This window comes from Phodopus roborovskii, unplaced genomic scaffold (genome assembly GCF_943737965.1).
Source record: "Phodopus roborovskii unplaced genomic scaffold, PHOROB, whole genome shotgun sequence".
Classification (NCBI taxonomy): Eukaryota; Metazoa; Chordata; class Mammalia; order Rodentia; family Cricetidae; genus Phodopus; species Phodopus roborovskii.
The window spans coordinates 1-141828 of NW_026126484.1; the positions used below are offsets into that span (position 1 = coordinate 1).

At 43.3% G+C, this 141828-nt stretch overlaps 1 protein-coding gene, 28 non-coding genes and 3 pseudogenes across 29 annotated transcripts; 20 read left to right on the plus strand and 12 right to left on the minus strand.

Annotated features, from left to right (window-relative positions):
• Positions 1 to 2018: 2018 nt before the first annotated feature.
• Trnay-gua (transfer RNA tyrosine (anticodon GUA)) lies at positions 2019 to 2110 on the minus strand. The gene is given in 2 exon segments: positions 2019 to 2054; positions 2071 to 2110. It is a non-coding gene; the product is annotated as a tRNA-Tyr (tRNA).
• Positions 2111 to 3945: 1835 nt separating this feature from the next.
• Positions 3946 to 11610, plus strand: LOC127229529 (butyrophilin subfamily 1 member A1-like; annotated as a pseudogene).
• Trnae-uuc (transfer RNA glutamic acid (anticodon UUC)) lies at positions 6023 to 6094 on the minus strand. Its single transcript has one exon. It is a non-coding gene; the product is annotated as a tRNA-Glu (tRNA).
• A 4949-nt stretch (positions 11611 to 16559) lies between the features above and the next one.
• Positions 16560 to 16642, plus strand: Trnal-cag (transfer RNA leucine (anticodon CAG)). The gene has a single exon. It is a non-coding gene; the product is annotated as a tRNA-Leu (tRNA).
• A 5155-nt stretch (positions 16643 to 21797) lies between these two features.
• On the plus strand, positions 21798 to 21870 carry Trnar-acg (transfer RNA arginine (anticodon ACG)). Its single transcript has one exon. It is a non-coding gene; the product is annotated as a tRNA-Arg (tRNA).
• A 538-nt stretch (positions 21871 to 22408) lies between these two features.
• On the plus strand, positions 22409 to 22481 carry Trnav-cac (transfer RNA valine (anticodon CAC)). The gene has a single exon. It is a non-coding gene; the product is annotated as a tRNA-Val (tRNA).
• Positions 22482 to 32473: 9992 nt separating this feature from the next.
• On the plus strand, positions 32474 to 32545 carry Trnaa-cgc (transfer RNA alanine (anticodon CGC)). The gene has a single exon. It is a non-coding gene; the product is annotated as a tRNA-Ala (tRNA).
• Positions 32546 to 33082: 537 nt separating this feature from the next.
• Trnai-aau (transfer RNA isoleucine (anticodon AAU)) lies at positions 33083 to 33156 on the plus strand. The gene has a single exon. It is a non-coding gene; the product is annotated as a tRNA-Ile (tRNA).
• Positions 33157 to 34117: 961 nt separating this feature from the next.
• Positions 34118 to 34189, plus strand: Trnap-agg (transfer RNA proline (anticodon AGG)). The gene has a single exon. It is a non-coding gene; the product is annotated as a tRNA-Pro (tRNA).
• A 395-nt stretch (positions 34190 to 34584) lies between these two features.
• Trnak-cuu (transfer RNA lysine (anticodon CUU)) lies at positions 34585 to 34657 on the minus strand. Its single transcript has one exon. It is a non-coding gene; the product is annotated as a tRNA-Lys (tRNA).
• Positions 34658 to 37193: 2536 nt separating this feature from the next.
• On the plus strand, positions 37194 to 37281 carry Trnay-gua (transfer RNA tyrosine (anticodon GUA)). Its single transcript is given in 2 exon segments — positions 37194 to 37230; positions 37246 to 37281. It is a non-coding gene; the product is annotated as a tRNA-Tyr (tRNA).
• A 1898-nt stretch (positions 37282 to 39179) lies between these two features.
• Trnaa-agc (transfer RNA alanine (anticodon AGC)) lies at positions 39180 to 39252 on the minus strand. Its single transcript has one exon. It is a non-coding gene; the product is annotated as a tRNA-Ala (tRNA).
• A 2185-nt stretch (positions 39253 to 41437) lies between these two features.
• Positions 41438 to 41532, plus strand: Trnay-gua (transfer RNA tyrosine (anticodon GUA)). The gene is made up of 2 exons: positions 41438 to 41474; positions 41497 to 41532. It is a non-coding gene; the product is annotated as a tRNA-Tyr (tRNA).
• Positions 41533 to 42353: 821 nt separating this feature from the next.
• LOC127229634 (small nucleolar RNA SNORD22) lies at positions 42354 to 42473 on the minus strand. The gene has a single exon (XR_007835144.1). It is a non-coding gene; the product is annotated as a small nucleolar RNA SNORD22 (small nucleolar RNA).
• Positions 42474 to 43002: 529 nt separating this feature from the next.
• Trnay-gua (transfer RNA tyrosine (anticodon GUA)) lies at positions 43003 to 43091 on the plus strand. The gene is given in 2 exon segments: positions 43003 to 43039; positions 43056 to 43091. It is a non-coding gene; the product is annotated as a tRNA-Tyr (tRNA).
• A 796-nt stretch (positions 43092 to 43887) lies between these two features.
• On the plus strand, positions 43888 to 43972 carry Trnay-gua (transfer RNA tyrosine (anticodon GUA)). The gene is given in 2 exon segments: positions 43888 to 43924; positions 43937 to 43972. It is a non-coding gene; the product is annotated as a tRNA-Tyr (tRNA).
• A 2097-nt stretch (positions 43973 to 46069) lies between these two features.
• On the plus strand, positions 46070 to 48828 carry LOC127229530 (activator of basal transcription 1-like; annotated as a pseudogene).
• An 8568-nt stretch (positions 48829 to 57396) lies between these two features.
• Trnaa-agc (transfer RNA alanine (anticodon AGC)) lies at positions 57397 to 57469 on the plus strand. Its single transcript has one exon. It is a non-coding gene; the product is annotated as a tRNA-Ala (tRNA).
• Positions 57470 to 58268: 799 nt separating this feature from the next.
• On the plus strand, positions 58269 to 58341 carry Trnav-cac (transfer RNA valine (anticodon CAC)). Its single transcript has one exon. It is a non-coding gene; the product is annotated as a tRNA-Val (tRNA).
• Positions 58342 to 63225: 4884 nt separating this feature from the next.
• On the plus strand, positions 63226 to 63298 carry Trnav-aac (transfer RNA valine (anticodon AAC)). The gene has a single exon. It is a non-coding gene; the product is annotated as a tRNA-Val (tRNA).
• A 215-nt stretch (positions 63299 to 63513) lies between these two features.
• Trnaa-agc (transfer RNA alanine (anticodon AGC)) lies at positions 63514 to 63586 on the plus strand. The gene has a single exon. It is a non-coding gene; the product is annotated as a tRNA-Ala (tRNA).
• Positions 63587 to 70365: 6779 nt separating this feature from the next.
• Trnaa-agc (transfer RNA alanine (anticodon AGC)) lies at positions 70366 to 70438 on the plus strand. Its single transcript has one exon. It is a non-coding gene; the product is annotated as a tRNA-Ala (tRNA).
• Positions 70439 to 71162: 724 nt separating this feature from the next.
• Positions 71163 to 71236, minus strand: Trnai-aau (transfer RNA isoleucine (anticodon AAU)). The gene has a single exon. It is a non-coding gene; the product is annotated as a tRNA-Ile (tRNA).
• A 3766-nt stretch (positions 71237 to 75002) lies between these two features.
• LOC127229619 (chromobox protein homolog 3-like) lies at positions 75003 to 75468 on the plus strand (annotated as a pseudogene).
• Positions 75469 to 87561: 12093 nt separating this feature from the next.
• LOC127229531 (zinc finger protein 322) lies at positions 87562 to 91699 on the plus strand. The gene has a single exon (XM_051194607.1). It carries the CDS (start codon positions 87733 to 87735, stop codon positions 88930 to 88932), a length of 1200 nt encoding a protein of 399 aa, XP_051050564.1. The 5' UTR covers positions 87562 to 87732; the 3' UTR covers positions 88933 to 91699.
• A 6580-nt stretch (positions 91700 to 98279) lies between these two features.
• On the minus strand, positions 98280 to 98352 carry Trnam-cau (transfer RNA methionine (anticodon CAU)). Its single transcript has one exon. It is a non-coding gene; the product is annotated as a tRNA-Met (tRNA).
• A 6208-nt stretch (positions 98353 to 104560) lies between these two features.
• Trnaa-agc (transfer RNA alanine (anticodon AGC)) lies at positions 104561 to 104633 on the minus strand. Its single transcript has one exon. It is a non-coding gene; the product is annotated as a tRNA-Ala (tRNA).
• An 8788-nt stretch (positions 104634 to 113421) lies between these two features.
• Positions 113422 to 113495, plus strand: Trnai-aau (transfer RNA isoleucine (anticodon AAU)). Its single transcript has one exon. It is a non-coding gene; the product is annotated as a tRNA-Ile (tRNA).
• Positions 113496 to 128761: 15266 nt separating this feature from the next.
• Trnaa-agc (transfer RNA alanine (anticodon AGC)) lies at positions 128762 to 128834 on the minus strand. Its single transcript has one exon. It is a non-coding gene; the product is annotated as a tRNA-Ala (tRNA).
• Positions 128835 to 129049: 215 nt separating this feature from the next.
• Positions 129050 to 129122, minus strand: Trnav-aac (transfer RNA valine (anticodon AAC)). The gene has a single exon. It is a non-coding gene; the product is annotated as a tRNA-Val (tRNA).
• A 9641-nt stretch (positions 129123 to 138763) lies between these two features.
• On the minus strand, positions 138764 to 138837 carry Trnai-aau (transfer RNA isoleucine (anticodon AAU)). Its single transcript has one exon. It is a non-coding gene; the product is annotated as a tRNA-Ile (tRNA).
• A 947-nt stretch (positions 138838 to 139784) lies between these two features.
• On the minus strand, positions 139785 to 139857 carry Trnav-cac (transfer RNA valine (anticodon CAC)). Its single transcript has one exon. It is a non-coding gene; the product is annotated as a tRNA-Val (tRNA).
• Positions 139858 to 141828: the final 1971 nt, after the last annotated feature.

Sequence of the window (141828 nt, forward strand, 5' to 3'; positions counted from 1 at the left end):
CAGCATCAGAGGCCTTGAGTTCAATCTCCAACATACTAGCAGCCTTGAAAGGTGGAAGCAGGAGGATCGCTCCAAGATTATACTCAGCTGTATAATGTGCTTGGTCCAGCTTGGGTTATAAGATCCAGCCCTCCCATCTCCATTAAAAAAAAAAAAAAAAAAGGTCATATTTGTTTCGCTTCTTGGAGTAAGTTGCAGAAGTGACTTTTGAGGGAGGAAGAGGAATTAATCATGCAGGCAAGAAGTGGCAGGCTGCTCTTGGAAGAGTGAAGATAAGCACTGTTATCTGGGTGGGGTTTGAGAAAGCCACTCCATCTCCAAGTCCTGCTTTCTGGGGGACAGCAGGAAGAGTGTTGAAAAGAGAAAGGCTGATGCTTTTCTGTAGGCTTACCAGCAGCACACGAATCTACTGATATCTTAATTATTGCCTGTTACCCCTCAGTCAGCATCCCTCTGGCCACTTAGGCGGCCACTTGGAGGAGCTTCCTGGCCCACAGCCCGGGCTCTGCCACAACCTCCGTATGTAGGTTTAAATTAATTCTCTACAGTTCTGTTTATCAATAAGACTCAGAAGTCAAAGGCTGGGTTGACAATCTGCCTAGCCTGAGAGGCTGAGCAGCCACTAGCTGACCTTGCCCTTTGCCCAGAGAACACATCTGTTCACTTGTTCCAGAACCAAGAGGCTCAGACTCTAGTCCCCAACCTTTTCCTTCCTGTGTCTTTTCTATCCACATTGCTAAGCCCTATACCAATTCCTGGTCAGCTAGTCACTGATCCACCCCCCTGATTCAAGGTATAACTTTATTGGGTAGTCTCAGGAGTATCAGAGTTCTATCAAAATATCCCACAACAAAAGACCTTTCCTTTTCTCAACCTTTGACACTGAGATATCTTTATCATCTACACAGCTCACACTGGAAGGAAAAAACACACAAAATAATCTCATATCAATTTGTGTTGGGCCACCACTGCCTGGCAGTAATATTTTTTTAAAGATTTATTTTTATTGTTTTTAATTGTGTGTGCATGTGTATGCCCAAGTGTGGGTTTTGCACAGGAGTACAGATGCTCAAGGGGTCCAAAGAGGATATTGGGAGCCTGGGAGCCAGGAGTTTCCCAGATGGCCATGGGCCACTCAACACAGGTCCTTACAGAAGCAGTTCATGTTAACTGCTGAAACATCTATCCAGCCCAACAGATAATAATATCTTTATCCTCCAATCTGCTAAGCCAGCATGCAACATTTAAATGTGTTGTATAAATCATTTTAAAACACAACTGATAGAGGCAAGAATTCAGATAACATACATATCCTATATATACATGTCCTATAGATATGAACAGAGATGATTAAGTCATTTCTGATTGACAATCAGACATACAGGGATTGTTGACTTCTAAGTCCCCTTTGCCAGTTCCTAACATGCAGAGAATTTTAAGCAAAAAGCCGTGTAACTTGATTTATAATTGGGAACAACCCACATCCCCTGGCAGTCCAGTAGGCCAACTGGGGTAGCTAGCCTGAACTTAATCATAATAATTAAAAGAAAAATAAAACTGAGAAGGAATTTTGTTAAAACATAAAGAAAGCAGATATTTTAAAAATTGTTTTTAATTTTTTTTAATTTATGTATATGCCCACATGTAAGTCATGTGTGTGGGGGTATCCCGTGAGGCCCCGGGAACTTTAGTCACAGTTGTATCAGGTAGGTGCTGGGAACTGAACCTGGGCCCTCTGCAAGAGCAGCCAGTGTTAGTAACTGCTGAGACATCCCTGATCAAAGTATAATACATTTATTAACTTCAGAATTTTTAAAATACCCACACAGACCAATAAGAATCCCACGAAGCCCCTGTCCAGAGAAGACAGCAATTGGAGCTGGACAACTATGAAATGACCAGCCTTTGCTATCATAGAGAAGGCTTGATAATAATAGTAATAACAATCTAATAAATCTCAATTTCCACTAGGCTCTAGTCCATCCTGTATCCTGGGAATCTGAGTCACAAAATACTTGTCCTTCGAGCCGGATTCGAACCAGCGACCTAAGGATGGCCAGAATGAACTATCTACAGTCCTCCGCTCCACCAACTGAGCTATCGAGAAAGGATAGCATATGCAAGTTCTAATAACGTTTCAAATACCTTAGGTGGCTCCTGAAATCTGCATTTGAGAATAGTTTTAAACTTTTGATCTTTCTGCTTCCACTTGGGATCAGTATGAGCCATCTTGCCTGATTTTAAACTCAGGTCTTCGTGCATGCTAAGTAGGCACTCTACCACATGCCACTGAAGACATTATTTATAATAGAAAAAAAAAAAAACACCAAACATCCCCACAATCTTGGCAGTTAAATACTCTTTAAGCAATGCTTTGAACCATTCAGGGACAACTTACTGATCATCTCTCTATGATGTACACGAATATAAAATAAGTAACAGAACAATAAATGTCAGCTGTGATTAATTGATGTATTCATGGTCAGTTTGCTTATAAAATTGTTTTCCTTCATTTTCCCATTTTTTTCCCTGTAATAACTGGAAATTCAAAACTAGGGAATTGCTGATGTCCGCGTAACTCTTTTTGGCAGGGGAAGCTGTGCAGTTCTATCACTTTGAAGGTGGGTATCCAGTGGAGTCGCTGCCACCCGGCATAGCAACTCCTGAGAATGTCTGAAATAAAAAAAAATCAACGATAGAGCTTTGGAGTCATTGTGGCCTCAACCCTAGCAATTATTCACAAATGTAATGCCAAGCAATGTACTTTAGGGGCTCCTATTCTTTTATCTGCTTTGCTTCAATTACTCTTCTAAATGCGTCCTTACTCGTATAATTCAAACAAGGTATTACTAGTACTAGTCTTTTTCTACCACAAACAAACAACGACAACAAAAACCCACAACCATAAAAGACACAAAACTCAATTTCTTCTGTTTTGTTCAAACAGCTCTTGGCAAGCCTCCATCTTTCTGTAACCAGCCCAGGCTGACGCCGGAAATCTCACAATGATCCTCCTGGGCCTCCTGAGTCCTGAACTTTACTTGGGCGAGTTGCCACACTGGGATTAATGTCATTTTCAATGTAAAATGAACTGAAGATACAGAGGTAAATTTACTGGCAGACTGCCCTCATGTCTCATTTTAAGTTACCTGGGATTTCTGTCTTTTTGTCCCTAGTTCCTATAACAGTCCAGCTCTTCAATTGCATATACTGTTTTCTTAGAGATGAATCCGAATCACCAGACCACCAATCAATCCATAGTTCAGCTCTTTGGAGAACTTTTTTTTTTTCCTTAGCAAAATACACTTGGCCACCTAGGGGCAGGCTTCCTTAACAGCACAGCCAACCTCCTCCTTCTGTGGGCTCTAAACTTAGGCCCTGGGGCCATGTCTACTTTTTTTCCCCTTGGTCACTTTCCTCTAGTTCGGTGCTCTTTTTTTCTCCGTGGCCATCGAAGGCGGTAGGGTGCTTTGCTCCTCGGCTCAGCGAGGCAGAGAATAACATTGCTCTTTGTCCATGTTCTTTGTGCTAGACATTCTGTTCCTCAAGCTCTTAAGCTCTGCCACTCTCTTCTCTCTAGACCAGGTAGGACTGCATGGCCTCTACTATGGAACTCAGAGATCCTAGGTGCTGGGGCTTACTGGATGTGAAACACCACTTGCCCATTTTTAACCTCTCCTCTATTTCATGTTATCAATCTCTACCCCCATGTAGTTATCTGTATTAAGATAGCTCAATTCTACTCAATACGATTTTATTCATTTCTTCTTTTTCTCCTCTTCCTCCTCCTTATTCTTGTAAATGCAGAGATTCCAACATTTCTTTATTTATCTGCTGCTGTGCTTCAGAGCTCCCTTCTGGGGACCACTGACGGCTGTAGGATGGGTTTGCTGTTTTCGTGCACGCCTGACCAGACTTAGAGAAGGGTGTGCATGGGCTGACACCATGCCGGGAGATACAGGCCCTCCAGGTTGGAAAGAACTGGTGGAGAGTATGGCGCTTGCCGAGCCAATAGTTACCCCCTGACCATTTTAACTCCCAGCCTGAAGCTCCCGGTGACCTCGGCAGCAGCCCGTTGCCCCAGAAAGGTTGGAGATGGCAGTTTCCCCCAACCCTGCCTCTTGGCTTATCTCCTTACCCTCCTGGTCCTGAAGCTTGCCCAGGCTGGATCTTCAGGTATGTCTCTATTCTAGCCATCATCTTTCTTGCAAGGTTGGAAGGTACTTAAAAAATGTCAGGGAGCCAGTTTGTCTTCAAATGTGGGGACCTCCACCAGACAAGAGCGGATCAAGTCAAATGCACCCGGGGTAGTGCGGGCCTACAGTCCCCCAGCACTAAGAAGACAGAAATAGATCTTTCTGGATAAAAACAGTCTGGTCTGCATAAGGAGCGGAGGCCAGCTGGGGTCACATAGGGAGATCCTAAAGTATTTTTTTCTTTAAACCAAAGGAGTGGAACTCTGGTGTGGTCGATCACCCTGCAAAGCTAGTTGAGAGTTGAGGGCAAGAGAATCAAGGCCGCACAGTGAGCTGCATGCAAGCCAGTTTGGGATTTGTGAGACACAGTCTGAAACGCTGGGAGCTCTCTTAACCAGAAGCCTGTTCTGTAGCCCTCCATCTCATCCCATCGCCTCATCTGACCCTAATTGTTCTGGCAGCTCCCTTCGATGTAATCGCAGCTCAGGGGAGCCAGTGCCTGGCCCTAGTGGGCTCAGATGTGGAGCTGACCTGTCTCTTCTCCACAAACGCGAGCGCGGGAGCACGTGGAGGAGCTGCGGTGGTTTCGACAGACTAGGTCGACAGCGGTGCTTCTCTTTATCAGCTGGCCAGGAGCAGGAGGGCGAGCAGATGACCGATACCGCGGGAGGGCTGACGTTAGTGACCCGACTGGGCTCCCGGATGGCCACGCTACTCTCACGGATCGAGGGTGTCAGGATCTCCGGACCGTGGGGAGTACCGGTGCTCTTTCCAAAGATAATGGCAATTCCGGAGGAGAGAATCACTAAGCGTCTCAAAGTGGCTGGTGGGTACACAGTGGGCTGCGTCGCCAAGTTACTTGGCGCCGACGGTCACTTGAACCAGGTTCATTCTCAAATCACTTTGAGGCTGAAGAAGGAGGCCGGCACAAAGTGGAAAATGAATGGGAAGAGTCTCCAGCAAGGGGTGGAGGAGGGTGCAGGGCGAGACGGGGTCTCTGAGGGATAATTCCCTCATTTTAATTATCTTCCGCACTTTCTCCTCTACATTTCCTCCTCAAAGAAATATGTAGCATTCTTAATTTAGTTTTGAGACAATATCTGCTAGAGAAGCTCTAGCAGTCCCCCCCCGCTTCTACTTTTTTACAGTGCTGGGATTACAGGCAGTGCACCACCGCTCCTGGCTATTACATTCTTTTACAAAGTACACTATAATTCACTGGATCACTTCCCAGAACTGGTTTTTAAATTGGCTGTGGTCGGGTTTATGTAAGGCAGTGGTGAGAGTCTCAGATGCTCTGAGCAGCTTCGTGTATTAGTGCCTAAGGATTGATTGACACCCCTAGCCTTATAGAGTGCGGTGCATTTCTAATGTTCTTTATCCACCCCACCCCAAAGGTTTTGCTTTCACTCATATTCTCTCTCCTTCTTCTCCTCCCTTCTCTCCCCTCCCTCCCCGCTCCCGAGATGACAAGGAAATACCTGAGTTCCGACTCCCTTGCATGCTAGAGATCAGAGTCAAACAAACCGTCCACTCCATATTTCCAGTGAAACCAGTAAGCTATGTCCAAAAACGAAATAGCTTATTATTAATCCCTTATTATCTAAGAAGTACAAAGTACTTTGTCAATGGTGGAAACATTATATACTTTCAAAGGAATTCTACTATGCCTTAGGTTGACATGTGTAATTACACATACATTGCCTTCCTTGACTTATTGTTTGTTCACTTATTTAAATTACTACCTTCGAGGGAAGCAGCTTGCAAGAACGCTTTAAAGGCCTTTTTAGTCAAGTGCCAGAATCATCCTGCTCAAAAGGGAAACATTCCCACACCGGGAGTCGAACCCGGGCCGCCTGGGTGAAAACCAGGAATCCTAACCGCTAGACCATGTGGGAGATGTTGTACTTGCTTTCTTCTTGTCTCCTCCTCCTAAGTACACGATTATGGACATGTGTATGTACACCATACTTTCTCTAGGTGCTGGAAAGCGAAAGTACTTTTACAAACTTAACTCTTTCCCCAACCCAAAAGTACGTTGCCATGGTTTGCCATATTTAATGCACCACATATAACTCTCATGCCATTTTAGGGAAGTGCATCTTAAAAATTGTTTACATATATAACCGTGTGTGTGTGTGTGTGTGTGTGTGTGTGTGTGTGTGTGTGTGTTTAAACTGGATGAAATAACAGCCTATGTAATTCTAGCAATTGCGAGGTGAAAACAGTAAGATTAGGACTTCAAATCCGTTACACAAAATCCAGTCTCAAATAAAGAAAATCCACCCAGATATTTGATGACATAAAACTATACTTAGCGGGTCATTGTTGGTGTCCGCCTTTAATCCTAGTTTTGGGAGGATCTCGGAGTTCGAGGCCAACCTGGTTTACAAAGAAAAATGAGTTCTAGGGCAGAGAGAAGCCCTGTCTGGAAAAACAAACAACAAATCACAAAACAAAACGAAGCCGGATGATGGAGGAGCAGGGAGGCAGAGGTAGGAGGATCTCTAGAGTTCAGGACCAGCCTGGTCTACAGAGTGAGTTCCAGAACATCTAGGGCTATGCAGAGAAACCCTGTCTCTAAAAATAACACACACAAAAGTTGTGTTACTACTCCCTCCTTTATGGGTGCTATCACTTTTTAGTGATGGCCATTTTCATTAAACGAATTTACATTTTCATACACACTGGTTTGGAATATGGATAGTTGTAGAGGTGGTGATTAATGAGGATTCTCTGCAGGAGAGAGGGGAGCGGAGACAGGGATAAAGGGAAGAGGGGGAAGGAAAAAAAATTAGACTAAACAGATGGGGAAAGTAGCTTTATGTCTACTTTGTTGTTGCTGAATTTTTCTTGTTGTTTTGTGACAGAATCTTACTATGTAGCTTTGGCATGCAGACCAGGCTGGCCTAGAACTCATAGAGATCCACCTGCTTCTTCCTCTTCAATACTGAGATTAAAAGGCCTGCGTCATCACACACACTGCTGCTTTTTGAGATATGGTCTTAAATTCATGTAGCAGAGGCTGGCTTTGAACTCGTGATCCTTCTCCCCTTCACCTTCTGAGGGCTGGGATTATAATTGTGTGTCCCCAAACCTGGTCCTATGTTGATTTTTTTGTTAGGGCATAATTGTGTGAAGAAAGATGAGGTTGAAACTATTTAAGAAAATCCCTGAGTCAGCATCCTAGGTAAAGAAAAGTTAAATTATCAACTACAAACCTCAAGGGGGGGACCTTCAAAGCCTGTTCTCAAAACTATAGTGTTTTGGAGGTGGGTGGTAGTAGCTCCCACCTTTAATCCCAGCACTCGGGAGACAGAGGCAGGTGGAACTCTGAGTTTGAGGCCAAAATGGTCTGTAGAGTGAGTTCCAGGACTGCCAAGGCTATACAGAGAAACCCTGTCTTGAATATGTATGTCTGTGTATGTATGTATGTATGTATATGTATGCATATACATATTTACACATACATATATAGTGTTTGGGGGGACTAGAGGTATGGTTGGTAGAGTTCTTGCTCAGCATGCACAAAGCCCTGGGTGGGATCTCCAGCACAGTATGAAAATTGTGGTGGCATCTGCTTGTAATACCAGCACTTGGGAGGCAAGAGCATCAGAAGTTCAAGGTTATCTTCAGCAGCATAATGAGTTTGAGGTCAGCCTGGGCTACATAAGACTGTCTAAAAAGGAGAATACTTTTATATCCAATCCTAAAATTTCTAAAAATAGCTGTCTCATTCCCTCAAATCATGAAATGTACTTCTAACTACAGAGCTCTTTCTTGACTCTGGAACTCCTAAACCACCTCTTAGCCATTGTACATGCTGCTCCTGATGGTTGGACAATTACCCTTTGTCTATCCATCAGACTTTTGCTCACACTCATGTGGAAGGGCTTGATCCCAATATTTTTATTTTCATTGATACTTGAAATTATTTTTATTGGTTCTTCAGTCTTTACACAGAAGGACTAGAAGAATACATCTTTCATGTCCACTTTTGCCTCCCTCTGTCTTTCTCAAACTAAGATTATCAGTGCTCCCAGGAAAGTACCCATTGAATGATGAAGGTTGGCTTCTTTCTCCATAGCTCTGGGCTCTGATCCTCACATCAGTATGGAAGTTAAAGAGAATGGACAGATCCAACTGGAATGCCACCTCCTCAGGCTGGTTCCCAGAACCGAAAGTGCAGTGGAGAACTCCCTCGGGGGGACAGACTTCCATTCACTGCAGGAGTCCAGGGAATGATGACGAGGAAGGCCTGTTCACTGTGGCAGCTTCAGTGATCATCACAGACAACTCCATAAAGAATGTGTCCTGTAGCATCCAGAATTTCCTCCTCGGCCAGGAGAAGGAAGTAGAGACTCTCTATCCCAGGTCAGTGGACGAATATTGGACTGCCATGTTGACAAGAGACTCGGGACAATATGACCTGGGGTCCTGCTCAGAAGGGACTTCAAGGCAGAGCTGTCTGCATCTTCCCTCATAGCTCTTGCCTGTTGACCCTGAGGGGGAGAGCCCTCTCAACTTCATTAGAATAAGGGCAATACCGAAGGTTTGAACTATATCTCAGTGAGGGAGAGCTTGTAGCATCCGTGAGGTACTAGGTTCTGGAACTGCATACAACCCCATCCCATGCCAATCTCATAACAATTCCAGGAGCTTAATTTTAGGATAAATGGGTGAGTCAGCGAAACTTTTTCCTGGAGGCCTTCTTGACTGGACCCTGTCTTCTTCAGTAGAGACTAAATTACTTCTCTGATTTGACTGTGGCCTCCGTAAACCTCACCCTCTCTTCCTCATCCCACACCCGAGAGCCATATAAGCTGCCAAGTTCCTTCAGGAAGCAAGCTCTCTCATCGTTCCTAGTTATTACCTCTGGTTTAGCAGGAATCATTCCTTGTTTATTGGCCAACAAGTCTTATTCCCTGTCATGCATGTGGTCATTCTTCCTTTACCTCCACCACCTCAGCAGTAGTTAACAAGGGGTTTCTGTAACACCAAGGGGCCCATTAGATTTGTATTTCATGTGTTCTGGCCTAGATGACTCTTGAATACTTGCTTTGCCAGAATCAAATCTTTTGGAAGAACTTAGCATGAAGGAGCAATTCTTGCTGTGGGAGGTGGAAGGCTTCCCGATCTCTACTCCTTTGATACCAGGGGAGAAACTGAAATTCATAAGTCTCCCAAACAATGTCCTTCTTGTTATATTTTTTTTTTTGTTTTGTTTGTTGTTTTTGTTTAGCTCCCTTTATGCCAAGGCTAATTCCTTGGATAGTAGCTGTGGCTATCATCATATTGGCCTTAGGATTTCTCACCATTGGGTCCATATTTTTTTCACTTGGAGACTATACAAGGAAAGATCCAGAGGGCAGAAGAGTGAGTTTGGCTCAAAAGGTAAGTCACAGTACCCACAAGGGTTTCTTGTCACAGCTTCCAGGGGAGGTGGGATTCGGGCCTGTTCAGATGACTTCCAACAGGAAAATGTTGGACTTTAGAATTCTGAAGTTGGAAGGAGTTATAAGCCTTCTAAAATACAGGGCCTATCATGAAGGAAATTGAGTGACGTAAGCAGAGTCAAATCACCTGTCATTGTTATTTTCTACCTTATGTCCTCTCACAACCTGGCTGCAGGCCCTCTGGCCAATTCTAACCCCTGTTTCCAGGAAGAATCTTATGATTGAGATCTAGTCCTAAACCAGGAGGAACTTCAGGCTATCTCTTAGAAACATTCTGTTTTTGCTGGCAGCGTTTCTGTTCCTGGTTTTGCTGGCAGTGTCTTTGTCACTGGGTCCACCATGGATTAAATAGTGTTTTTATGTGTCTCTCATTCTTCCTCCTTCAGCTTGCCTATTTGGGGGCAAAAAAAACAAAAAACACTGAAATAAGTTTGTTTGTTTTCCAGAGAGACTTCTGGAGGAACTCAGTAAGTTATCTTCTAGTTTTGGACCCCACAAGATTTTGTCCTTCCCATCTTTTAGGGCACCACTGACAATCTCACTTTTTTTCACACTGCAGGGTGTAAAAAGACCGAATTGCATGAAGGTCAGTGGTTCTGAGCTCTTCCCTTGCCTTTGAAACCCAACCTCCCGAGTCAAAGACCTGTGGGGCTTGAACACAAGAAACATAAATATCCTTTTAGTGGCAGGATAGGAAAAGGGAGAAGGTGACAGTTGCAGAGTAAATTCCAGGACAGATAAGAGACACACAGAGAAACCCTGTCTCAAAAATAGAAAAGAAACAGAATAATAAAAGAGTCAAGATGGGAGAGTCTGGAGAAGGTAAAACCGCCAGCCGCCTCTCTCTGAGTAAGACCACGTGAAATAAATAGAAATGGGCTAATAATTAAGACAGAGCTAGCGGATAAGAAACAAGTAACCGGGCCAACAGCATTGTATCAAATACAGAGTCTCTGTGTATTATTTGGGGCTGGCATGGCAGTGGGACAAGACCAGGCAGCGGACGAAAAACCATACTCCTTACAGAGAGTGAATGGCCTCAGCACTTTCTGTGAGGCCTCCAACGGACCACAGAAGATGACTAACAGAAAACTCCTTTGACAATATCCCATTAGGTACTCAGCTGCCAGTGAGAGGGTGGGTCTGGAGATGAGGACAGTGAGTGGCCAGACAGCTCTCCTACTACAGGCATTCATCAGCTCCTACAACTCTGCTCCATGTATTCAGGAAGGGGATAGGCCAAGTACCATCATACATTTGCTGATGCTCTTTTCTCTTTGCCTCCAGTTAACGTGACTCTAGATCCAGACACAGCACACCCCCCACCTCTTTCTGTATGAGGATTCAAAATCAGTGCGCCTGGAAGACTCGCGTCAGATCTTGCCTGATAGACCAGAGAGATTTGACTCCTGGCCCTGTGTGTTAGGCCGAGAGACCTTCACTTCAGGGAGACATTACTGGGAGGTGGAGGTGGGAGATAGAACTGACTGGGCCATTGGTGTGTGTAGGGAGAATGTGGCGAAGAAAGGATTTGACCCCATGACTCCTGATAATGGGTTCTGGGCTGTGGAGTTATATGGAAATGGGTACTGGGCCCTCACCCCCACTCCGGACCCCCCTCCGGTTAGCAGCACCTCCTCGCCGGGTTGGGGTTTTCCTGGACTGAATCAGGAGACATTTCCTTCTACAACATGAGTGATGGCACTCTTATCTACACTTTCCCTAGCGCCTCTTTCTCGGCCCCTCTCCGTCCCTTCTTTTGCCTGTGGTCCTGTGGTAAAAAGCCTCTGACCATCTGTCCAACTGCCAATGGACCTGAGAAAATCACCGTCATTGCTAATGTCCAGGACACCATTCCCTTGTCGCCACTGAGGGAAGGCTCTGCTTCTGGAGAAACAGATACTCTCCATTCTAAACTGATACCTTTCTCACCTAGCCCAGTGGTACCTTAATGAACATTCCAGCTCCATGAGTTTCCTTTCCTGCTGACTACTCTCTCACACTCCGGAGCTTCAGTTGCTAGCTTCCTGCAGTCCAGTTTCTTTCTGGTCGTGGTGATTAATTCACCTTGGGAAGGTGGTATGCTGCTCCTAGAGAAAGCAGGGAGAGAGGCTTTCCTAATTTGTTTCTGTATCAATACTGGGGAGATTGAGAGGTGATTCCTAAACTATTTCTAATGCCCATATCCCTTCAGATCAGAGCCTACATAGAAAGACTCGGCACAATCCCTTAAGAGACCTAGAGACAACTAGGTTGTATGAAATTATGGTAGCAACATTTGGAATAGGGGATGTGGAACGACAGATTTAGTTCGGCAAGGGGAAAACCAAACCAAACCAGGAAGCTGGGAAAGGGAGATCTTAGGCTAAAAATCCCATAAAGAAATTTGGGAAAGACATGACAGAAGCAAACGAAGGAACTTGGTCCAACTAGGTACACTTGTCCTGTCCCTAGGGGTTTTCAGGACTATATCTCAAAATATTTTTATTAATTAAATTTTTAAAAACTTCATATCTGTATTATATAATGCACTCTAATTACTATCACACTTCTCTATTCTGTCTTATTTCCCTCCCCTCCTTTTATCAATACCTGCTGCTTGCTTCAAACGACACACTGAGTTTAACCAGAGCTATCCACACTGAGTTTAACCAGAGCTATCCAGGGAACACAGATTTGGAGCTGTCCACTGAAGTTTGGTGGGCTTAAGAGGACAGGTATAGCAGAATACAATGATCCCCCCTCTTCCCACAATCTATCAGTATCTAATAATAAATAGTTCAGCTGGGACGGGTAGGGCCCCTAGCGTGGCTAACTGTTGCCAGAGCCAGTTTTGTGCAGTTCAGGAAACTACAGTGCCAAAAGGAGCATTTCCCTGCCATTCTCACTATCCTCCGGCTCTTAAGCTTTTGTGTCCCCTCTTTCAGGATGTGTCTTGAACAGTGTATCTTAAATTTTCTAAATCATGATCTATGGGATAGAGGAGACTGGCCCTGCTTGTTTGGAAGTAGAACTGTGAGCAAGCCAGGCAGGGACAGAGAGGAGTGGGGGAAGGGCAGGGCTAGAGACCCAGACAGGGTTATGCTAGAGGAGAAAACTTCAAACAAACTTGCCAGGTCATATACGAGTGCGTCAGGCCCCGCTCTTCTTTATGTGTCCTCTTTTTCCATCTCCTGAAAGTCAGTCCAACCTTACTTTATTGACTCCACTAGGGTGTGTGTGTGTGTGTGTGTGTGTGTGTGTGTGTGTGTGTGTAGACAGAGGTTTACTATGTAGCTCAGACTGATCTTGTTTCTCCTGATCCCTCTTGCCCCTCACCTTCCAAGTGCTGGAATTACAGCCATGTCTACCATGCCTAGCAAATCCAACAGTTTTGTTTCAGCCTGCTGAGATAACATCGTTATTTTTTGTCTGTCTCAGCTGCGTGTTCCCTCAGCCTTCATTGCTGTCCAACCACTTCACAGGCACCTTCAGTTCCCTTCTACTGCCATTCTTTTCCACACTGTGCTGTTGCTTAGTGTAGCCTACTCAGTCTTCCTGAATTCCTGTTTTGCGTTAGGATCCCCGGTGTTGCACCATGACGCTGCTCAACACAGCTGGGCAGTTTGTTTCCATTTGTGTCTGCTCCTGTGTCCTCCTATTGGTTTGGGATTTGTGTTTTGCCGATGGCCTGTGCGTGCATCCAAACGCTTCCATTTCTAATGTATTTCTAATGGGTTTTGTCAAACAAACAAACAAACAAACAAACAAACAAATAAAGTCTGATTGCTGAAGGCGGCCTCTGGACTTCCCTTTGTTTATCCCTGTAAGAAGGACTGGATTAAAGTGAAACAGGACTGAAAGCTGCCCGGGGACCACTGCCTGCTGATGTGTGTGAGCCCAGGCCTGGGCCGGCAAGAGAGCTTCACCAGGACAGGGATAGCAGCTACTCACAGGATCAGGTTGCATTCAAAAAGATCAGAGCACTGAAAGCTCCCTGCTCTCAGCCTGGTTTCATTTCCATCCCAGTAAGGCACTTGTGTTGGTGAGTAACCCTCATGACTTCCTCAGAAGAACCAAGAGGGTACAGCTCCCAGCAATCTTTTGTTCCATATCTAGTACCACCCCAATATATCACTGACAATTAAATCTCTGACACATGAAAATTGGGGGACACATTCAGACCATCACAGGCTTTTTCCTCTATCACCTCACAGCAACTTTCTTCTCTTTCTTTTCCTCCACCAGCCGTCCTCTGTAGCTTCTCTCTTACTGTACTCCTGGAAAGTATATTTTATCTTTGCTTTAAAAGAATGAATTTTAGTTGAGCACTGTGACACATATATGTACTCCCAGAACTCAGAAGATAGAGGCAAGAGAATTGTCACATTTGAAGGCAGTCTGGACTACATAGTCAGTTCAGAGGTCAGCGTAGGCTATATAGCAACACACTATCTCAATCAATAAATACATAAATAAATGTGTCCATTTGTATTCAAATTTTTACTTGTAAAAATTCACAGAAAACATAGTTTAATGCTTTGAAGAGGGGCTGGAGAGAGGGCTCGGTGGTTGAGAGCACTCACTGCTCTTCCAGAGGACCTAGGTTCAATTCCCAGCATCCATGTGGCAGCTGGAAACTGTTTTTAACTCCAGTTCCAGGGGATCTGACACTTTCACATCAATACACATAAAATAAATTTAAATAAACTATTTTAAAAAGTGCATTGGAGGGCTGGTGAGATGATTTACCAGATAAAGACACTTGCTTGCCAAAACATCCCAGGGACCCACCTGGTGGGATGGATTGTCCTCTGATACCCACTTTGTATAAGAACACATTCACCCATATACATACACAGTACACTATACATATGAATAAATGTAGTTTAAAATGTTAAAAGCCTAGGAAAAGGTAGACAATTACATTACTGTGTTTAATGTAGGATGTATATTCTAATATGTATTTGTAAAATCTCACACTGAATAAATCTCACACCAAATATATGAAACTGTATCTCTAAGATTAGAAAGAAAAGGGGTCTCGGAATTGGGCCCGGTGGAACACACTTGCAATATCAGCACTCTGGAGACTGAGTTGGGAGGGCCACAAATTCAGTGACAACTTGACCTACATAATAAGTTTTAAGGCCCTATCAAAAGGAGGTGGGGTGAAGAAAAGATCTCTCAGATCCCAATCAGGTCTGCCTCTACTTCCCTTTGTATTCAAGGAAAGTGGTCTGAGGGGTGTACTAAACAGTCTTAGGGGACTTTGTGTGCTGACTCAGGGTGCTGCAGTTTTAGTCTCTTAGCCTCTTTACATCACACCATGACTGAGTGATGAAGAGGGTTAGTCACCAACAAAGTCACCTTATTTTTACAGTAACAGCAGCCTTTAAAAGAACCAAACTAAATTGGAAGTGGTAGTGTACATCTATACTTCCAGCACTTGGGAGGTAGAGGCAGGAAGATCAAGAGTTCAACAACATCCTCAGCTACTCGTGTAGTTTAAATCCAGCCTGAGCTTATGAGACCTTGCCTCAGAACAAAACACAAGCATAATTTGGATCAGAGTCTGGTTCCATACTGTCTTGAACGTTGTTAGGAATGTGGCTATACCCTCATCCTTAAAATAAAGATTCAGGCTTTCACTAAAACTTAACCCTGAAAACCATGCTCTCAAATCTGAATGCTTTAGTTCTTCAGGTAATGAGGGTCCCTTAAAAACTCAGTCACACGCCAGGGTGACATCGAGCGTTCCTGTCAATAATAATAATTTTAAAATGCTGTCATTAGGTGACACTCCCAGACAAAACATTCTGATTTAATTGGTCAGGAGAACATTGTTATCCTAGAGGGGTTACCAAAAGCATTACCTATGAGCTTTCCCACTTTCTGTTACTATTGGGGGAGTCTCTAAGAATTACAGAAATACTATTTTTTTATTTAAGCCATGGCTCTCACAATCGTGTGGAGGGCTTGTAAAACCCACAATATAGCGCATTTATCACCTCAACTTGTCTAAAATTCACAGGTCAGGGTTATATATATTTATGGTGTACAAAAATGTTCTGATATATGGAACGTTGTGGAAAAGCTGAATGAAGTTACAAACCTGTTTGTTACCTCACATACTTCTGTTGTGAGAACCTTTAAAATCTTTCAGCAACTGTCAAGTATGTGACACATTGTTATTAATCGATTCTTGTTTTTAAACAGCAAGATTTTCTGATTTAGTAGGTCTGGGTGCGGCTGAACACCGGCATATACTTGGATATCTGGAGCTGGACATTTTACTCAAAGTGTAAGTGATTAAGCAGTGGTTTGTCAATGACATTTAAACACTAGAAGCTGTCCAAAAATAAGGGGGGGGAAGGAATAGAGAAAAAAGCAGTTTCTGAACTAGACACGATAATTCAAGCCTGTAGTTCCAGCGCTCCAGAAGCTGAGGCCGGATTGGACTACAGAAGACTCTTAAATCTCAAAAACTAAAACCAGGGGTGGTGGTAGAGTTGGGTGGCGCAGTTTCCAAAGGCGCCAGGGCCAGAACGGCCTTTCAGCTTCTAGGGATCCCATCCAGGCTGACAGTACAGACATAGGTCGTCCCTGGCCTTGATCTGCGTTTGGAAAATCCGCTATTGTCGAGGATCGCTATAAAGTGTATTAGTAGGTTTAGAAGAGGAAAGATTGCTGGTTTTCGGTTTTGTTTTGTCTCTCAGCCCTGAGGACCCGCAGCAGACCACGCTGCAGACAGCCCAGCGGTTGATTGTTGTCGCAGTTTATCTAACTACAACAAATACTACACTTCATAACTGAAACATTTTCAAACCTGCAGTGAAGGAGAGCAGAACGTGACAAATGGCAACCACGCTACGGGGGTGATTTGGAAAAGATAGAAACAAAAGCTGGCACCCTCCGTCTCCAGTGAGTCAGGATGGCCGAGCGGTCTAAGGCGCTGCGTTCAGGTCGCAGTCTCCCCTGGAGGCGTGGGTTCGAATCCCACTCCTGACAGCTTACTGTTTTCACAATTTCTTCATATTTAATTTCGTTTTGCTTTGCCCTTCCCTTCTTTAGTAAGTATATATATATAGTTTTTTTCTCTCTTACTCTATCTTGCAAGATAGCCTTTGAGCTTTCTATTAGTTCCGCCATATAAAAATGGTTACACACGTGCTCTGTTTCTGCAGTAAGCCTGGTGCAGATGAGGCAAGAGACCGCGGTGTGCCGGAACTAAGGGGTATTTTTTACTTTTAGGAAGAAGAAAGGGGTTTGTGGGCAGACAGAAAAAAATCTAATGAATCAGAGAATTTCCCTTCTTACAGTCATTGCCGCTTACAATACAGTGGGTGCTGTCCCTCAGAGAAGCTGGTTCTCTGCTTCCACAAAAGCAAACAGCCAGGTATGTGGAATTTTCTGTGCTACATGCTGGGAGCTGGATCTTGGGAAGTGAGTAGGGGATTGTCAGCTACAACAGTGAGCTTGAAGAGGCACTCAGCTAAGAGTGAAAGCACATTTTTTCCCTTTCTTTTTTTCAGACGTCTCAGTTTCTTCACACTGCAGAATTTTGGGGAAGACTCCCCATTCCTAAGTCTTCTTCAGGTCTCTGTGTTTCAGGTTTTGCAGTTCTTGCAGAGTTTTGTTTGTTTTCTGTCTGCATTTCCTGGTAATTTTTGTGTTTTTATTGGGGTGTGGCAGGGAGTAGTACGTGGGACAAAATTATAGGAACACTAGGAAATAGATTTGTCCTTAAAGAAATAATTTTAGCTTTAGAGCCCACTTGTCAATTTGCATAAATACTTTCGTGAAGTGCGTGTAGTAAGTACATAAAGATGATTTTGGTGTTAGACTTGAACAAACCAGAACACCGGGGGGAAAAGCCACAAAAAGGCCCCGCTGGATTCGAACCCAGGATCTCCTGTTTACTAGACAGGCGCTTTAACCAGCTAGCCACGGAGCCGGCACGCGTCTCCGGCTTCAAATCAACAAAGAAAAGGAATGAACCTTGCTTTTGTTGTGTAGTTTCAGACTTCTTATTGACGATGGTCCACGCAGTTTTTCGAATCTTAAAAATAGTCTCGGCTCCTCGTCAAAGAACAAAGAAACCGCTCAGCTGCAAGAAGACTGAGTCCTGGTACGGGTGGGTTGGGAGAAGCACGGGTGCAGGCTGGATGCGCAGGAAGGAAGCTACCTCGAAATGTAAGACCTCTGCCCCTCATCAACACGAAGATCAAAGTACCACCCAGGCATTAATGAAACGCGAGTAGGCGGGGCGTTCAAAGTGGTGTGTGTGTGTTACACTTATGTTCCCAGACGCCAAATGCTCCATGCAACAAGCACGCTTTTTTATTTTATGATTTTTAAGTTAAGCTGATATTTAAGATTTTGATCATCCTTTCATTGTCCCCACCTTCTCCCACCCCCTTGTAAATTTGGGTTTTATCTACCTTCTTTGCTCTAAAATTAAAGAAAAGAATTCCAGATACCAGCCTTAAAAATTTAAGTCTTCATAATCAACAGCCTGTTCTTGGAAAGGCGTAGGAGAGACCGGTGTTCAACAGCTTTGGAAGGAAAGCCTTCTTATGGTTGCCCAAAGGGTGTTGTTTGACAAAAGGCCGAGTAAAGACATTTTTTTTTCTGTATTGTTCCCGGAGCTATGTGTTTGTGCCTGCTTCCAATCTACTCAGTTCTCTGTTCAAATAAATTCACCCTTGAAGTATAATTCAGACAGTTTACAAACTTGTCATCATTGTGAAAGTAACTTCTGACAAATGATTGTAGTGATACATTATTTATGATTTATTAAAGCAAAGCAGCTGGCCACTGGCCTCTTACCTCTACCTCAGGCTGAATGGGCTGATCCTGTCTGCAACAGCTCTCTCTCACCAAGCCTCAGACTGTACCCTCTCCTCGGTGTGGCTGGAGAATGAATGCCTCTCTGAGACCTTGTTTCTGTTTTATATGCTTCCTTAATGCTGGGATTAAAGGTGTGAACTATATTTCTCTTTTAGACTGATTCACTATTATGTAGATCTGGGTGGCCTTGGATCTGTCTACCTCTTAATCCTGAGTCCTAGGATTAAGGTGTGTACCACCACCTCCTAGTTTCTGGCTGCTGGGATTAAAGGTGTGTGTCTGGCTTCTATGGCTTGTGGCTGACTTTGTTTTCTGAATCCTCGGGCATGCTTTAATCATAAGTAATATTTCACCACAAATGATACCTGCAGTTACAGCTGGTTGGATTTCAGGATACATATTGTCTCCAGGGACGATGCTAAATTCAACATTTCAATATTTTAAACTGTGTTAATAGTTGAAGGATTTGTCACACTGTAAAACAGGCAGCCATTGGACGACAAAGGTGAGTCACAGTGAAAGTCTGTGAGTGCTTACTTTCATTAGGGGTCTTACTTTCATTAGATGATTTATGAACACGAACTCTATTTCTGAATCTATGGACTTGGTGAAATAAGCACCTGTTTCCTTCATGGTATTTTTAAATGTCTTATTGTGTGTACGTAGTGTGCTTGCTTGAATGCTGGTGCCTGAGGAATTAAATCCCCTGGAGCTGGAGCTCCAGGCAGTTGTGAGCTGCCTACCTTGGGGATTGAACTAAATTCCTTTGAGAGAGCAGTACTCACTCTTAACTGCTGAGTCATCTTTCCAAGCCCCAATTTTTAATCTTACCATTAGCCATCATGTTGTTAATGGTGAGTTCAAAGGCTCAGTCATACGATATAGCTTTAACCAAAATGTGGAGATGCCAGATGACTAAAATGTGTTTGGTTTGGTTTGGTTTGTATTTTTTCCTTTGACTGAAGCTGGTGACATTTGCATGGAATTTCTAAGAAGTCAAGAAATTGTTGAGCGGGGGCTGGGAGAGGTTGCTCAATGGTTAAGAGCACTTCCAGAGGTCCTGATTTCAATTCCCAGCAACTTCCACATGGTGGCTCACAACCATCTATAATGAGATCTGGTGCCTTCTTCTGGCATGCAGGCATATATATGGACAGAACAACGTATACATAAATAAATATTAAAAAAAAAGAAATTGTTGAGCCTGGAATTCCTGGAAGATAACAAAACTTTGGTTAACCCTTTACAGACATGTGTGAATTGGGCTCATATTATAATCTTAGCATTTGGGAAGTGAAGACAGGAGGGTGAGAGGTTCAAAGTCATCTTCAGCTAAGAGAACATGAGGTTGGTTTTGCAACATAGGAGATCCTGTCTCAAAAAATCAAAACGAACAACCAACAACAGAAATACGGGAGTGGATGTTATTTTCCTGCAGCCTCCACTATGGACTAGGGAGGCAGGTTCATAGAAACTTCATAATTACTCTGCTCCATACATGTGAGACTGGAGAGAAGACAGAGCCTTGTGTAACATACTGTTCACATTAAAGAAAAGAAGACAGGGGGGTGAGGGAGAGGGGGGGGAACAGCTTCCCTTATGCCTTGGAGCAAAACCAAAGGACAGTACATTGAGACACAGAGGGAAAGAGCTCATCACAGCGGTAACTTGTCATGGTGGGTTCACAAAGAGGCCAGGCTACTCAGTAGACAGGCTGCAGAAGTGTTAATCCTACAGTCATGGAAGGCAGTCAATAATGTACTCTTCTAGATTTGCTTTCTCTGCCTAATACAGGTCACTGACTGGAAACTGGAACCTCTCTCTCTCTCTCTCACACACACACACACACACACACACACACACACACACACACACGTCCCAAATAAGTTTCACCCAAATAATAAGGTAAAACAATACCTTGCTGTGGACATGGTTCAGTAAATTGAGGTAGTCAGGAAAGGCCTTGAAATTTTGCAAAATGAAGGGGGAGTTTTTATAGGTTAAAAACAAGAAGACAGGACATGTGCACAGATCATCCAGCCACCTGGGTTAAAGCCATTCTGGACACATAGAATGTCTGGCCTGATAGCTTTCAGAGATGCCCTAGGATCTAGCCCCACCCCAGAGTGTGATGGGATTAAGTAGGACCTGGAGACACTGAACTTTGCTTCATTACTGAAAATCCAAGCATACAAATGTGGATGCTTTGCTTGTTTGTTTGTTTGTTTGTTTGGAGACAGAGTCTCAGGTAGAAAGATGGTTGCTAAGTAAGGATGGGGGAGATGACCTTAACCCTGACTCTCTTGTCTCCACCTCTTCAGTGTTGCCAAGTGTAACCATGTGCTCCTGTGACTTGGTGTTGGTGACTCATTTCAACATAGTTGGTTTCTTTTTGAAATATTTTCTTTCTTTTTTTTTTCTTTCATATATAATAACATCACTCTGAGATGGAGTAGAAAAAAAGCACCAAATTACTTTAGGGGTCTGTGCCCAAAACCTGTTGAGAAACAGCCCTATTTTTTTTTTTTTTTTTTTTTTTTTAGGAGAGTTGAGTAATTAAGTAAGAGAGTTAATGCTTAGGTGTAAAAAACAGTTACGTGCATTATGAGTTGTTGAAACTGTATGAACCAAAACTAGTTTTCCAGTCTCAACATGTATAGTCTCAACACCAAGCAATTCAATTCTGTTTAACAGTCCTTGGTTTATTTACAGTGCATTAATAGAGAAGCCTTTTTCAAAAACATAGAAAGATTGAAACACATCTATGAAAATTATCTTTGCTTAGAAAGACTGTCCAAATATATACCAGAATTGACAGTTCCTGGAAAGGCAGCATGCTGAGACCTGCAGACTGCCTATTGCCATCTTGTTTGGTAAATATTTAGAGGTCAGTGGCATCAGGGCACGCTATGATCCACTTTCCTTCCGTGTTGTGTTATTTTTCCTCCATATCCATCACAGTTTGATTTAGAGCTTTACTGCCTGTGTCAGAACTATCATATTGTTTTCTAGAGGGCACGGGAGGATCCGTTTTCTTCCTATTTTATCTACCGTGCATTCAGCAGTATTGATTGATTGAATGAATGCAAGCGTAAATAGAAAAGCGACATGGGGACACCTATCACCACCGTTCTTTTTTTGTGTTTTGGGTTTTTTTTTTTTTTTTTTTTTTTGTGGGGGGGGGCCAGAAACGAATCTAGAAGGGAATAAAGATAGTAGGTTTCTGAACGAAACCGAAACCCGGAGGGCAATGTGATGTCTACCTGAGAACACGTATCTAGTTGCCTGCCCCACCCAAGTAACTACGTGTGCAGGGCCAGTGGCGCAATGGATAACGCGTCTGACTACGGATCAGAAGATTCCAGGTTCGACTCCTGGCTGGCTCGGGATGCATAGTGTTTTTTTCTTTTTCTTGACTTCAAGGAAATTTAATGAAGAAAATCCATACATTTCTAATACTGGAACAAAACAATAAGTAAGATCACACTGAGACCACTTTTTTATTGTTGTTTCTCGGAGTCCTTTTTCCCTCTGTAACCCAATCTGTTTGAATTCGTAATAAGCCTCCTGCTGTGCACAGCCTCGCCCAAATTCCGCGTCTGACAATGGAGTGGCGCCACCAAGCGTGTCTGCGCAGCCGTGATCCCCAGGCCGGGCTGCCTTGCCGCTCCAGTTTGGCAGTAGGATGATTTTAAGTAGTCTCTTAAGACATTAACTTTTGTTCAGAGCAATTCATCTTAATAACACGGGCAATTTGATGGGATCAGAGTAGTTTCTATTTTATTGTTTCCCATTCGGTCGTTGAAGAAAATGACTTTGTTTTCCGGGCCGGAGATCTTGGTTTCTCGACACCGTGGATGCCTGGGGCCACAGAAGCGAATCACAGAGAACCAACACCGCAGGGTGACAATATCTTCTTAGCTGGTTTCCGTAGTGTAGTGGTTATCACGTTCGCCTCACACGCGAAAGGTCCCCGGTTCGAAACCGGGCGGAAACAGTGGTGCTCGCTCATTTTGCAAAATTAATCCTAAGTACTTTTCCCCCCATCATCTCCTTCGGTCCCAGCATGCAGCTTGTAGCTGTTTCCCTGTAAGATCCTGCTTCCCTCATCAGCCAAGACCTTCCAGGGAGTCAGGGCTTGGCGTACACACCAGCTGCCGGAAGCGCAGCCCAGGCCCCTTCCGGTCCCCTCGGCGGACTCCGGTGAGCGTGTGGCGGCCTCCTCCCTTCCCTGGCGGGGACAGGGAAAGAAGCCGCGGCGTTTCCACAGATGAATGCCCTCTCGGCGTTTCCACAGATGCTCTTTTGACAGCAGAATCTGGAAAAGGCCGTCGCAGGCCCGAGCCCGGGAGGAAGGACGGAGAAGCGCGCGCCCAGGGAGCGTTGGCCGCCGTACCCCCTGCCCCGGGCTCTCCCGCGCCCCACCCTGCGGGTTCCGGGCCCGTGGGACTCTGAAGGACCCCAGTCTAAGGACGGAAGTCACACTCCTCAAAAAACCTTCCAGCACATGTCCCTCATGTATCACCTGCATGTGTTCACTGTAGAGGAAAATATCATTGCTTTTTATTTCACTGTTTCTGTCAGTTAATATAAACTTCTTTTATTCCCCCTCCCCGGTGAAAAAAATGCAAATTTTCTTAGATTATAAAGTAATCCAACGCACTGTGGTAATTTATGCTTTTAATCCCAGCACTGGAAAAGCAGAGGCAGGAGGATCATCTTTGATGCTCCCTGAGCTACCGAGTGAGACACTCTCAAAAGAAGGATAAAGCTCATATTCTTACTTCTTCCCTGTAACTGCTGAGAGGGAGGGAAATACTCTTGTATATTATAAAATAGTATGAAATTAGCCATTTGAATGGGAATGTATCTCTTACTTAGCATGGCTCAGGGAGACTAAGTTAAATTGGCGGTGGTGGTGCATGCCTCTAATCCCAGCCCATGGAAGGCAGAGGCAGGCAGGTTTCTTGTGAATTTCAGGCCAGCCTGCTCTACAAAGCAAATTCCAGGACAGCCACGACTTACACAGAGATACCGTGTCGTGAAAAAAGAAAGTTAAATTGAGAACTTGGAGGAGAAAAGCCCAAGTTAATGTAAGTAGTTTGAATGTTCTTGAAATAGTCATCTTAACAACAACAAAATAATTGTTAGACCAATGATTTTAAAAGTGGTTGAAAAGTCTTAGTAAAATACCCATCCAGATAATTTATTGCTTTTGTCATACCTGTAAAAGTCAGTGTTGTATTCTTTTCCCCGCCTGTGTGGTTCTAAAGATCATAAAATCACATGTAAGAATTATCTGCTAGGCAATAACTACTTTTTCCTCAACATGTATGAGTATTTCTAATAATTTTATATTTTATTATTAATCAAATAGTTCCTAAACTACATGTTTTATATTGCTAGAAAGCTTTAGAGAAGATTTAAGTCACAGAAAATTTAAACAAAAAGTTCCTATATATAACTTTCTTCCCCCTAAAGCCGCTTTTTGTTTTGTTGTTTTGTTTTCTGAGACACTTTGTAGCCTATCCCAGCCTCTCCAGTGCTGGGTTAAAAGTGTGCAAAGTGCCTCCATGCACTTAAGTTTTAATTTTTTTTTTTTTTTTTTTTTTTTTTTCGTGGTTTTTCGAGTCCGGTTTCTCTGTTTAACAGACCTGGCTGTTCTAGCATCTGCTTTGTAGAACTGATGGATCCACCTGCCCCTGCCTCCTTTGAGTGCTGGGATTAAAGGCGTGCACCACCGCTGCCGGGCCTGGTTCTAATTCTTAGTGGTTGTATTTATTTGTATGATTGTGTGCATACCTGCATAGGGCTTCAAATGCTGCATAGCTGAAGTTACAGGAACCAAACCCAGGTTCTCTGGAAGAGCCATCTGTGTAGCCTCTAAAGTCCAGGGTTGACTGGAGGACTTACTCGGTGTGTGATGCAGCTGCAGTTAAAGCATTTCACTGAGTAGTCATTGACATTCAAATCTGTTCGTCCTTCCTCCCTCCCTCGCTTCCTCCCTCCCCCTCTCTCCCTTCCTTTGTGATGGCCTTGAACCCAGGATCTTTTGAGATCATTGGGCCAGTGCTCTACCACATAGATACACCTTCAGCCCTCAAATTGTATCTCTTAACATCATTATGTGATGTGAGCTCTTGTCCTTCTTATCCTTCCTTATTGACAGAAATGAAAAAGAGGTTTTTATTCCTCTGGCCCTGGTCAAGTGCTTGTGTATTTGTCACCTCTATTTGTAAAGTCACACTTTTTTTTTTTTTTTTTTTTTTTGGTAGGATGAGGGGACATGTGCCAGGGCAATTGTGAAAATCGAAGTTACTTCTCTCTTCCTACTGTGGGCTTCAGGGATTCAACTCCCTTTATCAGGCTAAGCAGCAAGTGCCTTTACCCAGTAAGCCATCTTACCAGACTGGTTCCTTCTTCCTTTTTTAAAAGTAGCTTTTTTACCCATTCCTTTTTGGTCACATTCTTTTGCCATACCTGAAAATGACCTCTTCTATCTCTGGTAATTCTCATTTTTCTTATATAATTGTTTTTTCTTACTGTGTCCAAATTTACATTTTCAAAATGTTTTATTCTACAAGAATTGTTAACACCTGAAAATATTTTAATATTTATTTTACTTCACACATATGAGCAAGTAGTACTTCCCTCTTGTTAAACTGCTATGACTTCTAGAGCAAAGGATAAATTATTCTGTGTAATATATGGCAAATATACAAGTGATATGTCTCCCACTACCATTCAATAAGAACACCATTCCCACCTTATAGCTTATTTTTGACCTCATCTCCATATTTTCTCCAACTGTAAAAATCGATTACTGTTCCAATTTGTCTATTTATCTTTGTCTTTATCTTACTTTCCTTTTGAGGCAAGGTCTTACCACATAGGTCTCCTTGGCCTCTGTGGACTCACTCTGTGGATCTCTTCTTGAAGTCACTGAGATCAACTTTCTCTGTCTCTGGATTGTTGGACTTAAAAGCATTGACCACCACAGCAAGATGGCTTTATTCTTTTTTAAAGTCTAAATTTGTCATCTTTCACATCATGTAAATAGGTTCATGTTGTCTGTATTCCTCTGCAGCTTGCTGGTTTTGCTGAGCATTATGTTGGTACTTATGTTTTTTTTTTTTTTTTGTTTTGTTTTTTGTTTTTTTGCATGTAGCTGCTACCTATTTATTTCTGCTGCTGCTTAGAATTGTCTTGCTCACATATTACTAAAATATATTTGTATTTTCTATTAAAAGACATTTAGATAAGTTCTAACTTTTAAAAGTGGTAAATAATACTATCATTAATCCTGTCTGTCTACAATTTTCAACTTTTCTGTAGGGATAACTTCAAGAATTATTGCTTTATACAATGCAACATTATTTTCCAAATACATACTAACTTCACACACATATCCTCCATCAGTGTGTATAAAGGCATCTGCCACCACCACCTGGACTGAGAGAATTGGGAGGCAGAATATTTTATTTTCTTTGTATTTTACTTGATACCCACAAGTCACTAGCTTTAGTATAATTTTATTTTTAAAGTGTTAAACGTGGTGTTGATTCCTTTGTGATGTATGTGCTTTTCGTCTAGTTAAAGAACTCTTCCCAGGAGTGGGGTGAGAAAGAAGCATCCATGACTGGCAAGTTACCTGCCGAGTACTATTCCCACCACGAGTAAGAGAAAAGCTAAAGGCAGTCAGGAATGATAAAGGAGTCAGAGCCACAGGTCGAGAGAGAGAGAGAGAGAGAGAGAGAGAGAGAGAGAGAGAGAGAGAGAGAGGCCCCAGAAAAGAAAAGGAGACCACCAGAGGGAAAAGGGGAAGCGCAGATTCTGGCCATGGCTGGAACAATTCTGCAAGAACTCAGGATGCTTCTATAGTTCAGTCCCAGGAAGAGGATGCCACTAGGGATGCCAAGTAAAATGCTGTTAGTGCCCCTGATGTTGGCAATAATTATTTTTAAAGATCAAGTTTGGCTTTTTTCTTCTTAAATTGTAGAATTTTATTTCTTTTTAAAGTTACATTGTTAGTACATAGGGTACTTGATTTTTATGAGGGGTGGGGCGATGCAGGGATACTGATGAGTGTATCTCAGAAGCTGAACTGAAATGAGGGAAATGGGATTTTCTTGGTTTTTTTTTTTTTTTTTTTTTTTTTTTCAGATTACTGGTTTCCAAGAAAGGTTGTTTGATATTCACTCTTGAGGACGTTTGGTGGAGAATTATTATAGAACAGGAACAGCAGAGGCATGACTGCCTCAAGTAACAATAATTGGCTTTTCTATGGCATCATGATGCTGCCACTCAAAAGAACAAAGATTCCTGCTTTGTTTTTTCAGTCACCCTGTTCTCACCAAAGCAAACTATAAAGCAGAAAGCAAGGCCAAACCACTGGTTGGGTGTGGCCTTCAAAGGCTTGCCTCTCAGGATCAGCTTCTGCCAGCTAGGCCCTACCTGAAGGTCCCACAGCTTCCCCTAATATAGCACAGCCAGTTTGTGCAAATGTTCAAAACATGAGCTTACAGAGGCCATTCCGGATTCAAACCATAACACTAGAAGTTTGGGTTTTAGCTGATAGTTGATTTTAACTTTGTGACCAACAACCTTCTCATCTGTATACTTTGGTTTCTACAGACTGGCGTGTATGTATCTGTGTTGTGCTTCTTTTCATTTCTCATGGTTGTAATTTTTTTTCTTTCTAATGCTAGTCATGTGCATGAAGGATCACCAGTAAAGGAGTTATCACCTCTGTGTTCTTGAAGCTTCTATGTTCTAGATTGGGAGAAGCTAGGGTGCTTAGGGAAGTACACTGTGAGGAGATGAGGTTTGAACAGTCTTTTGAGTATAGTGGAGAGGTGAGATAGAGTCTTGGGTACCCAAGGCTAGCCTTGAATTTTTAAAAAATATATTTTCTTGAACATACTATTATTTTTATGTGTATGGGTGTTTTGCCCATGCATCTTCATGTGTAGTACCCACGGAGAACAGAAAAAACATTGTATTCACTGGAACTGAAGTTACAGATGGTTGTAAGCGAGCATGGGGGAACCAGAACGGAAATCTGTATCCTCGACTGCTGGGTCCTCTCTCAAGCCCCAAAGGCTTGAACTCTTCTTCCTCTGCTTCCACCTCCCAAGCTCTGGTGATCACTGAGCCAAGATAAGGAAATTAAACACACACACACGCACTATGAATCAGAGGATGATAATGCAATAGAGAAATTAGGTTGTGATAGATATATTAGATGAGGAGGAACAAGGAGCCAGGAATATTGGAGATGGAGTGAAGAGGAGGGTATTGTAATTGTTTAGATTACAGAGAGAGGACCAGAGAGGGAAAGAGGTAGAAGACTATTATTATTTCTTAAAAGTAATAAGTTGCTATTAGAACTTTGACCAAAGAAATAACACAACGTAAGGCAGTGGGTGTGTTTATGTGAGTACATGACCATGACCATGTAAACAGCTGTCCTAAGAATCTAGCAAGTCAATGATGACTTGAACCTTTTAGGGGACAATAGAGAGAAATCAATTAGAAGTGCAGTTAAAGAGTTCACACTACACAGTAGGACACCAAGCTTGGATAGCTTGTTAACCTCAGGTGTAGCCAGAATATATTTCCCCAAATTCATATATGTGAAATTGCAGTGGTAAAAGTTGCAAGCCTGATGACTTGAATTTTATTCCAGGAACCTTTGGGAAAGGAAAGGAGCAACTCCTAAAATTTGGTTTCTGACCTTTACATGCACACTGTGGCATAGTTGAACACATGCTCACACATATAATCTATAACAATAATAAAATAATTTGAAACATGGCCACATAAAATTTACATTTAATGCCTATATTTAAATCTAATTCCTAATATACAACTACTGGGAGGTTGTACTAGGAAATGTTCAGGTCCTGTGGGCTCTGCCCTCTGTCTCTGAGACAGAATTCATCAAACAGAATCTTGCTTTCTGTTATAATACTACATTGCATTAATGCTACCACAGCAGGATTAAATTCTTGCCCTGCTCTTCCTGCTGTGGTAACAATGCTCTCCCTGACAGGTGCAGTGCTCCATCTACCACCCTAGAATCAGAGGACTCTCAGGTGATACCAGATCTACTGGCATCTGGTCCTAAACTTTTTAGACCATAACTGTAAGAAATAAATTTCTGTTCTTTATAAATTATCTCATCTGTGGTATTCTCTTATAGCCCAAAATAGAATAAGACACTCTCAATTTCAATGTCCTTAGTAGTAAAGCAAGAAATAATTACTGTACAAGGTTTCTCAAGGAATTAGAATACAGAAATAGTAGTAAACTGGGTGTGGTGGTGCACACTTTCAGTCTCAGCACTTGGGAGGCAGAGCCAGGCCGATCTCTGTAAATTCAAGATCCACACTATGAGTTCCAGGACAGTCAGGGCTATAGAGTGAAGCCCTATCTCAATAAACAAATAAATAAATGAAAAGAAAAGGAAATCGCCTTTTCCCCCAAATTAGTATCTTGATGCACTAAGTTCCTTAGAGAATTTGGGGGAAAAAATGCATTTATTAGAACGTAGTCACTATTGTAAAATGGAAAAAAAAATGATTTTATAAACCTGCAAAACCTGAGAGCCAGGCTATGCCACATGAGTCTAGAACTAGAGGTATAAGTATTAAAAATGAAATATGTAATTTAAACAGTGAAAAGCTAGAGGGGACATGGTGTTCTGCCACCTTTCTCTTTGCCTGCCCCTACTCCATTTTCTTCACTAAACAACAAACCTTAGGTGTTTCCTCGTCGCTTGACCAAAAGCACCAAAGAAACAGACTTTTTTCTCAGAGCTCAGTGACTGGGACAATTGACCCAACAGGAGTGTTTTCTGTGGGCTTGTATTGCAGAGACTCTAACATCGCACATAGAGGATGTAAGGGAGGGCCTCCCGGAGTGGTATCGGTGAAAGAAATAAATAGCAGCTGGTCAGTCTAGTGGTTAAAAGTCTGCTAAGATTGATACCACACGCAATGATGTAGCCAATAGTCAATAAACTGTTTTGAACAGAAAATAATTAAAGCAAAACAAGTTATATTAGAAGTGTTTATTGTTTTTCAAACACTAAGCATGACCCCGACTGACAACCACCTGTGAACACATCCCCTGACATTAAGGTTAAAAGAATTCAAACTATCAGTAGTGGGAGGGAGGGTGGTGGTGGGGCATGGGAGGATGGGAAAGAGGAAAGGAGGGAGGGAGGGGAAACTGGGATCGATAAGTAAAATTAATAAATAAATAAATAAAAGGAATTCGAACTAGCTGAACTACTGGGACTCAGTTGTTAATCCTTAATTTGAGCTATAATCCTTGTAGCTCCTTAGGTGAAACTCACAAGCCCTAGCTGTGAAACATATCTTTGTGTTTATTTTTTATTTATCAAAACTCTGTGTAAGCTACCATCATTATTATCAAATTAGACATTACAACCTAAAGGAGACTGGCCCATCAGAGGATTCCCTTCTGGCAGCCTGATACCTGGAACATCAATTGCAACTTAGTGCTCCTTTGACATGGCCAAGGGCAACTCATGATGAAAGTTCTACAGGATTTTCTCATGAAAAACAGTGCCTGGCAATCATGTTAGCTGTTCAGTTTTTTCTTACTTAAAAGAAGTCATGTAATATGCTTTATTGTTTTTCTGTGATCAAAAGTGTCAATAAAAACTGTGTGTAGCAAAAAGTTATTAGTTTATATTAATTATGCATTATAATGTTTCATAATGACATTGCATACATGTATATAGTATAGTTTGATGATCACTTCCCTCCCTTACCTTCTATTATCTCCCCCTTGTAATAATTCCCTTTTCCCCAGCTAGCCATATCCAGCCCCCCATCTTCAGGTTGCATGTGTATTTGTGCATGTGTGTGTAAGAGTTTCATCAGGGTTGGTTACAGGAGAATGAATGAGAGTTGCTTGTAGGAGAACGTCATTTTATCCCACTGAAGACAATGTTCCCTTCAGCAACTCAGCTGTTGAGCTGTGTATAAATCTTCAGGAAGGGTGGGCTGTTACTGCTTTTCTTCCATCTATGTAGGCATGCTTCTCTCTTTCTCTCCTGGTGACTATAATGGAGTTATTCTCATGAAAAATTGATAGGTTGTAAGATTAGACCTGACTGCAGTGCTGGAACTTTCTCTGCACATTTCATGCTACTCTGCCTTTCCATGGGAAATACTAAGTACAGGAGACATGGTGAGAGAAGTAGTCAAGTACCACTCAATGCTGTATGTTCGTTCAGTCACAGCTCATATGGTAGGCGCTAGGAGCTGTGTTGGGCAGGTCCATGGGTCCACTGAATGGAGAGCTCCCACAAAGCCACTGCATCTCGCTTGCATTCCAGAGTGTTAGCACCTAGGATTTGAACTACCTTTTGTGACTGTTCAGCTCATTCCTGTGGACAGTTGGACATAGCCCCTAAAATAGCACAGAACACACACTCCGGTTCAAAGTTAGGAGGTGAGTCTGGGAGAAGCTTCCCCAAGTAAGATATCCTTTTCAAGAGCAATTCTTGGTGTACTCACAGAACACTTAGAGCTCTGATTTTGTGCCAAGACTACTACTCACTCTGTAGACCAGGCTGGCCTCCAATTCACAGAGATACACCTGCCTCTGCCCTCAGAGTGCTGGGATTAAAGGCATATGCCACCATCCAGCTAATAATCATTTTTTAAAAAGAAGCAAAAAGGAGTGCAGGAAGTCCATGGTCTTAGGCAAATCCAGTTCCACAAAAACTTTTTTTTCCACATGGAATTTAAGATTTTATCCATGTTGCTTTGAAATTTTTAGGAAATATAATGATATTTGGACTTCATAGAAACTTTGTGTTGGCCCTTGAACGGTGGAATTCAGAGGGAAGCATGGGAAGTGAAGATTTCCTAACAGTAAAATAGACTGCTTTATTCTGGCTAATAAATCAGAGCTGTCAAGGAGGAGTCAGAATATTTGCCCACTTAGATAAAGACAGAATGAAATAATGTTTAAGAGCATGGCTGCTTTTACAGAGGATGTAGATTCTGCATCTACATGGTGACTCACAATTGTCTGAAGCTCTAGTTCTAGAGGACCCACGCCCTCTTCTGGCTTTCTCTGGCACCAGGCACTCAGGAAGTGCACAGACATACATTTAGGCAAAACACTCATCCATATAAAATGTTAAAAATTAGGTAATAATAATAATAAATAAATAAAATAATAAAAATAAACCTATCCCTTGGGAAGCAGAGTCAGGCAGATCTCTGTAGGTTGAAGGCCAGCCTGGTCTACTGTTGGGGATCATCATTCTCACTACCTTAGGCCTCTGAGATAATGAGCACACAGGTTTACAGGTCAAGAGAATGGTAAAAAAAATCAATAATATATCTGTAGTTTTATCCATTGCCACTAGTATATGAACTGTTTGCCTCGGGGAGCTGAGGATGATGAACGTTATATTATACTTTACCATATATACTCTGTGTGTGTGTGTGTGTGTGTGTGTCGAATTATGTTAATTGAGACCTAACAACACCCACATTCTATTCCTAGACTTTTCCTAGAATAATATTCAAAATCCCCTTCAAACTTTTGCTGAAGCTTGTAAAGGAGCAACTGAATTGTCTTGGGTTACACTCTTTGATTGTGAAACGAGAAGTGAAAGCAACTGTTTATTTAATAATGCTTGACTTTAGCTGGTTTTGAAAAAATGGAAAAGAAGTTTTTAAACGAAGGCTCTCTCCTTTACCTCCTCGTATTTCTAGGTGGTTCTTTTGGGAAGGTAGTTAAGTGATGAGTATCCATTGGCTAAAAGGTATCCTTTACTTGAAAAGCCGGTGACTATTATTTCTCTAATCATTTCGAGATTTTTGACAATTAAAAAAAAAAAAAAACAAACAACAACAACAAAAAAAAAAAACCTGTTTTGGAGGAAAAAGTGATTTCAAAATTGGGGCAAGTCTTAAGGCTCACATAAGGGCAGCTGGGGATGTAGCTCAGTGGTAGAGCGCATGCTTCGCATGTATGAGGCCCCGGGTTCGATCCCCGGCATCTCCATTTCGGTTTTGCCCCTCCTGAAGGGATACTTACATTTTGTAATGTCAAATTATTACATATTTTTATATTACGTCCTGCACTACATTTATTTTGTCCACTATTATTTTTTAACTACAGCTAATAAATAGAGCCAGGGGCATAGGATTGCTTTAAGGTATTTTAATATCAATTTATCTGAAACAAATGGATCCAAGAACGTAGAAAACACCCTATGCATCATGACAGAAGCGAAGCATTCTGGAAAACAGACCGTTTTCCAGAATGAATGGTTATTTGTGTTGCACGGCTGGCCTTTAGGGCAGAAGTAATATTGCCTTGAAAACAAAAACTAGGCGATGTCGCTAATCCAGTATTTCATAGCGCAAAAAAACAAAAACCAAAAATCTGTATAGGCCTGAGGAAACGGAAAATGTCCAGATCCTTGAGAGCAAATTCAATTGCTGGAATAAACAACGTATTTTTTTTTTCAGCAGAATCAGAGGGGAAAGAATTAGATTAAAGTTGTTATGGTAATTTTGGGGCACTGGTAGCACAACCGGCCGGTTAGCTCAGTTGGTTAGAGCGTGGTGCTAATAACGCCAAGGTCGCGGGTTCGATCCCCGTACGGGCCAGGGCCGTTTATTTTATCGCTTCACTCGGTCTTCCACCAACCATGTGATCACTGCATTGAACTTTTCAGAGAGAAAACAAATTGTCCAAGGAATAACTTTTACCGGACGACCTCGCGGTCAGTGCTTTGCAACGAATCTATCTCACTTCGGTGAAGTGTAAGAGACTCGTTTTCCTTAGCGAGACTGTTCATAGCGTTCAAGACCGGAGGAACAGACACCACCTAGAGTGATCTGCAGGCAGAATTTGGGGTAGGAAGCCAAGCCTCTAGAGAAACTTTTCTTTTATTTAACTTTTGATTTCATAGATGAGAAAATGTTAAGCCCTTTCCAGAGTCGGCGTTAGCCTTCAGAGCGTTGACTGGAGTTAGAGAAGCCAGGCGCCCGTCCCTCCGCTCTGTTCGTCATTTCTTTACAGGACTCAGTTTCCTGTGATCTTCTTTCAGGGTCCCAGTCCTATTACCCTCTGTGTTCCCCGGACAGCTGACTTTTCCGTTTATCCGTGAACTCCTGGCCGCTGTTTATCTCTTCACCTGCCGCGTTATCTTCCGAGGGAAAATGCCCCACATTAAGTCCTGAGGTTCAGACGGGTTTGGGGGCCGTGCAAGAGGGTTTCCCATCCGCCTCCCACCGACACAAGTGCTCAATTTCAGGATTGCTCAGAAATGGGCCCTTTTGGGTTTCGCTTCCAGATAACCACTAAATAAACCTGAGGAAAAGAACAAACACCACGGTTGTTTCTCTTACAAGGGTATGTCAAGAGGTGTTTATACAGTTCTTAGAGATTTACCGAAGAAACGTCCAGAAAAGTCAAGTAGCCTGGCTTATCAGGAAAAAAAGAACAAACAAAACAAAACACTACCGAAGTTAAAGGCACGGTAAATCACGTTCATTAAACATTAATCAATAAATGTTAAAAAGTTTGTTCAATAATTTAGAAAACAAAGAGAAGTTTGATGTGCGGGGCTCGTTGGTCTAGGGGTATGATTCTCGCTTAGGGTGCGAGAGGTCCCGGGTTCAAATCCCGGACGAGCCCTTCTCCTTTTATGTCACTGAATTCTGAAAGTTTAAATTTAGTTTTACTCTTAATGGTGGCAACGTGGAGTCGCTTGTGCAACTAGTTTTTCTATGCACTCCGTTCTGGATTGTATCTGGGAATCTCTTCTAATTAAAAGAAGTTGTTTTTAGATTTGACTTTCACTTTTTTCTCCAGTGTGTCTCAGTCTCTCTAGGCCAGCACGCCCCGCGCCATCCAAAGGGGTTCTGAATTCTGCAAAAGCGATACAGCTGCATAGTGCGGTGACGCCCAATTGGAATTGATTTTTCTTCAAGTTACAGGTTCTGAAAATAGTTTCTGCTTGATCGTAATGAAGTAATAAATTACATGGTAATCCTACATGAAAAACACAACTGCCACAAGTTAAAAGTCTGCGCCCAACGTGGGGCTCGAACCCACGACCCTGAGATTAAGAGTCTCATGCTCTACCGACTGAGCTAGCCGGGCGCTTGTGACTCAAGCTGCTACACTTTTGTAGAAGAATACGTATCTTTCCCCCATTTCTTAAGGTACAAATTACGATTTTAGATTTTATCTTGTGGTTTATATTACTTTTCTAGGTAAAATTAAACTCTAATAATAAAAATTTCGCAGCCAATTATTATGCTATATTCCACTTTACGTTTTCCTTTTCTCATCTACTGTTGTCCATCTTTTCTTTCCTAGTTTTCCTCTTCCTTTCTGTTTCTCTATCTTTCTATCTTGAGCTCCCTTTCTTCTTCTTACTTCTTTCTTCCCCTTTTCTCTTCTTTTCCTACCCTCTGTTTTTCCTTGATAAACCACAAACGTTTCCTGGATCGCTAGTGTTTTTCCAGAGCTCCAGACCTTGTTGCTATCTTGGCCCTGAGCACAGTCCTGGAGGAGCTCAGTTCCAAAGGCATCATCCAGGACCCTTCTCTTTGTGATCCCCTGATGCTTTCTGCTGGGTTTCCCATCACCTGCCAAGTCTCCCGGCTACCTTGCTCTTTGTGTTAAGAACAGACTTGAGGGGACAATAATACCTAGTGTTGACAGGAGGTAAATCATCTGATCACATGTCTGTCGGGAAGGCTGAGTCGGCCGGATTGCCTGTCAATTTCATAAGTTCATAGCAAGAACTAGAACTATGTGGTTTATTGCAATTTTCAAAACTGGAAAGATCAAATTCATATCCAAAGTTGGCTAGCATGTAATCAAAGCAAAGGGGCTTAGAGGGTAACAGTTACATCATTTCGAAAATCCAATTAACACTCAGCACCTCATTAAACCTGCCAGGAAGGAGGCCATCGAGATTGTACTGCCAAAACACCCACCTCTGAGTGCCCAGTCACCCTTCCCACCCTCTCCCACCCAAGCCTTTCTTTTTCCTTTAACTAAGAACCTGAATATTAATATCTTCATTTGACACAGCATGTCAATCCATATTCTAGCTATTCCATAGAACAAACATAAAACAAAAAACAATTCAAATGCTGCCTATTCAGAAAGGCAGCTCCTTAGGTCTGGCAAACACAACCAAATCTAGTAAACTATGAGGATGGGTTCCCTAGATTTGGTAATGTTGCTGGAACGTACACAGTGAAACTGGGAATCAAACATTAACAGTAGATTTAACCTACAGTGATCGGAGCCATAGGGTCTTTCAAATCAATCGACGAATGTAATTAGATGATTTCAGGTGGTTTAAATAAAAAGATTGATTTTTTTCCTAGTGGGAGACAAGAAAATTCATGCTCAAAGCTCTGGCTGTTTTGGGTTGCAGCACAAGCTCTCTGGCAGGGCCTTTTGGGGACACAGTTCTATTAGATCTGGCCTGAAGTCTTCTTAGCCTATCTTAGTTTTAATTCCTTCCTCTAAATGCAGCTACACTGAAGGTTAAGGCTTCACGCTATGCATTTCACGCAGAAACAGTTCAGTTCCTATAGAAGACAGCCAACCAAGCAAAACAACCTGTGACATTTAGTCAGTCACTCCTGAGCATAGCCTGATGTGTATCAGGTGGCACGTGGATGTTTTCTTATGTTCAGTCAATGTGATTGAATGGACTTTTAAAAATCTCATGCGATCTTTCCTCGTGAGAGATCATCTACAAGCAGGTGCATGCTCTTTGGTGAGAGAGTGCCAGGACATAACCAAACCAGGAAGCAGTCATCGAAGGGGCCATCTGCAAGACCGTGTAGGTATAGGAATACTTTTGAATTTAGCAAGGCTCTGGATGAAGGACACAAGCTGAGACAATCTCTATGAACACCTGGGCCTGTTCAGGGATGGTGTTTGATCTATCCGCAGGCAAGTGCATGCTTTAAAACACCTAAGCACTCTGAGAGACACAAAGGATACAGGGGTTCAGGGACTAAGTACAGTTTGCGACTGGGTCTTAGGTGAAGGGAACAGGAAATCCTTCATTTTATCCCATTGCATCCTCTCCACCCCCTTCCATTCCCCCCCCCCTTTTTTTTTCCCAACCTCTCCTCTCATATGGTTTGTCTGTTTACACAGGCTCTCTAAACTCTTTTACCTGGACCGGGATGGGCCTGGAATTCGCTGAGATCTCCCTGATACTGGGATTGCAGGCGTACTCAACTCCATCCAGATCAGTCTTGTTGCAACTAGAGGTAGATACGTTTCAAATCTTGCTGATAAATGGGGCACAAACTGGCCTTTTAAATTCACCGTAATAAAGGTTGGTCATCGCAAAGTACACAATAGTTTTGTTTCTTGTTTTTCAAACTCCTGTTTTCTTCTGGGGCCAAGGCACCAAGTTGCAGAAATCTTGTTCCAAAGAGGCTGGATCTTAAAAAAGAAGGAGGAGGAGACGGAGGAGGAGCAGCAGCAGAAGAAGGAGGAGAAGAGGGAGGAGAAGGAAGAAAGAAGAAGGAGGAGGAGGAGGAGAAGGGTAAAATAGTGAATAAATAAAAAGTAAAGGCAGCTCTTACACGATTGACACAGGCTGTAACCTCTCGCAGAGATGGCATCACCAGTGGGAAGGTAAGTACACGTGGCTCCTTCGATAGCTCAGTTGGTAGAGCGGAGGACTGTAGTTGGGCCTTCTAGGTATCCTTAGGTCGCTGGTTCGAATCCGGCTCGAAGGAACTCGAACTTTTAGCTATTTTTGCTGCCGCACCCTGCGTGGCATTTTCAATATTTGAATCTGCCTAACTCTATTCTCGATGTGCTATGAGATGTATGTACTTTCGAAAAATCGTTCTCTGTAATGATTTTTGATGCAAGCAGGCTTCGACTTCATAGATCATAGAATCCCACCCCTGAAGGTCCTTGTGCCTTGAGAAAAGAGACCAGGAACGACGTGGCCTGGCTGGGAGGGTCTGAAGCCGGAGTGTGCCCTCCACGCCTGGGAATGGATCCCTCGGGTAATCGGTGGGGCACGCGCGCCCTCCAGTGGCCTGAGAGTTCTCAGCAGCTGGACCTCAGGCTCAAACACCTCAGCCCTCATTTTCAGTGCCTCGGGCCGCAAGGGAAATCTGTTCAGGATTTTTGGCTTAATTATGCTACGGTGGTTTGATGTCGGTTTTTCTTTTCCAAGGGGCTGGGAAAATCTGGAATATATCAGAATCACCTGGAGGTAATTTAAAACCTTGGAGGTGCTAATTGCAAAAGGTATGCGGACGATTGTAATGAGCTACAAGGGCTTTTAAAACACTGCTAGGCGCTGCCGGTTTATCACCCAAGAATCTCAGGCCAGCCCGGGCAATAAAATTTGTCTTAAAAACAAACAAAGCAAAAGGCACTGCCAGAAAAATAAATGGCAATTTTAAGAGAGAAATGCTAAAGGAGATTAGTTCAAAAAAGACCTCAGTATCAGTAGAACGTTTTTGCTAATTTTGTACTAATCCCATCGAATTACATTATTCCTACTCTCAAAAATGTGATCTCGGATACAAAAATGTGATTCTCAGTTACACTGTGGAAGAGTGTCAGAGATTAATATCAAGTGATTGACAAAGATTTTGGATCAATATACCGAAGTTGTACAAGGGTTTTGTGCTTTGCGATATCTTGTACCTTCTATCCCAGGGGTCAGAACTTTTATTCTCTTAGCAAATTATTTTTAATTTTTGTTGTAAATCATAAAGATCTTAAATTAACATGAAAAACCACGAGGCCGGGCTAGTTGCAGGCCTGCTTGAACTGGCAGCTCCGGGATGCCTTGTGTTTTAAAAGTGTGTTGGGGCAAAAGAAAAATAGTCTAATTTTCTTTTCAAAGATTATGTTTGGGCCTCGGATACAAAATTTATTAGATAGCCCTGGACTAGACTTCTCTGCAAGGAACAGTAAGTTGTAACTTAGAGGGAGTTCTAAATTTCTTTCAATATCTTGGACAGTATTCTGGGATATTCTAGAACGGGTAATAACCCCAGGGTGAACGGAAGCAAATAAGCAAACAACCTTATCCAAACACACCTATGCTCGACCTACACTTCCTCATCTTACTATCCAAGGGGAGCGCGTTTACTTGCAGCTGTAAGAACTTGATAGGAGGCACCAACATGGCAACTCACAATTGTCTGTAACTCCAGTGCCAGGGGACCCGACACTCTTGGAAAAACACCAGTGCATATAACGTAAAAATAAACTTAAAAAAGCAAACCTAGAAATGTGAAAACAAAAACAAAACAAACAAGCAAACACCAAAACCCAAAAAACAAACAAACAAACAAAAAAGCAAAAAAAAAAAAAAGAACTTCATATGAAAACGAGAAATAGGTGAATAAAAAAGATTAACTATTGGAAGTGTAGGCGTGCAAGTTCCTTTGAAAGTAACAAAACTCCAGCTCTCCAAGTCGTGAGAGAAATCTCTAAGAACTCAGCCATTTTCTATAGAAAAGCTTGTGACAACAATTATGCTTTTCCGGGTTGCTGAGGGAACCCGCGAACGTAAGAAGCGCCTTTTGAATGAAGTCTGGTGTCTCTAGTAGGCTGCTCTTGCAAGGTATTATGGGAAAAGAATGACCCCCCCCCCAAGAAAAATTGGAGAATGCGGGCATCGATCCCGCTACCTCTCGCATGCTAAGCGAGCGCTCTACCATTTGAGCTAATTCCCCACCTGGTGTCATGTGGCTGCTGCCTTGCTCCCCTTTGATATCTAGATTTAACTCACTACCAGCAGTTTCGATCCACCAAGTAGAGGTTTTGTTTGCTTGTTTTTTTTTTTTTTTTTTTTTTGTGGGTTTAATGTTTGCTTTTAAAAGCCCAATGAAATCTGGACAAATGACAAAACTGAAATGGAGAAGGTGAGATATCGTATTCAAGAGAGTTTTTTCTTGGGCTGGGTGTGGTGTTCCGTAATCCCAGAGCTTCAAGGAAGGAGGAGTCCTGAGTGAGGCAGGATAATTGCCCCTCTTTGAGGCCAGTTTGGGTTACAAAACAAAATGAAGCTCAGAGGTTGTGGTTTGGTAGTCGCGGGACAGCCCCGGGTGACTTCCACCCTGTGCATTAGACACAGCACCGCCTGTTCTGCGCAGGTCACAGGGATGCGGACAGGGGTCCGGGACTCGCAGATCGCTGAAACATCAGTGCTGGGATTGGTAAGAAGTTAATTCCAGAAGCCTGTGTATAGACACCAGATGCCAGGTGGAAATTAAGCTTTCAACGGAGAAAAACACTCTAGTTCTCCCGCCGTCGAGGCTGGGCTTTGGCTCACTCCTGTGTCCTCATCAATCCTCAAACCCTCTAACTTCTAAGACTGTGTCCAGACATCGATCGACTCTTCCGTCCCTACGGTTCAAAACAAACAAACAACAAACAACAGCAAAAACAAAGGGCTGACCTTAAGAAGCGAGCCCTTTGTTTTTTGTTTTTGTTTTCTTTTTTCAAATCACTGTCGGAGGTCACATAGCCAAGAGTGCGTCTGTATTGGTTAATTTCTTAGTTAATTCCTTTTGGTTTCTTTAGGCACGATTTCAAGGATTTTCAAAATTAGTGTTCCAAAGTAAATGCTGAAAAGCTGATAACTTGAGGTAGCCCTCAATGACCTTAAATTCACTGTGTTGTCGAAGATGATCCTTAAATCGTGATCTTCCTGCCTTCTTTCAGGAATATTTCACCACCTTCGGCTAGAAGTGCATACATATACGGGTTCAGACTAGAGAAGTCTTTGTAGAAAGAGAAAAGAAGTAATTGCTTTTTCATTCTGGAGTGCTCTCTTTTGGTGAACTTTCCGGAGAGTTCACCAAAAGAGACTTCCTCTTGTGAGCTTAAGGTTTATTTTTAAAATTCAATAAAATCGGAGCAAGATATTAAAAATCTAAAGGGAGAAAAGGCACGACATATTTAAGTCAGTGATTCTAGAGCCAGTTGTGACTGAATTGGAGGCCTGCGTGGGCTACTTCATGAATACCAGGCCAGTTGGAGCTAGAAAACCAGATCCTTTAAATATGAATAAATAAATAAATAAATAAGCAAATAGGAAAAGAAAAAGAAACACACTCATCCTAAAACCTGATCCATGTCTCTCTGAGCTGTTCAAAGTGCACACAACACACAGGCCTTTTCAGAGCCCTAGACCCCAACACAGGCCTTTCCTGGCTCTTTATACCAACCTTAACTTTTGCTTGTTCATTATAGTCAGTGTTGACACAAAGAGAATGACTTTCTGCGAAAGGAAGCTCCCCCCACATAAAAGATTTTAAATCTCAGATACTAACCTTGCATTCCTATTTTGCTGAACTATCATTCCTCTCTTAGACACAGTCAGAAGGTGAGCCCATTCAGAAGGCATAGATCCACATGCTGGCATGACTACACTCAAGGTATGAGATCTTCAGCAGGAACAAAGCTTGGGCTTCTAGTAACACTGGATGGGGGGTTAACTTTCCAAACTGTCAGTTTCCAGGGGTACTGGAATATTTTACAATTCACACTGAAGTTTTGACAGTTGTTAAATGGTGCCACTTCCCGACTTTCAGGAAGAAATGCCAAGCTACGAAAGTGACCAAAAGTCATTGCTGTCCACAACCCACAACTGTCTTCCTCAGTTGTTTTGAATTTAATGCAACCGTATCATTTATCTAGCAAAACTCGACAGACCTAAGAGAAACAGGGCAGCACAGAACAAATCAGACAGGAAGGGCAGGGTACAGGATATATATCCAGGATATATACCCATGAAACTATCAGTCTCACTATATAAAATATGTCAAATGTCTGAAGGGATTACTTTAAAAAGTTACACCTTTAACATAACAAAATCGAGATCATATAGTATTACCAAGGAAAGGTGTAATATCTCCTTCGATAGCTCAGTTGGTAGAGCGGAGGACTGTAGTGGTGCTCCTCATCTTTGAGGTATCCTTAGGTCGCTGGTTCGAATCCGGCTCGAAGGACGAGTGTTTTGAAGGAAACGTACATGTAATTTCTCAACAACTCTCCTGAAACGTATAAAGGTTAAGATATAATAATCTGTCCCACCTTCTGCGTTTGCTCTTTAGACCCACCAGAAGTGCAGAGTGTCAAAGGTCTCCTAACCACAAGTCTTCACCTTTTGCCAGGAATGAGGACATAGGTGACAGACTGTGGTGGTCTCCTGTGGTCGGCATCATCGGTCTCGACGCAAAAAGAATTTTATGAGTCCATAGTAAGCCTTCCCAAAAGCAAAACGTCACGAACCATTTCCCAGGTAAAGCCATCAAGTTCAGCGTGTCCCCAACACACTCTGCCCACCTCTGACAGTTCTGCGAACACAAACCTAAAATGTGCAGTCCTCTCACTGGGGGCGGCAAAGGTTCGAGTGAGCGAAGACGACTGAAGGAGTCTTTCAAAATGACAGGTGATGGATGGAGTTTCACGCTGGAATCCCAGCAACTGGAGAGGTTGGAGCACGAGAATCTAGACACAGCTCGTAAAAATCTGAAGTATTTGTTTTTGCTGTTGATGTCTGCGCTTTGGTTTTTCTTTCTCAGAGGCTTTCTGGTACACCTGGGCTGCTCCAGCTCCTTGCAGCCTTCCCTCACTCCCCACCTTCTCTTCTCCTAGCCGAAAACTCTCTGGAACCATCGATGTTGCTGTAGGAGCGTGCAGACCTCCAGAAGCTGCCCACTCAGCCCCCAGCTCAGCCCACTCTACCTGCAAAGATGCAGCAGCTTCAGTAGACGAGCGGAGGATCCTCATGAGAATGGTCTTGAAGGTCTCTTCAGAAAGTAGGGTAACCCCTCAGGAAATTCCTTCTGGAACAAATATTCTCTTTTTCCGCCAGCCCCCGTACGTTTGTCTTCAAAAAGCTCTGGGGCTAGAACAGGAATCGAAGTGCAAGAATTCTTCACTTTAATTTTAATGTGATGATCTTTCAGTTAAAGTACTAGAAATATTTCCATAAACGTTACTTGCTCTCTTTACCTTTTATAACTAATACACTTTAAAATCTGTAAATCCCCACAAATCAATAAAAGCTTCCCTAGATGGCTTCCTATGTTTTCCCACGGTACTCATTGTTCTGTCTTAGGCACCAGAAAACTGAGTGGCACCGTAGGTGGTCGCTAGCCAAGCATAACAGCATGCTTAAACATGCAATGATTAAAATGTATCACCTTTGAGGTATATGTTATGTTTTGTTTATTTGTTCCAGTATAATTGTTCAATATAACATGGGCCACTCCATTCCTAAACACATGCAGTTTTTGTCAACTTTATACAAGCTAGTCATCTGGAAAAAGGGACTTCAGTTTTGAAAATGTCTCTGTCAGATTGGGCTGTACCTTAAAAGACTTTCCTGGCGGTTGTCTGCTTTTTAAACTTAATCACAAAGAAAAACCACCAGCTATTTTTTATTTCATAAATCAACAAGCTGTTGACGCCTCCCTTCGATAGCTCAGTTGGTAGAGCGGAGGACTGTAGGTGAATTTCTCTGGGTATCCTTAGGTCGCTGGTTCGAATCCGGCTCGAAGGAGGAACATTTTGGTTTGTTCCAATTAACAAAAGATAGTATAAAATACCAATATTTATTAAATCAATGGTCTGAAGAACTTTAGAAGTTCAGACCTACAATTTAAATGATGGTCTTTTAGAGATAAACATAAAAGAAAAATTTTCATACATGTCATAATTCATATATTCCATAAAAAATATCCCTGGATGACTTATTTTCCCCAATGGTACTCATTTTTCTTAGTATCAGGAAGCTGAATGCACCACAGGTGCTTGTTAGTCAAGCATGACAGCATTCTTATAAATGGAATGGGTAAAATTACTTTTTGAGTGTATGTGTAATGTTTCATTTATTTGCTCCACTACAATTGTGCAAACTAGTATGTTCACTCCTTTTCTAGATCCATGATAAAGGCATCTCATGCATTTGTATTTTCCTTGTCCAGAAAGGAGAATCATGCGCTTCTCTGGTGAAAGGGGCCTATGTTATCACTGTGGTGCTAAGGAGACTGGGAGAGTACAGCGGGGAACGTCAATAAAAGAGAATGGATGGTTCCGTCTGTAAGGATTCAGTGCATGAACATTCCTAGGAGCATTATCGGGGGGGGGGGGGGGGGAATCTATATGAAACACTTATACATTAAAAAGCACACATCTCAAGCATGTTCTTAATTACCTGTTGTGTGATCACTTGCTAATTTACTTTTAAAATATCCTCAAAAACATTTCCTAAAAACATCAATTTTTTAGATGAATCAGAGGAATTGCAACAAATCCATCAGCTATTTTATAAGCCTTAAAGAAAACAACATTGTCTTCCTTCGATAGCTCAGTTGGTAGAGCGGAGGACTGTAGGTTGACATAGTGATCCTTAGGTCGCTGGTTCGAATCCGGCTCGAAGGAGAGGCACTTTTGAAACAATTTCACCAGCGCTAGCTAGACTTCCAAGATTTTTTAAGAACCCTGTGGCAACCAACGTCATGTGAATATATACAATTATCAAAGTTGGGGTGAAATAAGCAAACATAATTCACAATCAAGTGCTGTTCAAGTTCAAAGAAACCAAGCAAGGTTTTCTTCAAGTTTCGGGAAGAAGTTTCTCTTTTCGAAATTCAGGAGTGTTCACAATGGGCTAAACCACGATTTTGCATGTTCATTCATTGGCTAGTCAACGATTCTTCACGATCCTTTACTATATCCATATTTTTAAAGTTAATTAAATTTTAAAAGTCTCTTGTAGCCCAGGCTGGTCTCCACCTCCCAAGAACTGATGATTACATGGTTGCCACCACTCGCAGTTGACTTGGTACTTAACGTGTATTTCCCTAACAATCCCAAGCACACACAAAATAGAGAAATAACGTCAGGTGTTGCCATTTAGCTACAGCGTTGAGACACCCTGGCATCGTCTTCACGTGTGTTCCTCCTCCAGCTCTCAATGTTTTGTAGTAACTCCAGCGTCGCCACTGCTGTTAAAAATTAAAAGCAGGGCTCTGTTCACCCCACACCCGAAAAGAAGCAGAGGTAGCCAACAGAAAGCCCTCTCCAGTGAAAGCAGCAAAACAAACTCACGATAAATCCAGGCTTAATTATTAGGCCTTCAGATGCACCCGAGCTTTACAAATAACACCCGGGGCCTGACGACTGTTGTCCCGGATTCTGTCTTCTATAATTTTCGTGGCGATGGAGGATAAGAAATTATGTGGGGCCTCGGCGAGAGAACACTTAAAGCCTGGGCGGGCTCCCTCCGCAAAGCAGGATACTGGTGGTTCACGAATTGCAGCAGCATCACTGGAGCCTCACCCGCTGGCCTCAGCAGTCTGGGGCACAGAGCTGCGCCGGCGCATGGCCTGGCGCCGCAGGGCAGGTCCCAATAGCAACACCTGCCGGCCACTTAGCGGCGCCGGCGACCAGCTGGTATGAGGACGGCGCCCCCTGGCGGCAGTGCCGAGGCTGAGCAGGCTACTGATCGAAGCGTGGCCAGAGAGCAGAACTGAGTGTTGCTACCCCACACCCTTCGCTCATCAGCTAGGAATAGAAATAGATTCGAGCACAACAGTAGGCAGAGAAAGTTCTTTAAATAATACTTTTAAAGATTTAAATACTCTGCCGGGCAGTGGTGGCGCACGCCCTTAATCCCAGCACTTGGGAAGCAGAGGCCGGCGGATCTCTGTGAGTTGGAGACCAACTTGGTCTACAGAGCTAGTTCCAGGGCAGGCTCCAAAGCAATACAGATAAACCCTGTCTGGAAAAACAAAACAAACAAACAAAAAAATAAATAAATATTCTCAGTTTATAATCACTAGAGGCGCGTTTAAAATTTAAAAGTACAAATCCAATTAAAGTTCCAAAATTACATGTGCAAATGTATAAACTGCTTCAAAAACTTTAACTTTAAAATGTTTAAAATTCAGTTGAAATTTCAAATAACTAAAAATTCAAAGCTCTGACTGAAATTTACCAACTGAACTTCATAAAGCTTTTAAAAGAGGGGTTCTCCTCCCTCAGCCGCATTCGCACCATCGTCCTGGAATAAAATACTGTTTTGGTCTCCACAACATAAACTTTCCCAACAAGTTCTCCAAAAACCCCGCGAGACGCACCAGGACACGCATTTGGTGCATGCAGGCAGAAACATTCATATACATTAAAAAAACAATTTAAAAAAAAAATAAGAATATTCCCCCAGAGCTCGCCTGAGGTCACGGTTGCACCTGGCGGAGGCGTTTCACAGGAACCTGTGGCTCCGCCTTAGTCCAGAGTCGTCTTTTGGCCTCGCCCCGCCCCGCCCCGCCCCGCCCCGCCCCGCCCCAAACCCGGACTCTACCTCTGAACGTCCATTCTCGTTTGCATTGACTGCTCCGCTCCCCAGCAACTGACCACGCCACCTTTTTATTGGTCTTCACGGGATTGTCCCATCCCCCACGCCACAAAACAACACACAGGAATTACGTCATAGGCCACCTTTAGTCCCTTTCCTCTTAGATCGGCTCGCAGGATATGCGTCATCGGGTGGCGACGGGTTTACGGCTGTCGTGCTCCCCATATCCGCCATCATGAAAGCCGCGGAGTTGGTGGGAGAGCAAAAGGCGCCGATGGAGGGAGAGCGGCAGGAAGAGGCAGAGCTGGATGCAGAGGCGGCGGAGGAGCAGGAAGAGTCCGAGGAGGCGGCCTGCAACAGCAGCAAGAAGAAGAAGGTAGTGCCGGGAATTGTGTACCTGGGACACGTCCCGCCGCGATTCCGTCCCTTGCACGTCCGCAACCTGCTCAGCGCCTACGGCGAAGTGGGACGCGTGTTCTTCCAGGCCGAGGGTAAGCCCCGCGATGACTTATTGCAGGCTGAGTACGGGTGAGGCGTGGGTTGTTGGCTTTTGGAAGGTTCCGACTCCCTACTGGCTGTTAAATTTGTGGCATTGATGTCTCTTGGAAGGCTGGGGCGGGGTAGGAGAATGGAGAGGGTGGGCGGATAGAGTGCAGTAATAAGGCCCGAAAGATAGCCCTGATTTTCAGATAATCCCTGAAACAGCGTGTGATAGCCTCCGTCAGCCTCTTCCACCTCTTGACAAACACAGTTTGGAAACGGAGGTGGGAACTGGTGCGGCTATTGGTGTTCAGGGAGCTGTCATTTGAAGACAGGAATGAGTTAAGGAAAGAGTCTGCACCTTACAGGTAGTCCTTTTCCATCCACAGCTGTGAACTAACACCCGAGCTAACAGGTTTGAACTTCTGGCCAAATAGAGGTGTGTCTCAGTGGATGCTTGACCAGGATGTTCGTTGTTTTTGGCCCACAGACCGCTTTGTGAGACGCAAAAGAAGGCAGCGGCGGCCGCAGGAGGAAAGGCGGCTAAATACAGCAAGGACTATACAGAAGGCTGGGTGGAATTCCGTGACAAGCGCATAGCCAAGCGAGTGGCAGCCAGTCTACATAACACGCCCATGGGTGCCCGCAGGCGCAGTCCCTTCCGTTATGACCTGTGGAACCTCAAGGTGAGGTTCTGCGTTTCTCTGCCACACTTTGATTACTCCCTCCAGCCCTAGCCCAGGCACATTGTCTCTCTTGCTAACTCCTAACAGCTCCCAGTTTCTTCTCCCGTTCTGGCTTTCCCTGTCTTGACCTTTTCCTATTTTCTGGTCCACAGTATTTGCATCGTTTTACATGGTCCCACCTCAGCGAACACCTTGCCTTTGAGCGCCAGGTACGAAGGCAGCGCCTAAGAGCAGAGGTTTCCCAAGCAAAGCGAGAGACTGACTTCTATCTTCAAAGTGTAGAACGGGGACAACGCTTCCTTGCAGCTGATGGGGATGCTACTCGCCCTAATAGCTCCTGGACATTTGCACAACGTCCCACAGAGCAGGAGTTGAGGGCCCGGAAGGCAGCACGGGCAGGAGGGCGGGAACGAGCTCGCCTGGCTCACGCCCAGGACCAGGCCAAATCCAACAGAGGGCTCCTTGCCAGGATCTTTGGAGCCCCTCCACCTGCAGAGAGCAAGGAAGAATCATAACCAGCAAGGGACTCCTGGTGGAAAAAGAAGCTGCTTGTAGTTACCAGCTCCGCTCTCTTCAGGTCTGCCTCCCGCAGAGTGTAACCGAGTGTCAGTCCAGGCAGATGTTTTCATGTTTTCTCTCTATTCCACAGATCAAGAGTTTGGTAAAAGACTTTTTTTTCCCCCTTGGCCTCTTTTACCCACCATGATCAAATCCTGTTACGTTCCCAGCTGAGAACTTAGGCTTACTATCCAAGATGATTACTGCTGGAGGAGCCAATTGTATTTTGTTTGACTTCTGGTTGCCTGCCTTTCTCAGTGTGCTCCTAACGGTTTCTGGCTCCAGGAGTGGATTTCCCTTCTACTAGAGCAGCAATGACACACCCATGTGGTCTATGATGTTCATCCACTGTGGTGGGGGCAGAATTAACAGGAATTGGGTTAGTGGCCCAATTTGAAGTTTTTGTTTGAAAATAAAAAAGAATTGTTATACACGTTTTAGTTTTCAGGTGGGAATCATTGAGTTTCAGTTTCTTTTGAAGCGAAGCGTACTACTCAGTTATTGTAGCAGATATGTTCCCAGTGCTCCTCATACCTTTTTCAAGTGTCCAGGCTAGCCTTGAGGTTATTCTGTAAGTTGCTCAAGTAAGCCCTGAACTTGAAATCCTGTCTCAGCCTCCCAAATAACTGGGATTATAGGTTTGTGTCAGCCAACCTAGTTTCAATGTTCTTAAATAAATAAACAAGTAATTTCTTTGTTCAATAAATTTCTTATCTTGAAAAGATGTGTACAAGCTGTCATGAACCCTGTCTCTTAAAATACTCATTTTGGTTCATGTCTTACGTACAAAAGTTGCATGTGTGTTAAGAAATTTGCTACTAGATCTAAGGCAAAAAAAAAAAGACTTTGCCAGTGTATAAGCTCTTCATGGATCCATTCCACCTGCCTTTGCAGTCACTGTTCCGTATCTCCATTCCCCTTCCCTCAGTCCATCCCTCACTGTGGTTCTATCACATATACTACCTTCTTCAGCAAATTCTGAAGTTCTTTTCCAATAGCCTGACACCCTGGCCCCTCATTCCCTTCCCTACAAGCTCAGGTGCGTTCTTTGAGATCAAGTCAAACAGCATGTCAGCTGTCTGCCCCACCTAAAATGGGTGTTCTGTGGGGTTGATATTTGCTTCTCCGGTGTTATCAGGAATGAAGATCGAACTTTATCTTTGACTCCTTATGGTTTCAGTTTGTTTGGCAATAAAAATTCACTAACTCTTTGAGTTACTGTGAGGAGAGATTTTATAAAAATCCTAAATAATATGCTCTGGACTTTACCCATGATGTTTACTTTGACAACCAATTTGGGAACTATCATCTATTTGTGACAATGATAAGGAGTGGCAGAAAGTTCTTTCTCTAAAGAGTCATATAACTAATAAAAAAGGAGAGTTAATCTTCATCTGGGTCTTGTAACGAGTATGGTTTTTCTGCCTGCTGCTTGGTCTTGTCCTGCTGCTGCGCCAGCCCCAAATAACACACAGAGACTCTGTATTTTATACAATGCTGTTGGCCCTGTTACTTGTTTCTTATCGGCTAGCTCTGCCTTAATTATTAACCCATTTCTGCTGATCTACGTATTTCTCTTACCAGGGAGCCGGCGGCATACTGCTTTCTTCAGACTCTCCATCTTGATTCCTCCTTACTACTTCCTCTTCCTCCTTGTCTCCTAGTCCCTCCTATCTTCCTTTCCTATTGGCCAACAGTGCTTTATTTATTAACCAGTATGAGAAACATATACAGAATGACATCTCCCATCATGGGTCTCTGTTTAAACATACTTTTTCCACATTAAGCCTCTTCTACAGGAACAATGGTAAGAACAGAGAGTAAAAGGTTCTGCTGTATGACTAGAGCCAAGTAATGAAACACTGACAAAACCAAGTGTTAGTGGGGCTTTGTCAATGTAATCTCAGTACTTGGGAGACAAGTGCAGGCAGGTCTCTGTGAGATCAATGCCAACCTAGCCTACATGATGAGATCCAGGACAGCCAGGCCATATTGTCTCAAAAAACAAGAAGAAAGAACCAGATATTACTGGAAATGCTTCAAAAATAAGATTGGGAAGCAATAAGTATTTTCTATTTTGTAGATAAATTTCTGACTTCCAGGGCTGGGTATTTAGGGCCCCTACCCTGTGCTGTGGTGGAAAGTAGAGCCTGTTACCTCAACTGACTTAAAAACTGCAGTGTGGAGTCATGTGCATTGTGCCCCAGCTGAATCTCAGCTGGCTATACAGGATATGGACTGGCTTGCTTTTGCTTCTATGATGGCTTTCCCTGGAAATTAGTTATAACCTGATGTGTGATAAATGTAAGGAATAGTGCTTTCACTTTTTTAAAATGATCTTTTTAAAAATAAATTATTTTTATTTCATGTGTATTGGTGTTTTGCCTGCATGTATGTCTGTGTAAGGGTGTTCTGTCCCTTGGAACTGGAGTTTATTGCCGCAGACTGCTCAGCAGACCACTGGTCTGTGGGGAGACTTAACTCAGATACTTAGGTCAGGAGTGAATTCGGCGCGACAGACAGTCAAATGCAAGAGAGGTTTGCTACTGCTGCGAATCTTTACTTCAGAGCATCAGAATATATACAATCATTTTAAGGAACAAAGTCTTTGGCAGGAGTCCAAAAGATTACAGTCTTCAGAAATCATTAGTGCTGAGACAATGGGAACATGAGAACATTAGACATAGACTACACAGGAAGAGAAAATTCTATTTTATGCCTGTCAGTGGTCAGCTCGCCAGACATCTAGTTTTTGCTAGTTTTGATATTTATGATGCAGCCCTGCATCTCTACCTAAGTCCTGACTTATAATTTTTAGTATTTCTTCCTTGGTTCTGGGGTGGCCAAAAATATTATATTTAAGATGATCATGACAAGGAATTTCCCGATTATTTCCAAATATCAAAAACTTATATACTTGCCACCTCAGTTGCCATTGCTGTTCAGAGAGGGCACACCATGGTGCTTGAGCTCTCCTGATTCTTTCCCAGATAGATAATGTATTGAACTTAACTCGATTTCCATTCACCATCACTCATCTAAATAGGTCCTTTATCATAAACACCTGTCCAAGGGAGTGGAGCATCTGTGGGACTGTAAATGTATGGGCCTCTATATCTGGGAGGCTGTCACCAGGAATCCTTAGTCAATATTTCTAGGGAATTGTTTATTTGCCTGTCTGTTAATCCCTTTTTCTGTAAATCCTCCGTTTCTAATTGCACTTTGTCTTTACTTTTAGTTTCTCTCTTATTTCTAAATTTTCCTTCTATTCCTAACTCAAGTTTTTGCACAACATCTATAATCTTCCCAAATGATTCATTAAAACTTTGAAACAATTGTAACAGCAACTGCTGCAGGTTATGATTCCAAAGACTAATAGAAAAACATAGATCTATGCACTCACGAACCCAACACCCAAGCCAAGCTGATTAAAGACCTTTTTCTGGGATCATGCCAGGGACCACCAGGAGGGCTAACCACACGTAGCGTGAACCTCGGGACAGGCAGCCACAAGCTCTTTATGCTCCATGCTGCACTGTCTCCACTGGAGCGAGTGTGGCAGTTTATAATCAGTTACGGGCTGCCATGTGGGTACTGGAAATTGAATACTGGGCTCTCTGGAGGGACAGCTCATGCTCTTAACGGCTGAGCCATCTCTCCAGCCCCTTAGATTGATATTTGAAATCTAAGGCTACCTTCATGTATGTCTGTGCACAGAAGGAATTACATCCCCTGGTGCTGACAGTTGTGAATCGCCATGTGAATGTTGGGAACCCAGGTCCTCTGGAAGAGCAATCGGTGCTCTTAACCGAAGAGCCATCTCTCCAACATCAAGTACTAGCACCCTAGTTTTGATAAGGGGATATGATATGATAGGATAAGGGCATAGCACCAATGCTTGATTACATCATCAATTACCAAAACTTCCCATTCTTCCAGCAAAAAAGTGATTTTATTCCAGTCCTTCCTGTCCTCACAGACATATGCACAGCTCCAAAGATGTTATTTGATTAATTAATCTTAGGATTTCCTCTTGGTAGTAGTTGGATGAGGTGTGCAATCAGATCTACACAGCGATAGAAGGGAAATGCACTCAGCATGTAATTGTTCTCCAGATGTGCAAGTGAGAGGTCTGTTGCTTTTCCTCTGGACTTTGTCAAGAGCTGGTGAGGGTTAGAGGAACTTCAGGCAGCACAAGAGTGTGAGGCCGGTGTTGGGGATGACAGCAGAGACATTATGTATGTCTGAGTAATAGAGGGTGCAGACATCTATGAATGTTGGGAACCTAGGTCCTCAGCAGCAGAGAATGACATAAGAAGGGCTGGTGGGACAATAGGCAGCGGCCCTGGCTATGGACCAAAAAATTCTTCCTATGGCTTGGATGAGGCCAGTTGAGAGCACTTGTCTATCAAGAACACGTTCCTGGTTTAAAATGTTCCCTTTTGCCGGTGAGTTGGGGCTTTGGATCTGACCATTATAATCTACTCAGGTCAAGAAAATCTTCAGAAAGCGTCTTTCTGAAAAGTTCCTCAAAAAGCTCGGTTATAACTTTCTTTAGGTCACCACCCACTTAGGAGGTGTGCGAGGAGGTGCAAAAGGTTGCCCAAGGAGAAGATAAGAACCTGCCACTGGTCCACCAGCAGCAGCTGCTTTACCACCCCACTTTACAAGGAGAGCGTCCATCTAAGGACTCTAGGCTCTGTTTTAAACCTCCCCTCCGGGAATGGACACTAAAACAGCGACGCATCCTGCCCAATTTTCTTTGATAAACAACTGCAGTCCACATTGGAACAAGCTACCTCGGCCTCATAACCAGTAGGCAACTGGAATGCACCTGGTCAGACCCAGTTGCGGCCCAACTGCGGCAAGTAATCGTCCCTTCTCGCCGCAAGGGGGCAATGTAGGTTGTGTTTGGGCCCAGTGATTGGGGCTGAGGTCTCTGGCAAGATGAGCTGTGCTTTTCCTTGATCTCTTCACCAAGGCCCCGTGGGTCCGGAACCCTACCCTACTCTGCAAGCGCCACGTCTGCAATCTGGGTTCCCACAGCTGGAAGGACTCTGGATTTGTACTTAGGGAGGGTTCCACACCTTGAGAGGATCACCAATGTACGGGAGATCGGCTCCCTCCCAGTACTCACAGGACATGCCCAGACCAAATTCTCAGCACAAAGGAGGTTTATTACCCCGAGGGTCAAGCAGGGGTGGGGATAGGGGTGGGGGTTGCAAAGGCAGCAATAGCAGCAGCAGCAGCAGCAAATGCAAGGAGAAAAGCAAGAGAGCAGGAGCAGATTTTTCTGCAGGAGTGAGTTTTTATGAGAAAAGAGTCTGTGCCAGCATGAGCTGGAAAATCCTGGTTGGTCATATTAGCCAAATAATGAATTTTGATTGTTAGACGTTGGTATTTTTGTCTCAGGAATGAGTCAGTGGCCAAATATGGGAATGGGTCTTGGGAGCTAGCTTTAGGAATGGAACAGTTTTTAGCAAGGGAGAGGAAGAGGTAAAGGGAGAAAAGATGCCTGCAATTTGCTGAGTTCAGGCCTGTGTTTGGCATGCTGGAGCCTGCTTGGGCTCCTTCAACCAAGGCACATACAGGCCAGAAAAGGAAGCTGGAGTTTGGACCTCTGAGCAGGTCTTCTCTCTTCCGGCTGTTTTGTGACCTTGTAGGGCGGGATAGCTCAAGATTTATTTTTGTTTTTTCAATTGGGAAGACTTTTAGATTATTTTTTTTTATTGAATGTTTCTGTGTGATGTAGTTCTTTGTACTACAATAATGTATTTTATTATTTAAAAAAGGCATCTTAACAGTTTGAATTACATATTATGAAGAGTGTTGGGAGTGTGTTAAAATGTCAGAATTTTGAATATTTTGATGATACCTGCAATATGTTGTCCTGAATCTCAAAAAGTAGCATGCCAGGAATCTATCTGAAAATTCTGAGAAACTTTGTTTTTGTAATTCTAAATTGTATCGGTGTTGGTGAATAAACCTACCGTGTGTGTGTGTGTGTGTGTGTGTAGGGGTAGAGTGGGGGGGCATAGTCAGGTAAAAGTAAGATTGGAAGAGGAAATGTGCTCCTGTGGTAGAGATTCTGAGATCAGTGCCATTGCTTGGAGCTGTCTACTCCCACCTTTCTACCAGCCCTGGTGTGGCTGGTCCAGGGGCAAAGATCTATGAATTGACACTCTTGTTCTCTAATGTGTTCAGACACATTGGTACCAGGTCTTCTGTTAGCATTATGCCTCCACTGTCTTAGAATTGCTATAGTTAAACATGGCCTGACCTGTTGAAAGGAGGCAGGTGAGCCTCCAAAATCCTTCCATCTTTGGATCTCTAAAGCAACATGATGGATGTTGAGCAATAGCCCTGCATTTAATTCCGTATTCCTCATATCCATTAGGACGACTCCTAATATAATCTCCTCCTCCTTTTAGCCTGAGACTTCAGCCATTGTGAAACTGTAGTGAGAAATTCCAGACGTCACCACCTGCCTGGGGATGACTCATGACAAAATGCAACTTACCCTGTGATGTCTCTCTCAGGGACACAGTTTCAGGGACACTCTTCTGTCCCTTGAACAATTTCAGTATTAATGCTTCGTGACCTCAGAAGCTGACTGAAGATGGCATTATCCCTTCATCAAGACAACCATGTTTAACAAATGTGGAAAGGGAAATTATCTCAATTGTCCCAGCCCTCTGCTCCTGACCCCCTCCCCTCCCAGCCACCTCTGCTCTATGCACAGCCCAATGCTCCTAACCCCCTCCCCTCCCAGCCTCCCCTGCTCTATGCACAGCCCAATGTCCCGCCCTCACCCCATTCTCAGTCTACCTGCATTCAGTTTTGCAAGAGGAAACAATGTTGATTCTCCTGAAATGTGAACTGACCTCAGGGGTTACCCTCAAGTCTTCTGGGTGTGGAAGTGTGTTTCAAGGTGTTTCCATTGATTTAGATTCACTTTCTTCTCTGTGAAGTAAAGTATGTAAACACATTAAAATCAAATTCACAGTGAAGACCCACATTAGAACTTTCAGTAGGAAAAGCTTAACCATCTCTCTATCAAATGGGAGGGGAAATTGTTGCAATCAAGTTAAAAAGCTTAGTGGGAACAAGCATTCTGTTTTTAATTTTATTTTGTTGTTTCACTTATTCTTTTGTTTGTAGAGATACATGGTATATTCCCATGACTATCCTGGAGCTGGCTACATAGACCAGGATGGCCTTTATATACCACAGTTCTGTATGTCAATTAACTCATTTATTTTATAGAATAACTTGTGTTCTACTCTCAAACTGGAAATAGACACAATTAAGACTTTTTTCTTTCCTTAAATTTACTTTTGAGACATGGTTTCACTATGCAGCTCTGGCTGACTAGGACTTCACCATGTAGACCAGGCTGACCTTAAGCTCACAGAGCTCCATCCCCCCTTCACCCTGACTCCTCTAAGTATGCCCTGCTATCCCAGTGTTGAGATGAAAGTCATGTACCACCACACCAGACCCAATTAAGATCTCTATTACTTATTTCATAGTTTTATTTATTTGTTTATTTTTATTTATTTTTGGGCAGGGGTCTCACTCAGAAAATCTGGCTGACCTCAATCTTCAGATTTTCCTGCCTCAGCCACTTCTGGGAACACAGATCTGGCTGCTACAATAGGGGAAGTTGATGAGGGAGGCCAGCCTCTTTTCTTGGTCTTGTCAATAAAAGAATTTAGAGAGAGACAGGGAGTCTAGCAAGCAAAAGTGTCCACCTACAAAGCTCAAGTACATGCTGGGTAGAAGAATGGCAACCTCGGTGGGGACTGAGGAATCCAAAACACAGTGAAACAGACAAATTCAGGTAGGCTTTAGCATTAGCACAGAGACTAGCAGCATTTCTAAACACTAGCAACAAAATGTCTGAGAGAGTGTCAAAAGTTCCAATTACAGTAGCTACAAAATAAAAACAACACAATTATCCAGCTATGAAGCATTTGAAATGATATGAAAGTGGAAAAAAAAATGATAGAAGTTTCAGTTAAAAAAAAAACAACAACAAAACTAGATTCATCATACTATCTGACTCAACAATATATTCTACAAAGTTCTAGTGACAAAAACACTATGGTACTGACATTAAAAACATATGCGGACCAATGAGATGAATAGAGAACCCAGAAATAAGTCTTATAAATGTATAGTCAGTCCATTCTTCAAAAGGTTGTCAAGCCCCGGTTGGGGAAGGGATTAGCTCGTGTTTGCAATCCCAGCACTCAGGAGTCTGAGGATGGAGGATTGACAGGAGGTTCAGACAAGTTTTGCCTATACAGTGAGTTCTAGGCAAGCTTGGGATGTAGGGTAGAATCATTTCCAAGGAAAAACAAAACCTAAAAGAGAATAAAAATCCCAGAGCACAACAGGGAAGAATGCTCTCTCCAATGCACAGTATAGGGATAACTGGATATCTGCATGCATAAGAATGAAACTGAATACATCTCACACATCAGGTGCAAATACCAAGTGCATTGAAGACTTTAATATAAGACTTGAGACCTAAAACTATCAGGAGAAGGTAGCAGGGAAAGCATAATGGCCTGAGTCTGGCTGTAATTTTGGATGCAGTTTTAAAAGCACAGACTACCAACGCAAAGACAGAAACCCAAGCTTCTTAGCCTGAAACACAAACTTCTGCACAGACTGGAAACAGCCAGCAGAGCCTCAGGCTGCCTACAGAGTGGGAAACGTTTGCTGGGACAATCACACATCACATGAGGGTTTGCTACCCAGCACCACAGCTAGAAAATAAATAGCCTGACAAAATGGAGCTAAGGACCGGAATAGGCATTTTTCAGAGAAGACACATGACAAACTGATCTATGAAAAATGTGTCCCGGGAATGGAGACTCAAAGCCCTATGAGGTATCCTACCAGAAAGAAGAAAGAGCTGGTGTTGGTGGGGTGTGGAGAAAAGAGGATGCTTGCTTAGTTTTGATGGGATGTAAATTATCACAGCCATTAAAGGCACTGGCAGAAAATTCCTTTAGAAATTCAGCAATTGATTGATGCACATTGCATGGACTCACGATTGCTCTGAGAAACTGGTTTCTCCGCATTCACAGCAGGGTTATCCCCAACAACAAGATAGGGAATCAAGCTACTCTCCTTCAGTGGACAGATGAAAACACAGCGGACTCACATAGAACGGAAGCTACTCGGCCTTTCATAAAGCGGCTCTGTCACCTTCAACATCTGGAATGAAACCGAGGTCATGGTGTTAACCAGCCACCGGGGACAAGTTCCACAGGACTTCACTTATAGCGTGGAATCTGAGTGCTCGGCTGTCAGCAAGGTCACCAAGAGCGAGGTCACCAACGGCTGGGGATGGAGGAGGTCAGTCACCTTAGTTACTTTGCTTTAACCCATGATATAAGTCTATACAACAAATGCTATCATTTCAAAACAAGTTTTGAAACTAGGAAACCGAGGCTAATAGAGGTTTCTGTAGTGTAGTGGTTGTCACAATTGCTGGACACACGAAAGGTTCCCGGTTCCCCAGTTCGAAACAGGGTTGTTTTGTTTGTTTTTGTTTTTTCTTTTTTTCCACTTTCTCCTTTGTTTTCAGACTTTCAGCTCAGTCCACTCCCTACATTTTGTAGCAGTTAGGACATAAGAATCTCGGCTCTTTGTTTCTGGCTTTGACTGTCTTGTTTTCCTGGGAATTAGATACACGGGGTAGCTTTGTGAGGACCGGTTTGATACAATAGCCACACAAAAACTTCCAAAAAAGACTACGTAGTGTCGGGGGATTAGCTCAAATGGTAGAGCGCTCGCTTAGCATGCGAGAGGTAGTGGGATCGATGCCCACATCCTCCAGTTGTCAATTATGTTACCTCGTCTTCCTACTGAAAATCTGGAAATGCAACTCCACTACATTGAGGAGTAAATTTCAATAATCGTACACTGTCCTGTATAAACTTAAGTACACCCTTGAGTTTCTCCCACACACATCGTTATTCTGTGCTAAATTTTAGCAAATGTTTTTAAGCGTCCCTATTTGTTCCTCCACTCTCCAGACATTGAGTCAGAACCTCTGTTTGCCACCACCATTAGGATTTCCCATTAACCCACCTTAACCCACGCCGTCCTGTGAGTTCTCTGCCGGCCTCTCTGGAATCTTTTTCCCCGGTCTATTTGCCCACTCTCGATTTCCCATTTCTAAGCTCTGGGATGGGGGTACGGCGAGGGGGGAGGGCGCGACTTTCCTTAACTGATTAACGCATTGCTTTGTGACGTTTTGCATCACCTGTCCGGGCTCTCTCAAAAGCTCTCCAGCCTGGACAACATTCTCCTCCAGCGTCTCCGGGTGATCAGGCTCTTCCGTTTTCCTTTCCTTTCCTCCGTTTCACACACGCGCGATTCCCCTGCGATTCACGGTGCGTCTCCATGCGGAAATTCCTACTCCCGCGCTTCACTCTCGCTAGAGCTCTCTGCCCTTGGCGCACTGCCCAAGCCACCTCGGGCCATATCGCCTCTCCACTACGGCTTTTACCTTTAGCTTGGTTGCATTCTCTGCGGTTCTCTCTGCTCGTGTGGATCTTTAACTCCCGGATGAGACTTAGCAAGAGTGTGAAGTGTCTTGCATTGTAAAGTGACATTAGAGACACTAGGGCAGGTTTCCGTAGTGTAGTGGTTATCACGCTCGCCTCACACGCGAGAGGTCCCCGGTTCGAAACCGGGCGGGAACAGTGGTGTCTCATTTTTCAAGACTCTGAAGTTCTCAGATTTTCAATAGAGCCCACACCCTGAGGTACTCCTGGAGGTAGTCTCTCCAAGACTGTTATCATCGAGTGTTATTTGATACTATCAAACATCCTTTATACATATAATGCAATGGTGATGTTTTTGTCTTTCAATTTATTTGTGGGTGGATTATGTTTATTGATGTACATATATTGAACTATCTCTGAGTCTCTGGGATGAAGCCTTTTTAATCATGGTAGAAAAACATTTCATGTGTTCTTGGATCTTGTTCGCAAGTATTTTATTGAAAATTTTTGCATCTATAAGTGATATTGGCCCTTAATTTTTGTTGGGTCTTTGTGTGGTTTTGGTATCAGGGCCTTACATATCTGGCCTTTCATATTTGTTTTGTTTTGCTTGATTGGGGACTTCTATTTTTCTAGAGGTTAGGTATATGTCTAAATTGATTTTGATTTAACTTTGATAGGTCATATATACCAAGAAATTCATCCATTGCCTGTAAGCTTTCAATTTGGTGAAATACATGAAATACATGTGAAGTATGTCCTTATGAGTCTCTGAATTTCCTCAGAGTCCACTGTAATGTCCCCTTTTCATCTCTACTTTTGTTAATACGGATCTTCTCCTGAATATTATTTAATTTAGCTAAAAGTTTGTCAATCATATTGATTTTCTCAAAGAACTAACTAATTTCATTGATTCTTTAAACTGTTTGTTTCTATTTCACTGATTTCACCCTGGAGTTTCATTACTTCTTGCCATCTACCTTGCTGGGGTGCTATTCCTTCTTGTCATTGTCTAGAGCTTCCAGTGCAACACTGTGTCACTGAGTTACTATTATGAGATCTCTCCGGTCTTTTGATGTAGTCATTTAGTGCTATGAAGTTACCTCTTAGAACTGCCTTCCTTGTGTCCAACAGGTATGGGTGTGTGGTGCTTTTATTTTCATTCAATTTTTAAATAATTTATTTTCTCCATTTTTCATTCAGTAGCGAGTTATTCAGTTTCCATCACTTTGTATACTTTCTGTTGCTGTTGACATCCAGCTTTAATTCATGGTGATCAGGTAGGAGGCAGAGTTTTTCAGTTTTCTTATATCTGGGAGAACTTGCTTTGTGTCCTGGTATGTGGTCAGTGTTGGAGCAAGTCCCATGAGTTGCTGAAAAGAAAATGTGCTCTTTAGTGTTCAGCTGGCATGTTCTGTAGATGTCTGCCAGGTCCATTTGACTTATGATGTTATTTAACTTCAGCATTTCTGTGGCTTCTATCTGGATGACATGTCTATTGAAAGTGGGGAGTTGAAGACATCCATTATCACTGTGTGTGAATAAATATGTGATTTTAGCTGTGTAGTATTTGATGGGGTGTACCCTTGTGTTTTGCGCATAACTGTTTATAATTTCAACATCTTCTTGGTGGGTTATTCCTTTAAAGACTATGTAGTGTCCTTCCCTATCTCTTCTGGACAGTTTTGGTTAGTGGTCTATTTTGTTTGATATTAAAGTAAGTACACATTCTTGCTTCTTGGGCCCATGTGCTTGGAATTCATTTTTCCATTCTTTTATCCTGAGGGGATGTATATCCTTGATATTGAGGTTTGTTTCCTGAAAGTAGAAAGATGAATTCTATTTTCTAATCTAACATGTCAGTCTATTATCAATGAGCAATGTTTATTGATTCCTGTTTTTTTTTTTTTTTTTTTTTTTTTTTTTTGGTTAGGATGTGACACACACCCCCACACACCACCCACCCACCCCCGTTTTGATGAACTGTTCTGGGATTATTTTTTCCTTGTGTCTTTTTGGATGTGGCTAATCTCCTCAGACTGAAGTTTTTCTTTTGTTTTGTGTAGAACTGGATTAGTAGGTAGAGATCACTTAAATTTGTATTTCTGTCCCCACTGATTGTGGTTGATAGTTTTGCTAGGTGCAGTACTATGGACTGGCATCTGTAGTCCCTCTGAGTTATGGAACTTCTGTTCAGGCCCTACTGGCTTTCATAGTGTTCACTGAGAGTCAGGTGGTATTCCAGTGGACACATGCTAATGTGGATCTTCTCCTTGTTTGTTATTTAATTTGGCTAAAAGGTTGTCAATCATGTTGGTTTCCTCAAAGAACTAAATCATTTATTCTTTGAACTGTGGACAGAAGTTTCTGTCCCACCCTGTCCTCAGTCATCAATCCCAAATAAATACATAGAGGCTTATGTAAGGAGTAAGGTTTTTTCCACCCGCTGCAGGTCTTATCCCACCGCCGCCAGCCCCAATTAACACACCTAGACTCTGTATTTGATATAATGTTGTTGGCCAGGTACTAGTTTCTTATTGGCTCTGTCTTAATTATTAACCCATTTCTGTTAATCTACATATTTCCACATGGTCTCACCGGAGAGCCGGCTGGCTTCCTGCTTTCTCCAAACTCTCCATCTTGACTCCTCCTTACTACTTCCTCTTTCCTCCTTGTCTCCTAGTCCTGCCTATCTTGCTTTCCTATTGGCCAACAGTGCTTTATTCAGTAACCAGTATGAGAAACATATTTACAGACTGACATCTCCCATCAGGTTTATATAATTTTTATGAACTATTTGGCCTGCTTGCTCAGGCTTCTTATTGGCTAGCTCTCTTAATTATGAACCCATTTCTACCTCCCCATGGTCTTGGCTTACTGTTGATGCCAGGTTCTTTTGCTTTTCAGCAGCTACATGGCATCTCCCTGACACCACCTACTATGTTTCTCTACCCGTTTGGATTTCCCACATGGCTAAATCCTGCCTGTTCATTGGTCGAAACAATTGTATTCATCAACCAATAAGAGAAACATGTATTCACATCATACAGAAGGACATTCATCATCACCTTTTTAAGACTGACCTTTTCCCCTTAAAATTTTTAATATTGTTTCTTTGTTCTGTATACGTAGTGTTTTGATTATTATGGGCACTTTCTTTTCTGGTCCTGTCCATTCGGCGTTCTGTATTCTTGTATTTGGAGACATCTTTAGATGGGGGAAATTTTCTTCTATGATTTAGTAAAAAGTAGGACAAACATGGTACTCATTTATAAGTAGATAGCTGTGAAGTAAAGGATAATCATGCTGCAATGCATAGATCCAGAGATGCTATGCATTGGTGAGCTCAAAGGGGGCATGGATAGATCTCCTAGGAAGTGGAAAGAGAATAGATTTTTGTGGGTTGACAGGAATGAACAGGTAGTGGTGAGTATGGAGGAAAAGAGCCCTGGGTGGGGAACTATTGGAATTCCAATGCATTTCAGCGCAAGGTACAACCCTAGTGCAATGGGAACTCCCAAGTATCTATGAGGGTGACCCTGGTGAAAACTCCTAGTAGTGAGGAGATACCGAGACTAAACAGGCCATCTTCTGTAACCAGGTAAGGATTCTAATGGAGGGATTGGGATATCACCCCACCCCAGCCACAAAACCTTCACACATGGTGCTGGGAAAGGAGCTGAGAGTTCTACTTCTAGATCCACAGGCCGCAGAAAGAGAGAACGAGCCACTGTGCCTGGATTGAGCTTCTGAAAGCTCAAAGCCCAACCCCAGTGGCACTCTTCCTCCATTAAGGCCAGATCTACTACCACAAGGCCACAGGTCCTAATCCTTTGAAATAATGACACTCCCTATGAGCTTTTGCGAGCCATCTTCAATCAAATTACCATGTTCATTCAACTGTTTGTTTGGTGAGCATTCATTCAGATCCTTATTAAAATCCCTGAACATATTCATAATGGCTCTTTTGAAGTCCTGGTCTTCTGCTGCAGTTTTATTGCATTTCTAAAGCCTATTGCAGTAAGGGTTTCTGGCTTCCTGGGGAGACATGACGTCTTGCCTGTTCGTGTAGGCAATGGAGATATGATATTTGGTGTATTTTTTGGGGGGTAGATATCTTGATCAGGTCCTTGTAGGATGGGTATTCTGTTCTTTGGTTGCTGCTGACCACTCTGGATACTAGGCAAGTGTGGTAGCTGTGGGGTTACTAGCAGGGAGGACTTCTGTGGGTGGGTACTTGACACAAGAAAATGGAGATCTATGAGAAAAGGCTCACAGGGGTAGTGGAAAAGAACTAAGGAGAGTCTGGATCCCCACCAAAAGACAATGTCCCCAGGGTGGAGTAGGAAGGAGGGACTCCTGTATTTCAGCCCAGTGAGGCCAATGGAAGTCCCTGGAAAAGGGGGTTCTGTTTGTCATTGGCTGACACAAAGGAAGGGAAGGCTGACAGGATTCACAGTAAAGAGTGTGATTATTGACCATGTACGGGTATTTGCATGCAGTGCCCCATGTAGCCAAAAGAGGGCGACAGATGCCCGAGTATAAAATGCCTATGAGTCGCCATGTGGGGGCTGAGAATCAAAGCCAGGTCTCTCCAGCAGGACAATCCCTTTAGAAATTGAAAATAGATCCACAGAGCCATCGCTCTAGTGGACACGTGGTCACAGTAGTAGAATGAAGTAGTTCGGCGACATTTGCTTGTTCACTGAAACGGATCCCTGTCTTCTGAGATTCTCACCCCTTCACATCCACGGAAAGATGATTCCGAGGATTATTCGCGGGAGGATTAATATTATAAAGCAGGTGTGTTACTCGAAACCAAAGAAGCTTTGGACGTTGTGTTAAGTGAAGTGAACAAATCACGAAGGAAAAAACTCTTCAGGACGTCCTTACAGTGTGGAAACAGCGTTCATCTGACACTAGCAGAGTAGAGCAGGGACATGAAGGGCTATGAAGGTGGTAGTCACCTTAATTATTTTGATTCATCCAGCCTGTGATAAAAGCATCTTCAAAGAATGCCATCATCGAACAATTTACGTTGAATATATGTCTCCAAACTAAGAAAACATTGTACTGTCAGGGGTTTCCGTAGTGTAGTGGTTATCACGCTCGCCTAACACGCGAGAGGTCCCCGGTTCGAAACCGGGCGGAAACAGGTTTGTTTTATTGACACTATTATTTTTTCAGATTCTCAGTTCACTCTCTAAGGTTTTCAGACGTTAAGGCAAAAGAATCTTTCTTGGCTCTACGAGTTTTTACTTGACTCTTATGTTTACCCGGGCCATAGATAAAGCAAGAAACTGTGACCACCAATGGATTCCCCGGGCATAAAAGAAAGCACAAACAAATCGTACAAAATGAGCAAATGGAGGGGAATTAGCTCAAATGGTAGAGTGCTCGCTTAGCATGCGAGAGGTAGTGGGATCGATGCCCACATTCTCCAGTTGTTACTTTTAGACCTCCACTCCCCTTAATGACTAGAAGTACACTTTGGGTTCTTTGACCCTATCCGTACCCGTCACTGTCATACTCAAAAGTATGAGTTTTGGGGCTCCCTTGAGCACCCAGTCTTCTGCGCATCTATAACAAATGATTGTGTAACCAGATGCAGACTTTCTCCTTAAACCTCTACACCGTATTCTTTGCTTTAAGTTCTCTGCAATCTTTTCCCAGGGCTGTCTAAGCCTCCCAGGCCGAAAGCATGGCACCGCCCTGCACTGCCACCTACAGCATCCGGTGTCAAACCTCCACGCGGCCTGAGTGGGACATAGCTCCCTCACCACTAGTATCTGTTTCCCTTGTCTAGGCTCAGTGAAAAACCGAGAATTGCATTGCTCTGACCATTTGAGCCATCTGCCCTGGTTCTCTCTGAAGCTCTCCAGCATCTACAGCGTTCTCCTCGAGATGTCTCCGAATGTCCAGGCTCGTCCATCCTCCTCCTCTCAGTGAGTTTTATATGTGCGTGTTTCCTGTGAAGTAACACATTTGTCTCTACCTTCAGAAGGTAGTGTGGAATGCCTTACACCCTATGTCTGCCTTCTCCCAGAAGTTCTAACTGGGAATGCTCCCTGAGATTCCTAGTCTGAAAAACAACCACTGAACCCTCTACGGACACCTCCTCCACGGAAGCTGGAACATTCTGGGTGGACCATCTTTGACCTGTATGTATTGCGTGGACTATCTAACCCGAGACATTCCCCGTGGAACATCCAGTCCTAGATGGACTCTCTTCTGTTCCAGAATCTGAAATGATATTGAGGACAGTTGTTTTTTTCTGGAAGAATGAAGCAGCAGACAAGCCTTGCTTGGTCCATCAATAGGAGACTCGCTCTAGATAGCAGTGCCTTGGAGTTGAAGGCCAAGTCCGAGGCCTTAAGACAGCATAAAAAGGACAGTAACTTTTAGGCTACAGCCTAGTGAGGGTGAGGAGAATAGATGCTGGTGGCAGAAGGGCAAAGCTCCGGCTTCCGGTTCAAGGGCACAATCTGCAGAGTTACCTCTGTACATCAGTTCCTCACGTGAGAAAACCTCCAACCCATGTAAATAAGACAACAGTGTCTGGGCACAGGGCTCAGGGTCTGGGTACAGGGCTCATTTGCAAACTCCTCTGGCACAGACGCAGTCCAGGATAGGACCTGCTGACTTTGGGTCTGGAGCTGAACACTTTGCTCTCTTTCCTCCAGAAGTTATGATGGAAAGCACACACTCAGCTGCTCTTTCCCTGCAGGAGAATTTCCTCCTGCCTCCTAGACAAGAATGCCAACCTTGTCTGGAACTGTTCTGGCAGAGTCCCAGAGTGATAGAGCCCCAGCTCTGGGCCAGGAGACTACAACCAGGAGCCCAGACTACATTCAAGGCTGTGGAGGGTGGGAGATTAGAAACTTGGTGTGTTAATAGGTGAGTTGCTGTGGAGACAGGCAATGACAGGGTGACAGGCGAGCTGGGGCAGTGAAAGAACTCATTCTTTGCTTCTCAACCTGTTTTCCAATTGCTACTTCCCAACTCTGAGACCCCTAGAGAAATACTGAATTGCCCTAAGCCTTCATTGCATGGGGAAGGGGCAGGTGTGCACAAGTCCCTTTTTTGTCAAAATGCAACTGCATTCCATGGAATACATTTTAAGAATCTTTCAGAGTGAGTAGGGACATATGGAACTGAAAACTCTGTTTTTGGGATTATAAGGGAAAATCTGTAGATGTGTAGACACAGACAGATGCAAAGGATACAACAGGATAGTGTAGACAGAGCACAACCTTGAGTACCACATACTTGCTTTTCAGCGAAAGGAGAACCTGCTGTGTTACTTTTCAACACAGGAGAGCAGGAAAGACTCCTGAGGAAAGAGAATGTCAGAGCTGTGAAGCAAGTGTGAAGACAGAGGCAAAGGGCAGGGGTAACTGTCCCTGCACCCTCAGTTCAGACGGTCTTGTTCAGATGAAAACCAGAGGGTGTGAATGCCATCATTCTATGTATGAGATGCTTCAGATTCAACACTAGCTGTATGGTGTAACCTCCAGGTGATGGTATGGTCTTTAAAAGCTGCACATGGAGGCAGGTGCCTGGAGACTAAGACTTAACATTTCTAATGTGAAGTTGCAATGGAAGGAGCTATTTGAGTGCAACTGCAGGTCTGTCAGTCTCCTCACTAGAAGACCCTGAAAACCAATCTGAGAGAGAGGAGTCCTCTTTCTGTACCCAGGGTCTGTTACATGCTTGTGCAGCAGGTCCACGGAGGGTGACAAGGAACAATTCCAAGTCATATCTGAAAAAATAAAATCGTAACTGCTGATGGTGATCATGTTGGAATCAGTTCCGGGCTATTTAGTGGGATATGTAGTGAAGAGATTCAGGCCACATTGGACACTGCAAGTATGCATTTGGCCTTCCTCCCTTCCTGTGGTGTGATGGAGGAGGCAGGAAAAATGCCTTCTCAGCTTGGTGCTCTTTGAAGGTGCCTGTCTGCAAGGCACAAAGAGGGTTGTGAAGTCATTCCCTGATTTATTCCTCTAACAAATGAATCCTGGGGATCTACATTGTGCAATGGTACTCATGGCTGTAATGCTTCAAAAGTAACACAATTCATTAATATTTCAGAGCTGGGCTGATTATCTGAGGCTTTCCCTGAGGCCCTGATGTATGGAGGAGGAACATAGCTCCCTCTCAAAACCATCTGGCCTTCTCCATGTTCAACTGCAAAAGTGTTATCTTCAGTGGTATGGCTTAACCATCAGGCAATAGCCTGTGATGTTTGTGGGTTTCCATAGCGCCCCTTAGGCCAATGTCTCAAGAAGATGTAAGCCACTCCTGTTCCTCAAGGTTTTGCTTAGTGTCATTAGGTGTCTACTTAGGGCACTGTCTCCCTTGTTTTGGTGACTCCATTTAGATTCCTTTCACATATGAATATTATTTAGGAAGCTTCTACAGCAGTACTGCTAGTTGTCCTACCCCATATTCCCTCCTTTACCCTTATCTCCCACTCAACCACCTAGTTAACTTCCTATTCTAATTTTCTCTCTGTCCCTCATAACATTGCAATGTATTTCTCCTTCCTTGGGAGAGCTTTTCCTCTGCTCTAGTCCTATTCTAGGTTCTTAATCTCCATGGTTATTCAGAATACGGTTATTATAGCAAACAACAAAAGATTAAAGGTAATATCCATATATAAGAGAAAACATACACTCTTTGTCTTTTGTATCTGAGTTCCCTCAGATTATTTTCTTTTTGGCTCCATTGATTTAGCTACAAATTTCAGAATATCATTTCTCTTAATAGCTGAATAATGTTCCATCATGTAAACATACCACATACTCATTAATCATTCATCAGTTAATATTAACTGTTACTGATACTAACAGCCAGACTATTTCTAATTTGTGGATATTATAAATAAAGCAGCAATGGGCATGAATGAGCACATGTGTCTGTAGTAAGATGTGCAGTCCTTTGGGTGTATGCCACAGTGTGGTAAAACTGGATCTTATCAGCTTCTTTGTTGTTTGTTTGAGGCAGAGTCTGTTTGCATAGCACTGGCTGTCAGGAAACTCATTATGTAGATGCCAGACTGTCCTCAAACTCACAGAGCTCTGCCTGCCTCCACCTCACAAGTACTGGGATTAAAGCATGCATCACCATGCCAATGTTATGTACTTTGAGGCTGATCAATTCCCAGCTTCCTAAGGAACCACTACACCAATTCCCATATCGGCTGTATGGGAGTTTAGACTCCCAGTAGCAAGGAATAAGTAAGTGTTCCCCTTTCCCCATATACTCACCAACATGGGTTGTCATTTCCTTTATTGATCTTGGCCATTGTGACTAAGGTATGATGAAATCTCAAAGTAGATTTGATTTGATCCAACTTTTGGTGTTTACACGGTGTTTGGTAAGACATTTCTCATTTCCTTTTGTAAGGTTCTTGAGCATATTCGTAATTGCTATTCCGAAGTCCTTGTTGTATTGACACAGTTCAGCTCCAGAAAGGACAGAGGAGTTCAGCTCACAGTGACTCTTTCCACCTTGACTTAAAGTCGGAGAGTTCAGGCTTGTTTTTGCTCCTAAAGGCCAAATTAAAGGATGACTGGCCAAAGGCCTGGATTAATAGATGCTTTGAGGATTAAGGAGATGATTAAGCTTGTTTTTCACTTGAATCACGATAAAAGAGCTATGAGAAATAAATTCCACACGGCTGCTGTATTTCCTGAGAGCCCTCTTGAATGTAGCCAATATCTTCTCTCTCTCTCTCCTCTCTCTCTCTCCTCACTTTTTTTTCTTTAATTCCCACTCCCCTATTCAGGTACTGTTCCACACATTGCCTGGCCCTGACAAGGTCTCAAAGAGGAGTTGTGGATTCAGCAAAGAGAAGAAACAGACTGACAGATCTGAGAGTCAGGATGGATGCTACTTTATTGGAAAAAAAAAAAAAAAAAGGCTACACCTTTTCTACTCTGTAACTGCACAAAAGTTTGACTATAGGCAAGATCGAAAGCAGACTTGTTGATTCAGGGATGAAGCCCACCATTAACTTTATTACAGCCTTTTTCCTGAGACAAAAGCAATCCAGCAAGTTTCCAAATGCCTGTTGTTCTCTGCCTGTACCAGGAGCCTTCTTATTCTCATGAAATGGTCACAAATTCCTCCTGCCAGAGGTAAAGAGAATGACTGCTTTTAGCAAGAAGTAACTTTCCTCAAGGCCCGAGCAAATGGAAGCCCTTATCCAAATGCCTGACCTTGGGAAAAGAACTTCTTTTGGGCACAAGACACTCTACTATACTTAGGAACAATTTTTACCCATTTTGGGGCATGATGCAGTGTAAGCACTGAGCTGTGCCTTATTTCTTCCCTTCGTGTCTTAGTCTTTTATATGGACCTGATTCCCCCATACACTCCCCAAAAGGTAGGTCCTGGTGTCTTACTCTTTTTCGTAAACTTTACCATTCTGAGTCCTCTACACTTATTAAATGAACTCTTGCCCTTAATGGCCGCAGGCTCTGGAGCTGGATTGTACACTTCATCCTTGGGGTCAGTTGTACCAATTGTAAATCTCTAAATTTCTTGTTCTTGATGTATTCAGGGGGACACAGCACAGATTCCTGTGTGCAGAGTCATTATGCTATATGGTTCCATGGTGGTGGTGGGTTTTTCCAAAGAATATTTTGCTTAAAGAATCTGTTGTTGTAATCATTTTCATCTAGGCACCAAATTTTTTCCTAAAGAAAGAGGCATAAGAAACTCCCATAACAGAGTGAGAATCGTTGAAAACTAAAGTAAAAACTTTTACTGGAGAAGTGTGGTCTGCAATGTCTAATGCTGGAACTGTGTCAAGAAGCAGCGGTGGCCAATCACCATGCAGTCCACAACATCTGATGCTTCAGCTTTATTGCATTTCTAAAACCTGTTCCAGTGAGGTTTACTGGCTTCTCCAGGAGACATGTTGTCTTGTCTGTCCATGTAGGCAATGGAGATATGATACTCGAGATGCTTCTTGGGGTATATGTTATCGGGTCCCTAATGGGTAGATTTTTTTGTTCTTTGGTTGCTGTTGCCCACTCTGGATCCTAGGCAAGTGTGGTAGCAGTAGGTTCTTAGTATAGAAGGCTTCTGCAGGAGGGAAGGTGACACATGGGAAGAGAGATGGGCTATGAGAAAATGTTCACAGGGGTAGTGGAAAAGACCTAAGAAGACTCTGGTCCCCACCAAGAGGCAAAGTCCCCAGGATGGAGTAGGGAGTCGGGGCCTCAATATTCAGCCCAGTATGGCCTCTGGGAGTTCCTGGGAAAAGGGGGTTTCTGTGTATTCCTGGCTGACATGAAGGGAAGTCTGAGAGCATCCAAGGAAAGAGTATAATTTATGTGTGTATGGGTATTTGCATGTGTCCCATGTAGCCAAAAGAGGGCGGCAGATGCCCGAGTACTGGAGTTTAAATTGCTGATGAGGCGGCATGTCTCTCCAGCATGACAATCCCTTTAGAAATTGAAAATAGATCCACAGAGCCATCCCTCTAATGGACACGTGGTTACATTAGTGGAATGAAGGAATTCTGAGATATTTGCTTGTTCACAGAAACGGATCCCTTGGAAGAGACTCCTTCACATCACGGATGGAAAATTCCGAGGATTATTCGCGGGAGGGTTAATATTATATAGCGGCAGTGTCACTTGTCCCTCGAAACCAAAGAAGCCGAGGCATGACGTTAAGTGAGGTGAAGCAGCCACCGAGGGACAAATTCCCCAGGATTTCACTTACCCTGTGGAAACTGATTTGTTTAGATGACACAGAGTACTGTGGGGTCACCAAAGGCTTGGGATGAAGGGGGAGACATCTTAGTTACTTTGATTTAGCTGAGTCATACTGCAAATACAATGAATGCCATCATCAAACCGTTTGAGAAGCAAGATCAGTATATCTTTCCAGAATGTATTGAAGAGGCTGTTTGTCCTGGTTTTCCGTAGTGTAGTGGTTATCATGCTCGCCTAACACGCGAGAGGACCCTGGTTCGGAACCGGGCAGAAACAAGTTAAGGTATCACTTTCCCTATTTTAAGATTCCTAGCTCACTCCATAAACGTCTCAGGAGTTAGCACTTAAGCATTTCGACGTGGATATTTTAGACCTTGACTGGCGTACTTTCCATGGCCCAACAGACCAGACAGCAAATTCTTTTGTGAAGGCCAGTAAATTCGGTGGGCACACAAAGAGGTATAAGAAAACGGAACCATGACGGCCTGGGGGATTAGCTCAAATGGTAGAGCGCTCGCTTAGCATGCGAGAGGTAGTGGGATCGATGCCCACATCCTCCAACTTTTGTGTTTCTGGGGAAACATGTCTCCCTACAGAATCGGATGATCTTTGGAGATCATGTGTATAGAACTTTCAAAATACGTAATGTCTGGAATATGGCTCAGTGGCTTTGTCCTGTTGTAAATCCAAAATTGTACTCACGTCTATAACTAAAGTTTGGAAAACGATCTGAGTACTCCTGCATTGTTGCATTACTCTCATCTTGACACTTCCTTTATGATGGAATGGGGAAGGTTCACCAAAAGGTCACTGTAAATACCACAGCACAGATCTCTGCCAGGCTCCCTGGGAGTGCTGGGAGGGACAAAGCTCAGACTGAGGATACTGTCAGGAAAGATCTCTGCCAGAGATCTTCGGACCTGACTAAGCTGTTGGACATTGATGAATGGCTTGGGGTTCTGAAGCCTACCTTCCTCGGTCAGTGTCTCTAGATCAGCAGGAGGCAGGAAACAAGCAGGAGTTCCACGCAGGAAGTCAGGTGGTGAAGAGTCAGTATGGCTGGAGAGAAGGCATGCTGAAAGAATTGTGAGGTGGAGAAACGCACTGGTATCCTGTTGTTTTCCTCTGCTTCAGATTGGATTCTTCTAGAACACGACTCCCTCCATCTGTGCTCTCAGGACATTTAAAACCACAGAAACAATACACAACTAGAGGACATGGGTCAAAAAAAGTTGCAGTTCTTTAAAAGTGTTTTTGTTGAACAAAAAAACGAAATCATTAGCTTGGCCCGTACGGGGATCGAACCCGCGACCTTGGCGTTATTAGCACCACGCTCTAACCAGCTGAGCTAACCGGCCAATCCACGCCATGGTTGCTGCTTCTTTTCTACAGGAAGGTAATCCTGAAGATTAGCAATTGTCAATAGATTTCCAACGTGTGTGTTTAAGTTTTAAGGTTTTCTGAAAACAGCCTTGACCCTCACAATAGTCTAAGGTTGAACAATGAAAAGAATGTAAACATCACATTCCACTGCTTGCCGACCCAGTTTTCTCGCACCATAGACAAGCCCCATATGCTTCCTGAGAATGTAAGTCGCTCTCCCTCCAGCTGCAGAAGGCAAGACTAGAGAGCAGTTGAGCTGAGTGCTCTTTAAGGTGGTTGTTTAATTAGCTTCCGGGAGATCTCAATTGCAGACTTTCTTCTAAAACTGAAGCTTTACCTGGACCGCAGGAGGATAAAACACAGGACATTGGTGTTATTAACACCACAGTCTAACCAACTGAACTAACCTCCCAGCTAAGTAGTATTCTACAGACGACCTCTACAGTTAGGAAAGAAAACAACTGCCAATTGAGACTTTGGTTTTGTTTGTTTGTTTATTTGTTTGCTTTGTGTTTAGGGACCCCCCCCCCTTTTTAAAATTGTACTTTTTAAGCTGGCAACGTAAAAAACAAGAAGACAAAAACACGCGTTGCTGTAAGTTGAAAGTTTCTGTGAACAGAAGACAATTTTGTACGAGGGCAAGTAATGCCACGATGCAATGATTCCTGCCCGGACAGACTGGCCCTGGACAGCCCAGTCCACTCGCTCAGTGGCCACCCAGGCTGCCAGGCTCCCTCTATTCTCACTGAGTTCGCCTCCTGCGCTGTTCTGCCTGTTGCCTCCAAGTGACATTTGATAGCCTTCCCAGTTTTACCGAATCAATTCGTCAAAAATATTTGTATAATGCTGTCGGGGGTTCCTCCGCCTGGTCACGGGTCTCTGCTGAGCTGCTAACGCATCGCCCTAGTCTTGCAGAAGCCTGCGCTCCAGGGGCCGGGAGTTCGTGCCCAGAAGATCTGTTAGTTCGCGGCCTGCCGGGCTTTGCCCTCTGGCCACTGTCGGGGACCTGAGAGTCCTGTGTGATGAGTGAGTCCAGGACCAGCGCGCCCCAGCTCCTCATAGGACGGGGTAGTCTCGTTTGTCTTAGGTCTCAGTGAGGCCAAACTCTGCTCAGCTCAAACTTGGATTTACGGTCGGCACTGCTCCCGGAGTTTGGGGGGAGGAGGGGCGCTTGCTCTTCCAGCCCGTTCGGGTCTCAGTGGGGACCCGAAGAGGCCAGAGCCGGCTGTCCTGTCCTCGGCGACTGGAATCGGGGAAGGGCTCCTGGGCTCATTGCGTCCTCCTTTAAGGAAGTCTCAGAGGAGTGGAAAACTTGAGATTCTGAAATGAGGATTTTCAGGTGGCCCAGAAAACACTGACCCTGGCCGTTTCAGTCTGAGAGTCTGCAGATCCTCGGCGACACATGGAACAAACACGAGGCGACTCTCTCAGTCCTGGATGCAGCCGGCGCTGACCCCTGTAGGAACTGATGCCCTGGGGTCCTCTGATCCGGAGGCTGCGACGGTGCTCATCCTGACATCTGAGACAGCCCCTGGTCGCCGCAACCACGAGCTTCCGTGACACGAAATATCTGTGACAACGAAGTCGCCCGCGACCTCGGAGCCTCTAATCGAGGACGCCAATGCAGGGCATCAGCCTCCACCTTCCCAGTCGTTTGTTCTTCCACCCCCTCTGGTGCAAGGAGTCTGTTGACCCTGTTCACGAGGGACCGACCCGCAGAGCTCCGGTTCCCCATCTGGTAGCCTTGCTAAGGCAACAACCACAGAAGGAGACACAAACACAGGCGGCTTCGAAAGAGCGCGACGCGTGACGCACAGCTCCGAGAACGTCACAAGCCACTGCACCACTCTAAACTCAAACGGCTTTACCGCGGGTCCGAGGGCCCTGTGTGCGGGGTCTTCATTTCAACGCCGTCCCCGCTGTTGATCCAGTAAGTCCACCGTTAGGAAACCTGCGCGTGCCGCAGCCGACAAGGACCTTACAAACTTTCTCTGGTTATGTAACCCATGAAAGCTTCACCCCGAAAGCCCCTGCATTGCCTCTCGGGTCCTCTTCTTCCAGTTTCTCAAAAACTACTGAGATTCTGCGGAGGTGGGGCTCTTGAACACAGCGAGCTTGGTTAGGACATTTTAGCGGGACAGTTACTTTCTTTGGGAGAAGGGAGAAGAGTTGACACCTGTCCCTCCCTGTTCGCGATGTCATAAATAGATATTCTGGTCCCACTGGCATGTGTTAGCACAAATCCGTTCTGTCTGACTACCTGTACAGGAAGTTAACATTCCAAAATAAGTACTCCATTTCCGTTGAGTTGTCTCGGTACTACTAAACTGCTTGTTAAATCGCATCTTAAAAGGGAACTTCGGATTCCTGTCTGGGATTCTCCATCGGGGAGACTGTAGAAACCTCAGATTCGGACTTCAGGAGGTCCAGATCGCAGACAGTGAAGCCTTGTAGTAAATTCCTGGGTGTGGGAAAAGCCCCGAACGAGGCCGGTGTCGCTGACCTGATTGTAACAAGCATTTCGATAGTGAGCAGTGTGGGAGAAATTAAGGCAACTGGCTTCTTTGGTCGAGTTATTTCTGAGTGAAAAGGAACCGGCTCCATGTGGTGATTTAAATCTGAAAAGAGGATTAGCCAAGATCTCAATCCTCCTGACAGAGAAGCCAGGCATATCAGATAAAGATGGAGTGACCACCCAGGGCAGCTGACCTGGCATATGTTATTCTCTGGATTTCATCTGCAGTACCACAGTCAATACATCGTGTTTAAAGCCAAAGCCTTGTGGAGTGATTCGCTAAAGCACAGAGCAGTCAGTGATCTAGAATGGGGAGAAGGGTGAATGCCAGCTATATCCAGTTCTTCCTTCCTAGTCATTGTTGTGGGGTACTCAGCAGAGAAGACTACTACCCCACACATAGGCTTAAGCTCATTGAAAGTCTTTATTAGCTGGCCGGTGTCTACACCGGGTGTCCTGATCCCAGTGTAGCACTGGGTCTTTCTCAGAGTGAGCTTTTAAGAAAAACCATGTACTAGGTTGACATAATTCTGTTACCGAAAACAGTTAGCCAGAAGCAGAGCTGCAAAAACCAAAAAGCAAAGTTAGTGCATTTAAAGACTGTCCCAGAACTATGGATTTGGATAGATTAAGTCTTTGTGTTAACTTTTGGCAGGTGGTGCTTCCTATGTACTGAGGTTTACAGCTGAGTGTTACTTCCATCGTGCACTCTGTAGTGGTAAGGTCTGGGGGCATTCTATGGCCTGGTGTCCTGTTATAACCCTAGGTTTCCATGGCCTCTTCTCTGGTAAATCCCTCAAGGGGTTTACCTTTCTTTAGATCAGCACCCTGGGGTGTATTTGATGGTTTAAAAAGCAAATGGACCAGCTCTCAGGAGGCAGAGACAGGTGAATCTCTGAGTTCTCTGCCAGCCTTGTCTACAGAGCTAGTTCCTGATTTGTTTCTTGTCTGGCTTTGTATCAATAAGATCAGAATAACGATATATAGACTCATGAAAAAGAAATAAGTTTCAAGAAATGATGTCAACAAGATCCTTACTGAGCCCTCCCTTCAGATGTGACTGAGCTGAGGTACTTAGCTGAGAGACTGAAGAATCCAAGGCTTGGAGTATCATCTGATCCATGTACTCTTCATGTCTTTGATTAAGAAAGAAAGAAAGAAAGAAAGAAAGAAAGAAAGAAAGAAAGAAGAAAGAGGGGATTCCAATGAAACAATATTGCAAGAAAATGGCAAAGAAACAGAATAGAAAGAGTAAAAGAGTTGAAGAGAACCTGAGGACAATGGGAAGGTGGAGTATTTCAAGTGGAAGGGTTCACAGATACCAATAATGCTTGGAACCAAAAGAAAATTTAGGTTGTCCAGAATGAATTGAAGCATTTCTTAATTCTCAAAAAGCTGGTGAAGAAAAAGATGGTACAAAACAGGAAATCTTTATCTGAATCTGCTCATAGCACATCGAAGAGGAGAGATGCCGGTGACAAACAAGGGGTTTTTCCAGAGGCTTGATTCTGAAGGAATAATCAGTGCCACAGACAGCAGTGCAGAATCAATGATTCTCATGAAATGGAAGGACTCAGATGAGCAGACTTGGTGCTGCCAAAGTAAGCAAATATGAAGTTTCCTCTTATTGTCCTTGTCTTTTATGAGGAGAAGCTGACTTGGCATTCTTGTCCATAAGATGAGGTGCAATAATTGTTTGCATTTTTAGATGTGTTCATATGTAACACATACAATCTGGATCTTACATTTCAATTACTCGTGTTGAAAAATAGTGTTCTAATGAAAAGAGTTTGATGTGTTGGTTTTGAGAGTATTGATAGTAGTTGGGATAGTTTTGGTTTTTGTACTGCATCAAAAAGAACTGATTCTTTTGAGCAGATAAAAGCTTTCTGTAGTTGCTTCCTTTCACAATAGAATATTTGATACCATGTTGTATTTTCTCTGCTTTGAAGACAGCTTTTCTTAAATGCTGGGGAGAGCTTATGGTCAGTAGTCAACCAGAGCTTACTTTTAATGAGACACAGAAGGACCATTCTGGTTTTTTTCTTTGTATTTTTGTGTATGTATAAACACTTATGTAACTGTTTTTCTGTTTTTTTCTTGTTTTTAATACTCAAAAACAAAAATTGTAGATGAAAACATGTTGATAAGTTTCCATTATTGTGAACATTTTCCTGAAACCATAACCTTTTAGATTATAAGTAGAGTCTCTAATTGATTGGATAGTTTTACAACAAGCACATCAGAATTTGTGCATAACCACATACAGTAGTTTCTGTAGTACAAATTTTTGTCATTGCAAACTCCCCTTTTGGAAAATAGAATTAGACAAAGTTGTAGCATGATTTAATAACAGGACTAAGCTGGGTGGGGTTGTACATGCCTTTAGTCCCAGAACTCTGAAGGCAGATGGATCTCTGATTCAGGCTAAGTCAGTCTGGACTACACAGAGAATACCTGTCTCTAAAAAAAGACTTAAATAGGCATGTAAAGGTTCCTCTAGTGAACCATTCTTTCATGGAAAGTTGAAATCTTCTAAAAGGTTATGATTCATGGAATATCTGTTTGCTGTAGAGATAAAATCATACTTAGAGATGATGTTGACAATTTCAGACATGCTGACATAATTGAACAAAATTTGGCAATATAAATTAATGACTTGCATGCTTTTTCTTTACCCTGACTCATTCCTTTCTAGTAGGATCATTCTTTTCAGTATTTGGGTTCTGGTTCAATGATCTAGAAAAGTAAATTTGTAGTATCAGAATGTCATCCAACTGTATATTTATTTTATTGTAAATAATGGTGAATAAATAATGGTGGTCAATAAATGGTTTTATATTCCAAAAAAAATCCGTTATCAACTTTTGGGTAATAGATTTTGAAAAGAAAAAAACAAAACAATCAAACAAACAAGCAAAACCCCACAAGAGACCACACTCTAATATCATTGTGTGACATTATCAGGAGAATATCCAAGACAACATGGTTGGAACTGCAACTTTTCATATTCTGTCCTGCACACCTGTCTCCCAAATACTTCAGAGAACGATCAGCTTGGTGGGAGCTGTTCATTCTTTAAATATTTGTTAATAGGCACTGTCCCAACGTGGCACTGTGAAGGTTGGGTGGCAAGACTCACAACAACAGAAGTGAGAGGAAAGTAGGAGCAGAGACTAGGCATCCTGCACTATGGTTTCCCTGCGTGTGAGGCCTTCCAGAGCCCAGGGTGGGGTGAGGTGGAAAACAAATAGAAAATAGTGAATATTTCCTGTAAGACCTATCCAGAAGCAAGCTCCCATAGCTCTCTATTGGGCTGACCAGGGTAATGCCAGACAATCTCTCTGTGGTGACAAATGTCCCACCGTAGGCTCAGCTACTTTGAAGACTTGGGTCGAAGTTGGTGGAGCTGTCTGCAGAATCAGTGCAGCTTTACTAAAGTGTCCTGGGTCATCTTGGAGACTCCATAGACTCAGCTTACCTCCAGTTTTCTCCGCTTGGTGCTTGCAGTTGGTGTGGCTTGACTTCCTGTTCTACAGCCAAGCCTGTGGCTTGCTTACCAGCCTCCCACAATGTTGGCCTTTTAACGATGCCCTAGAACCCTAAGCTGTAGTTCTGTGGTGGGGCAAGACCTTGAGATTGCCTCTGAACATTCAAGAAGGCAATACAACATGACTTAATATTGCTGATTTATCAATGTACTGTTCACACTCACTCTACAAAACAGTTCAACTCTACATTATTATGAGAAAACGTAAGTGTTTTTGATGTACTATGAAGACTTATAATTAGGAATAAGCCTTTGAGATAAAGAAAATGCAATAATTAGGACTGAGGAGATAACTCAGCAGTTAAAATGGTCTGCTGCTCTAGTGGAGCACTAGTGGAGGACACTAGTTTGGTTCCCAGCACCTACATCAGGTAGCTCATTACCCCAGCTTTCAGGGATCTGATGCCCTCTTCTAGATTCTAGAAGCACCTGCACTCATATATGCACATACTCCCACACAGACATATCTACACATGTTTACATAGTTAGAAATGAAAAAAGAAAACTAAATTGATTTTTTTTTCTCTAATTTTGCTGCTAAGGATCAAAGTTTTTTCTTTTTTTTTTCCTTTTTTTTTTTTTTTTTTTTTTTTTTTTTTGAGACAGGATTTCTGTGTAGCTTTGGAGACTGTCCTGGAACTAGCTTTGTAGACCAGGCTGGACTCACACTCACAGAGACCGGATTGCCTCTGCCTCCCGAGTGCTGGGATTATTAAAGGCATGTGCCACCAACATCTGGCTAAAGCCATTGTCTTGAGTATTGTGGGAAAGTACTCTAATACTGAGTCACATCCCAATTTCTTTTGGCTGAATTTTTAAGATTCTTTGTTATTTCTTACAATGATATTCTTAATATCCAAAGTATTTCAAAATAATTCCTTAGTCTATACCTATTAAATTCCATATTTTTCTAAATAATTTTTCCCAAAATAAATATTATACACCAACAATAGCTAGTCCCTTAGAAATGTGAGCATCCTTCTTACTCATATGTGGCAGTGTTGGACCCTAATTCCGGGGTCCTGATGGGCCGATGGGAGAGCCCTACGACACAAACATCAAAACCAGGAGATGCAACAAGCAAGAGGTGTTTATTGAAGGACTGTACTTGGGTGTCAGCAATCTCTGGGAAAGCTGCACACACCCCAAAAGGTTCAGGCTCCTTTTTATAGAGACAAGCTGCAAATCAGCATACATGCATGAGGCACAAGGTGATTGATTACAAAGTATGATCTCATGTTTGAGAGATCACCCAGGTATGACCTGTTCTTATTCAAGGGATAAACCATAGAATGACTTGGAAAGTCCCCAGACTGTCCATTGCCAGGAGTGACCCAGACAGGGCTGTTCATCTGGAATCATTTGTTGCAGGGTTGGGGACCTATTTCCTTGTTGTGGGCCAAGACCTGTGAGAAATTTTTTTTCATATTCTGGCTTTCTCTTGGCTGTACATTTAGAGCCTTCAGTTATTCCACAAAGGTTTGATGATTTAGTAACTAGCCCTATTTAACAATATCAATCTAGCATATACCCACTAGCCCCATCACCATAGTAATCTTTCTTGTTCTCATAATTCCTGTTCTTCCCCCCCATGTCAATGTTCATTCTTTATGATTTTCTATATTCTGCTTGCAAGAACTATTTTCTTGCCCCTTTCCCTCATCCTTGCTCTGCAAACTAAAATCAACAGGAGCTTCTTGAAAACTAAGAGTTTCTCTAAAGAAATGATTTTACATACTACACTTACTCATTGTTGAGCTGTTAAACCGATGACAGCCTCTTCCTTTATGACTATCACCATTGGAAAAAATGGTTTCTTTTAAAAAATGCTCTTGCTGTACCCTTGGGTATATATGAAGCAATAGCAGTCCAACAAAACTAAACTGATACAATCTTCTCCCTATAGACTAGATAGACTTGATTAAAGCTGTTTTAAAGCCTAGATCACAATTACAATAGATTACCTGGTTCAGAGAAGAGTCTAAGACCATTGAACAATGCACTAAAGCCAAAGGTATGGATATATTCTAAGATCAAATTATTGGAGAAGGAGACTATGCTTCTTTGGAAAGGCAATGTCTATATGATGGCCACCTCTTGGCTTTATGCCATGCATCAGCTTTGAATGCTTGGGATAGAACTGGTGAAATAGGAAAGAAAATTGAATCATTTACAAAAAGGGAGCCTTCACAAATTTCTTACAAAGACTGGCATTAGCAGCATTTAGAATTGTACCAGATTCAGAAGCTAGACAAATAATAATTGAAACTCTGGCTTTTGAAAATGCTAATTCTCAATGCAAAATGATAATTAGGCCTTTAAAGGCAAAGTCAGCAAATTTGGAGGATTGGATCTGAGATACAATTAATATTGAAGCTCAAGACCATGATGATGATGATGCATGGATGGGAGAGGTGATTTCAAGAGGTTTGAAGAAAACCGGCAATGTCAAATGTTTTAATTGTGGCAAACAAAGTCATCTTAGAAGGGACTATAAACAAGTTGTCTCTAGAAGCAATGCTTTTTTTATAATCCAAACGCCCCTCCCTTCTATGAAGAAGGTGTGGCAAAGGCAGGTCAACAAGAGACATTCAAGGCAATCCTTTACCGTTGGGAAATGCCTGAGGGGCCTCTCAAAGACCCCTATGCCAAATCTGGTTCAATCATTCCCTGTCATCATAGAAGAAACTCCTTCTCAGAGAAATTAAAGAACCTAATGCCTATTATAAGAAAACATACTGCTCTGGATGATAGAAGAGCTTTAGAAGATAAAAGAAAAAAATTCAAGAGAATTGCAGTTGCTGAATTGGATAGGTGTAGCATAAAGGTGGAAACAAGCAAACCAACAACAACAAACAAAAACAAAAACAAAAAACAAAAAAGGAAAACAAATAGACCTTAGTGGCTCTGATAAGCAAGGCTCAGCCACCTATCTTCAATATGTCAAAAAGACAAGCAAGGCAAAGCAGAAAAAGGAGATTTTTCTCAGTGAGGACACATAGGGAAGAGGAACTAGTAAAGACATTCAATGACACCTCCAAGTCTATCTTTGGGGGGCCCTAACATGAGGTTCAGGTTGTTTTTGTTGTTGTTTTTTAAGGGCATGAGATTAACATAAGTAAGCAGTCCTGGCTAAGGTGCAACCCCCTTCATCATCATAGTCAGAACTGTGTGAAATCTTGCTCAAACTTTTCCACTGGCTGGCACCAGGGCCCCAATCTGTAGCTGGAGTTTCTTTCCTTCCTGGTTCCACAGCCAATCAGCCCATATTAATTATAAACTTTTTGGCCAATGGCTCAGGCTTCTTATTGGCTAGCTCTCTCTTAATTATTAACCCATTTCTATTAATCTAAGTATTTCCACGTGGTCTTATCTGACAGGAGAAGGGTCTGGCCCTGTTACTCCTTCCTCAGCTACATCCTCTCCTGGCAGCCTCTCTGTGTCCTCTTCCTAGAATTCTCCTCTCTGGTAGCCCAGCCTATATTTCCTGCCTGATTACTGGACAATCAGTATTTTATTTATCAGCCAATAAAGGAAACATATATACAGAAGGACATCCCCCATCACTAGTCCTTTCTTTTTCCCAGCATAAGACTCATTTATTTGGAGTCCATTATCTCAATAGCCTCATAGCTGAAGGGAGTGGCACAAGTGTCTCTTCTTAGAATATCTTCCCCCCTGCAATTGCATGTGTACATTTCCTCCCACTACAGTCATACACAGCCCATTCCATGAAGTGACTAGAACTATGTTTGGTATATATCACACTCAAAAATGTTAATAAAAGATATTTAAATATTGGAATGAGGGCTAGAGAGATAGCTTAACGGGAAAGGTCCCTTGATCTTGCCCTGCTTTGTTTCCTAGCCAGAACCCATAAGGCAGCTCACAAACAATACATAATTCCAGTTCTAGGGAATCTGATTGCCTCTGAGAGCACCAGGCACGAAGGTACATACATGCTGTGTGTATATATGCTGGCAAAACACTCATACAATCAATAAATTTAATAAAAAATTTAAATGTTAGAATGACCGTGATAGGATATTTTTGCCTTAGAAAATTTCGTTTAAAACCATCAAGCTACATTCCAAAACAGTTATAAGTGAATCCAGAACTCTCAGTTCCTAACTCTAGAATGTAACAAGCCAATCCAAATCCTTCGCCAGACCAGAGAATTCTGGTACTTATCTCCCCTCGTGAGGGTTTTTATTATATACATATATGTATGTCAGTATAAACGTGTTACTTATTTATTAATGTGTGTGCGTGTCAGACAGCTTTTGTGGAGTTGGTTCTCTTTGCGCCTTTTACATGGGTTCCAAGGATCAAATTCAAGGTCTCTAGCTTTGAGCAGTAAGCACTCTCCACGCATTTCCCACAATGAGCCATCTGACCGGCCTACATACATTTTTTTTTTTTTTCAAGTTAAGAGCATATTTACTGTGTAAAGTTAAGAGCATATATATATTAGTTCTTCGTTGCTTTTCTCCACGTAGCAAGGCCATGCCGCCGCTGGCGTTTCAAAACCTCTCATCCTTCTCTGTCCTTGGCTTGCATGAATGACAACTCCGCGGTGCCTTGGAATTACGCACTTCTCCGTTTTTTAAGTCTGGGTTCGCAGCATCTATCCTTGGGACGCTACTCCTGGCTCCTGATTTGAACAGCCGCCGGGAAAGAAAACAATGCGGGACTTGGTTTCAGTTCGGCGGGCACCACTGCAAAACCCAGCTCTCTAGCCTTGCATTCCAGGGGCTAAAAGCAGGCGCAGCTGGCCCAAAAGGGCCGGTGCGCAGGCGCGCCCAGGCTCCTCATTCCGGAGGCTCGGTGCCTATTGGCTCAGAGCCTTGGCGGAGCCCTATGGGATGGTTACGTGCTGGAGGCGGGGCTACGCCGCCGTGTCCCAGCTGGCGAGAGCTCCCGGTGTTGGCTTTGTGGCGCCAGTGCCTGGGTGCGCCTGGTTGGTGTCTTGCAAACGGCTAGCTGACCTCTCGGCCTCACCCTCCCTACCTGACAGACGCTGGGACCGAACCCGCCGCCGCAGAGTGAGCTGTCCCGGAAGCTGCGGCTCCAGGGTCCAATTCACCGGAAGTGCCGCCTAGGGCGGCCGGGTAAGCTTGTGGCCCGGCAGTGCGGCTTTTGGCGATATGAGCGAGGGTCGGGGCCCGGGCGCAGTGACGCTGATGGCTGATGCACCGTCAACGAAAAGTTAGGAGGAGAGCCTGTAGGACTGTCTTGGAGGTAGTAATGAAGCCGGACGTGGAGGCAGTCTGTAGCCTTCCTGAATGTCCAGAGAACCAGGGATGTTGGGAGGAACCCCCCTCCCCAGTCTTGGGGGTCAGAGATTAGTTAAGCTGCAGTGGAATCTGTTTGCTCAAAACATTCCATAGTCAGTTATTTTTAGGGACCTTGGTTATATGGTACTTCGCATTCATGTATCGTATTCCTATAGTTTTAAGTGTGCAAAGAATGAGTCTTGATTTCAGGAATGGAAACAGTACTGCATCTATTAGTCACCTCAGCGTTTGGGAGGTGGAGGCAGGAAGGAGAATCGCAATTCTTGAGGTCAGCCTGAGCTACATGAGACCCTGTGATACAAAAGGAATTGAGTGTGATACAAAGAAAAAGAAGTAGGATGAAAAGAAGGCCTACGGTTTTGTTGGGAAGTTACCATTTCTCAGAAGAATTCTTGTTAGTTTGTGTAGAGCAGATCAGAAAGGGACTGCTTCTTGAAGGAGGAACTAGTTATAAGCAAACGTGAGAAGCAGCAAGATTTGGCTGAAGGATGATGTTCAGGATTGGAAAGTGGATGGAACAGTATTTAAATGGCTTGCTGTAAAAATCTGTAAGCTTTGCAGCTATGTTTAACACTGTTGCTTTTTCCTCTAGGAGAGGGAAGAATCCAATATTGAGTATTTGTGAACTAGAGACCTTGTGGAGCCAAAGGGAAAAGTCGTTCAGTTCTTGTTATGGTAAGTGGCATATGTTTGTTTCTATATAAGTGTGAATTTTGAAGTAGGGGATGGAGTAAGAAAGAAGGTAAAACATACTTGGGAAAAGGAAATGGATTTGTTGCTAACATAGTAATGACAAAACCGGGCCCTGTCATGCCAGTAAAGTGTACTTTACATGTCCAGCAAGCATGCATATATTCACAGCAGGTGTGCGGCAGTCGCCTCTCTTGATTTGCCATACAAAGAAGGCAGTATGCCCAATGCTTGCACAGGCTCTGCTCTGGAGGAGATGGATATTTAAACGCTGGCTCTGTTGTGAAACTATCTGTGAGGCCTTGGGTAATTAACTAAACACCAGTAGCAACAGGTGTCCTATCTACAAGATGCAGATATTGGCTGGTTTTACAGTGTCCTTGGGAGGATTAAATGTCCATAATCTGTGTAATCAATGAAAATTAAGTGAGGCAATCTGTAGCCTAGGGCTATACAGCAAGTATGGATTTTCAGGTAATACTTTAAATATTTACTGTTTGATTGTTCCATATATCCTTTAACATAAAAGATTCTTGAGCTCCAAAGGTCTGTTGCTCAGCTTGTTTATTTGGACTTTTGTTGCTCTTATGGAATGCAGTCTTGATGTTGCTCATGAAAAGGGAGAAGTTGCCCCTTCCTCAGAGGGGTAAGAAGAAGCATTTTAGAAACAGTAACTTGGAGTTAAGATTCAAAGGATGCGTTTGTGTTTGTGTTTACCAAATGGACAACTTAGCTTGTATTATTGTTGGTGACCCAAGGATAGTCCTTTTTTATTCTGATACTTGTTTCCTTGTAGGCTTTTTGTTTAGCAGATGTTTTCTAAATGTAACAGATAAGATATTTTATTAACCAAAAAGACAGTGTTGTAACCCTAGTAGATGTTATCTTATAGTAGAAGAGACAAACAATGCAACATATATAAAATGTATATATGGTAAAGTTGGTGTGATATTGAGAAGGAAGGTGGTATGAGAGGACACAAAGTCTTTTAGATAAAGTAGTCAAGATATGCTGCTTTTTAAAGTAGTAAGTTTCACTCTGCTCCATGATTCAAACAGTGGAGAAATCTGCACAGAGGAGCAGCAGTTAAGTCAGAAAAGACAGTGTTAACTTCCTGAGTAGCCTGTGGGGATGATGATGGCAGAAATTCCATATTATGGAGAGCAGTAAAATCCTTGGATTTTAATCTAAATATGGTAAGAAACAGTATTTTAAACCTGGGAAGTGTCATGGTCTGTTTTGAAGTTTGACAACCAGATTTTATTTTGTTTGTGTAGAAAAATTGTTTCCTAGTTTCAAATATTTTTGTTTGTTTGGTTTTTCTTGTCCACTACACATTCTTGGCAATTGTGATGCTTTGGATTGGTGGTTTAATGAGGTAATCTGATCCATTTCCCAAGCTGTGAGCAAACTCAGTTAAAGAGTTAAGGCAAGAGGATTGCAAGTTACAAAGCTATCCTGGGCAACGTAAGGAAAGTCTTTCTCAAAATGTGAAAAGGATAGTGTATGTAGCTCAGTAGTAGAGTGAAAAATTGTTACAGGCCTTGGGTTCAATCCCAGTTACCACAAGACAAAAAAAAAAAAAAAAAAAAAAAAAAAAACCCAACATAATATATTTTTGTTTGAGCACGTCTACATTATGGCTCAACAAAGATATTCCAGGCTGGTTTGAAAACTCAGTTATCTAACATGCCTCTTATTCCTTTCAGTGACTAATGGTATCTAGAACCTAGATTCTCAGTGTACAATAAGGACATTATTGCTGGGATTGCATTTCTGTGACTTGACAGATGACATTCTTAGGATAAAAAACACATTTGTATGTGTACACACATATCTGTTTTCTCTATAAAGTACAAACTGTGACCTCATTCTGATACTGCCCTTCAATTCCAGCTAATTGCAGTACAGAGTTCATTCTAATCTTATTCTTTTCTACTTATAATTTCCCTCTGTGTGTGTGTGGGAAATTGGTAGTTCATTATCCAACTCTGGTAAACACACGAGCTAGTATGTACTATGAGGAAAAGTTTGGAAGACTGTGTGTTCCTGTCATTTCAGTACTCTAGGATGGAGAGGCAAGGAGATCAGAGTTCAAGACCTGCCTCAGTGAGCCTATGTTTAAAAAAAAAAATAGTAATTGTTTTTTATTGTTATTGTCTTTAACTTGAGTTAATATAGTCTCATACAATGTCAGAGTTAATTTTTCCATTTTCCCTCTTTTTGGGTGGTCATATTATTTGTTTGAAACAAAGTATCTTTTGGTTTGTTTTGAAACCGTCTCACTTTGTAGGTTAAGCCGGTTTAGAATTTTATAGCCCAGGGGGGCCTCAAACTTAGGACAGTTATCTTGCTTCAGCCTCCAAATATTGAAATTATAGTTGTGAGCCACCATACTTAGCTGTCATTTGCTTTCTTTGTCATTTTACAGCCCTCCTCCAGCCCCACATAATTTTTTTTTATAATCTTAACATTTATAATTGTGCTTTGTTGCATATTTAGGAAGTCATAACCTGGAGCTGTCCAGATGACTGAGAGGTTAAGAATACTTGCTCTGAAATTCTAAGGACTTCCAGTACCCACGTAGCAAGCTGGGCATCCCTATAAATGTCTATAAACCCAGCTCTAGTGGGGCAGAGACAGGAGGATTTCTGGAGCTTTCTGGCTCCCATCCTAGCTGAGAAAACATGAGCCCCAGAGACCCCACTTTAAGGAAAGAGTTGCAGAGTGACACAGGAGGAATCTAACACTTTCTTCTGGATTTCATGTTTGTGTACAAATGCATGTGTACATAGACTCACATAAACAAACATACATAAGATCCTAAAAAGATCATAACCTTACCCAGAGCTGTACAGAATTTCTGCTATGCTGTATTTAGGTATAGGGATTTAGTTATGTGTTGTAATGTGCTTGATAATGAAGTGTGTATTTATGTGTATGTACACACATCCTGTAATGGTTAAATCAAACTATTTAACTATAAGCATTGTTTATGACACTTAAAATCTACTTGCTTAACATGACTAAAAAATAAAGTCAGCACTAAGGAGGCTGAGGTAGGAACATTGTAATTTCAAGACCTGATTGGGTTACATAATGAGATTCTTAATCAGAATATAAAACAAATTTAAAAGATCTGTTTGGAACTTTTTATATAACGCTGTGTTATTAACTCTAGTCAGCGTAATTTCTTTTTGCTTTTTGGCTTTTTGAGACAAGGTTTCTCTGTGTAGTTTTGGATGACCTGGAACTCACCCTGTAGACCAGGATAGACTTGAACTCACAGAGATCAGTCTGCCTCTGCCTCTGCCTCTGCCTCTGCCTCTGCCTCTGCCTCTGCCTCTGCCCTAAAGTGCTCCTAAATTTGAAATAGTTAAGAGTGTCAAACTGATGTTGTGAAAATTTCACATAATAAACTTTGTTTCATTCACATAATTAATTAGCAGTATATGAGGGCTGGTGAGATAGTTCATTGGGTAAAAGTCCTTGCCATAGAAGCCTGAAAACTTGAATGTGTCTCTAGGGCACACATAAAAGTGGAGGAAAAGAACAAGCCCTTAGAGTTGTTTTGTGACTGTAGTCACGTTCTGTGGCACGGGCATAATAACAAGTTTTTTTTTTTAATTTAAAAATACTTTATGAATTTACCTTCAGGTCCTGTGTAAAAGTTGATTATGACTGGTATTGGTGGCTCACGCCTTTAGTTCCAGTGCTTGGGAGGCAGAGGCAGGCGGATCTCTGTGGGTTTGAGACCAGCCTAGTCCACAAAGTGAGTTCTAGGACAGCCAAACCTACACAGAGAGCCCTGTCTCCCAAAAAAAAAAAAAAAAAAAAAAAAAAAAAAAAAGCAACAAAATAATCTCAAATCCAAAAACTTTTGTTCCAGGCATTTTGGATAAGGGACCCATGCAGACTATACTGTTTACTCCCCCTTCCCTCCTTTTCGCTTCCTCTTTTCTCTCTTCCCCCTGCCTCCTCTTTGCATTTTTTCAGTGTGTATGTAGGAGGTGGGTGGGTGCTATATGGTACCAGTGTGGATATTGGAGGACAGTCAGTTCTCAACTTCTATTATATAGATTGATTATAGGAATAGAACTCAGGTTTTGCAGCAAGCACCTTTATACACCAAGCCATTTCTCCAGCCCCAATAAAAAGCATCTATCAGTCTTTCCTGCAGTGATTTTGGCTTTGAGACTTCTTAGTGATAGAAATATAAGTAATATGTTTACTTTGTCTCATAGGTTTGGAGGTTCCTAGTAAGAAATCAATATATATGATGCTGCAAATTTGTAAAGGCAAACTGCTAATGAATGAAAGGCTTGAAACAGTTATGTGTGTGAAGTTACCAGTAAAATGATGATGAAAACAAGGATCAAGAAGACCAATGGGAAACCACTTAGGAAGGAACCATAGAAAATGTACACTTCAGAAGAGAGATGTAACCAGAGAACTCAAAAAAGAAAAATATACCATATACGCCCTCAGAAGGGAAAAAAGATTTATATCCGTGTACATGAGATTACTCAAATAGATAATCAAATACATCAGTGCCTTGAACGTGAACAAAACTTTTGTGAAAACTTAGCACGTATGTGTGAGAAAACATATACTGGGGAGAAACCTTATAGGTGTGATATGTGTGAGAAAACCTTCATCCAAAGTTCAGATCTTATTTCGCACCAGAGGATCCATAATTTTGAAAAACCTTATAAGTGTAGCAAATGTGAGAAGAGCTTTTGGCATCACTTAGCCCTTTCAGGACACCAGAGAACACATGCAGGTAAAAAGTTTTATACCTGTGACATCTGTAGCAAGAATTTTGGTCAGAGCTCCGATCTGCTTGTCCACCAGCGAAGCCATACAGGTGAAAAACCTTATCTGTGTAATGAGTGTGATAAATGCTTCAGTCGAAGTACAAATCTCATAAGGCACCGAAGAACTCACACAGGTGAGAAACCATTTAAATGTCTGGAATGTGAAAAAGCTTTTAGTGGGAAATCAGATCTTATTAGCCACCAAAGGACTCACACTGGTGAAAGACCCTACAAATGCAATAAATGTGAGAAAAGTTATCGACACCGTTCAGCCTTCATTGTGCATAAAAGAGTTCATACTGGGGAGAAACCATACAAGTGCGGTGCCTGTGAGAAGTGCTTTGGCCAGAAATCAGACCTTATTGTACACCAGAGGGTCCATACTGGTGAGAAACCGTATAAATGCTTGGAGTGCATGAGGAGTTTTACCAGGAGTGCCAACCTAATTAGGCACCAGGCAACTCACACTCATACTTTCAGATGCCTTGAATATGAGAAAAGTTTCAGCTGTAGTTCAGACCTTATTGTACATCAGAGAATTCACATGGAAGAAAAACCACATCAGTGGTCTATGTGTGAGAGTGGTTTCTTCCTAGGTATGGACTTTGTTGCCCAGCAGAAAATGAGGACGCAGACAGAGGAGCTACATTATAAGTACAGTGTATGTGATAAAAGCTTTCATCATAGCTCATCCCTTCTTCAACATCAGACAGTACACATTGGTGAAGAATACATCTGTAATGTCAGTGAAAAAGGTCTTGATCTCAGCTCTCATGCATCAGAAACATCACAGACGTCTTGACAAGAAGTCACATAACCTTAAAAAAACAAAAAGGTATTTACACATAACCCATTAAGAAAAAGGAAAACGTCTCCTAAGTAAATTTCAGAATTCCCTCAGATCTGAAACTTCATTGAGAACCAGAGAGAGAGAGAGAGAGAGAGAGAGTCTACAGTCTTTGGAACTTTGGAACTGTAAGAAAAACTTTATGCAGAGAGTGGCCACACAAGGAGACCGTTATTAGCCACATTTGCGAAGAACTCCACAAATGCTCTGGGTTTTGGAAAACCTTCCACACTAGAAGGTTCATAGGAAGCCTTACATGTGCAGTATGGGAACTCTCCAGCAGTGTTAAACCCTCATCGTTACAGGAGAATTCACACCAGAGAACAACTGTTTACATGCTTTGTGTCAGTACTTTGGACAGTGTGTATGCCTTATTGGATATCAGAAAATTCATCCTGGGGAGAAACCCCAGAAATTACAGGAAAAGCTTCTAGCAGAATTCTGACTTTCTTACCCATCAGAGAATCCGTACTGTATAAGTGGATATTTACCTCGAGTGTGGCAGAAACATTTGTTGGAGAGTCTTACTTGGGTTTGCATCCTTCTAAACAAAAATCAGAAGAAAATGTCTAAATGAGAAAAGCTTGTTAATTTTCATCTCTTGGGGTATATCAGGGAACTCACATCCGTGAAAACCCATAAATGCTTTGTGTCTGAGAAGCTAGAAGCGCTCATCTAATCGGGCCCCCAGGAATCATGTCTACAGAGGAGTTGCTCCAATAAGAGATCTAGTTGTGGGTGAGAATCTGTACATATACTATGTATGAAAAGAGTTGTTCTCATAGTTGAACCACATTGTAAAAAACTAAATAGAGTTGTTCGGAAGGAAAGAATGTCTTAGCGACCCAGAACCTTGTTCTGGAGGAACTGGGACAGGTCAGTGTGGATCTGAAGGGTAACTCAGGTAAAGACACTTTTCTTTTGTCTGAACCGCTTAATGATTGCTTTAGTTTCACTTCTAAAAATTCAGAAATCCAATAAAGGGGCTGTAATTTTATGTATAAGGTAAGGCATGAGTTATTGTTGGAAGAAAGGAGCACTTTGATTTTTGCTTCCCCCCTCCCTTTTTTTTTAATTCTCTTGTCTAGAATGGGAATGGTGTGTTGATAGCAGGCTATGAAATAAGAACTATGAAGCTAGGGAGTACTTAGTTTGGGTTAAAATTCTCAGTAGTAGTTTCCTCTTTATATGATCAACCTCAGCAAAAAAGCAGAATACTCAGCTCTTAGTGTTGAGATCTGTCCTCAAAATTGTCCCTAAAATACCTTTTTGCGTTATCCCTGGTCCTTGAAATTTCAAATTTAGAGGTTCATTTCTTTCCAAGTCAAAGTAACAACTGGGATGATGTTATAGTATCCAGGTTTTGGGGACTTGCTTCATCTCTTTCAGTAATAGATACTGTCTCACCTGGCTCAGAGCAGAAGGAATAGGGGAAAGCTGTAAGCCAGAGAGAGCAGAGGAGAAACACAGTGAGGTATTCTTAATAGTGGAACAGGACACTGATTTTGAGGGTCCTGACTGCAAAGCTCACGTTCTTCTTCATTCTATTATCCTGATGCTTGCAGCAAAATAAGCTTTATAATGACACATTTTTTTTTTTCCATTTATTTCAGTTCTGTCAAGGAAAGAAAAATACAGTTTAATCCCAGGGAAAGGATTGCAATCAGCACAAAACAATATAAGGTATATTCTTGGTTTGGAATGTAGGATTCTAAGTATTAGAAAAGTGGTTGGCACATTCACCTAAGGTTTAAGGATAGCATTTGTTTCCAGTATGTAGGGTAACGATTGTCTTTAACATTTTTTGGCTAGCTCATGACCCAAGCATCTAATGGTCACTTCTTGTTGCTTTTCTGTCTTTGGCTTAAAAGACTTTAATTGAAATATTTCAAGTTCCTATAGTATTTGGGATTCTGTAGAATATAATTATTTTGTTGCTAATCACAGTCCTCTGGTTTTAATGTCATTTGTTCAGTGAACCCCTGAATTAGTGTTTAGAGTCATGAAATTGATCCCGTGATACCGTACATGTGGCTATAAGCTCTCAACCTGATAGTTGTTTGATAATCATAATCTTTAAGGACAGTGAATTTAGCTCAGCATAGAATCGGGTTCCAATGTTTTTCCTTTTAAAAAACAGGTTGTATCAGTTTTAATCTGACATGGTCTAGTAATTTTTATAAATAACTTTAGTACTATGAAAGTTTGTTCACTGTGATAAACACACACAAGATAGGTATTTTTCTCCTTGGCAGTAAAAAATAAATTAGTCATTATGGCTGCTCATTAGGCAATGGAGAAAGAGACAAAGTTTAAACCATTAATAGGTTGGTGACTTACCCTTCCTTCAGTCTGTCTCACTGGTAATTGTCTATAGTCTCTAAGTAAACTAACAGTGGACCATTCCTCAAACAGAACTTTGAGGATGTAAAGCAGGCCTGAGGCCTGTTAACTATGGTGAGAAGGTGTTGGTATTACATAGCATAACCTGAGGTTGGAGAGGATCACTTGGGAGCCTGTAACCAAAGCTAGAAGGTAACTTCTGGGATGGATGGAGGTTCCCTTGAAGCAGTGCCAACCCAATTCTACCTCAGGTAAGTAGTTAGAGTAACTTTTTTAAGATTTCAGACCAAATGAGATAAATTGTATTCCATCCATGTACTCCTCTATGCTTTGTTGTTTTTGTTTACTTTTAATTCTTAAATAAATGTTCTGAAAAACATTGTCTCCTCTGTACTATGAGAAATTATCAAGTCCCCTGCATTTACATTGGGATATTGTACTTAATGATGCAATGTATAGGTGGTAGCCATAATCACTGGACAAGGGCAATTTCTTTGCCAAAATATTACAAGAAAGATCTCTGGCCAAATTGCTAGTATTCTTCTCTGAAGTCTGAGCTTAGTTTCCACAGTCTGTATAGCTCTCAGTACAACTGCCTCCTTCTAGGCTCTTAATATGATGGCCCATTAAGCTCTGCTTATAGAATTCAATTGCTTTTCTACTCCAAAATCCCAAAGTCCTGCTACATTCCTCCAAGAAAACCACATGGTCAGGTCCACAGCAATAGCCCACTGTCCTGGTTCTGTTTTAGTTACTTTTCTATTACTATGATAGCACACCATGTCTAAGCAAGGTATAATAGAAAGTTTAATTTTGTTTACAGTTTCAGAGGTGTAAGAGTCCCTGGAGGCAAGGAACAGCCGAAAGCTCTCACCTTGATCCACAACCACAAGACGGAGAGGGATAACTGGAAATCAAGTCTTTGAAACCTCCAAGCCCACTCTCAGTGACACACACCTCTTCCAATGAGATTACACTTCCTAAATCTTCCAAAACGTTCTGCCGGCTGGGGGCTATATATTCAAATAAATGGGCTTACGGGGGCCATTCTCATTCAAACCACCATAGCTGAGATAACCCAAATGTGAGTCCCCAGTATCTGAAAATCAGGCACAGTGGGGCTTTTAATCCTAGCACTGGGGAAGCAGAGAAAAGAGACTCTCTGGAGCTCACAGGCCAGCCAGTCTAGCCAAATTGGTAAGCTCCAGCTTCAATGACAGACCTTGCCTCAAAATTTAGACAGATTGAGAAAAACACACAACAGTTATTTGTGACCTCTGCATAGGAAAACATATGTCATATGTATGTATATATACACACACACACACTAAGGTGAAGTAGGAATAAGGTGGGCAGGGTGGCTTACTGTCAGTACTCAGAAGGTAGATATGGGTAGGAGGATCAGAAGTCTATCAGCCTGGGCTACGTGATGCCCTCAGCCAGCACAAAAGTCAAGATAGAAGGACTGTTGGCAGTGACTGGTGACATCAAATTGATGATTAAAACCTAACAAGAAAGTGAAGACTCTTAACATAACTATTTTTAACTTATTTTGTACTTACTCTTTCACAGTATTTCAGGACTTGATCTTAAAATTGACAAATTGAATTATTACTATTATCTGAAAATGAGAAGCCTTTTAGTGCAAAACTCTGTAAATGGACTCCTTGAATCCCACATCTTTTAAACGGGGCCTTAGTCTTACAAGTGAAGGGCATGGAAACTGCTTTTAAAGGCATAGGAGGTGGCTCGAAGACAGGAAGGCCTTAGAGGTTTCCTACTATAGCTTAATCAGAAGCTTGTTTTTTCCCCTTAAGGAAAGGGGTGCTAAGGGAATTGTATAAAATAGTTGCTTTCTCTGTGTTGATGCTACAGCCTGCATTTATTCAGCCATGTGCACCTACTCATTTATTCTTCCTAGTTAACTGTTCCACCAGGAAATAGTATCTAGTAGTCACAGCCCTCCTGGCTACTTCCATGATCTCTGTTGATTCATTTTCTTCTTTGAGGTTTTTCCTGTCTTTATAATGTGTTTAGATGGCCTTTAATTCCTGTTGAAAAAAAATTCATTCCTATAGTTTACCCTTCCCGAAAGTTCACTAGCTTAAAGTATCCGTGGTCTTCCTTCCTAAAATATATTACTGTAAATATGGCTGCTAGCTGCCTTTGAATCCAAGTACATCTCTGTTGCCTCCACCCTACCCACGCCTCATTTTCAAGTACTTAGCAACCTAGGATCATATAGATTCTTTGCATCTTAAGCCAGAGTTTCAGCTCAGACTGTCTTCAAACTCTTGTCTAGGATGGCCAATGAACTTCTTTAACTATTTCTTTTAGATTTTTAAAATTTTTGTGTTAAGTGTTTTACCTGCATATTGTGTGTGTGTGTACATTATGTGGATGTCTGGTGCCCGAGGAGTTCAAAAGAGGGTATTGGATACTCTGGAGCTAGGATTAAGGATAGTTGTGAACTACCATGTTGGTGCTGGGAACCAAACTTGGATCCCCTGCAAGAGCAACAAAAGTTCTTAACCATTAGCTCTGACCATGAACTTCTAATCCCTTTGCCTCTGCCTCCTCAGCGCTTGCCACCACACTCCATTTATGGTATGCTGAGTCCCAACCCTGGGTTTTGTGCATGCTAAGCAAGCGCTCTACCAAGTAAGTTATATTCCAGCCCCACTGACTTTTTCTTAACTCCTCTGTTAGCCCCTCCCCATCTCAAAGGTTTATGCTCTCATGCTCCATTCTCATTTTTATCCAGAATCACTGAAGCCCAGAAGCAAACTCAGAGGTGTACATACATGTATCTGCACTCTCTCTCTTTTCCCCCTTTATCCTCTCCTCTCTTCCCTCTCCCCTCTCTCCTCCCCTCCCCTTTCCAGATTCTGTTCCACAATGAGCTTTGCAGGGGCTGGAGTTGGGTGTACATGTTCTCTTTAGAGATGAGCATTTTAAGGTCTATTATTCTCTGCACCTTGACCAGTTGTCACTATGTCAACCACCATCTGTTGCAAAATAGAGGCTTCTCAGAGGAGGGCTGAGAGGTGCATCAGTGTATAAGTCCTTAGGAGTCAATTTCATACTTTATCAGTTTAGCAATATAATAGTAGTAGGTTCTTCTCTTGGGCCTATGACCTGTCTAGCCATAGGTTCTTTGCCCAGTGATGGTGCAGGTATGGGTTTCATCCTGTGGAGCTGGATTTAAAGCCACTCAGATTGGATACTTATTTCCATGGTATTCATCCCACCACTGCACCAGTAGACATGTCTTGTCAAGCCAGGCATTATTGTGGCTTGCATGGTTCAAATAGCTGGGTGTTAATAATGATCATCTTTCTCATCTAGTACATTTTTCTCTTCTGGTACTATGAAAGCTAGAGATGAAGTTTCTAGGTCTGTATCAGCTTGAACTTGTCATTTTATGAATCAAGTGGTATTTTCAACAGTAGGATCCTATTGTCAAATTCTAGAGGGTAGCCAAGAGCACTGGCAGCAACTTGTACTGTTAGTGGTCAGTGGGAGTCATCAATTCTTCCATGGGCTTTTTTTAGACTCTGGTTTGTCCATGCATAATAATAAAACAGAGTCACCCTTTAATGGCCCCATTTTTGTTTTCGTGAGTGCATCCTTTGTGCTGAGCCTTTTGAATACCTCTCTTCTAGTTCTACGTGGAAATGCATAGCAAATTGTAAGTTGGATTTGCTCTGGTGTGCTATAGAATATTAGACTTTATTCCACCTATAACTTTCATCTTGTTCCATGATGTATGTGTGGTAGGGGCCTCTAAGAGCCAGGGGAAAGAAAACAGAAAACATCAACACAGACTGAGCAGTGACCTTGAATTGTGTGAATTACACCAAATCCTCCTTGCAGCCATCTCTTTACTTAGAAAATCTCCCTAGAAGTCTTGGGGGTGAGGGGGGGGGGAAATAAAGAAACCACCATATGGTTTAGTTTCTGCCAGAATACTTATGTGGCCTTGCTATACTTCTCTAGTAGCACTTTCTTCCTCAAAATATAAGTCATTATCAGAATCTCACTCTATGGGTTTGAACTCACCAATAAAATTATATATTACCATGTATGGGAGATGAAGAAAAACCCTGAATGTGGTGGCACATGCCTTTAATCTGAGCAGAGACACACAGATATTTTGAGTTCCAGGACAGCCAGGGCTACACAGGGCTCGTCTTGAAACAAGAAAGAAAGAAAGAAAGAAAGAAAGGAAGGAAGGAAGGAAGGAAGGAAGGAAGGAAGGAAGGAAGGAAGGAAGGAAGGAAGCAAAATCCCAATAAAAGGCTCTGCTTTACTAGGTTGGGTCCTCTATAAGAGCAGTGTGAGCGATTTCTTCCACCCCCGCCCCAATCTGATCATTTTACTTTTGGTTAGGAAGCTAGCCTTCAATGGCTCCTTGCTTATTTTAAAGGAGGAGTTTGGTTTGTTTGATTTGCTGCTGAGTGCTCTGATTTCCTTATATGCTGAGGATAGTGATCAAATGAATACTTTGCCAATGATTTTTTTTCCCCATTCTGCAGACTGTCTCTTCAACCAAAGATTTCCTTCCTCATGAAGACGACTTAGTTTAACATAATACCATTTGTCTAGTTTTGCTTTTTTACCTCTGCTTGTGGGGTCATATAAGATTGCCTGTTCCTCTATCTTGAAATGTTTCCAGTGTTTTTTGTTTTGTTTTGTTTTTCCTAATACTTTCATAGTTTCAGGTCTTCCATTTAAGTTAATTTAACTCTTAGAATTCTTGTGGCTTTCTGTACCTGGTGACAGATAGGATCTCATTTCATACATCTGCCTGTCAACATCCATTTGGAAATGATTATCCCTAAATGGAGCAACTTTAAGTCTGTTTTAAAAGTTTTCCTGTTGGTTCCCTCTTTTTTCTTTTAACTTTTCCATGTGGTTTCCATATTAATCTCTGCCTTCCCCCTCCCTGCTCCCCAATACCATAGGAAAGGATATGAGGCCCAACTACTTGGTGCCTCACCAGCTCCAGGCTCCTCTGAAAGCTTTGCTAGATACCTTCTTCTTTAAAGTTGTGTGCGCACGTGCGCGTGTGCGCACACAAGTATGCCACAGTGCATATGTGGAAATCAGAAGGCAATTGCAGGAGTGTGCTCTCTCTTTCCACCTTATGGGACCTTGAACTCAAACTCAGGTTGTTAACATTGGCATCGAGTGCCTTTATTGCTGCGCCATCTCACTGACCCATTTGCTGAATTTATTCTTAGTTCACATTTTCCCTCCCAGAAGCAACAACTTATTTTATTTTTTTGTTGCTAGGACATATATCTTCAAAGTCAGTGGGTTAAACAATGTAGTAATAGGATGATGATGATTTTGCAGATTGAGTCTAGTCCAAGTCTCTCTGGGTTATAACTGGAGTATTGTTGCCTGTATGTATTCCATCAGGAGAATCCCATTTCTTCTCTTCTCATCTCCTAGGTTTCATCTCCCTTCAGTATAGCCCTCTTCCACCATTTTCAAACCTAGCACTGAAGGACCAGCTTCTTCTCTCATACATCTCTAAATCTCCTGTGGTTGAATTACTTTGGATAACATCAGGGAGAGGGTCACCATTTTTGACTCCTGTGATTATATTGGGCTGACCAGGGTAATGCCAGACAATCTCTCTGTGGTGATCAGAGTGACAAATGTTAGGCTCAGCTGCTTTAAAGACTTGGGTCACAGTTGGTGGAGCTGTCTGCAGAATTGGTACAGCTTTGCTAAAGTGCCCCAGGTCATCATGGAGACTCCAGCTTACCTCCAGTTCTCTCTGCTTGGTGCTTGCAGTTGATGTGACTTCTTGGCTTCCTGTTACAGCCAAGCCTGTGGCTTGCTTACCAGCCTCCCACCATTTTGGCCTCTTAGGACCCTAAGCTAAATTAAACTCTTCCCCATTCTGTGACCTTAACACATCTACAGAGCCATGTTTCCATGCAAGGCAACTCCTCACTGGTTCCAAGAATGCAGACATGAGGATATGTGTAAAGTGGGAAATTATGTTGTTTTTTTGTTTGTTTGTTTTGTTTTGTTTTTGGTTTTTGTTTTCCATTTTCTTCTTCCTACATGGATGTCTTGTTAGAATTTGAAAAACTGTGTTCCCAAGAAATTCCAGGAGGGTCAGGTAACATTAATGGAAGCATTACAGTGCATCCTGAAAAGTATTAAAGTATGTGTACAATTTCAGTTCAGGTGGCATCTGGAAGACAGGAATTGCAATTATTTAAAGGATAGATAATTAACAGAACACCTTTTGTCTGCTTTGTTGGAGCTATTTGAAGACTTTTTTTTTCTTTTTTTTTCTTTCTTTCTTTTCTTTTTTTTTTTTTTTTTTGGATGGACTAAGAGCAGGATGGTTACTAGCTCAGTGGCACCATACCTGGTTGCTACCTTGTCCCCATCCCCTCCTCCATCCCCACCCCCATGAGACACAGGTGTTTTTTATCCTTTATCATTTTTTGGCCATCAACATATATATATATATCATATTATCCTGATGTCTTCGTGGAAACATGGGTGGTCGTTTTGTTTCCTCTCAGAAATTTGAAGAATTCTGAGGCTACAGTTGAAATTGATAGATGTGCAATGCGAGGCAATGAACGCCTCATTAAGACAGTGCGTTTCTCCGGATCAGACTTCTCACACTACTGCTACGGGGCCCGCTGCATGTCAGGACCTCCTTAGGACAACAAGAGGTTTTTAGTTCTCCTAGATCCACCTGGCCCAGATCCATAAGGCTCATCATGTTCTAACAACCTGGTTTAGCCTATTCCCAGTTTGTTCCAGTACAAATACCAATCCAGCTATCCACATAGGTGACTTCTGGTCGTTAGGTAAGTACACCAGAGAAGGAAGTTCGGTGTGCGGTACTGTGTCTCTGTCATCCATGGCTCTGAGTTAAAGTTCACAGTCGCCCAGGTTGATGCGAAATCAGCAAAAACTGCCCTCTCTGAGGCTCGAACTCAGGACCTTCAGATTATGAGACTGACGCGCTGCCTACTGCGCTAAGAGGGCCTTAGAAATTGCCTTTGATTTATACATTATAGGAAGCATTCATTCTTTTCTATTTGGCCTCTGTTCTCACCAACCCTCGAATCCCTGCATTTCTAGGTGTTTTGTTTTAAGGATATTTTCATGAGAACCCACACGGAGTCTCTTAGCCCTGGATTCTTGAAGAGCCGCACAAACCCTGAAACCATGATGTAAGGCTGAACAAGGAGTTCCTAGTCTCTTCTACTACTTGACATCTTGTTACTTCATTGTTCTCAATCTTTTTCCCCTCTCCGTGTCAACCCTGCCCAGCTGTAACAGTGCCTATCACTGAATAGTTAAAAGTATAAAGAGCTCACACCAATTCTGGAGGACATGTGTGCAGGACAGTTCCTGCAAACTTTCAGGTCTAACCATTTTGTCTTGGATAATCTCAAAATGTTACACAATGACTTTGGTGTAGGGTCTCTGTTTTGTTTCTCCTTTCCCACCTCTGTGACCCTCACGTCTACTAATGGTCTTTATTGACATTTTTCACTCAACCTATTTTTTCCCATAAGCCTGTTTATCGTTATCCTAATCTTACTGATAAAGTTGATGCTCAGTAGAACTAATCACAGACAGGTTATCGACAAAACCAGAAAATAAACAAATCAGGGCTCTACTTTAAATTTTTTTTTTCCTTTGAAAATTTCATACAGGTTTTCCTAGTTAGGGTTGTCTTTATTGTGATGAAACACCAAGGCCAAAGCAACTTTGGAGGAAAGTGTTTATTTGGTTTATGCTTTTACATCACTGTTTATCACCAAAGGCTATCAGGACAGGAACTCATGCAGAACAGAAACCTGGAGGCAGGAGTTGATGCAGAGGCCATGGGGGAGTGCTGCTTACTGGCTTTAATGCCCATGGCTTGTTTAGCTTGCTTTCTAATAGAACCCATGACCACCTACCTGCCCAGGGATAACCCCCACCCACAATGGGCTGAGCCCTCCCCGATCAATCACTAATTTTAAAATGCTCTACAGGCTTGCCTATAGCATGGAGACATTTTCTGAATGAGGTTCCTTCCTCTGCAACGACTCTAGCTTGTGTCAAATTGACATCTCCAGTCAGCTTAAGGTATACAATGTATCTTTATCATATTCCCTGCCCACTCTCTCTTTCCTACTTTCCCTGCCACTGCAATACATCTCACTCCCAATTCCATGAGTTCATGAGGGTGACACTTAATAGTTGTCATTTTTCAGAAGAAAAACTTCTGTTCATGTGTCAACATAGATCAGAAAGACCTCCCAGAGCAAAGAAAAACAAACTACATGGCAGATGGATACTGCTGGACCTAGAGGCAAGTTGCTGCTCCCTTTCCTGTCTCCACTTACCTTTTTATTTACTACGCCTCATACTCTGCCTAGAACTCCTCACAGCCTTTCTCAACAGCCAAGTGCCAAGGAAGTAGAGGAGGGCAGAGCTCAGTGACTCCCAAAGCTGTTTCTCACCCAAGCAGGATATTTGGTTTAACACTGAAACAGTCATTTTTTTTTTTCCTCTGAGCATAGATGACATCAGAGTAGGGACTTTATTAAGATTTGTGGAATAACAAGGTCAGTCTGGTCTACATAGTGAGCTCCAGGATAGCCAAGATGACAGAGAGTCCCAATCTCAAGCAAACCAAACCAAAAAAGATTTGTGGGGTGAAGAAATGCTAGCCAGGTAATTTAGAAACAATGGAAGGGAATGCAGTTTTAGGAGAAAAAAGGGGGGGGGGAGAGGCAGGGTCTGATATACTGTTATCTAGGAAAGAAATGTCACTAGGGAAGAGTGGGAGGACATTGACCTCAGAGTGACTGATGGTAACAGACAGGAACAAGTACCTTCCATGGAACTGTAAGTGCCTGGGGAGGAGGAATGAGTCTATTTGCTAAATGTGGGGAAAGAATTATTGTATAGACTCACTGAAATAATAGAATGTGTCTTCTGTTATGAGTCACATCCCTCAGTTGAGAAGAGTCAAGTCAATTGCATGAGATAGGATGGGGAAAGACCCAGGTGCTAAGGGCAGGGCCAGGGGCCTGCAGGAGCTCCTGAAGCAAGTCAGCCCTCATGAACATCTAAGACCCTCTGCAGCACACTGGCTGCACTATGAATAAGTGCCCTAAGTCACACGGCTTGTGATTACATCAGAATCTCATGCAGTTTCTTAGAACAGGGAACAATGTGAAACTGCATTGTAGAGGTGCTTACCAGTATATATTTCCAGCACCCAGTCAGGCAATCAAATATCCCCTTAGGCCTCCTTATGCATTTGCACTCACATGTACAAAGATACACATAAAATTTATAAAATGTTAAAAGAATAAAATAACATGTACACATATTAAATTATATTGTTTATATACATATATTGGGCATAAATGTATATATCCAAAAAAAGCAAAAGTTGAATGCATGATATATTATCTAAAAGATGATGAGAATAGTCAAAACGGCATTTACATACTCAGGTTTAGAATTACTTAAGTTTCAGTAAAAAATTAGTGGTTTTGTGGGAAAGCCAGACTTCAGACTGTGAATACAAGGTGGAAAATGGCTTAGGAATCAAGTCAAGAGGTCCCATTAACTAACGGTGCATGTGACAATGTTTAGTTTTATACACTTTCACAAGCAGTAGACAGAGAGCCTGGGAACAGTCATGAAATTGCCCGAGAGTGATGGATTCGAGTTGTTAAAGCTCACTCTGAGAAAGACCCAGTGCTACACTGGGATCAGGACACCCGGTGTAGACACCGGCCAGCTAATAAAGACTTTCAATGAACTTAAGCCCGTGTGTGGGGGTAGTAGTCTTCTCTGCTGAGTGCCCACAACAAGGACTAGGGAGGAGGAAGCACATGAACTGGATATGGCTGGCATTCACCCTTCTCCCCATTCTAGAGCACTGACTGCTCTGTGCTTTAACGAAACACTCCACAAGGCTTTGGCTTTAAACACGATGTATTAACTGTGGTACTGCAGATGAAATCCAGAGAATAACATATGCCAGGTCAGCTGCCCTGGGTGGTCACTCCATCTTTATCTGGTATGCCTGGCTTCTCTGTTTGGAGCATTGAGATTTTGGCTAATCCTCTTTTCAGATTTAAATCACCATATGGAGCCGGTTCCTTTTCATTCAGAAATAACTCGACCAAAGAAGCCAGTTGCCTTATTCTCTCACACTGCTCACTATCGAAATGCTTGTTACAAACAGGTCAGCGGCACCAGCCTCGTTCGGGGCTTTTCCCACACCCGGGAATTTACTACAAGGCTCCACTGTCTGCTGTCTGGACCTCTGAAGTCCGAACCTGAGGTTTCCACAGTCTCCCCGAAGGAGAATCCCAGACAGGAATCGGAAGTTCCATTTTAGGGTGCGATTTAACAAGCAGTTTAGCAGTACCGAGACAACGCAACGGAAATGTAGTACTCATATTTTGGAATGTTAACTTCCTGTGCAGGTAGTCAGACAGAACGGATTTGTGCTGTCTAACACATGCCAGTGGGACCAGAATATCTATTTATGACATCGCGAACAGGGAGGGACAGGTGTCAACTCTTCTCCCTTCTCCCAAAGAAATTAACTGTCCCGCTAAAATGTCCTAACCAAGCTCGCTGTGTTCAAGAGCCCCACCTCCGCAGAATCTCAGTAGTTTTTGAGAAACTGGAAGAAGAGGACCCGAGAGGCAATGCAGGGGCTTTCGGGGTGAAGCTATCATGGGTTACATAACCAGAGAAAGTTTGTAAGGTCCTTGTCGGCTGCGGCACGCGCAGGTTTCCTAACGGTGGACTTACTGGATCAACAGCGGGGACGGCGTTGAAATGAAGACCCCGCACACAGGGCCCTGGGACCCGCGGTAAAGCCGTTTGAGTTTAGAGTGGTGCAGTGGCTTGTGACGTTCTCGGAGCTGTGCGTCACGCGTCGCGCTCTTTCGAAGCCGCCTGTGTTTGTGTCTCCTTCTGTGGTTGTTGCCTTAGCAAGGCTACCAGATGGGGAACCGGAGCTCTGCGGGTCGGTCCCTCGTGAACAGGGTCAACAGACTCCTTGCACCAGAGGGGGTGGAAGAACAAACGACTGGGAAGGTGGAGGCTGATGCCCTGCATTGGCGTCCTCGATTAGAGGCTCCGAGGTCGCGGGCGACTTCGTTGTCACAGATATTTCGTGTCACGGAAGCTCGTGGTTGCGGCGACCAGGGGCTGTCTCAGATGTCAGGATGAGCACCGTCGCAGCCTCCGGATCAGAGGACCCCAGGGCATCAGTTCCTACAGGGGTCAGCGCCGGCTGCATCCAGGACTGAGAGAGTCGCCTCGTGTTTGTTCCATGTGTCGCCGAGGATCTGCAGACTCTCAGACTGAAACGGCCAGGGTCAATGTTTTTTGGGCCACCTGAAAATCCTCATTTCAGAATCTCAAGTTTTCCACTCCTCCGAGACTTCCTTAAAGGAGGACGCAATGAGCCCAGGAGCCCTTCCCCGATTCCAGTCGCCGAGGACAGGACAGCCGGCTCTGGCCTCTTCGTGCCCCCGCTGAGACAGCTATGAACGGCCAGGAAGAGCAGGCGCCCCCCCCCCCCCTCCCAAACTCCTGGAGCAGTGCCGACGGTAAATCCAAGTTTGAGCTGAGCAGAGTTTGGCCTCACAGAGACCTAAGACAAACGAGACTACTCCGTCCTATGAGGAGCTGGGGCGCGCTGGTCCTGGACTCACTCATCACACAGGACTCTCAGGTCCCCGACAGTGGCCAGAGGGCAAAGCCCGGCCGGCCGCGAACTAACGGATCTTCTGGGCACGAACTACCCGGCCCTGGAGCGCAGGCTTCTGCAAGACTTGGGCGATGCGCTAGCGGCTTAGCAGAGACCCGTGACCCGGCAGAGGAACCCCTCCTCCCCCCCTCCCCCCCGACAGCATTATACAAATGTAAAACCGAGAAGGCTATCAAATTGTCACTTGGAGGCAACAGGCAGAACAGCGCAGGAGGCGAACTCTGTGAGAATAGAGGGAGCCTGGCAGTCTGGATGGCCACTGAGCGAGTGGACTGGGCTGTCCAGGGCCAGTCTGTCCCGGCAGGAATCATTGCGTCGTCGCATTACTTGCCCTCGTACAGAATTGTCTTCTGTTCAGAGAAACTTTCAACTTAGAGCAACGCGAGTTTTTGTTTGTTTGTTTGTTTGTTTGTTTTTTACGTTTCCTGCTTAAAATGTACAATAAAAAAGGGGGGCTAAACACAAAGCAAGCAAACAAACAAACAACAACAACAAAAACAATAATAAACCGCCTCAATTGGCAGTTGTTTTCTTTCCTAACTGTAGAGGTCGTCTGTAGAATACTACTTAGCTGGGAGGTTAGTTCAGTTGGTTAGACTGTGGTGTTAATAACACCAATATCCTGTGTTTTATCTTCCTGCGGTCCAAGTAAAGCTTCAGTTTTAGAAGAAAGTCTGCAATTGAGATCTCCCGGAAGCTAATTAAACAACCACCTTAAAGAGCACTCAGCTCAACCTGCTCTCTAGTCTTCCCTTCTGCAGCTGGAGGGAGGGCGACTTGCATTCTCAGCAAGCATATGGGGCTTGTCTATGGTGCGAGAAAACTGGGTCGGCAAGCAGTGGAATGTGATGTTTACATTCTTTTCATTGTTCAACCTTAGACTATTGTGAGGGTCAAGGCTGTTTTCAGAAAACTTTAACAAACACACACCTTGGAAATCTATTGACAATTGCTAATCCGTAGAAAGGAAGCGGGAACCTTCACGTCCGTTGGCCGGTTAGCTCAGCTGGTTAGATCGTGGTGCTAATAACGCCAAGGTCGCGGGCTCTATCCCCATATGGGCCAGGCTAAGTGTTTCTTTTATTCAACAAGCCCAAAGAGAAAGTGATACAGAGAAGAAACATTTAATCATAACACTTTCAAAGGACAGCATCCTTTTTGACCCATGTCCTCTAGCTGTGTATTATTTCTGTGGTTTTAAGTGTCCTGGGAGCACAAATGGAAGGAGTCGACTTCTAGAAGAATCCAATCTGGAAGCAGATGGAGACAACAGGAAACCCGAGTCTTTCTCCACCTCACAATTACTACAGCATGCTTTCTCTTTCACCATTTGACTTCCTGGGTGACCATAAGTGTGGGTTATCCGTGTCTGTAAGGAGACATGATATTCCCATGTTTTGATCTTCACTGTAGATGCCGAGTGGCTGTCAATGGCAACATAAAACTTGGAGGATGTGGGCATCGATCCCACTACCTCTCGCATGCTAAGCGAGCGCTCTACCATTTGAGCTAATCCCCCGATACTTGTCTTTCCTTGTACATCTTTGTGTGCCCACTGGACCAATTTGAGTTCACAAAAGTACCTGCCATATTGGGTCCTGGAAAGGACGACAGACAAGGTCAAAACCCTCCAATCTGAGATTTTTTTATGTGCTAACTCCTGAGAAGTTTATGGAGTGAGTTGTGAATCTTAACATAGAAAAAGAAAGTAAGAAGAAAAAATCTTATTTCCGCCCGGTTTCGAAATGAGGACCTCTTTAATGAAAGGCGAGCATGACAGCCACTACAGTACAGAAAATCACAAGGGGTATAAATTACAGTTTCTTAATTTCTAGAAAGAATTTTCCTTCCGTGGATGTGAAGGGGTGAGCATCTCAGAAGACGGAGATCCGTTTCTGTGAACAAGCAAATGTCTCAGAATTCCTTCATTCCACTACTGTGGCCACTAGAGGGATGGCTCTGTGGGTCTATTTTCAATTTCTAAAGGGATTGTCATGCTGGAGAGATTCTCAGCACCCGTGTGGCACCTCATTGGCATTTTAAACTCCAATATTCGGGCATCTGCCGCTCTCTTTTGCCTACATGGGGCACTGCATCCAAATACTCATACACACATAAATTATACTCTTTCCTTGGATGCTCACAGCCTTCCCTTCGTGTCAGCCAATGACACAGAGAAACCTCTTTTTCCCAGGGACCCTCAGTGGTATCGCTGGGCTGAAATACAGGAGCCCTTACTTCCTACTCCACCCTGGGGATTATGCCTCTAGGTGGGGATCCACAGGCTCCTTAGCTCTTTTCCACTGCCCCTCTAAGTCTTTCCTCATAGCCCATCTCCCTTCCTTTGTGTCACCTACCCACCTCTAGAAGCCTTCTCTACCCACAGCTATCACACTTGCCTAGGACCCAGAGCGGGCAACAGCAAACAAGAACAGAATATCCATCCAACAGGGACCAGATCAGATATCTACCCCAAGAAGCATCTCAACTATCATATCTCCATTGCCTACATGGACAGGTAAGACAACATGTCTCCTCGAGAAGCCAGTAACCCTTACTGGAACTGGCTTTAGAAATGCAATAAAGCTGAAACATTGTGGATGGCATGGTGATTGGTAACCAATGCTGCTTGACAAAGTTCCAGCATTTAGACATTGCAGACCACACTTCTCCAGTAAGAGTTTTTGCCTTAATTTCAACGATTCTCATTCTATATTATTTGAGTTCCTTAGGCCTCTTCCTTTAGAAATTATGTGGGGCTGTGGTGAAAGATGAAAATGTATACAATGACAGCCTCCCACCACTATGGAACAATATGAGTTACAGGAATCAAAAGTTGTGTCCCCCTCATTACACCAAGAACAGTAAAGGGAGAGCTTTACTAATTGGCATTCCTGACCCCAACCATGAGTTGTACAATCCAGCTCCAGAGCCTGGAGGAGCTCCTAAGGCCATTAAGGGCAAGAGTTCAGTTAATAAGTATAGAACTCAGAACGGTAAAGTTTAATGGAAAAAGGGTAAGACACCATGACCTACCCTTTGGGGAGTGTATGAGGGAATCAGGTCCATATAAGACCAAGACAAGAAGGAATGAAATAAGGCATAGCTGAGTGCTTACACTGCATGATGTCTCAAGATGGACAAAAATTGTTCCTAAGTGTAGTAGAGTGTCTGGTGCCCAGAGGATGTCCTTCTTCCAAAGTCATGCATTTGGATAAGGACTACCATTCGCTCAGGGCTTGAGGAAAGTTACTTCTTGCTAAAAGCAGTCATTCTATTTATCTCTGGCAGGAGGAACTTGTGGCCATTCCATAAAAGTATGAAGGTTCCTGGTACAGGTAGAGAACAAGCATTTGGAAACTTGCTGTATTGCTTTTGTCTCAGGAGAAAGGCTGTAATAAAGTTAATGGTGGGCTTTCATCCCTGAATCTGTGAGTCTGCTTTCCATCATGCCTATAGTCAAACTATTGTGCAGTTATAGAGTAGAAAAGGTGTAGCTTTTTTTCTTTTAATAAAGTAGCATCCATCCTGACTCACCCTCAGGTCTGTCAGTCCGCTCCTTCCCTTTGCCAACTCCACAATCCCTCTTTGCAACTGTGTCAGCCAGCTGGCATGTGGCACAGTACCTGAATAGGGAAGTGAGAATTAAGAAGAAAAATAAAAGAGAGAGAGAGACAGAAGACATTGGCTACATTCAAGAGTCCTCTCAGTAAATACTGCAGGAGCCCTGAATTCATTTCTCATAGCTCTTTTATATCCAAAGCAAAGTGGCCGGGGAGGAGGGAAGAGCAAAAGACTTCCTTATCATAGTTCAAGGAACAAGCAAGGTTAATCACCTCTTTAATTCTCAAAACACCTATTAATACAGGCTTTGGCCAAACATCCTGTTATTTGGCCTTTAGGAGCAAGAATAACTCTCCGACTTCTAATCAAGATGGAATGGCGTCCCTGTGGGCTGAACGCCTCTGGAGTTCCTGAGGCTGGGCTGTGTCAATAAGATAAGGACTTAAAAATAACAATCATGAATATGTTCAAGGATCTTTAAAAAGGGTATAAAATGCCTTCTTAAAACAATGTAAACACAAAAAGTTGAATCAACAAAAACTTTTAAGACCTGAACATAGAAATAGAATTATAAAGAAAACCCAAACTTCTGGAGAGCTGACTCAGTAGGAACGAGTACAGACTGCTCTTCCAGAGGACCCAGGTTCAGTTCTTAGCACCCACATGGCAGCTCACAAGTACCTGTAACTCTGTTCCAAAGCATCCAGCATCCTCACACATACATACATGAAAGAAAAACACCAGTGCTCATGAAAACATTAATTAATCAAAAATAAAGAAAACCCAAAACGGAACTAAAACTGGAGCTAAACTTAGAGTGTCAAATATAAACCATGAACTAATCCTCATGACCAGATTATGAGACACTGAAGAATTTGAGGCCAAGATAGGATAAATAAACAGCTCAGTCAAATAAAATGTCAAACTTAGTAAAAATACAAAAACAACACCAATCACAAAACCTCCAAAAAATCTGATCAAGGCAGAAAAAATATTTTTATTTATTTATTTTTATACAGGGTTTCTCTCTGTAGCTGTGGCTGTTCTGAAACTCTCTGTGTAGACCAGGCTGGTCTCAGACTCACAGAGATCCATCTGCCTTTGCCTCACCTCCCACCCCACTACTGTAATTACAAGCTATGTGCCACTCAGGCTAAGACTTTTTTACCACAAAGAAGAAGTGAACGTACTCAATCTAAAGAGAGGTGCCTGTCCAAATACAAGAAACATACAGGACAACAAATAGACAGGAGCAGAAAAAAAGTTCCCCATAACAAATAATAATCAAAATCCTGAATATACAGAAGAAACAATATTAGAAGTTGCAAGGGAAAAAGAGCAATCTTATAAAAGTCATATCTTTACAAGCATTATAAAGGCATTTTAAAGTCTTAAAAATTATTGTAAAGGCATGCATATTAGAATAATCTGACTTCTCAGTGGACACTCTGAAAGCCAGTATGTCCTGGACAGAAGTTCCACAATTCAGAGAGACTATAGATAACATCCCAGACTACTATATCCAGCAAAACTACCAATCACAATCTGCAGAAAAAGAAACACATTCTAGGACAAAACCAAATTTAAGAAATCCCTATCTACTAATCCAGTTCTACACAAAACATTATAAGAAAAACTTCAGTCTGAGGAGATTAACCACATCAAAATAGACACTAGTAAAAAATAATCCCAGAACAGTTCATCAAAGAGGGTGGGGTGGGAAACTCACATCCTAACAAAAGACCAGAAATCAATAAACATTGCTCATTGATAACAGACTGACAGGTTAGATTAGAAAACAGAATCCATCTTTCTGATGAAAGCCAGAAACAAACTTCACCATCAAGGATACATACATATCACCTCAGGATAAAAGAATGGAAAAAGGAATTCCAAGTACATGAACCCAAGAAGCAAGCAGGTGTACTTTAATATCAGACAAAATAGACTTCTGACCAAAGCTATCAAGAGATAGGGAAGATACTACTACATACTCTTTAAAGGAAAAACCCACCAAGAAGATACTGCAGTTGTAAACTGTTATGCACCAAACACAAGGATACTCAAGGTCATAAAAAATATTACCATAGGTAAAACCACATATTTGTCCTCACACAGTGGTAGTGGGTGACCACCATTCCCCGCTTTCCTCAATAAGTATGTCATCCAGACAGAAGCCATAGAAATGCTGAAGTTAAATAACATCATCAGTCAAATGGACCTGGCAGACATCTACAGAACATGCCAGCTGAACACTAAAGAACACACTTTTTTTCAGCAACTCATGGGACTTGCTCCAAAATTAGCCACATACTAGGACACAAAGCAAGTCCCCCCAGATATAAGAAAACTGAAAAATGTCTCTGCCACCTACCTGATCATCATGGATTAAAGCTGGATGTCAACAGCAGCAGAAAGTAATTAAACTGATGGATACTGAATAACTTGCTACTGAATGAAAAATGGAGAAAATAAATTAAATTATTTAAAAATTGAATGAAAATAAAAGCACCACACACCCACACCTGTTGGACACAAGGAAGGCATTTCTAAGAGGCAACTTCATAGCACTAAATGACTACATCAAAAGACCGGAGAGATCTCATAATAGTAACTCAGTGACACAGTGTTGCATTGGAAGCTCTAGACAATGACAAGAAGGAATAGCACCCCAGCAAGGTAGATGGCAAGAAGTAATGAAACTCCAGGGTGAAATCAGTGAAATAGAAACAAACACATAAAACACAATTCAAAGAATTAATGAAATTAGTTCTTTGAGAAAATCAATATGACTGACAAACTTTTAGCCAAATTAGATAATATGCAAGGAGAAGATCTGTATTAACAAAAGTAGAGATGAAAAGGGACAATACAACAAACACTGAGGAAATTCAGAGAATAAGGACATACTTTGAAGCTGAGTGTCCCTCGCACACGCCCTTAATCCCAGCACTTGGGAGGCAGAAGCAGGCAGATCTCTGTGAATTTGAGGCCAGCCTGGTCTACAGAGCTAAGCTAGTTTCAGGACAGGCTCCAAAGCAATACAGAGAAAGTCTGTCTCAGAAAAAAATATGTAATATTTTACTAAATTGGAAAACTTACAAGAAATGAATATATATATATATATGTATATATATATATATCCTACCAAAGTTAAGTCCAGATCTTAAAAGATGCCCATAACTGCTAGTAAAATGTAAGTCCTGTATCAAACAAAACAAAATAAAAAACCAAAACCGAAACCCCCAAATAAAACAAACCAGGGCCATGTAAGTTCAGTGCAGAATTCTAACAGACCTTCAAAGAAAACAGAACAATACTCCTCAAATTACCCCACAAATAGTAACTGAAGGATCACATCCTAATTCTTTTTTCAAAACTATTATCTTAATACCAAACAACTCAAAGACCAAATAAAAATTATAGACCAATATTATTTATAGATGTAGATGTAAGAAATCTCAATAAAACGCTTGCAAATAGAATCAAAGAACATAGCAAAAAGATGATCTACTGTGGTGGCTTGAAAGAAAATTGTCCCCAAAGGGAGTGTCTCTCTGAGGCTTGTTGAAGTAGGTTTGGCCTTGTTGGAGGAAGTGTGGCATTGTGGAGCAAACTTTGAGATCTCTTTTGCTCAAGCTTTTCACAGTGTGACACAAAGCCTACTTCCTGTTGCGTGCAAGATGTAGGACTCAGTTACATCTCGAACACCATGTCTGCCTGCATGCTTCCATGTCCCACCATGATGATAATGAACTGAACCTAGGAACTGTGAGTCACCCCAATCAATTGTTTTCCTTTGTAACAGTTGTTCTGCTGAGGGGAGGGGGCTGGAGTAGAGGAGGTAGAGGAAACTGATGATGATGATGATGATGTTGATAAGAATAGCCCTGGTCAAGGTGTCACTTGGCATCAGTAGAAACCCTAACTAACATCTACAATCATTAAAAGGTCTTCATCTCAGACGTCTTTGGTTTTTCCAACATGTTTTATTGAATGTTTTTTGGCGCTGGAGATGAAATGCAGAGAATGCTGCCCTGGGTGGTTACTCCATCTTTATCTGGTATGCCTGGCTTCTCTGTTTGGAGCATTGAGATTTTGGCTAATCCTCTTTTCAGATTTAAATCACCATATGGAGCCGGTTCCTTTTCATTCAGAAATAACTCGACCAAAGAAGCCAGTTGCCTTATTCTCTCACACTGCTCACTATCGAAATGCTTGTTACAAACAGGTCAGCGGCACCAGCCTCGTTCGGGGCTTTTCCCACACCCGGGAATTTACTACAAGGCTCCACTGTCTGCTGTCTGGACCTCTGAAGTCCGAACCTGAGGTTTTCACAGTCTCCCCGAAGGAGAATCCCAGACAGGAATCGGAAGTTCCCTTTTAAGATGCGATTTAACAAGCAGTTTAGCAGTACCGAGACAACGCAACGGAAATGTAGTACTCATATTTTGGAATGTTAACTTCCTGTGCAGGTAGTCAGACAGAACGGATTTGTGCTGTCTAACACATGCCAGTGGGACCAGAATATCCATTTATAACATCCCTCGTACAGGGACAGGAGTCAACATTTTCAGGAACTCTTCCCTCATCTCCCAAAGAAATTAACTGTCCCGCTAAAATGTCCTAACCAAGCTCGCTGTGTTCAAGAGCCCCCACCTCCGCAGAATCTCAGTAGTTTTTGAGAAACTGGAAGAAGAGGACCCGAGAGGCAATGCAGGGGGCTTTCGGGGTGAAGCTTTCATGGGTTACATAACCAGAGAAAGTTTGTAAGGTCCTTGTCGGCTGCGGCACGCGCAGGTTTCCTAACGGTGGACTTACTGGATCAACAGCGGGGACGGCGTTGAAATGAAGACCCCGCACACAGGGCCCTGGGACCCGCGGTAAAGCCGTTTGAGTTTAGAGTGGTGCAGTGGCTTGTGACGTTCTCGGAGCTGTGCGTCACGCGTCGCGCTCTTTCGAAGCCGCCTGTGTTTGTGTCTCCTTCTGTGGTTGTTGCCTTAGCAAGGCTACCAGATGGGGAACCGGAGCTCTGCGGGTCGGTCCCTCGTGAACAGGGTCAACAGACTCCTTGCACCAGAGGGGGTGGAAGAACAAACGACTGGGAAGGTGGAGGCTGATGCTCTGCATTGGCGTCCTCGATTAGAGGCTCCGAGGTCGCGGGCGACTTCGTTGTCACAGATATTTCGTGTCACGGAAGCTCGTGGTTGCGGCGACCAGGGGCTGTCTCAGATGTCAGGATGAGCACCGTCGCAGCCTCCGGATCAGAGGACCCCAGGCATCAGTTCCTACAGGGGTCAGCGCCGGCTGTATCCAGGACTGAGAGAGTCGCCTCGTGTTTGTTCCATGTGTCGCCGAGGATCTGCAGACTCTCAGACTGAAACGGCCAGGGTCAATGTTTTTTGGGCCACCTGAAAATCCTCATTTCAGAATCTCAAGTTTTCCACTCCTCCGAGACTTCCTTAAAGGAGGACGCAATGAGCCCAGGAGCCCTTCCCCGATTCCAGTCGCCGAGGACAGGGCAGCCGGCTCTGGCCTCTTCGTGCCCCCGCTGAGACAGCTATGAACGGCCAGGAAGAGCAGGCGCCCCCCCCCCTCCCAAACTCCTGGAGCAGTGCCGACGGTAAATCCAAGTTTGAGCTGAGCAGAGTTTGGCCTCACAGAGACCTAAGACAAACGAGACTACTCCGTCCTATGAGGAGCTGGGGCGCGCTGGTCCTGGACTCACTCATCACACAGGACTCTCAGGTCCCCGACAGTGGCCAGAGGGCAAAGCCCGGCCGGCCGCGAACTAACGGTCTTCTGGGCACGAACTCCCGGCCCCTGGAGCGCAGGCTTCTGCAAGACTAGGGCGATGTGCTAGCGGCTTAGCAGAGACCCGTGACCCGGCAGAGGAACCCCTCCTCTCCCCCCCCCCCCGACAGCATTATACAAATATTTTTTGACGAATTGATTGCAAAATTCGGTAAAACTGGGAAGGCTATCAAATTGTCACTTAGAGGCAACCGGCAGAACAGCGCAGGAGGCGAACTCAGTGAGAATAGAGGGAGCCTGGCAGTCTGGAGGGCCACTGAGCAAGTGGACTGGGCTGTCCAGGGCCAGTCTGTCCGGGGCAGGAATCACTGCATCGTGGAATTACTTGCCCTCTTACAGAATTTTGTGTCTGTTCAGGGAAAGTTTCAACTTACAGCAACGCAGTTTCGTAACTTTTTCCGTCTTCAAGATAACTAAAATTAAACAAACAAGAAAACAACCCAAACATCCTCAATTGACAATTATGTCTCTTCCTATCTGTAGAGGTCTTCTGTAGAATATTATTTAGCTAACTTAGGTTAGCTCAGTTGGTTAGACTGTGGTGTTAATAACAACAATATCCTGTGTTTTATCATCCTGCGGTCCAAGTAAAGCTTAACTTTTAGGAGAAAGTCTGCAATTGAGATTTCCCGGAAGCCAACAACCACCTTAAAGAGCACTCAGCTCAACCTGCTCTGTATTCTTCCCTTCTGCTGCAGGGGGGGAGGGGGACACACACATATGGGGCTTGTCTATGGTGCGAGAAAACTGGGTCGGCAAACATTGGAATGTGACATTTAAATTGTTTTCGTTGTTTAATCTTGAACTATTGTAAGGTTCAGGCTGTTTTCAGAAAACTTCAAAGTTAAAACACCCAAGAATCCATTGACAATTGCTAATCTGTAGGACTACCTTCCTGTAGAAAGGAAGCAGAAACTCTTACATCAGTTGGCCGGTTAGCTCAGTTGGTTAGAGCGTGGTGCTAATAACGCCAAGGTCGCGGGTTCGATCCCCGTACGGGCCAAGCTAATGATTTCATCTTTTTGTTCAACAAAAACACTTTCAAAGAACTGCAACTTTTTTTGACCCATGTCCTCTAGCTGTGTATTGTTTCTGTGGTTTTAAGTGTCCTGAGAGCACAGATGGAGGGAGTCGTGTTCTAGAAGAATCCAATCTGGAAGCAGAGGGAAACAACAGGATACCAGTGCGTTTCTCCACCTCACAATTCTTTCAGCATGCCTTCTCTGCAGCCATACTGACTCTTCACCACCTGACTTCCTGCGTGGAACTCCTGCTTGTTTCCTGCCTCCTGCTGATCTAGAGACACTGACCGAGGAAGGTAGGCTTCAGAACCCCAAGCCATTCATCAATGTCCAACAGCTTAGTCAGGTCCGAAGATCTCTGGCAGAGATCTTTCCTGGCAGTATCCTCAGTCTGAGCTTTGTCCCTCCCAGCACTCCCAGGGAGCCTGGCAGAGATCTGTGCTGTGGTATTTACAGTGACCTTTTGGTGAACCTTCCCCATTCCATCATAAAGGAAGTGTCAAGATGAGAGTAAGGCAACAATGCAGGAGTCCTCAGATCGTTTTCCCAACTTTAGTTATCGACTGGAGTACAATTAGGGATTTACCACAGGACCAAGCCACTGACATTCTCGCATGCTAAGCAAGCACTCTACTGTTTGAGCTAATTCCCCGACATTTCAAACTTTTTTTTTTTTTTTTTTCTTTTCTTTCACATCTTTGCATGTTCACTGGACCAATTTGTGTTCACAAAATACCTGCCATCTCTTGGGTCCTGGTCAAGGTACCACAGTCATGGTCAAAAATCTCCAAGCTGAGATTTTTTATGTGCTAACTCTTTAGAAGTTTATGGAGTAAGTTATGAATGTTAAAATAGAAAAAGAAAGTAAAAAAAATGATCTTATTTCCGCCAGGTTTCGAAATGGAGACCTCTTTCATGAGAGGCGAGCATGCCAGCCACTACAGTACAGAAACTCACAATGGGGTATGTATAAATTACCGTTGCTTACTTTCTAAAAAGATATACTGATATCTTGTTTCTCAAATTGTTTGATGATGATGGCATTCGTTGCATATATTTGTAGCATGGCTTGGCTAAAACAAAATAACTAAGTTGTCTCCCCCTTCATCCCAAGCCTTTGGTGACCCCACACTACTCTGCTAGTATCACCTAAACAAGTCAGTTTCCACAGGGTAAGTGAAATCCTGCGGAAATTGTCCCTCGGAGGCAGGTTCACCTCACTTAATGTCAGGCCGCAGCTTCTTTATAATATTAATCCTCCCGTGAATAATCCTTCTCGAAATTTTCCTTCGGTGGATGTGAAGGAGTGAGCATCTCAGAAGACAGGGATCCGTTATTGTGAACAAGGAAATGTGTAAGAATTCCTTCATTACATTATTGTGACTATGTGTCCATTAGAGGGATGGCTCTGTGGATTTATTTTCAATTTCTAAAGGGACCTTATTTCGGTTTAAAAAGGACCTGGACAAACAATTAGGCCGATCAGATGTTTATTCAGGGAGAAATAACTAACAACATAGACAGGTGAACACCAGCAGGTTCCTGCTTCCAAGAATGCCTCCAGAAGTTCTCCTGTCCCCCTGTGACTTGCAAGAGAGCAAGTCTGAGCTCCTCCTCAGACCTAGTTCCACAGGTCACTTCCCCACCTGGCTCCACCCCCCCCTCAGGACCTGACTTTGATTCTAAGCCCCCATATGGCTCCTCATCAGCATGTTGAATTCAGTACTTGGGCATCTGCCGCCCTCTTTTGGCTACATGGGGCACTGCATGCAAATACTCATACACACATAAATTACACTCTTTCCTGGATGCTCTCAGCCTTCCCTTCCTGTCAGCCAGTGATACACAAAAACCCCTTTCTCAGGGACTTCCAATAGCCACACTGAGCTGAAATATAGAGGCTCCGACTCCCTACTCCATCCTAGTACTTTGCCTCTTGGTGGGGATCCTGAGTCTCCTCAGCTCTTTTTCACTGTCCCTGTCAGCCTTTTCTGATAGCCTGTCTCCATTCCTTTGTGTCGCCTACCCACCGGCAGAAGCCCTCTCTATTAGGAACCCCACAAGTACCAGACTTGCCTAGGATCCAGAGTGAGCAACAGCAACCAAAGAACAAAATCTACCCAAAGGGACCAGATCGCATGTACCCCAAGAAACATCTCGACTGTCATATCTCCATTGCCTACAAGGACAGGCAAGACAACATGTCTCCTCGAGAAGCCAATAATCCTTACTGAAACAGGCTTTAGAAATGCAATAAAGCTGAAGCATCAGATGGTGTGGACGGCATGGTGATTGGCCACCGCTGCTGCTTGAAGAAGTTCCAGCATTAGACATTGCAGACCACACTTCTCCAGTAAAAGATTTTACTTTAATTTTCAACGATTCTCACTCTATGTTATGAGAGTTTCTTATGCCTCTGACTCTGGGAAGTTTTGTGGGGCACTGGTGAAAGACGAAAATGTTATAATGGCACCCTCTTTCAGCAGAATTTTTTTTTTTTTTTTTTTTTTTTTTGGTAAAATTCACCACCAGCATGAAAACAAATAGTGTAATGATTTTGCATTCAGGAATCCCTTTTGTGTCCCCCTGATTACACCAAGAACAGGAAAGTTAGAGATTTCCGATTGGCACAACTGTCCTCAAGGATGAAGTGTACAATCCAGCTCCAAAGCCTGAAGCCATTAAAGGCAAGAGTTCAGTTAATGAGTATAGAGGAATCAGAATGGTAAAGTTTAATGGAAAAAAGAATAAGACACCAGTACCTTCCCTTTGGGGAGTGTATGAGGGAGTCAGGTCCATATAGAATACTAAGACAAGAAGGAATGAAATAAGGCACAGCTCAGTGCTTACACTGCATCATGCCCCTTGAGGAATGAAATTTTTCCTAAAGGTAGTAGAATGTCTGGTGCTCAGAGGACATCCTTCTTCCAAAGCCATGCATTTGGATAAGGGCTTCCATTTGCTCAGGGCCTCGAGGAAAGTTGTTTCTTGCTAAAAGCATCATTCTCTTTATCTCTGGCAGGAGGAAGTTGTGGCCCTTCCATTAAAGTAAGAAGACTCAGCTGGGCGGTGGTGGTGCTCACCTTTAATCTCAGAACTCTGGAGGCAGAGGCAGTCAGATCTCTGTGAGTTCCAGACAAGCCTGGTCTCCAAAGTGAGTTCCAGGATGGCCTCCAAAGCCACAGACAAACCTTGTCTCAAAAAAGAAAAAGAAAAAAAAAACAGAACAAAACAAAAACAAACAAAAGCAAAACAAACAAACCAAACAGAAAGAAGGCTCCTGGTACAGATAGAGAACAAGAGGCATTTGGAAACTTGCTGTATTGTTTTTGTCTCAGGAAAAAGGCTGTAATAAAGTTAATGGTGGGCTTCATCCCTGAATCAGTGAGTCTGCTTTCAATCATGCCTATATTCAAACTATTGTGCAGTTATAGAGTAAAAAAGGTGTAGTGTTTTTTACTTTTTTTTATTTCAATAAGTAGCCTCCATCCTGATTCACCCTCAGATTTTTCAGTCTATTTCTTCTCTTTGCTGACTCCACAGCTCCTCTTTGAAGCCATGTCAGGGCCAGGTGTTGTGTGGAACAGTACTGAAAGCCCTGCAGAGTGTGGACCTTCCATGCCACGCAGCCGTAGAGGACTGAGGACCGCAGTACACTTGTAATAAAAACTCCTCATGCTATTTTCATTGAGACCCCTTCTCATGAGTGATTTTGGGTGTCACCTTTCCTGACTGGGTGCATGAAGGTCCACTCTCTGCAGGTCTTTCATTTGGTGTGTTAGCCAGGAAACTGCGACCACCCCTCACACTCAAGAACCGACTTGGAGGTATGGGGAATCCCCCTGGTGTGTGTGTGTGTGTGTGTGTGTGTGTGTGTGTGTGTGTGTGTGTGCTGGGCGGCATCTCTGTTCTGTGTATCTGTTTTCTGGTATCTGTATTCTGGAACACATTCTTGGTTTTGGTTTGCAGCTGTCTTCTCAGGCTGTAAGGACCAGAGGACTGTGATCAGCAGCTGTGCTATGGGGGATCATAGGCTGCTTCCCTGAGGGACACTTGGGGGGGGGTGGTATGAGAGCCACAAGGATGCCTTTGAGCTCCTTCTGTGGGTCTGTAGGACCGAGCTCTGTTGTTGAAGCAGAAGCTTCCTCCACAGCCATCAGATTCTTTTGCCTGCTGGTGGAAGATATGGATCTGTATCTGGATCTGTTAGTTTCTGTTTTGTGCGTTTTCATTCTGTGTGTCTTTGGTGTGTTTGTCTGTAGCTTTATCATAGGACAGACGGTGACGACTACTCCCCTTAGTTTGTCTTTTGACCACTGGACTGAAGTTAAGTCTCGGGACCATAATTTATCAGTTGAGGTTAGGGAGATTCTGGCAGACTTTTTGCGCCTGAGTGGAGGACATTCAGTGTTCGATAGCCATCAGAGGGGACCCTTTTAATTTTGAGATTATCCAAGCTGTTAAGGCAACTGTTTTTCAGACTGGACTTGACTCTCATCCTGACCCGCTGCCTATGATCAGTTGCACGGGGCCATCTTTGGGGATGGGGGTTGAGGGCTGGGGGAGACCCAGCGAGACCGTGAGAGCACATGTTCCCTGCCCCCAGATGTGCACTGCTGCCACCGGGGCTGAGCCACAGCTGAGTGGCCATGGGCCAGGGCAGCAGGCAGACACTGGGCACCCTCCCTGCTCTGGCCCCAGCGAGGTGACCAGCCAGAGGCTACCGTTATCCTTCCTCAGTGTCTCTCAAAGTCATTCTTGATACAGTTCTGATCCCTCACCTAGAGACCAGTGTGTCACAGGGGGACCTTCTCCCCCCCCCCCCCCCCCCAAGCTCAGGCTCAGGTGGTGGGAGAGGAGCCACACCGGAATGGACCAATGGAGTTGTGACCCTGACGCTGCACACGTTTGGCCCCCTAGTGTCGGGTGGCCAGATTGCAGCCTGTCCAATGCTGGCCCTTCTCCTCCTCAGATCTTTATAATTGGAAAACTGACTACCCCTCCTTCTCAGAGGATCCCCAATGCCTTATGGGCTTGGTGGAGTCCCTTATGTTCTCTCACCAGCCTAATTAGGATGATTGTCACCAGCTGCTGCAGACCCTCTTCACAACCGAGGAGTGAGGGAGAATACTGTTAGAGGCTAAAAATGTCCCTGGGGCCCCCGAAGCTGCAAAACGAGATTGACATGGGATTCCCCTTGACTCACCCCAGTTGGGACTTCAACACAGCTGAAGGTAGGGAGAGCTTGAAAATCTATCGTCTCCGAGGTGCTGAGAGAGAGAGATGGCCCACCAGTTTGGCTAAGGTAAAGAGAACACTCCTTTGGACCTTACCTCAGAAGCCCAGAGAGCTTCGGTGGCTCTGACTTTCATAGGGCAATAGACCCCGGATATTAGAAAGAAACTCCAGAGACTGAAAGGGTTACAGGAAGCTGAGTTATATGATTTAATGAAAGAGGCAGAGAAAGTGTATTAAAGGAACAGAGAAAGAGAGGAAAGACAGAAAAAAGAGGAGAGAAGAAAAGTGTGACAGAAGACAGGAAAATAATTTGACTAAAATCTTGGCTTCAGTGAAGGGAAAGATAGTAGAGAGAGAAGTTAAAAAATTTAGAACAGGGAACCTGGGCAACAGGAACCCACTTGACAAGGACCAGTGTGTGTATTGTAAAGAGAAAGGACACCGGGCAAAGGACTGCCCCAAGAAGAAAAACAGGGGACCAAAATGCCTAGCCCTGGGGAAAGATGAAGATGAAGGGAGACAGGGTTCAGACTCCCTCCCCGAGCCCAGGATAACTTTGAAAACGGAGGGTGACCAGTCGAATTTTTAATGGAGACTGGAGTGGAGCATTCCGTGCTGATACAGCCATAAGAAAAAAAAATTAAAATACAAAAAAACTTGGGTAGTGGGTGCCACAGTATTCATGGATTACCCGAAGAACAGTGGACCTTGGTGTGGGCCGGGTATCCCACTCATTCCTGGTTATCCCAGAATGCCCTTACCCTCTGTTAGGAAGAGTCTGTCAAAAGTAGAAGCCCAGATTCATTTTGACTCTGAACAACCATCAGTAACTGATAAACAGGGAAATCAATTGCAAATCCTCACTGTTAGACTAAATGATAAATACAAACTCCCCAATGCAGGGGGCTGAGCTCCGGAACAGTGAGAGGTGGCCCCAGAGCCGGGACCCTCGGAATTGCTGTGTCCCCAGCACCTCTGTGCACTGGATCCCTAGCCCTCCTGCCCCGGGGTTGGTGCTAGAGCGGAACTGGGGTCCAGTGTCTGGACTAGATACTAGATGTGCAGCTGACTGCTTTGGGGCTCTGCCAGCCGGTGGGGCCAGGGAGTCAAGACTGCTGGCGGGGGCTGCTGCCCTTGCCCGCCCCCCCCCCCCCCCGCAGCACTCCTTCTCCGCAGCCACAGTCGCAGCAGCCGCGGCCTGCTGCCGCCCCGCAGGCTGGAGAGGACCCTATGGAGATGAGCTATGCGCTGCTGGTCCTAGAAGGCTTGGAATCAGAACCTGAAGACTAACAGCTGTTCAGAAGAGGAGCTCAGTAGCCTGGGCAGTGGAGGAGGAGGGGGTGGCCGGCTTCTGTTGCAGCCCCCCCCCGTGCACCCCCTTCCTGCTGCAGTACTGGGTCCCTCCAGGGCGCCTGAGCAGAGGGGAACAACAGCATCAACAACCCCCCCCCACCGCTTCCCGGGGCCCCTGGTGGGCCCTTCTCAAAAGGACTCCTTCAAAATCCATCTCAGTTGCCTGCTTCGAAGCAAGAGCTGCAAGGGTGGCTCAGGCAGTGGGGATGGAACCGGCAAGAGGCCTTCTGGAGATCTGGCAGCTTCAGCTGTGAGACTGATGGACATGGGAGGTTAGGGAATTTCCCCAAGATTTGGAATACCTAAGGTAATAGGATCAGACAATGGTCCAGCTTTTGTTGCCCAGGTAAGTCAGGGACTGGCCAAGACATATTGGGGATTGATTGAAAATTACATTGTGCATGCAGACCCCAAAGCTCAGGGCAGGTAGAATGGATAAATAGAACCATTAGAGACCCTCACTAAATTGACTGCAGAGGCTGGTGCTAATGATTGGATAGCTCTCCTACCCTTTGTGCTTTTCAGGGCTAGAAACACCCCTGGACAGTTTGGGCTGACCCCCTATGAATTGCTCTATGGGGGGCCTCCTCCACTGATGGAAATCACTTCTGTACATAGCGCTGATGCATTGCCTTTGTTTGCCAGGCTCAAGGTGCTCAAGTGGGTGAGATGACAAAGTGGAAGCAGCTCCTGTAGGTCTACTCGGGAGGACACTTAATCGCTTCCAAGTAGGAGACTCAGTCTATGTTAGACGCCACCGCACAGGAAACCTCAAGACTCGATGAAAAGGCCCAGATATCGTGCTCCTGACCACACCAAGGGCTGTAAAGGTCAAAGGAATCGCCTCCTGGATCAAACCAGCACCATCTCCCGATCCTGGATGGAGAGCTGAAAAGACTGAGAATCCCCTTAAACTTAAGTTTCATCACATGGAGCCTGCTTCTACACCTAAGTGACTTTACCAATCCCCACACTCCCCAAAAATTAACCTGGCGAGTGTTTTCCTGCACTAGGGATATAATATGGAGTGTCTCTAAGGAAGCCCCCTCTTGGACATGCTGTCCACCCCTAACCCCTGATGTTTGTGCTGTAATGGCCTGGTCAGATATATGGGACATCCCTGATCTTACCCCCTCTAAAATCCCCTAGGGGTAGCCCATTTTGAGCCTATGATCAAGCAGTCATTAGTGCAAGGGAACACGCCCCAAGTTATTTACATGGCCGATGACCCCGGCTAAAGCATGAGGCGGCTCAGCGAAGGTTGAGATTATGTTTGCCCCCAGGATCTAAGCAAAGCTGTGGGGGTGTTGAGCACTATAATTGCAGGCACTGGGGATGTGAGACCACTGAGGAGGCTTACTGGCGTCTGTCCTAGTTGGGACCTTATCATTGTACTAAGAAGCCTGACAGGAAAGGGAGTCAATCCACTTAACATCACATTTACTCCCAAGGGACAGAAGTCACAAGATTGGACAAAAGAAAAAACCTGAGGTCTTTGATTCTATATAACAGTATGGGACAAAGGTCTATACCATTAGGCTGAAGATAGAGTCCCTGAACCCCAGCCTTATAGGCCACAACAAGGTGTTAACAGACCGAGGGCCTCTAGCCCCTGTGAGACCACCTGCTCCGTCCCAGTGCAACCAACCCTAATGCCAGCAAATCCTGCTGGTTATGTTAATACAGTAGCACCACCTTATTATGAGGGAATTGCCATCCCGGGGTTTTATTCAAGTTCCAAGAAATCTGCAGTCTGTAGGTGGCAGTCTAAAGTCTCCCTGATGCTCTAATCAGTCACAGGTCAGGGAATGTGTGTGGGTTCAGTACCCTCACATTACCAGCATCTGTGTAGCCATATCAATCCTATTACTGAAAACTCTTACCTTGTTCCCCACAAAGATACTTGGTGGGCATGCTCTACTGTTCTAACTGCATGTGTCCACCCGAAGGTCCTTAACGTATCCAGAGATTTCGGTGTCCTAGTCAGACTCCTACCCCACCTAACTTATCACTTTGAGGATGAGCCCTTGTCCCTTTATTCCATTGACAGAAGAGGGAACCATTGACTACTCTGACACTTGGTCTCCTCCTAAGAGCAGGGATTGTCACAGGGGTAGGTACGGGAACCACAGCACTCATACAACAACAACAGGCCTATTCTAGCCTGTGAGCAAGTCTAGACTCAGATTTAAAGTGGGTAGAGGCTTCCATTTCCCATCTGCAGGACTCACTAAGCTCCCTGGTGGAAGTTGGCCTTCAGAACTGTAGGAGTTTAGATTTATTATTTTTACAGCAGGGGGTCTCTGTGCTGCTCTCCGGGAGGAATGCTGCTTTTATCGTGACCATTCAGGAAAAACAAAAGACAATATGGCCAATATTAGAGGACTAAAAAGACGAGAACAGGAAAGAGAAACTAACCAAGAATGGTTTGAGGGATGGTTCAATAAGTCCCCTTGGATAACCACCCCACTCTCTGCTTTGATGGGACCCTTAGTCATCCTGTTCCTTTTGCTTACTACAGGACCTTGCATAATTAATAAGATTATTGCTTTTGTTAGAGAATGAGTGAGTGTGGTCCAGATGATGGTACTTACAGGAGTCTCCAGAGCCTAGAGGAGGCTGCCTCTTAATTTCCCTAGTTCTAAGATTAGAACTATTGACAAGAGAAGAAGTGGGGAATGAAAGGAGGAAAATACAGCCTAACTCTCTAATGACCACTAAAAGTCAGAAATTAAAAGAAAAAAGTCCATCAGCATGTATTTAAAAACCACCCTAGCTACATGCAAAGCCCAGGAAAAAGAAAAACACATGAAATAGCTTGGTGATGATGACCGGTTTCTGGAAATTATTATTATTATTCATAATCACCTAGTTCCTGAGGAATGTTGTTATCCACAACAACAGTCTGGGAACTGTTATGGGTCATCCTGTCCATAAAGAAAATTAATAACTAAAAGAGACAGGTCTCATGGCAAGAAAGGAAAACTAGAAAGAACAAGTGCCTCTGCCAATAGATATAGATAACTCCCTGACTGGAGAGTACATTCTCCTAGCTGCTCAAGGACAAGGTCACTGAGCCTGCTGGTCCTAGAGAAAGAAAACCCCCTAACCTTGCAGGTGCGCTAAACAATCCTGCCTTGTAAAAACTGTGTACTCTATGAAATCTCTGTAACCCAGGAAACCTTATTAACCATCCAAGTTTTGAACTATCCCATGACCTTGCTTTTAAGCCTAGTGAAAATAACAGGCTAGTTTTGAAACTGGCCTTGTTAGCTTTGATGTAAATCCTATAAAAGCTATCTCAATTCTGCCCTCGAGGTCTTCAGTACCCTACCCTTGCATGTGACTGTGGACCACAGTGCACTTGGAATAAAAACTCCTCATGCTTTTTGCCTTGAGACTGCTTCTTGTGAGTGATTTGGGGTTCCCTTGTCACACCAGCCCCAGTGGAGACAGTGTAGCAATGGCTGAGAGAAATCTCAACGGCTACCTGTCCAGAGGTTCGCACCACACCTGGTTACGCCTCCTGGGGAAAAGTGGTTCAGGACCCTGCAGGTGATTGCCCGACGGACAGTCTGGAAAAGTGCTAGGTGTATGTTGTGCTATGATAGCTATAATGCTTTTGATCATGGGTGCTTTGGCCTGTAGCTCCACTGTTAATTCAGAGAAGCCCAGAAAACACTTAGATATAGTTTCAGGGACTGAAAGAGATACAGACCAGCAATTAACAGATAGCTGTTGCCCTCGGTGCCCTCAGCTACAAATCCCAGGGTGCCAGTTGAGACTTCAGGTGTCAGCCCAAGGCCTAATAAATTAACAAAGCTAAAGCTATAGGAATTTTCCCACAAGATGGCCCTGCCTAATTAGCCCGCCCACAGCAAAGCTGTTGTGGGATTTACTACTGAGTTTTTAGGGCCCCTAAATCAATAAAACAGTACAAAAGTTCTTATCAATACTGTTAAAAGTTTACTGACCAGAGACAATGATTATTCTCATTATTCTCAGTAAATCAAATCCCTGGTAAGCTGACCACAGCAGGCCAAAATAAACAGAGGTTCCCAGCTATACACTTGCTTAGATGTATTTACGATCTCATGCTCCAAAGTAATTACTGACATTTCTATAGTATGTCTGTAAATTTTAAACTGTGGCAAAAAAAAATCTGTTCCTTGAACTTTCTACATAAAAACCTGATGCTCTGAAGTAAAAATCGCAGCAGTTGCAAACTTCCTCAAGTGTGTTTGTGTCTGTCTGTCAAGCCGAAGCCACTCCTGACCTGTTCATCCGAGTCTTGGTCTCCCTTCAGACCCATCGCCCACTGAAAGGTCTGTGACATTCCCTTTCAGTAAATACAGCAGCAGCATGGAATTTATTTTTCATAGCTCTTTTATACCCAAAGCAAAGGGGGGGGAGCAAATGATTTCATTATTGTGATTCAAGTAAGAAACAAGCTTAATCACCTCCTTAATTCTCAAAACATCTATTAACCTACACCTTTCGCCAAGCATCCTTTCATTTGGCCTTAAAGTCAAGAACAAGCTGGAAGTCTCCCTCCAACTTTATGTCAAGATGGAATGGAGTCACTGTGAACTGAACTCCTCTCTACTCTCTGGAGCTGAACTGTGTCAATATAACAAAGACTTCAAAATAGCAATTATGACTATGCTCAAGGACCTTACAAAAGGAAATGAGAAATGTCTTACCAATAACCGGGAAACACAAAAAGTTGGATCAAATCAAATCTACTTTGAGATTTCATCATACCTTAGTCACAGTGGCCAAGATCAATTAAGGAAATGACAGCCCATGTTGGTGAGGATATGGGGAAAGGGGAACACTTATTCCTTGCAACTGGGCGTCCAAACTTGTACAGCCACTATGGAAATTGGTGTGGTAGTTTCTTAGGAAGCTGGGAATTGATCTCCCTCAAACTGCATAAAATTGGCATCATGATGCATGCCTTAATTCCAGCACTTGTGAGATGGAGGCAGGCAGAGCTCTGTGAGTTTGAGGACAGTCTGGCGTCTACATAATGAGTTTCTTGACAGCCAGTACTATGCAGACAGACGCTGCCTCAACAAACAAAAAAACAACAAACAAGTTGATAAGATCCAGTTTTATCACACTGTGGCATACACCCAAAGGACTGCACATCTTACTACAGACACACGTACTCATTCATGTTCATTGTTGCTTTATTCATAATATCCAAAGTTTAAATAGTCTGGCTGTACATTAACTGATGAATGATTAATGAGTATGTGGTACATTTATACAATGGAATATTAGTCAGCTATTAAGAGAAATGATTCTGAAATTTAACTAAATCTATGGAGCTTAAAAGAATCCCTGAGTGAGGGAGCGCAGATACAAAAGACAAATAGTGTATGTTTTCTATTATATGTGTACGTTGCCTTTAATCTTTGATATGTTTGCTACAATAACCATGATCTGAATAACCATGGAGATTATGAACCTAGAATAGGACTACAGCAGAGGAAAAGATCTCCCAAGGAAGGAGAAATACATTGCAGTGTTATCAGGGACAGAGAGGAAACTCAAATAGGAAGATTAACTAGGTGGTTGAGTGGGAGATAAGGGTAAAGGAGGGAATATGGGGATGGACAACTAACAGTAAAGATTTTGAGCAACCATATGGAAATCTACCGCTGTAGAAGCTTCCTAAATAATATTCAAATGTGAAAGGAATCTAAGTGGAGTCACCAAAACAAGGGAGACAGTGCCCTAAATAGACATCTAATGACACTAAGTAAAACTTCCAGGAACAGGAGTGGGTTACATCTTGTTGAGACATTGGCCTAAGGGGAGCTATGGAAACCCACAAACATCACAGGCTAATGCCAAGGATATTGGTTATTTCCCCTACAACATGATGGTTAAGCCATACCACTGAAGATAACACTTTTGCAGTTGAACATGGAGAAGGCCAGGTGGTTTTGAGAGGGAGCTATATTCCTCCTCCATAATCAAGGCCTCAGATAATCATCCCAGCTCTCAAATATTTATGAATTGTGTTACTTTTGAAACACTACAGCCAGAAGTACTGTTGCACAATGTAGATCCCCAGGATTCATTTGTTAGAGGAATAAATCAGGGAATGACTTCACAACCCTCTTTGTGCCTTGCAGACAGGCACCTTCAGAGCAGCAGGCTAAAAAGGCATTTTTCCTGCCTCCTCCATCACACCACAGGAAGGGAGGAAGGCCAAATGCATACTTGCAGTGTCCAATGTGGCCTGAATCTCTTCACTACATATCCCACTAAATAGCCCGGAACTGATTTCAACATGATCACCATCAGCTGTTAGGATTTTATTTTTTTTCAGATATGACTTGGAATTGTTCCTTGTCACCCTCCGTGGACCTGCTGCACAAGCATGTAACAGACCCTGGGTACAGAAAGAGGACTCCACCCTCTCAGATTGGTTTTCAGGGTCTTCTGGTGAGGAGACTGACAGACCTGAGTTGCACTCAAATAGCCCCTTCCATTGCAACTTCACATTAGAAATGTTAAGTCTTAGTCTCCAGGCACCTGCCTCCATGTGCAGCTTTTAAAGACCATAGCATCACCTGGAGGTTACACCATACAGCTAGTGTTGAATCTGAAGCATCTCATACATAGAATGATGGCGTTCACACCCTCTGGTTTTCATCTGAACAAGACCGTCTGAACTGAGGGTGCAGGGACAGTTACCCCTGCCCTTTGCCTCTGTCTTCACACTTGCTTCACTGCTTTGACATTCTCTTCCCTCAGAAGTCTTTCCTGCTCTCCTGTGTTGAAAAGTAACACAGCAGGTTCTCCATTCGCTGAAAAGCAAGTATGTAGTACTCAAGGTTGTGCTCTGTCTACACTATCCTGTTGTATCCTTTGCATCTGTCTGTGTCTACACATCTACAGATTTTCCCTTATAATCCCAAAACTGAAAAGTTCCATATGTCCCTACTCACTCTGAAAGATTCTTAAAATGTATTCCATGGAATGCAGTTGCATTTTGACAAAAAAAGGGACTTGTGCACACCTGCCCCTTCCCCATGCAATGAAGGCTTAGGGCAATTCAGTATTTTTCTAGGGGTCTCAGAGTTGGGAAGTGGCAAGGCCTGAATTGGAAAACAGGTTGAGAAGCAAAGAATGAGTTCTTTCGCTGCCCCAGCTCGCCTGTCACCCTGTCATTGCCTGTCTCCACAGCAACTCACCTATTAACACACCAAGTTTCTAATCTCCCACCCTCCACAGCCTTGAATGTAGTCTGGGCTCCTGGTTGTAGTCTCCTGGCCCAGAGCTGGGGCTCTATCACTCTGGGACTCTGCCAGAACAATTCCAGACAAGGTTGGCATTCTTGTCTAGGAGGCAGGAGGAAATTCTCCTGCAGGGAAAGAGCAGCTGAGTGTGTGCTTTCCATCATAACTTCTGGAGGAAAGAGAGCAAAGTGTTCAGCTCCAGACCCAAAGTCAGCAGGCCCTATCCTGGACTGCGTCTGTGCCAGAGGAGCTTGCAAATGAGCCCTGTACCCAGACCCTGAGCCCTGTGCCCAGACACTGTTGTCTTATTTACATGGGTTGGAGGTTTTCTCACGTGAGGAACTGATGTACAGAGGTAACTCTGCAGATTGTGCCCTTGAACCGGAAGCCGGAGCTCTGCCCTTCTGCCACCAGCATCTATTCTCCTCACCATCACCAGGCTGTAGCCTAAAAGTTGCTGTCCTTTTTATGCTGTCTTAAGGCCTTGGACTTGGCCTTCAACTCCAAGGCACTGCTATCTAGAGCGAGTCTCCTATTGATGGACCAAGCAAGGCTTGTCTGCTGCTTCATTCTTCCAGAAAAAAACAACTGTCCGCAATATCATTTCAGATTCTGGAACAGAAGAGAGTCCATCTAGGACTGGATGTTCCACGGGGAATGTCTCGGGTTAGATAGTCCACGCAATACATACAGGTCAAAGATGGTCCACCCAGAATGTTCCAGCTTCCGTGGAGGAGGGTTCAGTGGTTGTTTTTCAGACTAGGAATCTCAGGGAGCATTCCCAGTTAGAACTTCTGGGAGAAGGCAGACATAGGGTGTAAGGCATTCCACACTACCTTCTGAGGGTAGACACAAATGTGTTACTTCACAGGAAACACGCACATATAAAACTCACTGAGAGGAGGAGGATGGACGAGCCTGGACATTCGGTGACATCTCGAGGAGAACGCTGTAGATGCTGGAGAGCTTCAGAGAGAACCAGGGCAGATGGCTCAAATGGTCAGAGCAATGCAATTCTCGGTTTTTCACTGAGCCTAGACAAGGGAAACAGATACTAGTGGTGAGGGAGCTATGTCCCACTCAGGCCGCGTGGAGGTTTGACACCGGATGCTGTAGGTGGCAGTGCAGGGCGGTGCCATGCTTTCGGCCTGGGAGGCTTAGACAGCCCTGGGAAAAGATTGCAGAGAACTTAAAGCAAAGAATACGGTGTAGAGGTTTAAGGAGAAAGTCTGCATCTGGTTACACAATCATTTGTTATAGATGCGCAGAAGACTGGGTGCTCAAGGGAGCCCCAAAACTCATACTTTTGAGTATGACAGTGACGGGTACGGATAGGGTCAAAGAACCCAAAGTGTACTTCTAGTCATTAAGGGGAGTGGAGGTCTAAAAGTAACAACTGGAGAATGTGGGCATCGATCCCACTACCTCTCGCATGCTAAGCGAGCGCTCTACCATTTGAGCTAATTCCCCTCCATTTGCTCATTTTGTACGATTTGTTTGTGCTTTCTTTTATGCCCGGGGAATCCATTGGTGGTCACAGTTTCTTGCTTTATCGATGGCCCGGGTAAACATAAGAGTCACGTAAAAACTCGTAGAGCCAAGAAAGATTCTTTTGCCTTAACGTCTGAAAACCTTAGAGAGTGAACTGAGAATCTGAAAAAATAATAGTGTCAATAAAACGAACCTGTTTCCGCCCGGTTTCGAACCGGGGACCTCTCGCGTGTTAGGCGAGCGTGATAACCACTACACTACGGAAACCCCTGACAGTACAATGTTTTCTTAGTTTGGAGACATATATTCAACGTAAATTGTTCGACGATGGCATTCTTTGAAGATGCTTTTATCACAGGCTGGATGAATCAAAATAATTAAGGTGACTACCACCTTCATAGCCCTTCATGTCCCTGCTCTACTCTGCTAGTGTCAGATGAACGCTGTTTCCACACTGTAAGGACGTCCTGAAGAGTTTTTTCCTTCGTGATTTGTTCACTTCACTTAACACAACGTCCAAAGCTTCTTTGGTTTCGAGTAACACACCTGCTTTATAATATTAATCCTCCCGCGAATAATCCTCGGAATCATCTTTCCGTGGATGTGAAGGGGTGAGAATCTCAGAAGACAGGGATCCGTTTCAGTGAACAAGCAAATGTCGCCGAACTACTTCATTCTACTACTGTGACCACGTGTCCACTAGAGCGATGGCTCTGTGGATCTATTTTCAATTTCTAAAGGGATTGTCCTGCTGGAGAGACCTGGCTTTGATTCTCAGCCCCCACATGGCGACTCATAGGCATTTTATACTCGGGCATCTGTCGCCCTCTTTTGGCTACATGGGGCACTGCATGCAAATACCCGTACATGGTCAATAATCACACTCTTTACTGTGAATCCTGTCAGCACACTCTTTACTGTGAATCCTGCCAGCCTTCCCTTCCTTTGTGTCAGCCAATGACAAACAGAACCCCTTTTTCCAGGGACTTCCATTGGCCTCACTGGGCTGAAATACAGGAGCCCCTCCTTCCTACTCCACCCTGGGGACATTGTCTTTTGGTGGGGATCCAGACTCTCCTTAGTTCTTTTCCACTATGCCTGTGAGCCTTTTCTCATAGATCTCCATTTTCTTGTGTCAAGTACCCACCCACAGGAGTCCTCCCTGCTAGTAATCCCACAGCTACCACACTTGCCTAGTATCCAGAGTGGTCAGCAGCAACCAAAGAACAGAATACCCATCCTACAAGGACCTGATCAAGATATCTCCACCCCCCCCCCCAAAATACACCAAATATCATATCTCCATTGCCTACACGAACAGGCAAGACATCATGTCTCCCCAGGAAGCCAGAAACTCTTACTGCAATAGGCTTTAGAAATGCAATAAAACTGCAGCAGAAGACCAGGACTTCAAAAGAGCCATTATGAATATGTTCAGGGATTTTAATAAGGATCTGAATGAATGCTCACCAAACAAACAGTTGAATGAACATGGTAATTTGATTGAAGATGGCTCGCAAAAGCTCATAGGGAGTGTCATTATTTCAAAGGATTAGGACCTGTGGCCTTGTGGTAGCAGATCTGGCCTTAATGGAGGAAGAGTGCCACTGGGGTTGGGCTTTGAGCTTTCAGAAGCTCAATCCAGGCACAGTGGCTCGTTCTCTCTTTCTGCGGCCTGTGGATCTAGAAGTAGAACTCTCAGCTCCTTTCCCAGCACCATATGTGCCTGTGTTCTGCCATGCTTCCCACCATGCTGATAATGGATTAAACCTTAGAAACTGTAAGCAAGCCCCAATTAAATGCTTTCCTTTACAAGAGTTGCCATGGTCACGGTGTCTCTTCACAACAATAGAAAACCCAAGACAATAAAATTTGGTAAATATTTCAGGAAATGAAAGTAGAAATAGAAACACTAAAGAAAACCCAAACTGAACTATAACTAGAAATAAAAAACTTAAGATGTCAAACAAACACCTCAGAGGTAAGCCTCATCAACAGATTACAGGACATTCAAGTGAAAATTTGATGATATGGTAGACTCAAAGAAAATGTTAAATATAAAAAGAATCTAGTCACAAAACATCCAGGAAATCTGATCAAAGACCCAGAAAATATCTCTTATGTATTCTTCTCTCACATATTATATCCCAACTGTAGTTTCCCCTTCCTCCTATCCTCCCAGTAATTATTCCCCTCCCAACCACCTTGCCTACCTGATCCACTCCTCCTCTGTTTCCATCTAGAAAAAGACAGGCCTCTCTGGGACATCAACCAAACATGGCATATCTTGTTGCAATAAGACTGGGTACATCCTCTCGTATTAAAGTTGGATGAGGCAACCTAAGAAGAGGAAAATGCTCCTAAAAGAGTCAGAGACAGTCCCTATTCCCACTGTTAGGAGTCCCACAAGAACAACAAGCTACACAACCACACCATATATGCAGAGATCTTAGTTCAGACTCATATAGGGTCCCTAACTATCTCTATGAGTCCCTATGAGCCCTGGTTAGTTGAGTCTGTGGGCCATTTTCTTGTGGTGTCCTTGACTCCTACAAGACTTCCTCCCCATCTTCCAGAGGATTCCCAGAGCTCCATCTAATGTTTGACTCTGCGTCTCTGCATTTGGTCCCATCACTTGCTGGATGAAGCATCTCTGATGATTATTATTCTAGGCTGCAGTCTGAACTTACAGCACAGTATCCTTAGGAATCATTTTATTGACCCCCCCATTGTGTTTGGTTCTATCCTAGGTCTCTCAATTATGGAACTTCTGGTCCCTAGTCTTCCAGGAAGTCTCAGGAGTGGGCTTCCTCTGGTGACATGCATCTCAAGCTGGACAGTCATTGGTTGGCCACTCCCACAAGGTCTGCTCCACCTTTACCCAGCACATCCTGCAGACAGGACAAATTGTAGATTGAAGATTTTGTGGCTGGGGTGGTATCCTAATCCCTCTATTAGAATCCTTACCGAGAATTTAGTTTCGGTATCTCCTCACTACCAGGAGTTTTCACTAGGGTCACCCTCATAGATACTTGGGAGTTTCCTTTGCACTAGGTTTGAACCTTGCCCTGAAATGCATTACAATTCCAGTAGCTCCCCACCCAGGGCTCTTTTCCTCCATCCCAACCCCCACCTTTACATTCATGTCAACCTCCAAAAATCTATTCCATTTCCCCTTCCTAGGAGATCTATGCATGCCCTTTTGAGCCCACCTTTTTACTTAGCATCTCTGGATTTATATATTGCAGGATGATTTTCCTTTACTTTATAACTAATAGCTACTTATAAGTGAGTACCATGTTTGTCCTACAGAAAACATTTTTTTAACAAAATCATAGAAGAAAGTTTCCTCAATCTAAAGATGCCTTCACATATAAGAAGCATAAAAAACACCAAATGGACAGGAACAGAAAAGAAAGTTCCCAAAACACATAATGATAAATATATGGAACAAAGAAACAATATTAAAAATTGCAAGAAAAAAGATCAATCTTACAAAGGTGATGATGACTGTCCTTCGGTATGATGTGAATTCATGTTTCTTTTATTGGTTGATGAATAGAGCTGTTTTGACCAATGAACAGGCAGAATTTAGCCATGTGGGAAATCCAAGCAGGGGTAGAGAAACATAGTAGGCAGATTCAGCAAGATGCCCTGTACCTGCTGAGGAAGCAAAAGAACCTGGTATCATCGGCAAGCTAAGACCACGGGGAGATACACAGATTAATAGAAATGGGTTCATAATTAAGAGAGAGATAGCCAATAAGAAGCCTGAGCAAATAGGCCAAATAGTTTATAATAATTAAGATTAGCCTCTAGTTCTACACAAAACATTAAAAGGAAAACTTCAGTCTGAGGAAATTAGCCACATCCAAATAGACACTAGGAAAAAATAACCCCAGAACAGTTTATCAAAGGGGGGTGGAATGGGGGAACTCACATCCTAACAAAAGACCAGAAATCAATAAACATTGCTCATTGATAACAGATTGACAGGTTAGATTAGAAAACAGAATCCATCTTTCTGATGAAAGCAAGAAACAAACTTTGCAATTAAGGATATATATCACCCACCGTCAACCTGCTGCACAAGCATGTAACAGACTCTGGGTACGTTTTTCATTCAGTAGTGAGTTACAGTTTGTATACTGCTGTCGACATCCAGCTGTAACCCATGGTGATCAGGTAGGGGACAGAGAGGTTTTTCAGTTTTCTTATATCTGGGGGTAACAAGGAACAACTCCAAGTCATATCTGAAAAAAATAAAATCCTAACAGCTGATGGTGATCATGTTGAAATCAGTTCCGGGCTATTTAGTGGGATATGTAGTGAAGAGATTCAGGCCACATTGGACACTGCAAGTATGCATTTGGCCTTCCTCCCTTCCTGTGGTGTGATGGAGGAGGCAGGAAAAATGCCTTTTTAGCCTGCTGCTCTGAAGGTGCCTGTCTGCAAGGCACAAAGAGGGTTGTGAAGTCATTCCCTGATTTATTCCTCTAACAAATGAATCCTGGGGATCTACATTGTGCAACAGTACTTCTGGCTGTAGTGTTTCAAAAGTAACACAATTCATAAATATTTGAGAGCTGGGATGATTATCTGAGGCCTTGATTATGGAGGAGGAACATAGCTCCCTCTCAAAACCACCTGGCCTTCTCCATGTTCAACTGCAAAAGTGTTATCTTCAGTGGTATGGCTTAACCATCGGGTTGTAGGGGAAATAACCAATATCCTTGGCATTAGCCTGTGATGTTTGTGGGTTTCCATAGCTCCCCTTAGGCCAATGTCTCAACAAGATGTAATCCACTCCTGTTCCTGGAAGTTTTACTTAGTGTCATTAGATGTCTATTTAGGGCACTGTCTCCCTTGTTTTGGTGACTCCACTTAGATTCCTTTCACATTTGAATATTATTTAAGAAGCTTCTACAGCGGTAGATTTCCATATGGTTGCTCAAAATCTTTACTGTTAGTTGTCCATCCCCATATTCCCTCCTTTACCCTTATCTCCCACTCAACCACCTAGTTAATCTTCCTATTTGAGTTTCCTCTCTGTCCCTGATAACACTGCAATGTATTTGTATTTGTCTTTTGTATCTGCGCTCCCTCACTCAGGGTATTTTCTTTTTAGCTCCATAGATTTAGTTAAATTTCAGAATCATTTCTCTTAATAGCTGACTAATATTCCATTGTATAAATGTACCACATACTCATTAATCATTCATCAGTTATTGTACAGCCAGACTATTTATAATTTCTGGATATTATGAGTAAAGCAGCAATGAACATGAATGAGCACGTGTGTCTGTAGTAAGATGTGCAGTCCTTTGGGTGTATGCCACAGTGTGATAAAACTGGATCTTATCAACTTGTTTGTTGTTTTTTTGTTTGTTGAGGCAGCGTCTGTCTGCATAGTACTGGCTGTCAAGAAACTCATTATGTAGACGCCAGACTGTCCTCAAACTCACAGAGCTCTGCCTGCCTCCATCTCACAAGTGCTGGAATTAAGGCATGCATCATGATGCCAATTTTATGCAGTTTGAGGGAGATCAATTCCCAGCTTCCTAAGAAACTACCACACCAATTTCCATAGTGGCTGTACAAGTTTGGACGCCCAGTTGCAAGGAATAAGTGTTCCCCTTTCCCCATATCCTCATCAACATGGACTGTCATTTCCTTAATTGATCTTGGCCACTGTGACTAAGGTATGATGAAATCTCAAAGTAGATTTGATTTGATCCAACTTTTTGTGTTTCCCGGTTATTGGTAAGACATTTCTCATTTCCTTTTGTAAGGTCCTTGAGCATATTCATAATTGCTATTTTGAAGTCTTTGTTATATTGACACAGTTCAGCTCCAGAGAGTAGAGAGGAGTTCAGTTCACAGTGACTCCATTCCATCTTGACATAAAGTTGGAGGGAGACTTCCAGCTTGTTCTTGACTTTAAGGCCAAATGAAAGGATGCTTGGCGAAAGGTGTAGGTTAATAGATGTTTTGAGAATTAAGGAGGTGATTAAGCTTGTTTCTTACTTGAATCTTGAAAAGGAAGGCCTCTGCTTCTGCCCCCCCTACTTGCTTGGGTATAAAAGAGCTATGAGAAATAAATTCAGGGTTACTGCAGTATTTACTGAGAGCCTCTTTGAATCTATCCTTTGTCTTGTCTCTTTTTTCCCCCTTAATTCCCACTCCCCTATTCAGGCACTGTTCCACACATTGCATGGTCTTGACATGGTCTCAAACAGGAGTTGTGGGGTCTGCTGAAAGACCCACAGAGCATGGGCCTTCCTGCTCTGACTCAGGAAAGGCGACACCCCAAATCACTCACAAGAAACAGTCTTGATGCAAACAGCATGAGGAATTTTTTATTGCCAAGTGCACTGGGGTTCACAGTCATATGCCACTCAGGGGTAGAGGACTGAGGACCTCCAGGGCAGGATTGAGTCACTTTTTATAGGGTTTATAATAAAGCCCAGACACCAAGCCAATCATCCCAAAGTGTCAAGATCCCATGTGGTGCAGGCCAATCAATTTAAACCATTTTTTCCTTGTTTTTCTATATGTGGGCTTCTGGATGGAGTGATAATTGGCAGTTAGAATTTGGGGGCGGGGGTTCCACAAGCAGTTTACTAAAGTTAGATATGCAGCTGGTCAACTCATTTCCTGTTATCCTTATTCAGCCAGAAAGCAAGGCCGTGGGACAGATCAACTCTTGGGTGGTTATGACTTTTTGCACAAGATGACCCATAACAATTTCCAGAGACCAGACTGTTGTTGAGAATAACAACATTCCTCAGAATGTTGGTTATGTGGTTATGAATAATAATAACAATTCCCAGAAGACAGTCATCATGACCGGGCTATTTCTAGTTCATGTGTTCCCTTTTTCCTGAGCTTTGCATATAGCTAGGGTGCTTTTTAAATACATGCTGGTGGATATTTTTAAACTTGTAACTTGCAGTGGTTATTGGAGAGTTAGGCTGTATTTTCATCCTTTCACAGCAAAGAGAAGGAACAGACTAACAGATTTGAGGGTGAATCAGAATCAGGATGGATGCTAGGTTATTGAAAGAAAAAAAGCTACACAATTTCTAGTCTATAGCTGCACAATAGCTTGACTATGGCATGATTGAAAGCAGACTCACCAATTCAGGGATGAAGCCCACCATTAACTTTATTACAGCCTTTTTTCCTAGGACAAAAACAATACAGCAAGTTTTCAAATGCCTCTTGTTCTCTCTCTGTACCAGGAGCCTTCTTTCTTTTTTGTTTTGTTTTTGTTTGTGTTTTTTTTCTTTCCTGAGACAAGGTTTGTCTGTGGCTTTGGAGGCCATCCTGGAACTCACTTTGGAGACCAGGCTTGTCTGGAACTCACAGAGATCTGACTGCCTCTGCCTCCAGAGTTCTGAGATTAAAGGTGAGCACCACCACCGCCCAGCTGAGTCTTCTTACTTTAATGGAAGGGCCACAACTTCCTCCTGCCAGAGATAAAGAGAATGATGCTTTTAGCAAGAAACAACTTTCCTTGAGGCCCTGAGCAAATGGAAGCCCTTATCCAAATGCATGGCTTTGGAAGAAGGATGTCCTCTGAGCACCAGACATTCTACTACCTTTAGGAAAAATTTCATTCCTCAAGGAGCATGATGCAGTGTAAGCACTGAGCTGTGCCTTATTTCGTTCCTTCTTGTCTTAGTATTCTATATGGACCTGACTCCCTCATACACTCCCCCAAAGGGAAGGTACTGGTGTCTTATTCTTTTTTCCATTAAACTTTACCATTCTGATTCCTCTATACTCATTAACTGAACTCTTGCCTTTAATGGCTTCAGGCTTTGGAGCTGGATTGTACACTTCATCCTTGAGGACAGTTGTGCCAATCGGAAATCTCTAACTTTCCTGTTCTTGGTGTAATCAGGGGGACACAAAAGGGATTCCTGAATGCAAAATCATTACACTATTTGTTTTCATGCTGGTGGTGAATTTGCCAAAAAAAAAAAAAAAAAAAAAAAAAAAAATCTGCTGAAAGAGGGTGCCATTATAACATTTTCGTCTTTCACCAGTGCCCCACAAAACTTCCCAGAGTCAGAGGCATAAGAAACTCTCATAACATAGAGTGAGAATCGTTGAAAATTAAAGTAAAATCTTTTACTGGAGAAGTGTGGTCTGCAATGTCTAATGCTGGAACTTCTTCAAGCAGCAGCGGTGGCCAATCACCATGCCGTCCACACCATCTGATGCTTCAGCTTTATTGCATTTCTAAAGCCTGTTCCAGTAGGGATTATTGGCTTCTCGAGGAGACATGTTGTCTTGCCTGTCCTTGTAGGCAATGGATGTTTCTTGGGGTACATGCGATCTGGTCCCTTTGTTTTTTGGTTGCTGTTGCTCACTCTGGATCCTAGGCAAGTCTGGTACTTGTGGGGTTCCTAATAGAGAGGGCTTCTGCCGGTGGGTAGGCGACACAAAGGAATGGAGACAGGCTATCAGAAAAAGGCTGACAGGGACAGTGGAAAAGAGCTGATGGGACTCAGGATCCCCACCAAGAGGCAAAGTACTAGGATGGAGTAGGGAGTCGGCGGAGCCTCTATATTTCAGCTCAGTGTGGCTATTGGAAGTCCCTGAGAAAAGGGGTTTTTGTGTATCACTGGCTGACAGGAAGGGAAGGCTGAGAGCATCCAAGGAAAGAGTATAATTTATGTGTGTATGGGTATTTGCATGCAGTGCCCCATGTAGCCAAAAGAGGGCGGCAGATGCCAGAGTATAAAATGCTGATGAGGAGCCATGTAGGTGCTGAGAATCAAAGCCAGGTCTCTCCAGCATGACAATTCCTTTAGAAATTGAAAATAGACCCAGAGGCTTCCCTCTAGTGGACAGGTAGTCACAGTGGTGGAATGAAGGAATTCTGAGACATTTCCTTGTTCACAGAAATGGATCCTTCACATCCACAGAAAGAAAATTCCGAGGATTATTCATGGGAACCTGCCACCGAGGGACAATTTCCGCAGGATTTCACTTACTCTGTGGAAACTGACTTTTTAGGTGACATAGCAGAATAGTGTAGGGTCACCAAAGGCTTGGGATGAAGAGGGAGACAACTTAGTTACTTTGTTTTAGCCAAGCCATGCTACAGATATGTACTACGAATGCCATCATCAAGTCGTTTGAGGAGCAAGATATCAGTATATCTTTCTAGAAAGTAAGAAACGGTAATGTATACTCCTTGTGAGTTTCTGTACTGTAGTGGCTGTCATGCTTGCTTCTCCTGAAAGAGATCTCCCTTTGAAACCGGGCTGAAATAAGATTTTTTTTTTCTTACTTTTTCCTATGTTAAGATTCAAACTCACTCAATAAACTTCTCAGGAGTTAGCACATAAAAATCTCAACTTGGAGATTTTTGACCTTGATCGTCATCCTTTCCAGGACCCAAGATGGCAGGTACTTTTGTGTACACAAATTGGTCCGGTGGACACACAAAGATGTGTAAGAACAAAAACAAGGCTATAAACATCGGGGGTTAGCTCAAATGGTAGAGCGCTCGCTTAGCATGCGAGAGGTAGTGGGATCGATGCCCACATCCTCCAATTTTTATGATTAAAACATGGGGTAATCATGATTACCCAGGAGGTCAGATGGTGAAGAGTCAACATTGGCTGGAGAGAAGGCATGCTGGAAGAATTGTGAGGTGGAGAAAGACTCGGGTTTTCCTGTTGTTTTCCTCTACTTCCAGATTGGATTCCTTTTAGAACTCCACACCCTCCATCTGTGCTCTCAGGACATTTAAAACCATAGAAACAATACACACCTAGAGGTCATGGGTCAAAAAAGATGCAGTTTTTTTTTTTTTTATAAGTGTGATGATTAGATGTGTCTACATCACTTTAGCTTGTTTTGTTGAATAAAAAAGGCAACTTCTCAACTGGCCCGTACGGGGATCGAACCCGCGACCTTGGCGTTATTAGCACCACGCTCTAACCAACTGAGCTAACCGGCCAAATAACGTTAAATCTGCTGCTTCCTTTCCACAGGAAGGTATTCCTACGGATTTTAATTGTGTTTGTTTTAATTTTAAGGTTTTCTGAAAACAGCCTTGAACCTCACACTATTCTAAGACTGAACAATGAAAAGGATGTAAATATCACATTCCACTGCTTCTCACACCATAGATGAGCCCCGTATGCTTGCTGAGAATACAAGTCGCCCTCCAGCCGCAGAAGGGAAGACTACAGAGCATAGCTGCATGCTCTTTAAGGTGGTTAAGTCATCTGGAAGATGACTAGGGGACGTTACAGCCGACTCTGAGGACATTCAGAGACTCATAAGGACATACTTCACATGTATTTCATATAATTGAAAGCTTACAGGCAATGGATTAATTTCTTGGTATGTATGACCTATCACGTTAAATCAAGATCAATTTAGACATTCCCCTAACCTCTAGAAAAATAGAAGTCCCCAATCAAGCAAAACCAAACCAAACCAGGGCCAGATATTCTACCAGACCTTCAAAGAAGAATGAACAATATTCCTCAGATTACTCCACAAATAGTAACTAAAGAAACATTTCCCAATTCCTTTTTTTCCAAAGCTACTTTTCTCTCAAAGACCCAACAAAAATTATAGACCAATATCACTTATGGACATAGATCCAAAAATTCTCAATAAAATACTTAAACTGAATCCAAGAACATATGAAATGTTTTTCTACCATGATTAAAAAGGCTTCATCCCAGAGATGCAGAGATAATTCCGGATATGTACATCAATAAACATAATCCACCCACAAACAGATTGAAAGACAGAAAACACCATCACTGCATTATATGTATCCAACAACACTCGATGATAAAAGTCCTGGAGATCTACCTCAATATCATATAAAAATGTGTTTGGGCTGTATTGAAAATCTGGGAACTTCACAGTCTTGAAAAAATGAACTATTGTTCCCGCCCGGTTTCGAACCGGGGACCTCTCGCGTGTGAGGCGAGCGTGATAACCACTACACTACGGAAACGTGTCATAGCGTGGCCTCCGTCACTTTACAATGCAAGGCAGACATTACACTCTTGCTGAGTCTCATCCGGGAGTTAAAGATCCACACGAGCAGAGAGAACCGCAGAGAATGCAACCAAGCTAAAGATAAAAGCCATAGTGGAGAGGCGATATGGCCCGAGGTGGCTTGGGCAGTGCGCCAAGGGCAGAGAGCTCAAGCGAGAGTGAAGCGCGGGAGTAGGAATTTCCGCATGGAGACGCAGCGTGAATCGCAGGGGAATCGCGCGTGTGTGAAACGGAGGAAAGGAAAGGAAAACGGAAGAGCCTGATCACCCGGAGACGCTGGAGGAGAATGTTGTCCAGGCTGGAGAGCTTTTGAGAGAGCCCGGACAGGTGATGCAAAACGTCGCAAAGCAACGCGTTAACGAGTAAAGAAAGCTCCCACCTCCCCTCCCAGAGTTTAGAAATGGGAAATCGAGAGTATCCGAGAGGATCCCAATCAGGCCGTTTGTCCACGCGACGCTGTGGGTGCAGGAGGGCTTTGTGTAGCTCCAATGAGGTGCAGAACAGCCCTCCACCTACATGGTTGAGTGGGCAAATAGACCGGGGGGGGGGGGAAGATTCCAGAGAGGCCGGCAGAGAACTCACAGGACGGCGTGGGTTAAGGTGGTGGCAAACCCAATGTCTGGCGAGTGGAGCAGCAAATAGAGACGCTTAAAAACATGCTGAATTCAGCACAGAATAACGGTGTGGGTGGGTGCTCAAGGGTGTACTGAAGTTTATACATTACAGTGTAAGGTTAATGGAATTAACTCCTCAATGTAGTGGAGTAAACTTCCAATATTGTGGAACTGCCAGATTTTCAGTAGGATAAGGTAATATAATTGACAACTGGAGGAGGTGGGCATCGATCCCACTACCTCTCGCAGTGCTCTACCATCTGAGCTAATCCCCCGACACTGTTTGATCTTTTGAAGTTTTTGTGTGGCCATTAGATCAAACCGGTCTTCACAAAGCTACTCGGTGTATCTAGGTCCCAGGAAAGCATGACAGTCAAAGCCAGTAAAAAAGAGCCAAGATTCTTATGTCTTAACTGCTACAAAATGTAGGGAGTGGACTGAGTTGAAAGTCTGGAAACAAAGTGGAAAAAACAAAAAACAAAAACAAACAAAACAATCCCGTTTCGAACCGGGAACCTTTCGTGTGTCCAGCAATCGTGACAACCACTAATGCTACAGAAACCTCTATTAGCCTCAGTTTCCTAATTTCAAAACTTGTTTAGTTGTAAGGAGTAAGGTTTTTTCCGCCCGCCGCTGAGTCTTGTCCTGCCGCTGCGCCAGCCCCAAATAGCACACAGAGACTCTGTATATGATATAATTCTGTTGGCCAGTTACTAGTTTCTTATCGGCTAGCTCTGTGTTAATTATTAACCCATTTCTATGTATTTCCATGTGGTCTTACCAGCGAGAGGCGGCTGGTAGTTCTAGTTTCTCCAGACTCTCCATCTTGACCCCTCCTTTCTTCTTTTTATTTTCTCCTTGTCTCCTAGTCCCTCCTATCTTCCTTTCCTATTGGCCAGCAGTGCTTTATTCATTAACCAGTATGAGAAACATATACAGAATGACATCTCCCATCATTTAGTAAACGGTTTGATGATAGCATTTGTTGTATAGACTTATATCATGGGTTAAAGCAAAGTAACTAAGGTGACTGACCTCCTCCATCCCAGCCCTTGGTGACCTCGCTCTACTCTACTGCTGACAGCCAAACACTCAGATTCCATGCTATAAGTGAAGTTCTGTGGAACTTGTCCCTGGTGGCTGGTTAACACCATGGCCTCGGTTTCATTCCAATTGTTGAAGGTGACAGAGCCGCTTACGAAAGGCCGAGTAGCTTCCGTTCTATGTGTGTCCTCTGTGTTTTCATCTGTCCACTGAAGGAGAGTAGCTTGATTCCCTATCTTGGTTGTTGGATAACCCTGCTGTGAATGCGG

What these genes read in the sequence shown, in the direction of transcription:
- LOC127229531 (XM_051194607.1), top strand. Translation starts at nt 87,733, where the DNA reads ATGTACACTTCAGAAGAGAGATGTAACCAGAGAACTCAAAAAAGAAAA.